Source organism: Scomber japonicus, chromosome 3 (genome assembly GCF_027409825.1).
Source record: "Scomber japonicus isolate fScoJap1 chromosome 3, fScoJap1.pri, whole genome shotgun sequence".
NCBI classification, from domain to species: Eukaryota; Metazoa; Chordata; class Actinopteri; order Scombriformes; family Scombridae; genus Scomber; species Scomber japonicus.
In genome coordinates this window covers 18,149,327-18,279,771 of record NC_070580.1, presented here as the reverse complement: position 1 = coordinate 18,279,771, position 130,445 = coordinate 18,149,327, and the positions used below count along the sequence as shown (strand labels likewise).

General features: G+C 39.3%; 3 protein-coding genes across 4 annotated transcripts; all 3 read left to right on the top strand.

The window, feature by feature from the left end:
• Positions 1-17,997: 17,997 nt before the first annotated feature.
• LOC128355747 (sodium-coupled neutral amino acid transporter 3-like) lies at positions 17,998-40,324 on the top strand. 2 transcript variants are annotated; one of them, XM_053316086.1, is made up of 16 exons: positions 17,998-18,131; positions 19,710-19,742; positions 19,927-20,011; positions 20,138-20,253; positions 24,623-24,696; positions 25,017-25,109; positions 27,806-27,887; positions 32,165-32,247; positions 33,702-33,760; positions 34,167-34,313; positions 35,157-35,236; positions 35,642-35,742; positions 36,824-36,948; positions 37,297-37,441; positions 38,156-38,259; positions 40,220-40,324. In XM_053316086.1, exons 1-16 carry the CDS (start codon positions 17,998-18,000, stop codon positions 40,322-40,324), a joined length of 1,566 nt encoding a protein of 521 aa, XP_053172061.1. The 2 variants fall into 2 exon arrangements, with proteins under 2 accessions (XP_053172061.1, XP_053172060.1); XM_053316085.1 differs by having other exon boundaries at positions 19,918-20,011.
• Positions 40,325-45,239: 4,915 nt separating this feature from the next.
• On the top strand, positions 45,240-105,018 carry LOC128355748 (guanine nucleotide-binding protein G(i) subunit alpha-2). Its single transcript, XM_053316087.1, has 9 exons — positions 45,240-46,092; positions 87,609-87,651; positions 92,640-92,781; positions 95,985-96,145; positions 100,690-100,818; positions 102,971-103,100; positions 103,282-103,435; positions 103,761-103,974; positions 104,071-105,018. The coding sequence occupies exons 1-8, from the start codon at positions 45,975-45,977 to the stop codon at positions 103,949-103,951; spliced, it is 1,068 nt and encodes a 355-aa protein (XP_053172062.1). The 5' UTR covers positions 45,240-45,974; the 3' UTR covers positions 103,952-103,974; positions 104,071-105,018.
• A 4,669-nt stretch (positions 105,019-109,687) lies between these two features.
• LOC128355820 (PAK4-inhibitor inka2-like) lies at positions 109,688-112,664 on the top strand. The gene is made up of 2 exons (XM_053316183.1): positions 109,688-109,946; positions 111,533-112,664. Exons 1-2 carry the CDS (start codon positions 109,929-109,931, stop codon positions 112,508-112,510), a joined length of 996 nt encoding a protein of 331 aa, XP_053172158.1. The 5' UTR covers positions 109,688-109,928; the 3' UTR covers positions 112,511-112,664.
• The last annotated feature ends 17,781 nt before the right edge of the window (positions 112,665-130,445 follow it).

Sequence of the window (130,445 nt, the reverse complement as noted above, 5' to 3'; positions counted from 1 at the left end):
CTGCTGTGTTGATGTACTCCATGTTCGTCACTGTGGATATTACACTTTTTAGAAAGAAGCCTTGATTACTCTGCACCACTTCATTCTTCTCGTGCCAGCAAGCAAAAACTAAAATGCTGCTTCACTGTAGTGTAGAGTGTCTGGGCTGAGCCTTAGAGATAGGGTGAGGAACTTGGAGATGTGGAGAGAGCTCTGAGTAGGGCCACTGCTCCTTCACGTCAAAATGAGCCAGCTGAGGTTTAGGCATCTAGTTAGGATGCTTCCTGGAAAAAATCCTTCTGGAGGTGTTCCAGAAAGCATTGCATTGAAGGGATTACATATATATTCTGGTCTGGATATGCCTTGGGATCCCACAGGAGGAGCTGTAGGACAGTCTCAAAAATAACAAGTAGAGCTAAACTGTGTACTTACTTGTGGATAATGCATTAAATTGAATTCACAATTTAGTCAGAATGAGCTATTAAACACAAAACAGCAGAATTTCATATTTAATTGAAATACACCTGCAACACATTCCAACTATTTCAATGACTGAGTGCTCTCATGACAGAGTGAGCATTTCAACAGAAGGCTACCTGTTTGACATGCTGATGCAAACTTTACCTTACATAAAGAAATGATCAATATATATATATATATATATATGGTATGTCCTTTCCAGCATTTATACTGAAATGAATGACTACAGAAAATAAAGCTTTTGTGTGTCTTTTGATGGAAGTTAATTAATAATGTAATTTTCATTTTCATCAGCCAAAGGAAATATATATAAATATATGTATTTAAATTACAGCTATTGTATGCTACAATGAGGGACATCTGACCACAAGATATCTGTCTACAAAGTAAAGTGGAACACGGCATCTCTGGTCAGAAACACTGACAGCCTAAGGGCAAGTATTTTCTTATGTCTAGGGTAAGCATTGAGTGTTCTTGTTGCGGACTTTTCTTTTTGTTTTGTTATGTGTTACATTTTGTGTAACTCAGTCCTCTGCTCAAAACAACTTATGTAATAAGTATTTTGTGCAATGTGTCGTAATTTCCAGAATATTGTTATTTGGATTAATTAGCTCATAATTAACCTTGTAAAGTTTTACAGTGCTCTGACATACAGTCTAGACAGTAAGTAACTGGAAAGTAACACATTTTTCTTATTCAGGTTATTCAATTTGAAATAGAATAATAAATAATACTACCCTAAACTGCCAGGTCTCAGCTTTAATTTGAGCAGGTTTACATCAATATAGGAAGAACTGGGTGAGGAGATATGGCCTTTTTGACACATTGTCCCCAAAGTTAAGCAGTTCAAATGAAACATGTGGACAGGTACACATTAAGGTACAAAATCATCATAGGAAAATCCTTTGCAGTCAATATCTACCTGAAGCAGATGCTTCTCTTACTGATCTTCAGGGCTTGACTGCCACCTCTCTGCCTGCAGTCTTTATTTTATTGCATTCCATTCTTATATTTAACATTTTAAATGCTGAAGCTACATAAAATGTGTAATTGTCCTATACATGCTGTCTGGACTGTATGTCATTAGTGTCTATTAAGTGCTGCCTGCTAAGCTTGTGATGCAGACCTTTGCTACACCTAGTTTCTATGGTTACATGCTTGCAGTACACTCAGTTAGCAGTCAGAAAGTCCTCTGGAACACTGCATATGCATCACTGTTTTAAGCTGACAGACAGGTGGGAAACTGAGACTTGTGCACACACCATTGAAAGAAGAAAGAACAAGGGAGAGTTCAGCTGAATGAAATTGCTGTGCCTCCAGATCCAGTTGCCAGATGTCATCTGCGTTTCACCCTCTCCTCTTCATTAGTTGACAGCTCTTAAATTAGTATACCAACACAGGAGAGTTTGAGAGGAGTAGCAGAAACCAGAGGACAGTGCTCTGAAATTAAACCAGAGATTAAAACACATGCACTTGTGCGCATGAGGTTCTCTCTATAGCTGAACTATAGCATACATCTGCTGTGGTCGTCTGGTGAACTCTGGGCTGCACAAGGCACTTTCTCAGCATCTCTGGCCCTTTCCTCAATGGGTAGCCATTCCCCACTGGGTCAACCTCAGAACAGATGCTGAGTGTGGTTAAATGTCCTCTGTCCTCTGTCAGGAAGCTGCGGTTGCTGGTTAAAAGGACAGCCAGGTATTTGTGTAAAAAATCAGCTCATAACATCAATTACATGGGGAAAATATGACAGGCCACAGGATTATAAATAAACCTATATAGCATATTATTAAAGCAGGGTGCGTAATTATTGCCTAATTAATGCACTATAGGTTAAGTCAGTTTTATATGGAAAATGTGTGTTTGGCTCTGACTACCCTGATCAGTGGACTAGGTGTCTAATAATACTTCAGGTGTGTGGCTTCCTCTGTGAACATGAGCAAGAGGAGAGAGAAAAGAGACGGTCCCCGGAGCGATGTGACATCAAAACGCGCTGCAGCCAATGACCTAGAAATGGTGCTTGCGTATCCTATGTGCGTAAGCATCAGTGGTCTTTGGTGGCACATGGCTCAGGCAGTTGTTTACGTTGTTGATTGCGTGTCAGAAAAAGACATTGTAATTGGATCGATTATCGTTGAAGGTACGCATGAGACATATTGTACATTTTTAGATCCGATGAAAGGGAAAGCCATTGCGTGATTAAAATACATGCATTGTATGTTCTTGCGTGTGTTCTCCTCCGAGTTTATTCCCTGTCTCATTGTCTCACTGGCGCTCAAGCACAAAGATACATCCATCATAATTACATACAGCACCATCACCACCACCACTGTGTGAAACGACAGTGACATTTCTATCACACGGACATGACCCTTTAACCGACTGATGATAGCTATCTATTGTTGGTCATCATAAAAAAAACGATTATAAAAGTGCGCGTGCCGAATAGGGGGCTCGCTCTCCTCTCTCGTCCCTCGTGCCCCCGCGCGCTCTAGCTTTGCCAACATACACAACAATAATTTGATTGGAGTCTGTGCCTGTGGTAGGCGGAACCCGGACTGGCCTCACATCCCACTTTTTGAGGAGATTACGAGGACAATTTACTGCGAAACACACGATATTAACGCGGTTTGGAGGGAGGACGGACGGACTTAGTGGGACAGAGAGGCAGGACGACACCGCCACGGGGTCGAGGCAGAGCCGAGCGGAGGCAAGATCTGTGTGGAGATATTTGGAGTTGGAAGAGGACATTGACACTTCTCTGGTAAAGCAATGAACAGCTTCATTTTGACGTTCGTGTTTATACCTTGTCACGTATTCAAACTTGTAAAGGGACACATGTTCACAGGTGATATGTGGATGCAAAAGTGTTTTTTTTTGTATTAAGGTGGGAAACAAAAGGACGCTCCCCGTGCATCATGTATGTGCAGCATCAACCTGCTCGCTGTATCAGCGCGCGACATTTACACAAAGGGAGTTAACTGCAAAGTTAAAGTCAAGTCGAGCACTGTGGTCCTCGTCGCCAGATCATCAGCTGTGAAGAGAAATAATAGCCTAGTAAAAACGTGCTGCTATTTCTTTTCAGTTCACCCAGATCAGACAGCCATTGCTGATTGGCTGAGGATATTGTCATCCGCAGGGATGTTAATGTAAAAAAAAAGGGAAGATCTTCTCAGTACCATGCTTCAGTGGAGTAGACTGGTGAGATCAACATGGAGATTGGTCATGGGGAGGGTGGGGGTACCTGCTGGCTGTCCTCCATGACCCTGTGGATTCTTACAGTTGTCTTAGGAAACCATTGCTTCTGAGTGTGACTTTCACATTTGACTTGTGTGCAGTGAATCCTTTAAATGTGTCCCTAGGATTGTCCCTGTGTCAGTAATGCATGTTGATGACTGTTCATGGCCAAACTTGCTTCCAGAGGTTGGCATTGCACAGTAGAAAGCTACATTTTTGGATTGTTGGTCATATTTGATGCCGTGTCACAGCCTGGCTGCAGGTACCAGCTGGTCCTCATGTTTGGCCATCTTGACCTGTTTGAGGGACATACCCAGGCTTTCGGTCAGATGGCAAATCTGGCAAGGTTGCATGGATGAGGGCAGATCAGGTTCCAAATCATTCAGGAATCAAAATCAGATATGTATATCCATATCTGTTTTTATTGGCAGGAGAAAATGCATTTTATCATTATGCATTTCTTTTGTTTATGTAAACACTATCTTTTTTCCTGAAATGCGCAAAATTAACCAAATTTCTCCTAAGGGCACACTCTACTGCTCTGTATGCATGCATAGAATGATATTTATCAAACTAGGCTGTGTCCAAAAAATACCATAGATTGGATAAAACTCTGACAGCAGCACAGTGCCTGCAGCAGGATAAGTCACCAGTCATTCACTCCTCCACGATGAGTCACCTCAACGGCTTGTGGGCAGCAGGTGATACTGTGACTGCTAGACTTGACAGGCTGAAGCAGGCGAGAGCTCATGTCTGGTCCGCTTGGACTCTGCTGTTATAATTGACTGACTCTACTCTCTGGCTCTGGCCCATGTGCTGCTGCCTTTCTCTGACCCCAGAATGAAATCCCAGCGTGAACAGACTGATGCAGCTGCAGATGACGTTGTGCGGGCTGAGCTTTTGATCTGGTGTGTGATTAAAGCCTGTATTTATATGCATGTATGTGAAAGAGAAAGGATGCGTGTGAAGCATGTATGCACATAACTGAATATTAGAATGGTAATTGAGAAGATGTGGGAGAGAGGGGAGTGCCAGGCAACAAAGGTCATGGCTTTGATTCACAGTAAATAAATGGTTTGCCACTAGAATAGGTAAAAATGATGAAATCATGACTCATTTCAGTCCATAGCTATCACGTGTAACCTAGAGCAAAGTAGCTATCAATATGTTTTTTCTGCTTTTAAGGTTAATGTATGAGATATGTTGATGGCTTCTTCCCCTGCTTCTTTCTTTCTTCATCATTAGATGAGACATAGACACAACAATTCACCAAGCTCCTATTTTATTTGATCAAAGCTCTGTGTCTATTTGAAATATCTTCTTATCTTGCAGTAGCTTTGGTTTACTTTTGCATGGATGAAAAGAAAACAGGAAGGTATTGTTCCATCTCAGGGTGCATTGTAGATCAGTGTAAGAAGAAAAGAACACCCTACTGTGACTTTGTCGACTGTATTAAACTTAAAAGAACATAAAAGTGCATCTGTCTGGCCTTGAGGTTACACATATTTGATTTTGGTCCTTTAAAATGTTAAACTGAAGAATTTGCTCAAACTTTTCTTTACTCTTGTCACACAAAAAGGCAATATTGTATTGGCCTAGGCCTTGTCTGATGATGGTGTGCTTTGTGTATCTGGTTGCTAAGTATTCTGTATCAAGTTAATTACTGTTGATACATGACCATAAGAGCATTAGAGACCATTTGTTTAATTCTAGTTTAAATCAGATAGTTTGCAGGTGTAAAGTGTGTCTATACCTTAGAGGGCATTTTCTGAATTTTAGACTGGTTTGAAGGTTATCACTCATGAATTGCAGCTTACATAAGGTCATAACACTTAGGATAAATGCCAGGGTATTGGTTAGATGAGCTCTGACTAGGAGAAAATTATTATACCCTCAACACTATGTTTTCTAGCAGTCAGCAGTAAATTTAGGAGAGTAACAAATCCAGGTCATGGGGGAACAGCTGATAGTGTGATTGAAACTTTTTTCCACTTTTTTCCCTTTAGTGTTCATAATATCATTGTTATTTCTCAGGTACTGTTTATATCAACTGGAATACATGACCTGTATGATTACATTATGCCTTTTATATCATACATTGATTTCCACAGGGCATTTCTTTTTCTTTGATATCTCATCACCTCATCACCCCAAAGTCATTACTCCAGAGTCTTACATTAGAGCTGTATTTTTTATCCATTGTCACTCTTGTCACTCATGCAATTCTTAGTTCTATAAGGGATTTGATACTTAAGCCTCACATTGATCTGCTTACAGTGGGCGCCTTATGTAGGATGTCTTTGTCAGTGGATTGGGATTTGGGCTTCTATAGTGCTGTGGCATGTGACAGAGTCAGCAGTGCAACCATCCACCATGGTGGTCACACACTGCGTGAGTTGTACTTCCAGCTGGATGAATGCATTTGCCCCCATGGCGCACTCTCTTCCTTTATCCCTTTTGCCATGTGATGATGAAGAAACAGGAGAAAAACGGGTGGCAGATGCCAGGAAAGGGTGGTAATTTGTTTTGGGGCCACATGATGAGAAAAAACAGAGCTGGCATTGAACAATGTGATAGTGAGGGAGGACTGCCCTGGTGGAGGACCAGTTAGTGGACCGCATTCTCTCCTGTTGTTCAAACTAACCTGCATACGGTGTCCTCGGGAGGCAGTGTCCTTGGCTGAGTCACTGCTGTTCTTTATGTTCAAGCTGCTTTTGGAGCTACAGTGCAAGCTAACATTAGCTGCCATGCTGGAGGAAACAAAAAGTTATGCTCCATCTCTTGTCTTTCTCTATCTCTCTGGTTTTTCAAACCGATACGTTGGTAATGAATACTTCTTATTTTCCACCATAATCAAACAGCCCTGCCTTAGTATTGGAGAAGAGTTGCGTGATCAGTCAATTATAATTAATGAATTAGTTTATTTGATTTCAATGGACTTTCAGTATTTGTCAGTGAGAGAAAAAGATGGCAAGCTGTCTCACCCCAACTAAGTAAACAATCTTTATGTGACTCGATCCATAGTTCAGTATGCTAACCCTCATCGAGTGATACATAGAGTGTAATAGATTGTTTGATGAGCTAACTACACTGCTAAGCTTGTGCTATTAGCTCCACATAAGTAGTTTATTTAGAGATGTATTGGCAAAATTGTCATAAGTCTAGGTTGCTATTGTAACTAATGTTGAATCGTAGCAGACTGCTACCATGCTCCATGAAGGAAACCTGTCAGCCATATAGTACACATCGTGGTGGTGTTTGGCTGGGTTGGTGGAGCAACGCATGTGTTGAGGCTGCAGTCCTCGCTGCAGGCCACCCTGTTTCGGGTCCCGCGCCGAGTGGTCCTATCCTGCGTGTCATTCCCCCCTCTCTGCCTCCAGTTTCCTGTCTCTCTCTACTAAACCTGTACATTAAAGGCAAAAAGCCCCAGAAAATATACTTAAAAAAAAAAAAATGTCTGAACACATCTTCCCATTCATGTGAAGGAGTAAGTGTGTCCAAAAATTTGACTGGAACTGTATATTTGACATTTTAAAGTTGCGGCTATCCATTTTTGTCCATTAGTTGGCAGAAAAATGCCTACAAGCACACATCCACCATATAGTGTGTGATCCATTTATCTCTTAATCTTGCTCTCTAATTCTGTGAAAAATCCTTGCAGAAGGAGCTTACATGAGTGACAGTAATTTATTAATTTAAATTTAAAATCATAATATGACATGCAGCAAGAGTGCGGCGGTCGGGATGCAAAGCGGCGTCCCATGGTTTAAAATGCAATAGATAGCAATGTACTTAACCATTCAAATGTCCTAACATTGCTATGCTTCGAACAGTATTTATAGTATATAAAATATATCCTGCTAATATAAAATTTGAAAAAATCGAAACTACGATAACTCTTTTTAGGATTTCTTAAGATAAATTCTACATAAATATGCTGGCGTCTTAAATAGGTGACGATTCAAATAGCTGGCTCATATGATAAATGAGAGAAGCAGTTTTACAAACAGACCATATACCCACCCCCACGGAGAGCTCAAAAAGGGCGAAGGGGCGCACCTAAGACGGCATCCGTCATTTGATTGGTCCACACTCTAGCTGTCTCTCTATTGGCTGGTGAAACACACTATTTTAAGCGCAGGGAGGGACATCCTTTAGTCTGAGCAGCAGATACCTCAACCTGAGAGGACGTGCTTGTTCTGAGTGCGTGCACATAAGATTTGAGCACGCAGACTTTAGATCTGAGTGCGTAGACTTTAGAAATTTTTGTGTCCAAGAAGAAGAAATGTGAGCACAAGCATGTGATTTTTGAGTTCAAGCACACATTTTGAAAGAAAGCAGCAGACATCTCAGTGCGATCACAAAATATGAGCATGAGGAGAATAAATGTGAGCACGAGAAGGAGCTGTGTCACTGAAAAGGAATAAAATCATCCTCTCAAACTGAAAATCTGTGCTCTTGAATAAAGATAGGATAATTCTTCCATAGAAAACATTGTGTTTTGAAGAGATGCAGATATGTTTTCTCTCAGCATGACTTGTAAGCATCTTCATCTGGTATTATTTGCTTCCAGTGCTGTATTTGACAGCAGTCTGAGAACAGGCCAAATTTCAATAAGTTTGGAGAATAGCATTACCATGTCAGTATTAGATTGCTCACTAACTTCTCTATAAATCCATCATGTTCACCATGTTTATGTTAATAGTGTATTGTTACATGGATGGATATCTGTCTTTAAATATGCGAGTTGAGTTTTCACTGTGCTCCCGTCACTCTTGTTAATGATGTTTACACAATATAACATTTTGGGACAATTTTCTTTAGGAATTTGCATAGAATTGTACATTTATCCACAGTCATCTATTACCCAGCTTTTTAAAAACACGAGATACTATTATATATACATATTATATAATATTGTACACGTGGTGTGTGTATTTTATGAAATATGTTGTAAACTGCTTGTAATCAGTTCAGTTTCAGCTTTGCCTATGAAGCAGGGTAGCAGAGTGAGTGTCACCATGTCCTGCATGTGATGAACACAGCTCATGAGCCAGGCAGCCAGAGGGCTGACATCACATTCAAATCATGTGAATAATTTGTTTTGCATAAACAACATGTTGCTGAAACAAATGTGTGTATAGAAAATTATTAAACAATTAAGTATCTGAAGCAGCGTATCACCCTAGGAACAAAAGGGACTTTGTTCGGACACACTTTTACAGCTTTTAGGTCTTTTTTAGCTCCTTCTACTGAGTTCACAAATGACTTAAATGTACTATGCTGTTAGTGCCTTAATATAGTTGAATTCTGCACCTGGAAAAGTGTGTGTGTTATACTGAGTATTCAACATTTGCACCAGTTATCTGAGACAAGTGGAGATGGATTTAATGGATGATTGTGCAAATAAGGCTTGTTGGTAACACATTCCTCCAGATTTAATAACCTTCACATCATTTCAATGGAAATGTCTTCAACTTTAGAGAGAATGTGCAAAAACAGATGCATCATAAAAAAGGATGATTGGACTAGGAGCTGCACAGCATTAGATACTAAATTAAAGATAAGTAAATAAATAAATAAATAAAGAGGAAAATAAGTCAGTAAAGCAACACCATTTCAAAGCATGAAACAATTTGGAAGATGAGGAGTTGTGGTTTTATGAGACTTGATCTTGGCATGCACTTATGCTCTATTGTATTTTCACTCTTTTTTATAAGACATTTTCAGAGAGCATATTGCTTGAGTTACTTTTGGATTTCACAGAGACGTCAGCCATTTCAGCGGCGGCGTCTGCATCCTCTGCCTTCCGTGACTGTGGTTGTGTTCTACCAGTTGTGGTGGATTGCAATTTCTTTGTTTCTTTGTTTTACCACATCATTCCACCTCTTTCATTTCTTTAGGATTTTTACAACCTCTGTTAGTACATGTTATGAAACCTCTTTAACTGTAATTAAAAATTAGCTCAGTCTTATTTAGTAAGTCAGATGCTAATTATATTGCAGGCAGAAATTGAAGCTCAGCTCAGCTCAGCTCCCTACTTCTATGTATGTGAATGTGACCCTAAATATTGTATTGACTACTTTATTCATACGTCTTACCATTTACCCTTTCTTTTGTCTCCAAGGACTACCTTAATCCTTAAATCCATTCCCAAAGCAGTTTGTACCTATATCACCCATCTTCCCTCAGTTTTAAAGCTCACTGAGTGCACTTTGATGCAAGGTCATGCCACTGTCCCCTCCTGTCTTTGGGGTGTCCGATGTTGGAGTTGAGCCAGAGTGACAGAAAGAGTTGTATGATTCTATAAATACATTTTCAGTGAGTCATCAGGCTGATGTTCCCATGCAGGCGTGTCACAAGACACTAAAGACAGTTCTTGCTGCCTCGTGCCTCATTCCTTACTTGGTCCAGCCCCATTTTAGAGTGCACACATCCCTGTGTCATCCCTGAGCCACAGGAGGCCAATCACAACAGGAAACAAAAACAGTAGACTTGTTCATCTCATAAAGGAAAACATACTTTGATTCAAATTTGAATAGTCAAGTGACTACCCAATTTCAGCTACAGTGTTCTTAAAGAGGTGGCATAGTTGAAAATAAAATAGTCTTAGTGTGAATTTTGCAATTAGAGTAGAGCCCTGCTCCCCAACCCCAACTCTACAGGTCACAATAAAGTTCTGTTATGTAAAGATTGATTTTCATATAAAGTTTAAGAAGAATTTTCTCCTTTTCTCTGACTCTGCCATCTGCCTGTATCCTTGTCCGTCATGTGGTGCATGTACATTTGTGATGCCTAGTGTGAAGAGGCAAAGTGACAAAGTGAAGCCAATGTGATTTATAAGCCTTGCGAGCTGATGAAATGAGGTAAAATATAGCTATGGGTCTCACGTCAGGTTCAGTACGAAACAGTAGGAGTCTGGCTCACTTAAGTCAGGTGTTAAACTGAACCAGTATCTGTGAGATTCACGCAGAAGTCTATGTAAGTCATGTTTTTCACAGTAAGTGCTATTAAAGCATGAAGCTGGTTGAATGTGTTGAATGATTATTTAATTATTTAACCACCTTTTGTTGTGAGGACATTTTATCATTTGTGCAGGTCATTCTGAATGGATCCTCAGTGTGATGTGACTTTTAATGTTCAATGTTACTAGTTCAGCTTGGAGGACTTCTTGCTTTGGTTTTGGTGAAAAAGGTTGTAGCTCGTTATCTACCATACTGCAATAGGAAAGAGACACCATTTGTTATTTATCAGTGTTTCGCTTATGAGTTATTGATCCAGGAAGTTTGAATCTTAGAATATATTTTCAGCTTTACCAAGGTAATGTTTGGTGCCCCGTCCAACATAAAGCACAGCATGTGATGCATGTGCATGTAGGTGTGTCGTTGCTTTGTAGAGAAATGTAGGTTACCAAATTATCAGAGGAGATTGAAGTGCAAATCATTGCAATCTTTTTTCTGGCCTGAATATATAGCATAATCCTGATTAAAGACTCGGAAGACGTGATTTGCTGTTACATATAATACCTTTCACCTAACGGTGGGTATTTAAATGCATACCACATCCTGCATCATCTTATATTCTCTGACGTGCATATCACTCAGCAGTTTAGGAACCCTGGAGATGAGGAGCATCTCAGAGGCTGATATACAAATCACTTAGTCAGAAGTTAATCTCCCTTTCTCCCTGCAGGGTAATCACAGTGGTACTCAGGGCCTGCAGCAGAGAGGGTGGGTGCGAGAGAGAGCGAGAGAGAGCGAGAGAGCGAGAGAGAGAGAGAGAGAGAGAGAGAGAGAGAGAGAGAGAGAGAGAGAGAGAGAGAGAGAGAGATGGCAGGACAACACTGTAAGGAAAGAGAAACAGGATGGACGACCGGGAGCCGGGAGCCAAGTGGTGCATAATGAAAGACTTCAACACAGTTAAAGCAGAATTCTCCTCATTAGGCAAATTTAAAATATTTCTTTTCCCCCAAACGAATTGCAGAAATAAAAATCTCAGAGCTAGTTAACAGCGACAGAACACAATCTTACTCTGCTTACAATACAATGCAATAGAGCCATAGTTTCTGTATCATTTCTCCAATCCCCATCTCTTTAAAGGCCCTGCCCTTTGACAACACACAGGTCATTTCAATTATCTTGTTTGATTAGACTTCTTCTTCTCTTGTCAGCTCGGTTAGACAAATGATGTGTTGTCATTGTTACGGTTTGTTTGATGACCTCACATACTTTCCTGCCCTGCTCCCCGCAGCATAGTGTAATGCTACACCAGTGTCTGTTACACATTTTTATATATTTTTTATAATACCTTTATTTTCTGCCTGCAACCATTTGTGATATTTCTCCATTCAGGAACAACATGATGTTTTTCTGTAATTATACTGAATGTGTGTGTGTGTGTGTGTGTGTGTGTGTGTGTGTGTGTGTGTCAACTCAATGTGTGCGTCACCATGTGTATGTGCATGTTCACCCTGGCATGAAGAAACACAATACAGACAGATGGTTTTTTGACACGTTTTCCAAATGTTTACTGTTTATTTCAGGCAGCTGCTATGTTCAGCAGCACATAGAGCAGCACTTAAACACAGCGTTGTGTGTGTGACATGATGTGGGGTTACAGTGGGGCTATTCACTCCTCTGCAGCTATTTTTATATAGGTGCAAGGGTTTATGGAGTGACCTGAGCATTTATGGACTGATCCTGATTTCCTGGTCAAGTGAGATGGGCTCTAATCTGATCTATTCTATCATCCAGACTGTCTGAGGTCCCAAGTCTTAACTCACTGTTTTACTATAAAATGCTCTCTGATAGATCTATTAGCTGCTCATCATCGAAATTGTGGCCATGTGTAATCTCTTAATCTGCAGGAAATCTCTTCCTGTTCGTGGACAGAATGATGCATTAGATGCTGTCTGTCATTTTTCCAGTAAAGCGACTATTAAAAACACAGACAGTTTAGCAGCCGTACTAACACTGAAAAGTCCTGGTGTGAGTTTTCATTTTCGGTTTTTGTTTTGCATAATTATCTTTGAGATAACTTTGTCATCTTTCAAATCATTATGATGTGTAGATGTTTTTATGGAAAATCCACTTTAAGATATGGTCATCCAAGCTTTTTGATGGCATTTTAAATGTTTTAGTTTTCACTGCACCCACAGACCAGGATGTGAGAAAAAAGAGGGAAAAACAGCCGACGATTATCCACATGCACTTCAGAAGATTAAGAGTCTGAAAATTACACTAGAGACTCAATTAAGCAAGCTTATACGGTCACAGGCCTATGAGAATGTCATCAAGTAGTAGCATAGGAGGCAGTGTTACAGTTTGAGATTACTCATTGCATAAATCACACACACACACACACACACACACACACACACACACACACACACACACACGCACAAACAAACAAACTGGCACACATTATTATTCACCGAATGAACTGCAAACACAAATGCACACATGCATAGCAATAAGTGAAGGCGAATCAGCATGCACAGGCTGATCTGGTTCAGGTATCAGTTTGGGAATAACAATCATTGAGACTGCCTGGCACTGTTTGCCTCCTCGTGGGATGACGTCTCTCAGCAGAGTTGCTTACGTCAGAGCAGGAGAACTGTGATGCATGCACTAGCTGTTGATTTGCAATCTGAAGTGATGTTTCGGATTACGACTTAAATAAACACAGCCTCTGCTGTTGATGTGAAAAGACTAATTTACTCCCATAGAAAACAACACCCGTGTGACATTAACCCTTGGATTTGAAAGTCTGGATATGAATTAAGAAAAACTGATTCTTTATTTATCCCGTCTGTCTCATATTCCCCCTTTCCAAACTTTTCTATTGCCTTTTTTTTAATATGATGCTTTATAAGACTGTGCTTAATCCTGGTAGTAGTAGTACTTGTCTGTTACAGGGGCCCTTACTGAGTCAACCAGACTATAGAGCAAGATCCATTCTCATCCTGTCAGTCTTCTATGTTCTGCAGTGTTGCATGCCGCATTTGGAAAATTAAACACACCGGAGAGAGGAACCCTGGCATTTTTTAACAATGTTTTGGGGAATTACTTGTCTTGGAAACAAGTCATTTTAAAATCAGGGTAAATTGTAATTGCCTGTGCAGACATTTGCGCATGTTGGGAGGATGACATAGTGTCTACAGAGCACGGAGCATGTGTCAGTTTTCCTTGTGAACTCACAACCCTTCCTCTGTTTCATGCCACAATGGTACCACGGTAACCGGGATTTAAGCCTGTGGAGCTGAAGCTCAATTGTTTTTGTGCTGATTCTCATTTTCCTTCGTTTTCTTGGTGTGGTCTTGGTTTTCTTCATTTTCATTTGCTAAAAACAAATATCATGAAATTGACTTGTTGATATATGCATATGGTCATTTTGACAGTGATTGTGAGTGAACCTTGTGAGTGCCAGAATTTGGGCCCAAAGATCCCTACAACTTGTCCATGGCATTAATGGATTCAATTCAATATTTCTTGTTTAAGTACATATATGTTTATTTAGCAAGTAATACCTGATATCAGAATCAGTATTCATGCTTGAAGAACTTTGTCCTACTTTTAATGGAGCGTTTTCTCTACAGCATTGCAGATTTCTCAGCCCTTCATTTTGATGAAATGTGGATGACAAGAGAACAAGCTTTCTAAAAATAAGAGGCTTGGATTGAGTGAGCGTGTTTGCACTCAACTATTTTCAAGGATTCTGTGTATTTCCTCTGGTATTGAACACAATAATTGTAAGAGCTACAATTCTGACCAATCAGGTTTGCTGTTTCAAGCCCCACTGCTTCAGGCCTTTGAAGGGGCACCCTTGTAGCTGGACAGTCCATTGAGTATTGTCTTTGAATGGCTCCCCCAACCTCCTCACGATTTGTAGACTATCTGAGTGGCAGTATAGTTCTGTGCAGTGATTTGTCCCATGAGTAGGGCACTGCCTCTTCCACTGCTACCGTCAGCAACTCTGCTACAACTGTGCATGGATACAGGATACTGGCATTTGCTGAATTCAAGGTGGCATCTTTTCAATTAGAGCCCAATGAAATACCTTTTCAGCCTCTCGAGTGGCCTTGCAAACTACAGCCAAGGGGGCCCCGGCAGTATAATGATGCCTGGCATAATAGTACCACTGTTCTCCAACCCGTTCCCAGGAAACCGCATAACATGTGCCATTGTGCACTGTGCTTTGCTGCCCAACCACGTTGCCTGGCTTTAGCCAGAGACACCGAGAGGCCTGGCTGTGCAGTGAAGCTCACAGCAACGTGGTTGGTAAGACAGGTCCAGAGGATTGCTAAATGAAGACTACAGTTTATTCACCTCACTCTGTGTTTGATGTGTTAAAATAATATTACAAAAAGCTACATTTAAAAGGGCAGGCTGTGAAGCGGAAGGAGCCTGAGGGAATGAGGACAGCTGAGTGGTTGCCAGGAATGGTAGTACAGAAAACCCTGAGCATTGTTGCTACACTGAACCCTCCTCAATAAAAGAGGAAACCAAGAGAAAAGTGACAAGCAGAAAAATGGAGGCACAAAGATGGTTAGAACTGGTTTGTAGCTGGTCCTAGCTGGTTCTTCTCTTTTTATCTCAATGCTGGGTGTTCAGCCATTTGTGTGTGTGGCCCCCAACGTACTCTCCTTTTTAGCCCCTGCTGCTGTTTATGCAGCAGAGCAGAAGAGATCATTCAGGGCCAGCCAGATAAGGGGCTTTGGTCAACAGAATTCAGGGGATATATGTCATAGGGGGCCCCCACAAGCCAGCTGGTCAGCTAAGACACCACAACAGGATACCCAGGAAATAGAGGCCTGACGCAAAGCCCAGTGTGTCACAGTTAACTGAAAGCTCTCTTTCCTCTGTGCGTAGATCTGTCAGTTGATGTGTCAATTATGCATGGGATTTGCCAAAACATCTATTCATTGTCAACTCTATATTTGGACTAGAATAATGGGAGTTAGTGTTTCGAGTGTTTGCAAGCTTGAAAAGATGTCTAGCCGTTAGTCTGAGCTCATCAAACATTGATGTCATTCATTCAAAATTTCAGATTCAACAAAAAAAAAGAAAGAAAAAGAAACTTGAGAAAAATGATATAGAATTTTAATCTAAAGCCCCAAAGCTTTGTAACATTATCTCAAACTGGGTCAGAATTTGCATTTGTGAAAAGTCCCATTTATGTCAGAACATAGGTGTACAAGGAATTTTGTGTTGTCACTATCTTGATCGCTTCATCATTGTTGTCATCCTCTCGTTTGGCATTCACACAAAGTGATTTGGAGTTCAGTCACATCCTTGTTGGGCCATAAGTAGGGCTGGGCAATTAATCCAAAAATAATCGAAACCAACATTTAGAAACTCTAATCCACTTAAATCTTAAACCTTAAACCTTGCTCATGTCAATTAATTGTGGTGTTCACTGTTGGCATGACAGTGATAATTTTAACCCAAACCATGATCTTTTCATAGTTCTAATCAAGTAAACTAGACATTAAAGCTGCAGTTGGTAACTTTGAGGAGAGAGAAGACATAGCATCAAATTTGATCCCTCCCCCTCCCTCTCCGCTGCGCTCCTGCCCTGCCTCCAAAGTCCCTCCCCCAGAGGAGGCTGGCGTGTGCAGTGACTTTCACGTGGCTACACCTTACCTAGAAACACGAGAGATATGAGCTTGACCGAGCTGAGGAGGAAGGGGGAGGGGGTCTGTGTGCGTGAGCAGTGATTGACAGCTGTCAGACACTCCACCAGACACAATTCCGGCTCTGATTGGTTTTTTTTTCCGGCCGCGGTGGATTCTGGCAATTTGCAGTAGGAGCAGTAGGTGGGGCTAAATGAGCCTGTTTTTTTTTTTTTTTTTTTTTTTACAGATTACTAGTTTCATGTAATGCTGTCTTTACATAGTGACAGTCTTAGCAAATATGTCAAAAAGTTACTTTTATAAGACTTACCAACTGCACCTTTAACCACAGCGTCACACCTTAAAACATCATCAACCCTATAATCATCCAGCCCTATAATCGCCCAGCCCTAGCCATAAGGAAGATACAGCTTCACTTGAAGGCCCTCAGGGGGGGCTCCTTTATATCCCCATGTGTCCTTTATAGTTGGTAGCAGGCTGTGAGCATAGTAGCACAACAACACTGCTCTGTAATTTCCAGACAGGTTGGACCTCCCGTTTAAAAAAAAGAAAAGAAAAAAGAAAGTACATTATCTTCACTTCTCAAACTACAGTTAACTTAGCTGTCTATAAGGAATAGGAGAATTTTTCTGCAGACCTAATATTAAAATGTTAAATGTTTACACAATCGGGTATAAGACAGAGAATAAAGACAATACAGGCTCTCAACACCCACAGAAGTATTTTTCAATTAATCAAAATTTCAATTTCAATTATTCTGGTTAATTAAAGTGAAGTTTGAAGTTGGGTGGAGCTATGCTTGGAATTTATGTGAGGTCACTAATCTTAATGTACCAATAACAATGATAAAGGTGTCTTTTGTCTCATCCTTGCAGGAGCAACAAAGCTACTGTAACAGTAGAGTGAGGGAGATGTCAATCAAACTGTCTCTACATGTTCACACAGTCCTGAGCCAAAGTCCAATCAGTCGCAATAAATGGAGTCTTTTAATAGTTGATATAATATAGTTGGAAGTAGAAATGGTCACTTTATATTTATTCTTATTTTTAAACATGATTTCCAATTTAAAATCAAATCTCATTGGTTTATTTAACAGTTGTATTTTATAATTGATATACTTTATAATGTCAAGAGGGCAAAACATGTAACTGTGTGTCTAAAATAATTTGTAAGGCAAAAGTTTGTACAAGAATCATTTAGATTTTGCATTCCTTTTTGAATTTCACATTTGGGTTTAAAAAAATGCTTGATGATGAGTCATCATTACATGAGTCATGAAATTTGATGGTTGACAAGAGTGTGATCGTTCTCATACTTTCCTGTCTTTTACCTGCATCCTCAGGAAATCACATATACTGTTACTTGACAATATGTGTTTTCAAGAAAGATACCAAACATTTTCTTTCAAGAAATGATAACAGGCATTTTTCACTACTTTCTGATATTTTATAAACAAGACAATTCATCGAGAAAATAATGCTAAGATGAATCAATAATGAGAATAATCATTAGTTGAAATTTCATTGCACATCTTATGCTAATTGTATATATATTTTCTCCCACAGATCCAAGGAAGAACATTAAAAGACCACTCTTAGAGTACCTTCAGAACATTTACACATTAACACATTTCAGCATCCTTACATACACACCAAGGCACCAGAGCAGATATGAGTGAGGACAAACCAGCTGAGACGGTAGAAACTGCCACCGAGGTGAACTCTGTTCCTAACGGGAAGGGCCATGAACCTGGAGAGGAGATCACAGCATCGGCCAAAACACCATCTGCAGACGCCTGTGAAAAGTGAGTATACTTCTATTTATAATCCTAGTAGTATGTTGATATGTTAGGAATGCTATTAAATACTATTACTATAATAGTATGATATCTACTATATTTATTGTATTTTGTTTCTACAGTTAGATGCTGCTCTGTCAGATGCTTCTTTTGCTCCACAAAACCCCACTAAAACTCATTTTCAAGGCATTCTGCTTTTTAGACCAATGTAACACACCATGCTGAGCATTATGGTTCTTATTCATTTCTTGCTGAATTTAGGAGGTCACAGGCACCTTCACTGCATCGTGTCTTGACTGAAATTTAAGTGATTCTCAGGTTTCAAAAACTCGCTAAATATAAATGGAAACATATTTGCCTGGCAAGATACACAGAAAATGTTTTGTGTAATGTTTGTGAAATACATAACGTGTCGTAGCTAATTCTTAATCAAACAGGTTCTCCAACACCACTGATACTAAGCAGTCAAACTGTGGAGATTGTTAACTGTTTTAAGTAGTAAGGCCAACCAAAGATTGTTTTTAATTAGGAAACTAAAGGGCTTTGCAGTCAGCTGTAATATTGTTGAAAGGACATATGTCAGCCTGTTAGAGAGCGTCCTTAGTTACAACATTTCTGTTTGGTATGGTCACCTGACTTTATTTAACAAGAACAAGCTGGCCAGAATTGTCAAAATGGCAGGGAAAATTATAGGAAGGGTTTCAAAAAACACTAGAAAACTTACACAGCACCCACCCTCTCCATTTTGAGTTCAAGCTGCTTCCCCTAGGGTGGCGCTATAAAGTACATATGGCAAGGAAAAAAAAATCTACAAAGACTCTTTTATTCCAAATGCAATTTCCATGGTCAACAAACTATGGAAAGCTAGATGATGTATTTTGCGCACCCCAGTTATTATAACATACCAGTTACTTGAGGTCTCATGTTTTCTCTCATGCATCACGTCACATTACAGTGCACACTGTGTGCTGTGTGTTAACAGAACATGGAGTGGAATAGCTTCCTTCATGTTACAGAAACAAGATATGATCTACTATATGTTTAATTCAGCAGCATCAAATTGTAAAACATCATTTTAATTAAGGGCATCAATACCCAAGATAATGTACATTAGAAAGAGAGACACCATAGGAGCTAATGTGTGTGTTGTACTGAGACTGACTACAAGACTGATTATGTCACCCAGCTGCCTAGAGTGCAAATGCTGCCTAGTAATGATAGTGACTGTCACATAACTGCAGGACCAAAGGCACAATCCTTGTAACAGCAAATCTTTTGTCCCTGTTAACTGCCAAGTGCCCTTGTGCAAGACAATCACTTCTCACCTGCTCACACATTGTATTAGAATGTAAGCTGGATAATTGAGAGAGCTCAATGCTTGATTATCATATCACTGCTTGTCTTCTTGTCATTTTGTTGCCTGTAGTAGATGGTTCAATTAACGTTTCTCTCCATTATAAACAGATGGTTATAGATGGTCCCTTCATTGCATTATTTGTCTTGTTATATTATGACTGAGGGTGTTGTTTTTCCACTTTGTGCTCTCGTTGGGTGATGGATGGCCTGTCTCTACACTGTTTATAGGGAAAATGTACCCAATAGTACCCAGAATGCAAGGTATGTACAGTATGTTGGAGAATGCTTTTGATGTTTTTGAATGTGTTTCAAATTGAGGGTGCTATATGTTTCAGTTGTGTATGTGTAATAATTAGAGTGGATGCACAGAAAAGTGAGTGGATTTGTTTTCTGTGTTGTGACCTCCTGTTCTTATGATAGTATTTCTTCCCATTAGTCCCCACAGAACTGAGAATGCAGAGGCCAACCTCCCAGAGGGCCAGGAGTTCTTATCAGGCGTGGAGGAAAAGAAGACCATGCGATTTACGGATGTAAGCTCTATCAAACCCAATAGTCTTCTCTCTGTGGCAGCTCATGCAGAATATACACAATACTTGCATGTAGTACGCTAGTATCTAACTTGTGTATTTCTCTCCTCTGTCTTACATTGGTTATAGTTTGAGGGAAAAACTTCATTCGGGATGTCAGTCTTCAACTTGGGGAATGCAATCATGGGAAGTGGAATCCTTGGACTTGCATATGCAATGGCAAATACGGGGGTCGTCCTGTTTTTGTAAGTTATTCATAAACATCTGGTATAATCAATAAATGTGTAAACATAAACTTCATGATTGCTAAATGGAAGTACCAGAGCTGAATTGCAGCTTGCAGATGTTTTCTGACTCATTTTTCTTCCCGCTTAAGTCTATCTAGTGGAGTTCTGCGTCACACATAATAGCACCTAATTATCTTGTATTAGGCAGCAGACCCTGTTTATGCCACAGAAGCCGATCACACAGCACACATTAGTTTGATAGATACGGGCTCAAATTAAGAGCATACTGGTTATCATTTACTTGTGATTTAAACAAGAGCAACTGTAATCACAGATGCAAAAAATAACAAACGTTCTTTTTGTGGAGTTGATTTTCTGCCTTCCACAGTGGGCGTACATACTGTGTATATATATATGAGGGGCTTAACATAACAACACAAAAGTCTCTGCAACAGCATCTTCTGTCAGAATAATAACTTCAGCAGCTTCCCAGGTATTTTCACGTATGTTTTTTAAATCTCATTTAAATGCACTGTAACATTTCAGCTGGAGCAAGTTCTCTCACTGTTACTTTATGACAGTAGAGAGTAACAATAATGAGTAATTAGCATTTAGGCAAACACTTGGGATTCTGTTTTTGGCACTACCCTTCTCTGATAAGATTTACCAACATATTTTCTTTTCCCTGAGCATTGGCCAGTATTAAACCACTCATATTAAAATAAAGGTTAAACAAGCACAAAGACTTGCCAGACACAAACATTTAATTAAAGAATAAGGCTGGCATTACTCAATTCTTCTTATTGTTAAAAAGTACCATGATAAGATTAAAACCATCAGTACATCAGTTGGTCTTTCCATACTCTCTGACTTCCCTGTCCCCACTCGTAGACCTAAGCTCATTGGTTTCTATGGGAGATTTTTTTTTCTTTCTTTTAAACCTTTATTAAATAATGCATGTGGCCACCCAACCTTTATTAAATGTGGGCGGCTGTGGCTCAGAAGGTGGAGTGGGTCATCCACTAATCGGAAGGTCAGCTGTTTGATTCCCAGCTCCTCCAATCTGCATGTCAAAGTGTCCCTGGGCAAGATATTGAACACCAAATTGCTCATGATGGCTGCATTTGTAATGTGTGAATGGTTAGTTCCTCCTGATGAACAGGTTGGCACCCTGCGTGGCAGCCTCTGCTGTCAGCATATGGATGCGTGTGTGAATGGTTGAATGTGACTTTTAGTGTAAAAGTGCTTTGAGTAAGACTAGAAAGGGGCTATATAAATGCAGTCAATTTACCCTTTAGTGGATTGTATAGAGACAGACGGGAAATGAGAGGGGGTTAACCATTTAGCTATCAGGAAACAGACGTCCTTTTTTTCAGTAACAAATACTGTGTATAATTTGTACTCTGTAATTTTTAGCAAACATTACTCAAACAGGAGGAAATTGGAAGGGTTTTTAAAAATTATTTTCAGTGATAAAATAAATCACAGCTTTAATACCATGTTCATGATATTAAAGGAACATGTTATCCAGTGAAAAGCTGTGGTATTAATACATTTCATTACATTCTTAGTATGTTTTCTTTAATACATGCATATATATCTATGGCTCACTGATGTTTTTTTTCAGTCTTTGGATAACAGTGATGATCTGTTGCACAGACCAGTCTTTGGCTACACAGACAATACATGTTAGAAGATTGTAAGTAGGTTAACCAGGAATATGTTCACACAGTTCCAGCAAGGGGCCAGGTTGTCATTCATAGTAAATGGATCCTGCAAAGACATAACTACTCTCAAGAGTGGAAAATAACTTTTTTTCTTTTAATCGCTGCATAACAGCTGTCAAAGCTTTATATGCCTGCAAAGCCTGTTTAGGAGGTACACTCACAGGTTCCCGCATCAAAATGATCCCTTCTTGTTTGTCAAAATGATCAGACTTGTACTTCTGGTGGGTAACCTCCCCTATATGGCTGATAACATGGTGCTAGACTGTAAATGTGGCTGGTGCTGAAGCTGGCTGAGCCCCTATCAAAGCAATTATTAAGCAAATGTTATTCGAGGACACTATTTGAGCTCTTTTTCAAGGCAGTCTTGCCTGGAGTATTTTCCCTCGTGTTATAGAAAGCTTCTTAGTTTGAGCTGAGTTGTGTGACAGTGGTTTTGTCAAGCTGTCTTCTGTCATGACTTGTTGAGCCCTGTGTCACTGATCACCAATGTTTTTGACACTTTGCCAGACAGGAGCTGAAATAAACTCTGTAGCTGATTAGTCTACACTTTGATGAATACACATAATCATGTGCAAATGAATAGTACGTGACTGAATGCAACAGATAGCGTGCACTTTTTTCATCCTGTTTTAGATGAAAGGCTAAGTCTTTGTATACATATCTGCAAGATCTTGCATCAAACAATAGACTAGCCACTGTGAAATATAGGCAGGGTCAATGACATATTTGGCAAATGAATACTGGCAATTTTTCTATGTTCTAGGTTTGACTCCAGGCTGGAGTCTAATACTCAAATTTTTTCTACTAGTGCACTGTGTCATTGGGAACCCTAGATCCTGCTCCTAAAGGGGACAGAAGACCTATATGAGGAGAACATGTTTGGTCAAAAGCAACAGAGAGGACACCAAAGGCAAAAACAAATGTGTACAGCAAAATGTAGCTTGTTGCTCAGTGTTTTCTGTTACAAAAATCATCTCATTCTCCATATAACCTGCAAACCTGTTTGAGATACTGCACTGTACTCTGCACTATACTGTTAACTCCCCGTCATTGACTTTAACCTCACATCACACTGATGTGAACCATGATGCATTACGTTACTGCACATGTGACTGATGTCATTGACATTTATGCCTAATATTATAACTAATAATAAGTATTTTATCATCAAAAGAAAAAAGGCAAGACTGTTGTAGTTGGCTGAATTACAGCTGTGTTTATGGTTTATTTGGCTCTGAATCTGAATACACTTTGTACCCAATACTATTTAAAGTTGCAATGCTTTGAACTGTTCAGACTTTAGTGAGGACATAGCTGAGGTAAGGACAGTTTTACAAGAGTCACATTGTGACTTGTGCTCTTTATTCAAAGATAATTTATTATGTCTAATATATGTTAGGGAATGTCCATTGTTTCTGTTTCCTTTGTTGCCCAATGTTTTATATCACACAGGTTTTTGTTTGTGGGTACAGAGGCTGTGACAGGTCAGCGGCCCTAGCCTGAGTAGGAATGCAGTGGGGTGGAAAGCTGTGAGCAGAGCCACAGTAACCCAAGTGTGTCAGTCCGTCTGACTGTCAGCAGATCTATCCTCCCACTGCCACTTGACTGACCAAATCCTCCACAGCAAGTCAGCACAACATTCTTCCAAACTGGTCCTCAAAAATATCCAAAACAAACAAAAAAACAGTTAACTGGCCAAGAGTTGAAGTCGAGGTGAAAGACGTGATGTCTTGCTATTCCAAAAGGAGAGAGGAATAGAGAGTGTGTGAGTATGAGAGAGACAGAGAGAGAGAAAGTTAATGTCGCCAACAGTAACAACAGGAGGAAGAAAATAGAAAATAGTTGGAATGAGGTGGATGAGCCAAGACAAAGTTAGTCCCATTCACAAAACTTCTTCCTGCTGAGGTTTTTTCCCGGGTGAAAACTATGAACATTTTTAAAATGTTTAAATAAGCGTTAACGTTAAGGTTACAAACATGAACTTTGCAAGCAAATACAACAGTAGCAATCGTAAAATATTAATTTGGAGTAGATGACAATTGTTATAGGAACCAAGAGGATTCTAATAATCAGATAGCACAGAATGGAGCAAGATGCAAGAAGAGGAATATCTTTAATCAAAAAAGGATAATATGAGTAAGTGGGTAGAGGGTGATTGTAGGTACAGTACTTATTGAGGAAAATCTGTTACTGAAGATGGAGGGGCTAACTGTTATTGTGACTGGAGTGGATTATTCTACCACTGAGGAATAAAGAAGAATAAGATTAATGTTGACAAGGGATTTTCCTCATTCTGTCAATCTCAGCATTGCAATAGAAAAGTTTATTTGAAATAGTCCATCTGGTCTGTGATTACTAACTGTGGCAGGGGGCAGAGGGTCCAACAGGGCAACCTCCTTGGCTCAGCTGGAGTAACAATCCAGGGTAAAGATGAGCCATGGGGACTCTGCTCTATGTCACAGCATCCTGGAAATGCATTTCTATACTGCAGCTGTATAAATACCCTACAGAGTGAACGTACAATGCAATGTATAAAACCACAATTGTTCTTGTCATTGAGAAAACATTTACATGATTTACCTGGATATAATATACTGAGACAAGGGGTGGTAAATATATTAAAGTAATGATTTACATGTCTTCTTTTTTTTCTTTTTCAGGGTTCTTCTAACAGTGGTGGCAGCCCTTTCATCATATTCCATCCATTTACTGCTTAAGTCATCTGGTATTGTAGGTATGTATGTTGTCTGCATCTTCTGATTAGCAAACTTTTAAATTATCCATCTATCTATCTATCTATCTATCTATCTATCTATCTATCTATCTATCTATCTATCTATCTATCTATCTATCTATCTATCTATCTATCTAGTGTCACACAGTACACACACAGTACTGTCTGAATGTGTGAATCCTCCTAGTACTTTACTCCAGCAACAGAATTTCATGTCACGTCTAAGCGTAATCAGATTTACAGTCTCTCTACAGCTGTAGATCTTGTTAGCATGTATTTCAGACGAGATAATATACTTTTATCTGATATTTGTGGATCAGGTATTCGTGCATATGAACAGCTCGGCTACAGGGCCTTTGGGACCCCAGGGAAGATGGCGGCTGGTATTGCCATCACACTGCAAAACATTGGAGGTGAGGTCACACACCACCACCTGTCCTCACGTATTTACACACACATTTTTTACATTTCCAGTGACGTTTCTGGGATAATGCTCATAGTACTCTGTGACTTGTCGCTTGAGATGATAATATGCTCTTTCTCTGTGCATTATATGTATTCTGAGTATGTTTTATGTACACTACCGGTCAAACGTTTTAGAACACCCCAATTTTTCCAGTTTTTTATTGAAAAAATGTTTTGAACCATCTTGGTCTTTTTTCCTAAGGTAGTTCTGGCATAGCTTGGACTCATGTTTTGGGTCATTATCTTGCTGTATGCATACCAGAGGGTACTGCATGGCGCTGCAGAATGCTGTGGTAGCCGACCCTGGATCCAGAAAAACAGCCCCAGACCATCATGCTTCCTCCTCCATATTTGACAGTTAATGTCACACACTGAGGAACCATCCTATCGCCTACTCGACGGCATACAAAACTCCTGCGTGATGAACTGAATATTTAAAATTTTGATTCATCAGTCCATAACATCTTCTTCCAGTCTTCAGTAGTCCATTGGTGGTGTTTCATGGCCCAGGCAAGCCTCTTCTTATTCTGACATCTTAGCAATGGCTTTCTTGCTGCAACTCGACCTGTCAAACCTGCAACTCGAAGTCTTCTCATCACAGTTGAAACTGAGACTTGCTTACTACAGTACGACCACTATCAAGCTGTGCTTGAAGCTGTTGTCCTGTGAGCCGCCTATCACACAAGCTGTTGACTCTGTTGTGGCTTTGGGTATGCCAGACCTCTTCCTTTCAGAGTTTCCCCCAGTGATTTTTGATGGTGAAGGAAACTGTACTCACTGACACCTTGACTTTCTTTGCAATTTCTCTGTAGGAAAGACCTACATTTTTAAGTGTTTTTGTATAATTTTACCTTTTTTTTTAACCTCTGGCAGTTCACCACTTACAGTGGGGAGAACAAGTATTTGATACATTGCCGATTTTGCAGGTTTTCCCACTTACAAAGCATGTAGAGGTCTGTAATTTTTATCATAGGTACACTTCAACTGTGAGAGACGGAATTTAAAGTAAAAATCCAGAAAATTACATGGTATGATTTTCAAATAAATAATTAGCATTTTATTGCATGACGTAAGTATTTGATCACCTACCAACCAGTAAGAATTCCGGCTCTCTCTGTTAGTTTTTCTTTAAGAAGCCCTCCTGTTCTCCACTCATTACCTGTATTAACTGAACCTGTTTGAACTTGTTACCTGTATAAAAGACACCTGTCCACACACTCAATCAAACAGACTCCAACCTCTCCACAATGACCAAGACCAGAGAGCTGTGTAAGGACATCAGGGATAAAATTGTAGACCTGCACAAGGCTGGGATGGGCTACAGGACAATAGGCAAGCAGCTTGGTGAGAAGGCAACAACTGTTGGTGCAATTATTAGAAAATGGAAGAAGTTTAAGATGACGGTCAATCTCCCTCGGTCTGGGGCTCCATGCAAGATCTCATCTTGTGGGGCATCAATGATCATGAGGAAGGTGAGGGATCAGCCCAGAACTACATGGCAGGACCTGGTCAATGACCTGAAGAGAGCTGGGACCACAGTCTCAAAGAAAACCATTAGTAACACACTACGCCGTCATGGATTAAAATCCTGCAGCGCACGCAAGGTCCCCCTGCTCAAGCCAGCGCATGTCCAGGCCCGTCTGAAGTTTGCCAATAACCATCTGGATGATCCAGAGGAGGAATGGGAGAAGGTCATGTGGTCTGACGAGACAAGAATAGAGCTTTTTGGTCTGAACTCCACTCGCCGTGTTTGGAGGAAGAAGAAGGATGAGTACAACCCCAAGAACACCATCCCAACCGTGAAGCATGGAGGTGGAAACATCATTCTTTGGGGATGCTTTTCTGCAAAGGGGACAGGACGAGGATGGATGGATGGGGCCATGTATTGTGAGATCTTGGCCAACAACCTCCTTCCCTCAGTAAGAGCATTGAAGATGGGTCGTGGCTGGGTCTTCCAGCATGACAACGACCCGAAACACACAGCCAGGGCAACTATAAGCAGTGGCTCTGTAAGAAGCATCTCAAGGTCCTGGAGTGGCCTAGTCAGTCTCCAGACCTGAACCCAATAGAAAATCTTTGGAGGGAGCTGAAAGTCCGTATTGCCCAGCGACAGCCCCGAAACCTGAAGGATCTGGAGAAGATCTGTATGGAGGAGTGGGCCAAAATCCCTGCTGCAGTGTGTGCAAAACTGGTCAAGAACTACAGGAAACGTCTGATCTCTGTCATTGCAAACAAAGCTTTCTGTACCAAATATTAAGTTCTGTTTTACTTATGTCATGCAATAAAATGCAAATTAATTACTTAAAAATCATACAATGTGATTTTCTGGATTTTTGTTTTATATTCCATCACTCACAGTTGAAGTGTACCTATGATAAAAATTACAGACCTCTACATGCTTTGTAAGGTGGAAAACCTGCAAAATCGGCAGTGTATCAAATACTCGTTCTCCCCACTGTACCTTTGCACCATTTCAAGCTATTCATTGGACTTGAACTGCTTGAATTTCAATCAAACACTGGAAACATTTGGGTGTTCTAAAACTTTTGACCGGTAGTGTGTGAGGGTGATATCATGGCTATACTCTACATTAACCTCTGCATATTTTTTTTAGTACTAACTTGTGTGTATCTCCAATTCACAGCCATGTCCAGTTACCTGTACATAGTCAAGTATGAATTTCCTCTGGTCATCCAGGCCTTTCTGAAGCTGGATAATCCTGCAGGGTGAGTAGACATAACATTGTGCAATAGCATGTGACATCATGTACAGGGAACACATACTATGCCTTATGAGAAGGAATATGTGTCTGATTTGTAGTTAAATATAAATGTTAAAACCCATTCATTCCTGTCCTTTCAGGAAATTACTGTTATTGGTTTAACATACTCAAAAGAGCATGTTTAAAATGAAGATTTCAGTCTTGATGGATTTAGGGAAACCTGTGGTAACTGCAAGTGCTGTTTAATTCTACAGGTCACAGAAATTGAGGGGCAGCAAACACAACTTGATCAGCTAATTTGCCAGAAATAGAACTGAAGAGCTACTGGTTTATCTGCTTACAGTGCAACCAAAACAACTCATTGTTTTTTATTAAGAGACTGTCAATAGTCTCCATTTCTCCCTCTTACCATAAGTAACTGCAATATTACCTCATGCTGCACACAGCAGGTGTAGACTGTCATTCATCAGCAGGGGATAGTAAAAGCAGTTGGTGACAGGGTTAGGGATTAGGGGTTTGTAGTCTATTACCGTTAGCTTTTCATCCAACAACTCACTGTGGCTTTTACTCTGAGCAATATTTAAAACGGATCAACTGTTAATAAATCCCAAATATATATGAAAAAAAAATCAGCAACACTAAGCTGACTTACTGGAATGGCACAAGGCATTCCTCACAGTGATTTAAATGACTGTTTTAATATTGTTTATAATTTAACACTAGGGTTTTCAAAACATCGTACCAATCTCATGTAAGTCCAGTATGCTTACATTTTCAATAATAAGCCACTCAAAGAAACAAATTCATTCTTTACAGGCATGTATGAGTGATTGACTAAAATCTGTGGCATTCCTGAACTTTTTCGTACCTACAATTTACTACCAGAAAAAGAAAATGAAGAGTGGTCCAGACCTAGAAGGGAAAAAACTAGTTTGACTTAGAATTACAATGTCTTAATCTGAATGAATCTGGAGTTTAAATGTGATACTAAAATAAAATATAAATACTGACTAAATGTACTACTCTACAAAACTAGAGAGGGAGTTTACAGAGTTATTTTATATTTATTTTGATACTAGTTATTACATTTATTTGCATTCTTTGGCACAGCAACTTAAAGATTTCAGTAGAAGTGCTAGAAAACCTCACTTTGACAGCTGTCTCAGGTTCTTTCTGCAGGTCTTTGTCCAATATTTTATATCTTCTGTTGCACCTGACAATGAAACATCATACACTGTAGGCTACAATAACCTATTCTCTTGCCTAATATCGAAGTGACTGTCGTATCCTTTGACTACCTCTCATCATGTACCGCTTTTTTTAGAGAGACATTTTTTAGCATGTAACTCCATGTCAACCCATTTCCTCTTCATTTCTGTCACACCACAGCATGGCTCTGATGAGACATCGTAGGCAGCTGGATTAATATTTTCTAGTTGTTTCAGGTCCCCTGCTACTGGCACTGCTAAATTTGTTATCTTGGTTGCTGATTTCTGAAAGCGGTACTTGAAGCTCCACAGAGTGAAAAATCTATTAGTTTGGTAACGTTTTTGTGAAGGAAGTTTGCCCACAAATCTAACAACATGTATCCTTATATGGACAGTCTAGGGGTTAATTATTTCTAATGATAAAATCTCATAAACACACATGTACTCATGATCAAGTGATGTTCATCGGGCTGAAATCAGTGATTTAAGATAAGCTTAGGCAGTTAAGAGCGATTGTTGATTCTTCCTACAAACACTCATATGATCAAACTTTACAGAAAACATTAAGAGAGTTTCAGGATAGGAATACGAAAATGTTCTTACAAGAGGCCCCCTTTTGTACACGAAATTCTGAAAGACTTAAAATAACCCTACACACAGGATCAGAATTGCAGTGAGGCCTAAATTGATACATCTGGTTAAGTGTGACATTTGTCAACACTGTCGTACCTCCTAAAGATTAAAAAATAATCTTCTCATGCCACAAAAAGCGGAGCGCTATTCCATCATTTCTCTATTGGAATTCAGAGTTCGGTCAGGCTGTGCCAGTTCGATGTGCCGAGCAGCTGGCGTGAGAACAGCTGTGATAGTGACCCCGGAGGAGGAGAACAGCACGGCCACCGAGAAACGCTCACATCAGAAACACAGCTAGGCTCCTCGGCTGAAAACGTAAACCATGGGATATCACCGGCTAGTGCAGGTGGCCTTGGAGACAAACAACACTCACTTCCTTGGATAAGATTTCAGTTGTGATGTTACCCTCTTACCCCTTAACTCTTACTCCAGTTAGAGCCTCTTCTCACCTACTACTCAATTTTGAAAGAAGTGGGTAAAGAGCAGGGGTAGAAAAAGAGGTATTTAAAGGATACAGTTATATGTCTGCTTACACAACCTGGTACAAAATGAGCAGAAGGTGTTATGTGATTTTTTTTGCACAGAGGGTTTATCAGAGAGAACTGAAGAAATGTGCATGTTCTCAGTGCTCATCTCAACCTGTATTTGCTCCTAAATGTTAATATGAATGCATCCCACTATGTCCAGTCACTATAGAGGTGATATACAGTGACAACATGTCCATGTTGTTTTCTGCTGTCTGCTCTGTTTTCTGTGTGTAGCAGTGCTTGGTGCTGTGGGCCATGGTTAACAATCACTGTTTATTTGAAATGACAGACTAGATTGTCCCAGTGGCATTTCATCCTTTCAGTGGGTGTGTGTTTATATTGCTAAACTGTACAGGGGGTGGGCTAAACAACAGGGGCACCTCACAATCAGATACTATTGAATACAATTACTTTACAACAGTGACTATAATTATACTATGGTAATACAACTTACTTATACAATAAATCATTTTTTGGGGGGTGGGTGGGGGGTTGTAAAAAAAATCTAAAGATAACCTTATTAACAGTGTCAGGTTTTAATTCAACTCCATGGTACATTTTAAGTACATTTGTAGTTTGTAGCGCTGTTGTTCTCACACATGGACACAGTGTCAATATGAACAGTAGTTGTTGTTCCATGGCTGTGTACCTATTTGTCTCTCTGCCTGTGTGTTAACTAACCTGACCTCATTCAGCTCACATACACAATCAATGAACACCAGAGGCTCTGTCTGTGTGTTTGTACCAGTTGTTCTACCTGTCAACCTATCAGTAAGCTACTGTCATGTCAGTGTGGAAAGTACTCTACTTCTACTTGATTGTCAGGTGATTTCTGTCACTGTTTGCACTTGTTTGTGATTCTGCATCTGTGTGCTTGTATGTGTTATGAAAATATATTGCATGTTTATGTGCATGTGTGTATCAGTGAAAGATTGTGTTCCAGATGGCCAGAGGACAGGGTGACAACAGGATAGATGAGCCTCTTCATTTCTGAGATGTTTGTGTGTGTGTGGCCAACAGATGTTGCATCTCTATGGTGTCTCCCACCTAATACAAGACTAGAAATTAATCACCCCAACTGTGTCAATCTAAAAATAGCTCACAGTGGTTGTTTCCTAGACATGACTGTGCATGAGACCGTAATGTGTGATGCGTTGTGTCAGTGGTGTTTCTGTCAATCATGTGTTTCCAAACTTCTCTTATTAATTTCCTCTATTCAAATTATGTTTTTTTAGTTTGGCAGTGTAAAGGAACCCCACAGCCTCTGCAGTTTTTTTCCATACTAAACATTTACACCTTGAATATCAGTTTCCATGCTATGTAATGTTTGTATTACTAGGTGACGATTACAAATGATAGATGACTGCAGTGTAAATACAGTTACTTATTGTTTGGGCAATGCATCAGTAGTTCATTTGTAAAGGTACATGAGCTTTAAATATTTTAAAGTACCCTTCAGTAGCACCATTTGGGTGGACAAACCAGCCAGTGAGTCAGTCATATCCCTGCAGAGTTTTGTGATCCTATGTTTAATTAAATTTCAGTGGCTCGAAGCTCTTTTTCCTCTAACGTATTTGATAACATATTTGATTCAAGTATTTGAATACATGGAATACGGAATATTGATGGAATATGTGTTGATTTATGTTTAGCACTGGGTGAAAGCCTCAGCACTGGTGTGTGCATATAATATAATACCTAAGGTGCTCTTCTGCTTTTTCCAACGCATAAGACCTGGCCTTACTTGTGTGCACCTCATTTTCCTGTTGTTCTCACACTCTTCTCCTGCGCCTTCTCAATCAATATCCGTCTTTGCAAATGCTTAACAGAAGTGAGATTGACAGGAGTACTTAAGCCAAGTAATTCTAAATCAATACCTTTAATTTTCTTGGTGTCTTTCTTCCTCTCTGCAGTGAATGGTACGTGAATGGAAACTACCTCGTCATCATCGTATCTTTAGCAGTAATATTACCACTGGCTCTCATGAAACAGTTAGGTGAGTATGTAATATGATCTACTTCCTACAGTGCAGTACACATCTCATGAATGTTTCAGTCTGGGCGTACTCAACTTATTTTGTTGTTCTTTGCACGGTTTGGTTGAATCAGTGTAGCGTTGGCTTCTTAGGAGTTTATAGAGACCAAAAACAGAGCTATGAAAGAGTGAATATTAGACTTACATTCACTTTGTGGATAGAAATACAACTGACTCAATGACAATGTTGTTTTGTAAGTGCTGGATTTGTAAATAAAATTGGCCTCAAAATTATTGTTATTGTTGGTTTAAGTTTGCTAGCATTAGCCACTGTAAGCTACTGGTCATACCAAACAGAGTAAGACTGTGGCAGAATAGAGCAATACTGCATTTTATAGGTAATGAATCAAACTTTTCATTTTTAAGAGGACTAATGTGTTAGGTTGGGTAAACAGAACTATATTATAAATCAGGTGTGAAAATATATGAATCCAGCAAATGTTGAATGAAGCCAGCTTTTTCACATTCTGCTTGGCAAGATGCAGAGACTGTGTGAAGCTTGCAGGGTTTTACATAGTGACTAGTTCAAGGAAACCTTTTCAAGGGGGATAGTGTGACCATCAAAGCTTGAATGTAGGTCTTTGACTTGAATAAAAAAATGCCTAACTACCTAGTAAGTCTTGGTGACCTAGATATCCTCTAAATTTGAACTGATGCACTTACCTTGTATTCAGATATCAGTAGGGGGTACTGGAATGATCTGAGACCTCTACATAGATGTTTCAGATTTTATATTAGGGGTGGTGAATTTCCTTTTCATTTCTCAGAGCAAAATGAGCATGTTGTCTTTCTCCTCCTCTCCTTTATTCTTCTTTGTTCTTCTTTGTTCTTCTTCTTAGTTCCACTGTTGTCCTCAGTTGTCTTGTGGTACATGACCTCTTTCAGTCACGCCTGGTATCAATGTGTAACCATGTCCGATAATTGTAAACATTGATAATTTGACAAGAGTTGGTCTTGTGACACCCACTCGCATGCAATGTGATTCACAAGGTCGGTTAAGTGTCATGCAGCCTGTCTGCCTCACAAAGCTTCAGATGACAAAGTGCAACAAAAACAGATGGAGAGAAGAGAAAAGCAGATCGACACAGACAATTTGGATGTGAGAGGAGGAGGCGGATTGGCTGACCTCTTGTGAGAAGTCTGACGAGACATCAAGTACAACAGAGCCAATCAGTGCGTTCAGAGTCAGTAATGAGCTCCAACTCAGCACATTAAATCGGTTAAATTAGTTAAACAAGAAATAGTTGCTTTACCTCACTAGTGATTCATTATTAGAGTTAGAGCAGGGAGGGGAGATATTACATCTACATTACATTTGCATTTCCCACCATATTAGCCTTAGTGTAATATCCTTCATATTGAGCACGGCCATGTAATCCAAGATGAGAGAAATGCTAATGAAGTGTCTGTTTTTAGGGTATCTGGGATATACCAGTGGCTTCTCCCTGAGCTGCATGGTTTTCTTCCTGGTTTCGGTAAGTCTTTTGACTCTTATATTATGTGCATGTAAATTAAGCTTCACGTGTTCCTTCTTGTGTCTTGCCTGTTGGCAGAAACATAAATGCAACATATTCAGATGCACTGGAATCAGCCTGTAACAAGATGGATTGTTTTTACCTTCCCACTACCTCTTTAGTATTCCCTCCTCTCTTTACTCATTGCCATGGACTAATGTTTGCATGCTGCAGTTCCAGGCTGTGTTGTTTCTCTGTCTTGCTCTGACCTAGTTTTGGCTGTGTGAGCTGTAATCCACGCATTGCTCTCTCCCTCTCTCTCTTTTTCTCTGGCCCTCTCAGTGCCATATTTTCCGCCTGTCGGTATGCTAACTCTGTCCCACAGACATTGTCTCTAGTTAAGGCTTTTTTCCTCTGCACTGTGCAGGTCATCTACAAGAAGTTCAATACCCCATGTCCATTCACGGACTTTTCGTTCAACGGCACTGCCAGTGTGCTGAATGTTAGTGCCAAAGACCCTGGAGGGGAGGACGACCCTACTTGTATTCCCAAAATGGCCAACCTCAACTCACAAGTAGGTTTACGCATGCCACTCAATCTGAAACTCCAAATCCATCTCCACTGCCATGGCCACTGACAGCCACCCACTTATGTCATTTTCAGCATGTTGCCAGTGACAGTTCACAATCCAAGCATGGTGATCACACTTGTTTTGAAGCACTCGGTCGCACTCAAAAAAGGGAGCAGGCCTTTTATCAAGCAGTTTATGATAGACAGTAAAATGTGATTCATGCAGGGCTCAAAGATGGACAGTGACCCCCTGAGCTGTCTACTACTCTCAGTAGAAGAAAGCAACTGCTTTGGCATTCTGTTGCTCACACTGGGTTCATCAGGTTTGCCCTTTCATGGGCCAAAGAGATTGGTAATGAGTAAAATGGGAAAGACGTGGCATTTCTCTAAGTACCCTCATTTTTACTTGCTGTACATACCTTCGCAACAGGACAGGATTCTTGAAAGACTCTTAATCACAGCTGGTTGCTTAAATTTATTTGACTGTGATATTACTTCACTTTGTTTTAGTTCAACTATTTTACTCTCCAGAGCATTAGTAAATACTGATTTGTGTTCATGCTTTTTATGAAATCCTATCAAGTTTTTATTAGCATCCTTTAATGATGTATGGGACTTCGTAACCCAGGCTAGTAAGACCAGTCCCTGCTGCTTAGCAGCTTACAAGCAAGGCATTCTTAAATAGGCTAAAGCTGGTCCACAGCCAGGCCCAAGTTAATCACAGGGAAACAATTAGCCCTCTGTGATGCGTCTGAGGGAGTAATGTGCAGTAAAGCGCGAGGTTGGTGGTAAGACGTCTGGGATGGCGCTGCTGTATCTATGGTGACTTGTTGGGGTTCATTTTCAGACGGCCTACACCATCCCCATCCTGGCGTTTGCCTTTGTGTGCCACCCTGAGGTCCTGCCCATCTACACAGAGTTGCGCAAGTATGTTCTTAAGACCGAAAACTCCTGCTTACTCTTGGACAAGAAGTCAGTTGCATAACAAAGAGGAAGGCTACTATGTCTGCTTTGTGTTTCGCCGATCATAACCTAGTCACATGCACTGCTTTCATTTTATTTTCAAATGTGTTCTGCACTGCTTGAGTGATGTAGCATGTTGTTAGTTTAAAGTTATCATTGTGCTTTGAAACCACTGTTATTTGTCTTCCTAAGATGAATGTGGATGTTACTGAATCTTTGAGGCTTCAAAAATATCCCTGCAGCTGATGAGCATATTTTATAGTAACTGGGCTACAGACTTTTTGTATAGGCATATAATAGGATGTTGTGTGTGTATGTGTGTTTGTTTCTGTTTGTGTGACATCACATTGCAATATCTTCTGATTTCAGTGCCAGCAAGAAAAAGATGCAGCATGTGGCCAACATCTCCATTGCAGTCATGTACACCATGTACTTCCTGGCTGCTCTTTTTGGATACCTAACTTTCTATGGTGAGGCCTGGTCCTCCTCCCATGGCAGAATATTCTGTCCGCAAACAGCCCCCATCTATCTATCTATCTGTCTGTCTGTCTGTCTATCTATCTATCTATCTATCTATCTATCTATCTATCTATCTATTTGTCTGTCTATGCTTTTTTCTTTATTCATGCTTCCAATTAGTTAATTGTAGCAAATGTCATGTTTTTGTTTTCATATTAGCATGTGTATTCTGAGTAATTATGCAATAACAGAACAGTGATCCTTAAGGTTGAAAAGTCACATGAAGTGTGTACCCCCTCTAGTGGCCATAATGTAAATCTCACAATGCCCAGAAGACATAATCATTTAGGTTGTTTTTAATTTTATTTTTAATTAAAACATTTTTTACATACATATTTTATGTACCATATTTCCTCAAATAGTATCCAGTGCCTTTCTTTACCTCAACTGTAGAGGGTACCAGGCCTTTATTGAATGCAGGCTTATATTAGAGAAAAGGCCTTTATTTCTAATTCCCTCTATCTGATAAGTATATTTTCTCAAACTTTGGAACAAAGTTGTCTTGTTTTCTGATTTGCCTCCATTCGCTCTCTACTGTGTAGAGTCCCATATAGTTCTTCAAATTTAGCTACTGACATCTTGTGTCACTTGTAAGTTACTACAAAGTTGACTCAGGCATGAACACATACAATACACACCAACAGTGACTGAAATAGGAAAATAAAACTTTAGATGAGTACTCCAGAACAACAAAGTGTTGAAAATAGAATAATAATATTGTTGAATTTATTCACTTAAACTTGTGAATATGTACCTTAAGCTTAACTAGCACTAGGAGTTTATCTACCCCTGTTTTTTGTCACGTCTGTTTTTGTTTGTGTTGACCACGCCACTGGCCATGATCTGAGACCTGGCTTTTAATTGACTACAGTACAACAGTAATACAGAAATAGAACAGCATATGACAAACATTTCGTTATTGTGCCTCCAATACACCTTTTGTAATAATATAATATAATATTATTTCACAAATTATACTGTGTCATTTGTTTTAGAGGTGTGTCTCTATTTTTCTGTTCTTGTCTCTTCCAGGTGAAGTGGAAGCTGAGCTGCTTCACACCTACAGCCGTATTGACCCATATGACACTTTGATTTTGTGTGTGCGTGTGGCTGTGCTTACAGCTGTCACACTCACTGTACCCATCGTGCTCTTTCCTGTAAGTACAATCTTAGCACCTACTGTTAACACACATTGGCTCTCAGATTTTTTTCCTTATGCATGGACTCTTCAGTTGTTCTAATAATGAAACACAATTACTGACAAGGGTTTATTTTTAGGCTCTTAGCATTTCATTTTTATTTAAATTTAATAGTTTTATTATTTTTGTTTCTGTTTTATATATATATGAATGTGTCTACCTATGTATACAGTATCATTGTGTGTGTAGTACCTGTCTCTCTTGTAAAGCACTTTGTGACATTTGTCTGTGAAAAGTGTAATATAAATACATTTTATCATTATTATTATTCTTATTATTACTATTATTGTTGTTTGTTATGGTCAGGTACGGAGAGCGATCCAGCAGATGATGTTCCCCAACAAGACTTTTTGCTGGGCCCGCCACATCGCAATTGCCTTCGTTCTGCTCACTTTCATCAACCTGCTGGTCATCTTTGCCCCCAACATCTTGGGCATCTTTGGGATCATAGGTATGTAACAAAAGCTGGGAAAAGGGGGTTTAACTCACTAAACACCAACATTTAGATAGACTCCATTACTAGTAAAGGTACCCTGACAAATACTGAGTAGCTTTCATGATACATGAGATATCCATTATGCATTATACATATTTCATATGTACCTACTCCATTTTCTATATAATCCACACAATGCCGTATAGCACTTTCTTGATCTTCTGGATGGAAAAGAAAAAGAAAGAGACATATCAAAGAAAAATAAGAGAAAGACAGATATCCTATTAAATACACTTAGTAAGGGCACAATTGCATTTGGGAATTCTACCTGGTTAGAAGGCAGGAGAAAAACAAATACATCTTGTCATGATTTGAACATCGTGACTGGCGAAGTGACAAAAGGAGGCTAAAATGAATCCACAGCTACATCAATGATTTGTCTATGTCTATGGATGGATGGAGGATTTAAAAAAAAAATTAAATTAGCTTTTTGAGAACAGTAATTAAAATGTTTGGAAATAGATTTTTTTTCACTGGTTCTGGTACTATAAAATCAATATTCATCTCAGCATGGGGCCAGAATTAATATAATTAAGTTTTTCCATTTTCAACTAATTTCTGTATAGTGCTGTTAGACTAGCAGCAACACTTGAAATTAAATGAAGGCAGTGAGAATTTGTGGAAAATTGGTTTCATGAATAATTATATGTTTTTTTGTGGGCTTCCCAGGTGCCACATCTGCCCCTTGTCTTATTTTCATCTTCCCTGCTGTTTTCTACATACGTATTGTACCCAAAGAAGAGGAACCACTGCGCTCAGTCCCCAAAATCCTGGTGAGTATTGCATGAGAATGACAGAAATGGTGTCATGTTTTGTTTATTTAAAGTTGGCCTGACATAGCTGGGGGGTATTCCAGGTAGGAGGTTCAACAAACTCTTGAGTCTAACCCTGAACTCTGAGTTGACTTACTCTGAGATGGGAAACTCTTGAGTATCCGGTTCCAGAACAGCTGGGGCCTGTTTCAGAAAGCAGGTTTAGGGAAACCTTGAGTCTGGCGCGTGCACGACCACTATAAAAAGCCATCATCAATGGAGCCCCAATACCTTGATTCACCATGGCAACTACTGAGAAAACAAGCTTCACCTCACTGGAACTGGAGCTCCCCCTGCAGGTCTGTGGCGAATATGATCATATATTTCACAAAAAGTAACACCGCTGCAGACGGATAATAAGGAGAGAGATGTGGCATGGAAGGAAATTGCTGCTCGAGTCAATGCTTAAGTTTTAATGCACCACTCCACTGACTTAACTAACTCACTTAAAATTGTAGCATACAGGTGAAAAACTGGTGTAACGTATTTGAAAGCAGCTAACAATGAAATAAAAAAACATAATTCAGAAAAGTAAGGCATATTTTGCTGGGCTATGATTGTACCTCGCTTTGATTTTATTCATAGCTGAGTAAGTAAATATTAATTCAGTGGCTATTTCAACATGTAGTAATTTAAACCCTCAACAGAAAGCTGTTCAACAAATGTCCTCATCTAATATCTTGCTTAGTAGATTAATATTTACACAATTTTACTTATTATAGCCTACATATTGGAGTCATTGATTTTATGTGAATATGTGTACAATAAAATACTTCCTAAAAATAAGATAAACAAGAAGGCAGATATGACCGCAGAATGTTAAGAAATGATTGAGTGTAATGAACAGTGATACCGTTCTAACAGATATTCATCTCGGAATGAAAGCACATCCAATAGAGCCCTGAATACATCTCCCGACATAAGGCATTGCAAATTAATTATGCTCCGATATCTATCATATTGCGAAGAAACGGACCATCCATGTCTGGCAAGCGAGCAGGTTATGTTCAGTTTCAGTTACCTCTCTTTCTGGAACTGATAACACAGAATTTTCCTCATCTCAGGGTTAACATACTCTGAGTTTTCCATATAACCCGCTTTTTGGAATACCCCCCTGGGCTGTATAAAATGTAGCCTTAAATAGACACACAGAAAAATGTAAATATACAAAGGGAAGAGAGAAATGTGCAAATTGTTCATATGAGCACTACTAGGGCAAATCCTTAAAATGCTGAACATAAGAAGTGGTAAATGGTATAATATAACAAATTGTCAGTATTCTTTTTTCAGTGACTGTTATATTGAATGAACTGGTGTTGAATACTTTTCCAGCATCATTTTTAGAGGTCTCTAAAAATCTTTAATCTAAAATCACTAACAGTAGGAACGATAAATAGGACAAGATTATGATGTAGGCTAATGATATTTGCTTGTGTCAGATATATCTGTAGGGGCAAGTTTGTCAGTAGATGAATAACAAGAAATTGCATTGCAGAAATGCCAAAGACATGTGTGAGACAATTTAGACACAGTAACACAACTTAACAGGGTCTTTCATTGTCTCATAGAAGAGAACATCAGGGTTATTTCATATTTTCATTTATATCAGGGTCCTTTTATCCTTTGTAAAGCGTCCTTGGGTTTGTGAAAGGCACTATATAATTTTCCCCTATTATTATTATTATTATTATTATTATTATTATTATTATTATTTCTCAGACTTTAGAAATCTCCCTCCAGAACCTCAGAAGACTGAGCCTGTACTCCTTGTAAAGAGTAAACTGAATTCAAGAGTAAAATCAGTAGTATCCTCCTTTAAGGGATAAAGGGACAGTCTGAACCAGATGTATCTATTAACGTTTCTACAATAATCTTCAATTCTCCTGTTCTCACTCACTGTCTTTAACTCTCTCTTTTTCAGGCTGCCTGCTTCGCTGGAATAGGCTTCCTGTTTATGATAATGAGTCTCAGCTTTATTATCATTGATTGGACATCGGGCACCAGCAAAGCCAGCAGTGGTCACTAGGCACCACCCTCCAACTTTCTTTTCAGGTTTTATATTGTTGATTTAAATCTGTGATGTAATGTTACTGTTTTTACTTTGGATCATGTTTGATGTTGAAGATGCCCTATCTTTTCCATTAGAGAATATTGGCCATAGAGGAGGAGCCTGGAGCTTAGGAAGGCTCTCACTCTGTCATTATGTTGTACTGTACATCCTGCCAAGCAGTAACAAATCCAGGCCAGTGGGCTTTTCATGGAAAGTTGATAGTGCATTCACAAAATAGGCCAGGTGCATAAAGATTGATGTTGACATTTGGAGGCTGTGCCTTGTGAAGTGGACATAATTTTTTATTTTTTAAAGCAACAATGTAGGAAGCTGTTGTCTTTATTCACCTGTACCTGTGCTGGTTGTGAGCATCTGGCCCGTCTTGCCATCCCTGTCCTGACCTTAGATGATCATCTGGAAAGTGCTACTCAAATTATAAAACACAATATGTGGCACCTCCCTAGAAGAAGTTTAGAAGTATAAAGTATATTATTATTATTATTATTATTATTATTATTCTAAGTTATGTGAATAACTACATCTTTGCGATCCTGTGCAGCTGCACAAAAAGAAGGATAAATCAAGGTGGGCCGCCTTGACCTCCCAATCTACTTATAACAGCTGCTGCTGCTTATTTTACAGTTTGGAGGTGTTGAAAATCTCACCTCTGACAGAGCAGGGTGCAAAACCACAGAATGTATGTGGTGCAGTGTTGTGAGCACATTTATCGTAACATTCCTACACACAATATAATCTAGATGTATATTTTTATTAATAATCTCTACTTGATGAAAACCTCAGAAGATGCAGTATGGACTGTAGAGAAAGGCCTCAGTTTGATTTTAGTAAGGAGATCAATATAAGGAGTGCTAAATGTTTTTTGGCTGTCCAGATCACTACATAAAAAGAACGCCTACATTATGCAAAGAGTTTTTCTTTTTCAGTATTACTGTGTAGACGGCAGTGATAAATGGTACTGAAGTCCACATCAGTTAAATGACACTGATCAAAGTGATAACTGGAAGGAAGTTACTGCACAGTGTTCCTCGTCATCAAGCAGGGATGATTTTTACCCGGAAGATTATGTTGTTTCTGAACATTTATCAGTAATCAGAGACAACCAAAACATGTATAAAACAACAGGGTCACTTCATGAAGTGGTTAGTAACAGCTGCGTGTCTGTAAATATTTCCGTGTCCAGCACAAGCTTGATCCCTAATGGAAATGGCAGACATGGGAATACTATTTCTTTAACAAATTTTGAAGTTGGTGGTTAGCAATAGCACTTTCCTTTGATAAGCACAACTTCTTATAGCCGATAATAAACTGAAATGCAAGCAAATGATTTGTGAGAAATTCACACATATGATAGATGTGATTTAAGGGCATGGGTCCTTTGTTTAACTAAATATTTGCTAAATTAATAAATCTAATGTAGATGACAAAAAAATAGCAATATCATTGATGGATGTCTTGAAATAACGTAAAAGTTTGCTTTGGTGTGAGCCCCTGCGATCATTAGCTTCCTCCTCCTGGTCTGTTTTGTAGATAAAACGACTAATACATTGGATGTACTGTTGGAGGTTTTTAAGTGTCCGTGTTGTTAAAAAAAGAAAACATGGCTCCTCTGTATTTGAAATATAGTAACTATATGCATTTGTGTTGTTAAACCTGGACCTATATTCAGATCAGAAGTGTTTGTCTCCTGCCATTGATAGATTAACTGTTGTTTTAAACTCCATGTTTAAATGTTTATTCAGGCGTATCAGTTGAATCTGATCCAGTGATTAAATGCAAGATGCGAAAGTCTGTTGATGACTTTTGCTGGGGTTTTTTTTCTCTTAAATGTATCTTTTATAGTCAGTGGTATATCATCAGTGGTATAGTTGGATCACTTCTGACTTCCTTGCTGCTTGTTTGCAGACATTAAACTGCCAACTCTGAGTTGCTAGTGAGCTGGTGTATCTACATTTCATTTTTTTTATATGATCACACCACATTACAGTGAGTGCTGTATGGGTAGTATTGTCCTGTTATTTGTTACACAACAAACATATTTTAATCCCTTTCTATTTAATGATATCTGGGCATTTGGTTGTCTTTATGTATTCATATGCAGAGGGAATCATCTGAATCAGCCACTGGGGCATAACTCAGTGTTAAGTGTTGTTTAACAAATGCAAGGGTTGTATTTATCCCCAGCTCCCTGATCTTATTTTGACCTTAGTCATTTTGGCTGTATGTATGAAAACAGAGGAGTTACATTTTAGAGAACAAAATGAGTGTCATAAGGTTTTTCAATGGTGCACGCACAAAGAATACTTCAAAACCTCACAACACGCAAAAAATAGAACTAAACAAGAGGGAAAGAGTGAGACACTGTGTTAGTGGCTGATACAAGATGATACCTGAGGACCTCTATCTCAGTGTTGTTAGTGTCCCTCCATGTGTGATTTATTGAAATGTGTATGATTGAATAGTAAAATATTAAATATTGACATCGGCCAGCATTTATAAATAATGTATATAAATGTATACCCTTTATATTCTATATGCATATCTAGTTTGTATAATGTAAATAGCAATTACAGTTTTAGTCCTATTAAAATATAAATGTAATCATTTTCAAAGTGCTTTTAAACCTTTTTGTCCTTCAATTCATGTCTATTTTCTTGTATCTCTATATATTTTAATATGTCGCTGGCAGTTATTGTACTGTAAACAATGTTGCAATAAAGATAATGAGGTAACATCACTAATGTATCTGATGTTCTTGGAAAAAGTAGATCATATATGGATTGACTTTAAAAACTGTTCCATGTATTTAATACAAATGTGTTTTTCCAGTAACTGGTCCATGTTATCACCCTGAAATTGAACACTTTGTTTTTAGCATTTAATTCAATTAAAATATATAGTGAATGTTGTAAGTAAAAAGGTAGAAAAGCAACAGCTGTAAATGGACGACCATGGCAATATGTAACGTTTTAAACAAACAGTTTAGTTCAATTAATATATGCTGTATAAGGCTTTAAATCATTTTAATGTAGTTATTTGCTATCCAAATATTTTAAGTTAAGTCCATTCATTCAATTATCATTATTGTACCTTGAGAATGAGACTGTCCACAAGGTGACACTATAGAGCTGTAATAGGAATTAGCTATGTTATGGACCAGCATGCAATATCACATAATGTTAAGGTTTAACAGAGCATCTGCTGTTAGTGTTATCTTGTTTATATTGGACCAATATGAGTCTCTATTTTAACATTCTGCTGGCATAGTGTTTTATTCCATGTGGCCAAAGGCTGCTGTTAGTCTTAACAAATACAATAAACTATTCTACATTCAGCTATTTCCAAAAAACAGGGTTACCAATATTTAAAATGAAGTGACTAATGAGGTAGTTTTAGCTCATTGAAAGCTCCTGAGATTTAAAGTCATATAAATAGATCCTTCAATTATTTTAGTCTAAAATCAAAACAAAATAGAGAATAAGAACAAAGTCAAGCTACCCTTCATAAGATAAATGCAACCTTGGTGTAGAAATCAATTGATACAGATTGCAGAGGATAATTGTATTTCAGTTGTGGCAAGTACTAACTACAATTCTGACGATCTTGCACTTTGTCATTTCATGCTACTTAATATTTCTACTTTGCTACATTTAGTACCCTAACCCAGATACTTTTATCTTATTGCAATAGTTAATGATGACTTTGCAGATCATATACAAATATTTTAAGATAACATTTTGAGAGGGGGCAATTTTGATACTTAATTTGTAGATAAAAGGCAGTTCTGCTTGAATACAGTGAATAAAGTGGGCTGTTTGTAATGGCATATTCTTTTTTACACTATGGTATATCTACTTTAACCTTAGTAAACAATATTATAGCCTCTTCTTCTTCCACCACTGTATTGAGGGAAATCCACATAACTATTGGCCAGATGTTAATTAGGCTATTTAAAAAATCCTCACTAATGTATCTTCTCGTAAACTCAAACCCTAACCCTTATTTTTGGGACTTGTGGGATGTCAACAGGGTTGGGAAGGTTACTTTGGACATGTAATAAGTTACAGATTAGTTACCTGATTTAAAATGTAATGAGTAATACAACTATTTCAATTATTTAATCAGTGTAATGTAACTAATATAACATTTGATTAATTTTCTAATTCATGTTGTTCATTCATCTGTTAGGGTAGGTGTACCCATTAAGCACCAAAATCTAGGTTCAGGTGTTTTTCATGGATACTGACATGATTTATAAGGGAGATCATTTCTTATAAAGCAATATTTATCTCTCTTTCAAAAATGTATTCATTAGTTCATGTAGATTTTGGAATATAAAATAAGATATTTTATGAAAAAAGTCTAAAATCTGGTAATTGGTACTGTGACATCAGTAACCCCCTAATCATCTATTTTTTCACAAGTAGCCTAATTGTCATTTAATTAGCCTACACATTTTTTCTCAGTAACTGTATCAGATTGAAGTTACATTTATTTTTTAATTAAATTAATAACGGTTTAACACGTAATTAGCTACTCCCCATCACCGAGCCTATATAGACTCTTCTTCTTCCACCGCTGTAAAGGGGGAAATCCACATAACTATTAGCCAGAAATTAATCAGGCTATTAAAAAAAAAGAAGAAATTAAAAATCCCCACTATTGTATCTTCTCGTAAACTTAGTCATCACATAAAATCACTTTTGGAACTTGTGGGATGTCTACTCGAAAGCTAAAGGCAAACACTTCCCACATCCATATGCGTATGGCTCTTCAAGTAAACGCTACTCTCCCATTTGACTCAATTTCCCATGGTGCACCAGGGGTGGGCGGGTTCACACTATTCTTTCCCCTCTCTGAAGGCTGGCCGTGCAGCTGTAGAGTTGGGAGTGACGGCGCTACTGTTTCTCGGGCTGAGGGGAACTTCACGGCGGTTTTACGGGTGTGGCTTCAAACGTGACAAATCTCAACGCTGGGCAAAGAATGCGCAAGGGCAGTACAGATTAAAAATATCAACAACAAAAAGATATCAAACTAGTAAGGATAAATATCACCTGAAAAGCGTGTAGGCGAGGGTGAGTCCAGTAGCCTGATTGGCAGCGGGAGTCCGTATGCTCTGTTTTCAACAGCTGGAGTACTTTTTTTCTCTCCCCCCTGCTGAACTTCTTGGCCCGTTTTTCGCGAGTTTAACCTGATGTTTAGCTTTAGGAGAATTTAGTAAAAAAGTCTATTTAAAAAGTTGTTCAAGCTTTCTTTTTTTTATTGGCCGCTGGACAACTTCTCCACGCTCAGAAAAGGAAACCAATGCTGGCGCAGTGACTGAACAACCATCCAGTCTTTAGGAATTTCTTAAGAGTAGAAATTCCAAGTTGAGACCAACCGCGAAAGGAAATCGTTTGTGTGTGTGTTTTTTTTCCATGATTTTCGCTCCCTCTCGCGGATGAACGGACTCCGTCACGTTTGTCACCACTCATCAAAAAAGGGAAGTCACTTCACTCAACTTCAACCCTTGTTTTTAAATAAGGGGTTTCGGACACTGCAGTAAATTTTTTTTTCCCAGGTAATATTTTCCCACTAAACAGCAGTCCTGAAGCGCGCACTGGGAAACATGGGTTGTACAGTCAGTCAGGAAGACAAAGCCGCGGCCGAGAGGTCTAAAATGATTGATAAAAACCTGAGAGAAGATGGAGAGAAGGCTGCCAGAGAAGTGAAACTGCTCCTGCTGGGTAAGTAGTCTGCTGTCACAACACAGCACAGACACTTGCTTGCAAAACACTCATGGTTATAGACAAAATTGTGCAACAGCATGAGAGAATATGTGAACACAACGTCATTGACTAAGTTGTATTTATAGCCACTGTTGTGACAAATGTGGCCCTCAAATCTGCCCTTCACACTCCTGCAGTATCTAACTAACAAACACCATAACTCTCAATTGTTTGGGTTAAGTCATACATTTTATCTAATGACACTCAAGGTCACCTTACATCATATAAGATTAGTAATAAAACTTATAAACAAAGCACTAGTAATAAAATGCAAGTTCAGTTTACAATAAAACATGCAATGAGCGACAGAGAATGGCTCACCCAGCTCCTTAAGAGACAAACGTGGCAGCACTGGTGCCAATCAGAAATCTGAGTGCAGTAGCAATCATTGTGAACTTGACCTTCCAATTCCCCAATGTTAAAACCGCACAGTGTCCCTGTACCTTCATTCTCAGAGCTGCTCTGACACAAACATACTGAGACATTTGTGGAAAGTTTGGAGTTCAAACAAGAGTTGGGAGTACATGTCCCTGAAAATAATTGATGATATGCAGAAATGTGTTAAAATGCTATGCAGTGTCATGTTGAGAGTAACATCAGAGTAGAGTATCAGAGGTTTTTGACAGGACAGGTCAAAACTTGTAAGTTTGTAGTTGTTTCCTGTATGCAGGACTGGACTGTCGGGTCAGACATGGTTGATAATGAGTGGGCCGCTGTTTGGATAGAGGGTGAACAGCACTGACTGTTCCCAGAACTGGCTACACACACACACACACACACACACACATGCACCACAAACAACAGTTTGAAAGCACTGCTTGGAAGCAAAGGGGGAATGACACTTTTCCCAGGCTTTGAAACTTCTCCTCCCTCTTTTAGCTTTATGCCTGGAGTAGGGGTTGGGTATGCTACAGGATACACTACAGTTAAGTTAGTCTGTTACTCTCAATAAAGTCCTTTTGATATAGAATCTGTACTGAATTGCATTATGGATTGTTGGCAGCTCTTGTATAGAACAAAGTGCTGATAAACTGTCCAAACATTACTTGATATACAGCTCAGACATGCAGAAAGACAAGAAATCAGAATTGTGCATCACTGGCTGCTAAACCGTTAATTTTTGTGAATGAAAAGTTGAAATCTGTACATTCCTGTATCAGTTATATGTTTCACCTCATGCTCATTGATATAATCTGACGCTAATCTGGAATCAGAATCAATGCCATTCTCTAAAGCAACATTGAGGTATTTGGTTTTACACCGTGCCAAACAAATGCTCAGGTTCAAACTGACATTGATTAGAGACCAGACAGTATCTAGATACTATTTTAAGAAATACAATCTCAAAGTACCTAAGTACAATCATCTATGTTTGTCGGTAAATGTGAGGCTCTTTCTGCTGCTTTTACCGTAAGCAGTTCATACAGAACATGGATATTTATCCACTTGGTGATCACAGAATCCCTAATTTGATTTGTCGTCCTCTTACCTGACAGAAAACAGAATATTCTGCTTAAATTGATAGGGAACATACTGTGTTTTGCTCTCCTGAGTCTTTGAAGAGACGGCTGGTTGTTAAGTTGTGCCCTTGGTTATAAGGCTAATTACATACCGTGCTCTGTACTGCAGGTTTCATATCAGTAATTACCATCCGGTGCAGCATGTGAGGGTTGGGAAGAATTATAGGAGAATCTGAACTCAGGGATTGTGATTTTTTTTTTTTTTGCGTAAAGATTCGCAACATGCAAGTAAGTGTTTTCCTTTTGCTCGTGCAGTTTGGAAAACAAGTCGCAGCATGAGGAAGCTGCACCCAGATATAAATGTGGAATGTCTAGTAGAGTATGTTTGGTCTCTAAACAGTTGAATTTACATTTTTACTAAACTTGATGGTAAATGTAGAATTCATTTGGACACTGATTTTGTGCTCCCCTTGCTTGTTTTGCTTGTCTTATTATCCTGCCAGCAAGCTCAAGTTAATGACAGTGTTTCAGTTTAATAGCATTGTTCTTTCTGGGAAGATGTAATCCACTGAATAAAAGATATGGAGTATAGGAGTTGCAGTACGTGTGATAGAGGTGTGACATCCTTCCAGAGGTGCTACATCACACGTTCAGGTATGGTTTTCAGCACCAGTGTATCTGTTAGAACAGCTGACAAAAGTCTTGCTGCTTCCTACATGGTTACATTAGAAAGTCAAGCTTGGCTGATACTGATAAATCCTTAGTGTTAAAAAATTCTAATGACAATATATAGCCCGGCAGATTAATTGATAAACAGATAAATAAATAAATCGTCTTAATTATCTTTCCTCGGATTGTTTTTTGTTTAACTTAACTTGTCAGAGCTCCCTGGTGGATACCCCTGTGCTGCAAAATTGGCTGATATATTAGCCCAGCTCTTCAAGAAAGAAATCTGCTCAGGGAATTGTAGTCTTAGGTCCCTGCAAAAGCAAACTCGAGACTCTGAGGTGAGTTTTGAGGTTTTAGATTGTTAGGTTGAAGGATGAGCCTCGTGTCTACTTGGAACCAGAGGGAGCAATGATGGATCTCTTTTTGAATGGACTCTGAATCGCCGCCTTCCTTCAACAAGCCGAGGCAGCCCGACAACAGGAGGCTTAATCAAAATGTTGGCACTTCAAATTTTACCTGGTGTAAACAAACAAATGTGATAATTTATTTCCATGGTAACTGCTTTTTTTCCTCTAATTATGCTGAAGAAGAAGGCTGTATTGGATTGTGTTGTCTTGTTAGTTGTCCCTGGAGAAAGCCATTAGTTAATGTAGCAGAGAGGACTTCATACTGTTGAGGCTTAAACCTTCATTAACAGGGAGCACTCTTTCATAGGCTCCCCTGCTGATTCTGCTCTTTGATTGACATTTAATCTCCTCCCCTTCCACAACACAAAAATGTTGCTGCTCACTTCAGTTGATTTTCTCGGTTCTTTGGCTCACTAACCTTTTTTTCAGCTCAGCATAAATGAAAAGTCCCTTTTGGCACCGTGCTCTCCTCTAACAGCAGCAGCCTGCTAGTAGAGAGTATTTCTGCATGATATGCTGTACGCACATACACACATATTTACAGGCACACACACACTTCAGTGTTAATTGTACATCAACACATTTGCTCAGAGGCTTGACGGGCAGTGCTGTTATGTAAATACGTTAGCATACTGAATGCCTGCATGCTGCCTGTGGGCAGAGTAGAAAGGGACATCTACTTCTAATGCAGATATGTAGACATTGTACTAAAAATATCTAGATATGTGCGCATTAAAGGCATGTGCAGTACATGTGTGCAGTGGAGAACCCCTGGTCCCCCCCCCCCCCCCCCCCCCCCACAGCTGTCAGCTTGACTGTATAGAGTTGATAAATGAAGGAAAATAAAGCCAGTTTTATCGGGCTGTGGCTAAAACTTGCTGATCAGGGGAGAGACATCTTGGTCTATTTTGACTCTTACAGCAGCAGTGCTGACTTCATTTCCACTGTGGATAGAAGATGTTTAGCTCTTTTATGGCATGATATATGCGGCGAGCACTGCATTACGCACTACAGACTCGATTTATGACTCGGTCATTGCTACAGTGTCGAATCGGCTTGGATTCTGTCACAGAGCTCCTCGTGGACTCTGCAGTAAGGCTGCCACATGTAACAATGTATACAGACTATACTGTGTTTAGCCTGCAGCTAGTTTTATTCATGATCAAAACATCAAATGGTTAACCTAAAATGAAGACGGCAGCAACATCACATTGCTCATGCCTGGGGATGGGAAATGTGTTGTTAATGTTTGGAAGCTAAGCATATATTGTCAACATGTCAGAATGGGATGCGAAGAAAAGCTTGTGTAACGAGCACGGTCACCTTGAGGTTTTTACACATTATTATGAACTGATATAGTTTTTTTTTTCAACCACAGACAAAAGATTTGAGCCAGTCATTCTCTCTTCCTCTTTTAAACATGGTCTCGTGTGTGTGTCTGTGTGTGTGTGTGCTGACTCATTAATGTGCTTAGTTTGTCAAAACTTTGGTCAGAAAGTGGGTAAATGGACTTCCACCTAGCACTGGTTCAGTTATTCAGTCATCGCATGATCTGTGCTCTAAATCAGTTTAACTATACAATGAGTAGTGGCTGCCATACAGATCTTAGATACTATATATACTATGGACTTGTGTTATACTGACATCACTTCCTACAGGCAGATCACCCTTTCGTCACCAATATTTCGACGTCTGTTAGCACAGATTCTCAAACCACTGGCTTGTTGTGTAATGGATATTGTCATTATTGTTATTGTTGTGCAAATGTTTACAAAGTAATCCACTGTAAATAACATAGATTTTTGTGTGTGTTTTCATTCAACCTTTGAGCAGTCGGACAGGCTATGCTACTTAGGGCTAAAATGTAGCCACATCTATCTTAGCTAGCATAAAGAAATGATTTTAACTGTGTTCGCTACCTACAGGAAGTGTGCCAGTATAACTGTGGCTTAACTACCAGTTGTACACCTGCCGTTGAGATGTGGTATCTTGTTTATCAACCGCTTTTGTGCTGCATGAGTGGTGTGCGACAGTAAGAACGGGCGTAGACCACAGAAACAACGGGGGCATATGAATAACTCCTTTTTGATCTTGAAGTTACTCTCAGAGCTCCCTTGCCTTTTTCCAATCTGCAGTATTTCACCTTAAGCATTCACAGCACTCTCATGTAACATGTTGCATAAGCCTTTATCCAAAAGGAGAAAAGATATCAGCATCAGCATCAACAGTACAATTTAAATTATTACCTTTATTACCCATCAGATAAATCTTAGCGCAGACTTGATTGTAATAAATAACACCTCCTTTTGAACCTCTTTTTGACGTAGGTACATTAAAGAAAACACCTTCGTCTTAAAGTAATTCATTTCAATGCCAAATATTTGATGGATAATAATTAAATGCCACTACTGCATTGCTTCTGTTAAAGCAATGCAATAATAATGACAGTGATACACACATCTCTCTTTTTATTCAGTTTGTCCTTTCTCTAATTCAGTTCTTGAATTTATGTGGTCATTAATATCCGTGTTGTATTTTATTTCCCCGTTGGAATGAAAGAACATGACCAAAACACTTGAGGGTGAAATTTTATCCCGTCTAATTTTATTAGATTGTAACCACTGTCACACATCTTCAAAGACGCTTTCCTGCTGGTGGGTTCCTCCAGGGAAATGAACGTTTCTTCATTTCTCTTAAATGCTTTGATTAGGTAACTTCTTCAAAGATCTGCACTGCAGACACAGTATAGATCAGAGAGAGAGAGAAAGGGCCTCTATCGAATTGCCCAGCTAGTGCTACCCTTTGTGAAAACCATCAATCTAAGCAGAGTTGAGCTGGGAAACCTGAGCTATAGCTGCTGTGATAGTACGGTAAGAGAGGCAGAGTTTGAGCCTCCCTCTTTCTCTCTGACTTTATCCCATTATTATCTTTTTGCCAGCTGGTGATTAGAGTTCTTTCAGTGCTCTGCAAAATGCTGGAAAGTGGCTCCTATAAGCCCAGTTCTTTTTCCATTACTTGGTTACAGGAACGTGATTAGAAACGTGTCGAGGAAGTAAAACCAGGAGTTAAAACAAGAAAAAAAGAAAGAAAAGAAAACCCCCAAAAAACATATTAAAGACCTGAACTAACCTGAATAATTAAATCCTTAAATACTGGAGGACATTTTTCATTTCAAATAGTGTAATCTGGTGCTGAATGACTCATATCACAATATCGATATATAGAATATAGATATAGCCCTACTATTTACTGTAGATACTTATGTTTGATGACTACATCAGGTGACATACTCCATTGCTGGTCAGTCTATGTGGTCAGCACTGCACAGACACTGAGGTCCTCCCTCTTATTAAAGTGAGTGGCTGAGTTTTAGTGTGTGTCAGGTGTAATTACACTTGGCTGATTATAGAGACCTGTGTTTCTCTAGCAAAACCAAGTACCAACTTCCACAGGTATAAACAGCTCTACGTCAGAGGGCCGACTCTGGCAGCAGCGGGCACTTTTCACAGCTCCCCTAAAGAAATCTCATATGAGCTACTTAGCAGCTGCTTTGTAACCGATACTAACAACAAGCCATGCTGGCAAAAATGTGCCAGTTCTAAAGAGATTTATCAAGCGAGCTGCTGCCCTATGTTTTTTGGTGATTTGACCTTGTTTACTCAACAGTCTGTGCCACAGCGCTGCCCAATTAGCTGTGTGACGCACTGGATGGCAGATCTGTGAGTGTTTGTGCGTGAAGGGGCTGAATATCCTGCAATTACAGGGAGAGCTCCGAAGATAAAGTCTGCTCCTGCAGACTGCGTGTCTCAGTGTGAGTCCACAGGGAAAAGGCTGCACTATCCTCTCGGCTTTGGAAATACTGATAGCACAGAAAATCCTCCACCTCTGCCTCAATCTCCACCTCTACACACAGCTCATATCTAACAGCTTTATTCTTAAATTCTCCCTTCTGTTTCATAAAAAAGCTCTAGCATAGAGTTGAATATTTTGGCAAAGGAGAAGAAGTATGTGGTCGAGTTAGTGTGTGTGTGTGTGTGTCCCGAGGTGTGTGTGAGTGGTAGCTACGAGTGCAGCCCTCAGGATCCACTTTGGTTGTCAGCACTGGGTGTAAAGATGTTTGACACAAGACCTGATCACAAGCCTTACTCTACATGCATGACCTTTACCTTCAATTGCGTGTGTGTGTGTGTGTTTGTGTGTGTTAGATACTGCAGCATATATACCTGCAGACAGCCCTGCCCACACACAAAGATAGATGGTGTCTGAGATAACACATTTACGAATTGTTGTAGTTTCCTCCATTTTACTTTTTTGTAATTTCACTCGAATAACAAAAAAACGAAAAACCCAAATATTTTGTGAGTGATACAATCGCCATCAGTTGTTTGCAATGTACCACACTAAAGCCTTACTGTCAAAATTAAATGGTTTATTAGTATATAATGTAACAATAACTTGTTTCAGTAGTCAATTGGAAACTTACTGTAACAAAAGAATCATCTAGTGAGCTTTTGTAACTGCAGTGTGCACTCTTCATATTATACGATATTCAAGTTCACGATCACGCACAGATCTCTAGATGTGCTGTGTGGGTGTCTCACGAGACCACAGGGTATTTCAGTGATCGCAATATTTCGACGATGTGTACAGTTTTAGCAGTAGCAGAAGAGTAAAAGCCATCAGGTAAGTGTTATTTTAATAAACTCCTGGTGTACTTACAAACTTTCCAATGCATCGATTTATGAGTAAAGACCCCATTTGTTCTACTGTAGAAGTTTGATAACAATCCAGGCATTATTAGTGGGGTCATTTACAAGATACACTTTTGGATCCGTTAGCGCCTGTACTACGCCATTCAGCTGATGGCTCTAACGCCATTATTTTCGGACCAAATGAAAATAAACGGCTGAGGTGAGGTACTGATTAGATAGACCTCATGGTGCATATGACGCTAGGTCGAAATTACGCCGAACCATCGCTTTAAGTGTCTTAACTGTCCTAACATTGTCCTAACTGTATCCTAACAGTAGCATATCTGGTGCTACAAATACCCCTATAGACCTAGTTATTGCTTTAGTGCAGACATCCCAACTCTTCCGGAAGTTTCGGGAGTGTCCTGCATATTGATAGCGGGCGCGTGTGTGTGTTTGTGTGACTATCAATACAGCGCGTAAGAGAGCGCAGCATCCTTATAGCTCTGTGTTGCAGCTTATTAGACGAATCGCACCCCTCCTCTATCAGAGGTTGCCATGGTGTCTTTTTACCCGCTGCAGGTTCAAGTTAGAGGAGGTAATGTTGACTAGTTGCATTTCAACATGTGTTTTTTTCCCTCTTGACTTGCCTGCGGGATGTGACATTGGGGTCGTGGCTACATCTTCGATTCCTCCGTTGATCGTGAGGTCATTTCGTTTGATATTCGATTTACAATCGAGATGGTGACACCCCTACCTGCACTGTAATTAGATGGAGGCAGATTTCTCAGTTTGTGGATATCAAAAGCAGGGTAAATAAAACCAAACTTAGCTGAGTGACAAGGTAGCACTTTGAGAAGGAAACAACTTTTTGTTTTGGTCATCATTTGGACAACTTGACCCTTGACCCTTATGCTCATCAGTAAGTAGTTTATTTTATTTTTCTGTCATATTCAGCTCCAGGGCCACAAAAACCTTTTCATGTCAGGTTTCAGCTCCAACGTGATTGACATTATTCTGTAAAGTCTTTGTACAAAGCACTCCCTGTAATGCTGCTTATTTTGCCGGGGCTCTGCAAAAACACAATCGACTCTCCAAGTTCATGACCCCCCTCCCCCTCTCCCATAGCACCACCACAAATGTCAAAGCTCCCCTCTTTATATTGCTTACATTCTCAAGGGACTTTTGGAAGTTGGGGGTTTGGCCTCCTTTGTCTGACTTTGTCATTAAACACAAATACTGTAAACCATTATCCTCTGTCTCCCCTCCCACAGTCCATTTCCTACTTCTTGCCATTATAGGAAATGAGCTCAGTTCACTTCCCCCTCCATCCTCATCGGGTTATCCTGTCATTTTTCTTCACTGGAAAGTCTGGTGCTCCTGGTCTCCCCCGGGGGCCTGGCTGCCTGCACTCTCAGCTTTGTGCCTGTGTGTATATATGTTGAAAACACACTTTAACAGTTAAATGTCAAAATGTTAACACACAGAAAGAAAGTAGCTTCAGTTTTCAATGGAGGCTGTGGATCTTTGATACATCCTCCTTGAACAATTTTGGAGAAGTAGGCAGTGCTTGGGTGGGTGGTGAGGTGGGGATAAAAAGAGAAGAAAGAGAGGGATGAATTTACTGCGGGACAAAAGCTTGCAAGATAAGTGAGAGCAGAGGGTGGGCTGCAATTCATATTTAACCAAGTGGAAGATTGAGCATGTCTGTGCGATCAGCGGGGCGACTAGCACTGCTGCCCTTGTTCACTGTGCAGCTATGGCTTGATCTCTTCATCGCTCCTTTTGTATTGAAGCTGTGTTCTTGGTGGTAGAGAAAATAAGGATAAGGATGAGCATGGGGCTTGGTATTGTTATAAAACTTTTGATACTGGTGATACTGGACACCTTGACTGATATACTGATACCAATTTTTTTTTAAATCAATTTTAACAAAAAGAAAATTACACATTTTGGTCCAAATGCTTAGGTTTATTCAAAAATAAACCTATTTACTTTAAGTCTGGGTAACATAGAAAAGGCCGGGAAGTAGTTAGCTAGCAACAATGTCACCACATCCCTCGCTTTGTCCCTTGGCGAGCCGGAGGATGGCATATGTCACATGTCAACACTGAAATGTCCAAGCTAGTGGCTAGCAGGGGTTACCAGATGGGTTAGCTGGTCAACCTTGAGCTGTTCACTCACCGGGATAATATTGGGTAGGGACTGGAGGGTGGGTGCTACTCTTCTGCAACAATGCCAGCTTTCCTCTGTGGGTCTGGACAGCTTTTATTAGTGGCAGCTTCTGTAATTTGGAATCAAATGACTAGTCATTTTTTGATACTCGATAGTATCAAAGCAATTTTGGTCAGTGCCATAAAAGCACAGAAGCTCAATACCCAGTCCTAGACAAGCAAGAAGAAAGCAGTGGGCAGTGTCTAGCTGATGAGAAGGAAAGTTACATTAGAGGTTTAACCTTGCAAAATGTTGTCAACAGGTGGTATCTCTGTTTTTGTTTAGTACTGAGTGACAGTGTGCTGCTGTGATGTGAAGTGTTGATGTAGAGAAGCTGTCAGAGGGCAGGCGGGGGTGGTAAAGGGAGGTGTCACTCTTCCCGAGGAAAAGGGTGCAATTCCTCGTAATTTCTTTCCTCAGTGTGCATCACTGTCCTTCCACACTTCTGTTAAGTTTTCCTGTATTGTATTTAGCTGAACCCGAGACCTCACCTGATCTATCACACTTTGGAACATCTGCTGGCTTGTTGGTTCACTTTGCTGTGTGCTGTAGGGAAAATGAGGTGCCTAACATAACATAAGCAGCGGGGGCCCATGTGGAGGTGATAGATGGTGGGAATAGTTTAGATGTCACAGTGGGTGAGGTATAGGGGGTGTGATAATGTTGTGGCAGCTGCACTGTCAAGACTGTAATTGAAAGGTCAATTTGTTTCAGTAGTATTGCCAGTCTTCTGCTCTCCACTATCTGACAACTGGACATAACATAATTCATTTGTACTGCACTACCATTACTCTGCAATGCACTACCAAAGTACACACTCACTATGATCACTATATCCAGACAACAATAACATGATTTTAAATTATTTAAGAGCTGCAATGACTAATTGAGAAGTGGATTGTCACAAAACTGTTTTGATAATTGTTTTAGTCATTTTTGTAAGGAAGAATACTAAACATTTGCTGGTTGTAGCTTCCTAAATGTGAAAATTGTAAGCTTTTATGTGTTACATATGATAGTTAACTGACTTTCTTGTGATTCTGAACTGTTCATTGGACAACACGAAACATTTGAAGGCAAAATTAGTAATTGAGAAAATAATAAATACATTAATTAATAATAGGGGAGGGAGGGCTCAGTGGTTACAGCTGTTGCCTCACAGCCATAAGGCCCTGGGTTTGAAGCCCGGCTGTCCCACATCCTTTCTATGTGGAGCCTACATGTTCTCCCATGTTTGGGTGGGTTTCTGCCAGTTACTCTGGTTTCCTCTCACTATCAAAGACATGCATCTTTGGTCAATGACCACTGGAACTGACAAAAAATGCTTAGTCCACTGTGGCTGACCACTGCCCCTAGTATATTGAATGTGTCAAACGTGGAGGATGCATTTTGTTTCTATGTGAGTGCTGAGAAATGAATGAAGTCTATGTATATTAAAAACTTAATCTTAAAATAATCACTAGTTGCAGCCTTAGAGATGTTACGTGAACCCAACCTAAATGAGGTCAACAGTAGAAATGTATTAGGTCAGTGAAATGAAACAATGTCATTTGGGTTTGTGAGCAAACACTCAGAGTTTATTCTTACACGGTTAAGCTGTGCTTCATAATAGTAGTCATAAGTCTGCTGAATCACTACAGTCACATTGTAGCCTTTTTATAATGAATGTATTGATCAGAAGCAGTGTATTGTTTTGCGTCTACCAGCAGCTATAACTTGTATTATGTTCATGTTTTTTTGTTCCAGCTACACATACAGCTGAATGACCACAGTATTCTTAATGCCACTGAAAGACTCGAGTTGGTGCTGTGAAATCGATTCATGGCAAGAAAATTGAGATTTGGTTTTATGTACTTAGTCCATCAAAAACACATGTTCACCGCCCAAAACCAATCAGAGCTATCTTCTGTTCTAAAAAGTATGGTCCTTCATGGGTATGAGTGATTTATGAAACAAAAACAGCTCACATTGAGACCAAATTGAGATAATTAGTGTTTCTATTAGCTCATTTTCACCATTGAGTTTTCTCATTTTCCTCTACATTTAAAAAAAATATTTTGATAAGGTTTATTGTGATTAACACACACTGAAATAGGCAAATATTTCCCTTAAATTGAACATGGCAGAGATAAGACACTAAACTGCCTTTTTCCCCTGTTGCTGGCATGTTAAGATCACCCTCTCTCTCCTTTCTCATAAACTAATTCTAAAGGTTGCTAACTGTTCTGCAGATGGAATTGATGTCATTTCCTGTTTCAGCCTCTCATCCCCCGCCCCCACCACCGGTCTGTCACTTCCTCTTTCAGCTGGCTGCATGTAAAAGAGAAGTAGATGTCTTTTGTTCGACTGGTTGAGGAAACCAGCACACCCATCCTGTGACAGTTGCCTGGTGCTGATCCCCAGACTGCAGGCTAACACGCAACAGTGAAACCTTTCAAAAAAAGTCTTTTTTTTTTCATTCAACATCCTGTACAGCACTTTCCTTTTTTCTCACTATTATTCCGCTGAAAATGACATCAGTATTAACACTTGTGTCAGTGTGTAAATTACACAATACAAGTGGCTGATGTTAAAGGGTTTCCAAAAAACACGAGAATCACATATGCTCTACACACCCCTTCATTGGCCAATAGGATGATGTGTCCGCTTACAGTGACTGGAGCTGAACTCATCTTTTGCACATAATACTCGGTCAGCATGGTTGTTTGTCTGAACACACCCCTCAAGCTAAGAATGATTTTGGAAAGAATGTGTTAGAGCCATAAAATGTTTGCCCTTCGGTGCGTTGTTTTCTTTTCCACCCCATAAAACAATAACTCTTAAAGCAGCAGGGCACAATTAAGAAACGTGTGCAAGACCCCGTACCAAGTTATCAAAAGTTTAAAAAAAGATCCCTGGCAAAGCGGGCTGGGTTATGTCTCTTGTAATTTGTGCGTGCGTGTGTGTGTCTCTCTCTGTGTTTTTGGGGGGGCTTGTGTGTGTGGTGTATAATTCGGCATGTGGAAAGTAGGCTGACATTCCCTCAAACATGGCACACGAGCTACTACCCAACTTAAAATCTGTCCAGAGAAACTTTCCCATGGGGGGGGGGGGTATGATTAGTAGGGAGTCAGTTTAAAATAACAGCAGACATTAAAACACACAGTAAGTTTGAGACGGCAATAAAGCATTTACTACTTAATAGCATAGCCTTTTTGATTATGTTCTCCGCAGCCGCAACACACTTCATGTCTCTGATGGAAAGGTGATTTATTAGTTTATTATTTATTAGTTTTGCATGCTGCTGCGCCTCCTCAAAGACTGCATGTGGAGACAATACATAAATGTAAGCGTTGCTGATGTATCTATTAAAAGCAGGTGGTCTAAATGGCTGTTTAAAAATAAATTCTTACCAAAACCAATTGTAACATTGGCCACACACATTTTGACGTGATGTACGACTCTATAATAACATAACAAATAACATACAGTGTATTAAATCAGTTGAAAGCTTCCTCTGAACACGTTTGAATTTTAGCCCAGAATCAGGGGAGTAACTTAATCCTGACAATCCCTCTTCTTCACATCTGACCCTACACTAACCGAGCATACAGGCAGCGCTGTTAATGGCTCATTTCGGCTGAGGTGAGTTAAGATATAGAGATGCTTGAAGAAGAAAAGGCAAGCAGAAGTGCTTTTATCACCTCAGTTTTTATGTTTGAGGGAATGGAAACAAAAAGCTGATTCAGCACCTGCCTTTTCAGCAGCTCTCTTGTAGACATGGATTACATCCTCAGGCGAGTTTTTAATCAAACCTCCTGGCAACTTGGAAAGCGGTTTTCACTTTGCTGTCGATGTGTGCGCATGTGTGTCAGTTCATCTTATAACTGTTTTAGGCTAACAGAAGTGTGTGTGTGTGAACAGGCACATGATCTCTACATTTACTTTACTGTGTGTCCATGTGTTTACAAGGAAAAGGAAAGCACCTTACAGCACTCATAGTGAAAACAACCATCCTAAGGCGAATCACCACCCTGGCTTGCTGTAATTTTTTTGTTCTGTTTAGTGTTCAGATAAATAATGCTCTAACATTAGCAATGACTCGGAGGTAAAAGCTCATAACTGTGGGAAATTCCCAGGGGAATTAGTTTATTGGCTCCTTTCTAACAGGCTTAGTTTCCACGAAATGATCTCTCCACTAATGTTAAACACTGCTAACATGCCAACTGCAACAAGATGTTTTTTACTCCCTCAGTTCTGATGCAACAGTAAACATACAGCAGGTCGCTTGGACTGTTATCACAAGAGTTTTAAGTATTTACATAGAAAAATTAGATTATTTGCTGTGGGCTGCAAATCCCTAAAAATAACCCAACAAACTACTTAAACCTTCACTTTTACATCACTCCTTTTACATTTTATTTGAATATAAACTCTGGATATTATACTAGCTTTGCACTTAACACTTAATAAATAACTGAAATTGCAACAACTGTGCCAATGGCTTGAGGAGTTGTGCACTTTCCATTTGTAGCGCAGTTGTCTGTTGGTGAGCCGGGGGTTAGGAAAACTAATAAGTAGAGCATATAATGGTCTCATCCACATTATTAAGAATTCCTTCCTGCAGACAGGGAAGTTCATTGTGGTTCAAATGATGCTTATAGTAATTACACTCTGACAAAAGAAAAATAACAACAACAGCCGAGGAGATACAAGTAAGAGTGTTGCCCACCATTTGATGAGTGCCTGGCTTTGCAGAAAAAGCAGCGAGAGAGAAGAAAATGAGCTGTAGTAAAATCAGCACTTGTCCTTATGCCCTACTTCTCTCGGCTGCAAACATAAACAGTCACAATGGCTGACTAACCAGGGATATTTTCAGATAACTCAGAAGCTGGGTATGGCCTAACATTCATAAAATCACAACACCCACTTTTTTATGACAGTTAACTCCCATTTTCAACCTTTGGACTCTTTGGGCAAGGGACCTGCAGGCGAAGTGCAAAATGCCTGGATAGCAATATGAAACAGTAACGAGAGACTAGAGAAAGATGGTTTCACTCAAGCAGAGGTGACAGTCAAATAAACTTGCTTTGTCTAACTGTGTGAGTTGTTGCTGTGGCATTGCCTTTTGTCCCCACTTCTGCTTCTGGGTTCTTTGATGTTGCTCTCTCTTAGCCACAGGTGGAAATTGGCTGATAATATTTACTTCAAGGAGACATATCATGTTATATTTATACTGTTTTGATGTCGGATGTCTGTGTTTAAACATGTTCCAAAATTTAAGGTGAACATATGTAAAATGCTCCATTGGATTTTGGACTTACAAATGCTTCTTACCATGTTTATTAGGGTTTCCATTTCAAGTAAAAAACAAGGAAAAAGAAGTGAAATCCTACTACTACTGTTTCATTTATGTAGCCTGTGGAAGCTGCCCCTCAACAAGCTTGAGGGGGCTGGCAAATCAGAATAGAGGTGGCTCAACAGGGGGAGGGCCTTAAAGAGACAGAAGCTGAACTGGGGGCCTGCAGAAAGTGCCAGTTTAAATCATGCAGATATTCCAATGGAGCCGAATATGAATATAGACTTAGTACATGATACATCTCCTTTAAGTATTGTACTTCAACATTTTTTGGATGCTGACACTAGACAGAACCTCTACAACATTTATGAGGGGACTATTGTAGTTTAGCTTCTTTGGTTAATTAATACAATAAATACAGTGAGCTTTTAAAAAGTGAGATTTTATTTTTTACACCTTTATGTAACTTGCATAAACTTCCTAAATGTCAGACACAAATTATCATTCAAAATAGATTTTCATGTCTTAAAAAATGTCTGGAGGGCATCTTTAAGTTGTAGATTTCAGTGTTTTTTTCCCCCAGCAGAGCTTTGGGGCTCAACTCAGATGCTGAGAGTAAAGTTAAATGTCATCACACTCACTCAAGTCAATGAAATTTGTGCAAGTTACAGTACATTCCTGCATATATTCAGCTGAGTTGACAAGTCAAAGTCAGTCCCACTGACCTCTATCATTTAGAGCAATAGTTATTCTGCCCTTGTCTCATAACCATTTCAAGTGACTCCTTTTAAGGTTATTCTAATGTCAGACCACCGCTGATGCCCTGTAGGAATAATTGAACCATAATTGCCATTTAACTTGGTGGAGAGATTTACCCCTTTCACTTCAATACAGCTTAATGATTGGCTTAGGTTGGTGTGCTCAAAGCTGGAGCTTTAGCTCTGTATTAGACTGTATTAGTCTTTATTGCTCTGGCACAAATCCTTGGCTAATAAAAGCACATTTTTGTGTTTGTGTTCAGCACTCACATTCCAAAAGTAAACTTGTGTCTTGTCAGCTCACTGGCCTGTGCAGTCTGGCTGGTACAGTGCTCGTTCAGCCTATTTACTTTATTATTTACTGGATTTTGGTATGAGCATTTTAGAAACTGATTATTGCAGATCTTTTTTCTCCAGTAAAGAGCAGAATTGTTGGTTCCACTTTACATTCAGAACCCGTCAAAAGTTTGGACACACTCTCCCATTCCCTTGCATGAGAAAGTGTGGGTTAAACTGTTTAACAGTGTATTCTCACCAAAGTATCTGAACAGTACAAGTTGGCACTGGCATTCTGAGACTTTCAGAGGTCGTTGGAATGGTTTTGTGGCTGAGAAATTAGCTTTATTGATTCCCATACTGAAGGGGTCACCTGTAGAGCTTAAATGTCTTGCCTCAAGGCCACTTCAGCAGGGTGAAAAGTGTCAGTCAATCAAGAAGCTGGGTCCTGCAGCAGAGAATCACTCTTAGCAGTGTTTTCATTCTCTTTATTTCTCTTTGGCAGTGAGAAACGAGGCCTGGAGTATAGAGTGTGGAAGGACAGTTGTGACATACTTGAACAACAAAAAAGGAGACGAAGAGAGAAAACAGGACAGGAGGGAAAGACTAAGATTTACAGCATGGACAAGAGAACGAGAGGAGCGAGGGAGGGAAGGAAGGAGGGCATGGGTTAGCAGACTGAAAGAAAGTGGTGAAGGAAGGGGGGGGGGGCGTATAGCTGTAAGCAAAGGGCTGGAGTTGGAGCAGAGCAGGGTGCAGCTGAGCCTCTGGCAGGGACGTAGCACTGAAGGCTTTATTGTGATTTGTAATTATGTGGTTTTCTGTGGGGCCTCAGTTTGGTGCGCTCCCACACTGAGGCTCTTTTTAGTCAGGGAATACTGAGTAGGAGAACAGAGGGAGGGTGGGACCAGGGTCACTGTTAACTATTTCTGTTAAACCAAGAATGAGCAGACATGGCCGGAGCTCCACTGGATCTGAGTTTTGAACTGAAGCCAAGCAAGAAGCCGTGACTCAGAAACAGTCAGATTTACTTCTGAATGCAGCCTTAACTTACTGGAAAAGGACAGCTTTCCCTTTCTCACAGTTTGTCTTGCGAGATCAACATGTGTGTGGTTAGTAAGATGTTTGAACTGGATGACTGTTCATTTGGACAATCGCAGAAAAACAAGTCAGTGGTCAAAAATAAAACCATCTATGACTAGACAGAGTGGATATAAATAATTGGCAAGTACAGTTTATGCCTCATTCAGTAACTAAAAAACACGGTTTATGTGTTTGCAAGAAAAAAGTGAACAGGTGTGGGTTAAGATTAGCAACAGTATAGAAGGTCACCACAGGAAGCTCTACATCGTCATTAACATCTGGATGACACCAATGTCTTCAATTTTAACAACCCATATATGCAGTAAAATTAGAGAAGATGGTTAACCTGATCAGTATCTGTTGGTTCACCACTTCCATCCAGACTGACATAGTTTAACAATGATGAGAGTGTTGTCACAAGATTTTGCAGCAACATTCGTGGTAATCCTGTTATCCTGAGTCTGATTGCCCCACAGTGTAATATGTGTGATCTCAAATTGCTGTGAATTGTGATTGGCTGAATTTTATGCAAATCTTTTCATTTACGTGTTTGTTACGTTTTTGCGAGAGCTGGCTGAGCTTGAAAAGCTGTCAGCCAGTTGTGTGTTTTGCATGAATGATGTTTGTCTGCAGTGGAGCGGCTCAGCTTCCTTCAGTCCTGTGTTTACTGAGACCTGACTCTTTATTCCCGGCAGCATCCGGAGAAAGACTGAGGATCCCTTTATTTAAAGGTGGAGGAAAGAATAAAACAAATATGTTTCAGGAACAACAACAAACGTAAAAAAAAAAAAAAGAAGAAGATATCCTACCCACAGAACATGAATAGATATTAAGGAAATGATGAACAGGAGGGTGAAGGAAGGCGCTTGAGGGGAGAGCAGAGGTGATAACAAAGTGTTGGAGTGTTGCTGTCAGTCAGTGGCTGAGCCGTGCCAGTTAAGTTGAAGAGAGCAGACAGCTGTTAGAAACAGGGCAGGAGGAGCACAGCTCCATCAGAAGTCTGCATGCCATTTTAATTGCAGTGCCCGCATGGCCAGACGTTCATACCTCAAGGCTGTGAATCTGAAATAGCTCATCATGTTTGTTGTGATTTGTTTCATTGATCTCAGTTTGGTTAAGCTGAATATTTCAACAGTAAATACTTTTAAGGTAGTCTTCATAGTTTGAGTTTGTCAGTTTTAAGTCTAAGGTGCTGTGTGCAGACAGTGATTCAGAGCTTTTCTGTGTATCTGCTTATCGATCTGTTTTCTTGGAGACTGCCCGTAAAAGCAGACTGAGCCAAAGGCAGAGGGCCATGCATTGACTCAGTCCTGCCCATGAAGGCTGCCAGTTGCAGCAGGTTGACTTCCTGTTTTTCTGCTTTTTTAAAAAAAGATTTCCCGCTGTGAAACACTGCATGCATTTAGCCTGGTTCAACTCTGGTGCATTCATATGCAAAGAAATAGCAGATCAGATATAGGAAGTACATGGAGGTTAAATTCAGACCTTGAAGTTGCCAGAGCACATTTTGGCTGTGTTTAACTCCATATTCTTAGATCCCCACATTGTCACATAATCTGTTAAAGTGGATTCCCATTCTTAAACAATCTCAGTGGTAGACTAAATCCTGTGGTGAAAAATGGCCTGCCCTTTCCACTCCAGTTTGATTAAAGTCTGTGGGGAAATGAGGCATAGTGATAATAGAGGATTCTGGACTGTAGCAGCGTGGGGGAGGGCCTCCATGCTTTTCTCAAGGGGTCCCTAAATACAGCTTTTCCCGTCTTTACTGGAGAACTGTTTTGTTAACATTGTCACTTCTCAGTTACAGCCCATCACAGCCTAGGCACGTGTAATCCCGATGTTTTCTGATCTCTGCATCTCAGCATTTTCATTGGCTCAGTCTCAAGTTGTGGTTCAGGAGCAAAGACAAGGTAGTTTGGGTTTACAGTCTGGGAAGTGCAAGGCAGATCAGTGCTTGTTATGAGCTGTGTAGTCTTCAGTATTGAATACTTGTTTATGTTTTAAAATTTTTTTTCATGCTTTAAAATACACATGGGGGTGATTGAAATACCATAAACTTGGCTCAGACTACAGATGTTTTAAAATCCTAACTGATTTTAAAATTGGGTTTTATCACGCACATAAGGTGAAACTTCACAGATTATGGTACCTGAGTCAGCAATGCACCACATATGTAATCACATGGAGTAGCAGATGGAAATAAGATGGAGACTGGTATGGTGCAAGAACCTGCTTTGTCTTAACAGTTATTATATGCCTTTGTAAGACATGTTATGCTGGCAATTGTGTTTTTGACACATATCGACAAGCCTTTTTTCTTCATCTCAGCTGTCTAACGCACCTGTAAAACACCTTTTTGTATTTTCGCCGTCACCATTTCAAGAGTTCTCTCATTCACTTCCATAGCCTTGTAGACTGGGCTCTCTTATTGGCTATTTTGATTCCGCTCAGAAAATAATGACACATTCATTCAGATTTTAAATCCTAAATATCAAACATATTTGAGGGGGAGGGGGGGGGGGGGGGGTTCCAATGAGTTTGCAAGCAGTTCTGAAGGTTTAAGATTGGCTCTGTAAACTCTTTACATTACCATAATCTGGGCCAACAAAGGTCTCAGACCAGATTTTTCCTCAGATTGTTGAAACGGGGACAAACCAGCCTAAAACTCCTGTAGTCTGAGCTTGACTTTAAAGTGAGGAAGTAAAGGACATCAACTAGGGCAAATTGTGTGTGTGTGTGTGTGTGTGTCATTATGAATATAGGGAACAGGAAGGGCAGGGCCTGGGCTGTGCAGCGTGTTTCCTGTGAGGCAGGAAGTGAGCAGGGTCAGACCACAGAAGCACTATAAGTTCTTGCTCTGAGCTGCTGCTGCTGCCAAAATCCAAAATAAACAATCCATGGTGCCTCACTCTGTATTCTGATTAGACTACTACATTTATTTATGTCTTACTGGCCAGTTAGCACTGCTGGTAGAGGGAGAAACTAGAGACATTATACAACAGGCTGTGACAGATGCTGCAACCAAACAGCTGTTGTCTACATGCAGTCTTGTATCATTCTGGCTTTTCCTCTTAGGCCTTTACAAATTCTTAAAGATTCTTCTTAGGTCCCTAGACATGGAACCACCAGTGTTCAGGTTATACTCTAGGCACTGAAGGTTCCTGAAGGTTACTATGCAAAAGAGCTAATAGTGTCAATGCAGCATGAGGGAGAGTAGGATCCTGACATTCGTCTGAGGATCAAACCATGACCTTTACATGAAAAGAGAGGCGAATTAAAGGTGCGGAGAGATGGATGACTCAGCTGTTTGGGCCCAGTCTGTTTACGCTGACATTAAGTAGTGGATTGGTTATGTGCTTCATTGCTCCCTTTTTGTTCTGTATTCACACCGAATGCATTACATAAAGAAACTTTCTACACATTTTTTGACTGCTATGACTATGCCTCCCTGCATGAGCCTCACTGCATCAGTGATGGATTGTAATGTTCCATTACCAGAAGTACACATCAAATATTAAGCCTTCACTTACCAGTCATAGATACACTTAAAAACACTGTATCGTGCACACTCATGTCTTGCGTGACGTTTTGTACTAAGCTGTCTCATTTCCTTTCCTGAGAATATGATGCACAGGATAGAAAATAAATGTGATGCATATTTTTTTGTTGCCTATACCTCATTTGTCAGCTAAAAACACAAGTTTTTATCACCAATCTACATAGCTAAGGCTAAAAATGTGGTGTCGTAGTTGTGAACCTGTTAGTTATTTAGCATGAAAATGAAATCAATAACTTTCTGCCTTTTTAAATTTTCTTTTAAAGGCAGCCGACCCATAGGAATTACAGCTCTGTCAAACTGACTGAGTGCTTTCATTGGTCATAAATGACTGACCTTGTGGACCACAACACCAACCTTTTTTACACCAAAGTTGGTTTTATTATATTGCACTGTTTATCATACAGAGATTTTGCCCTCATATAAGGGTTGCTCTGACAGTCCAGCTTTATTCTTTCTATTCTAAATCATTCTCTGCAGATTTGTGGTTAGTGTGAAATTACATCAGGCACAACCCAACGTATGAATCTCTAACACTGCCTCTGTGAAATCAGGACTTCTGCATAGACTTCTCAGAGGAACAGCTCTTTAGTTTACAGGGGGCTCTTTCAGTCATTCATTTCTATAAATTTTAAAGGGAAGCTTGTTGGAAATTAAACAGTTCTTTAGTGCTGGGTCAGAGCATTCATGCATTCAAAGTAAAATGTAGGTGTAATATGTTTCTCTCTGGATGCATAAAAGTCAGATTGATTAGTTCTTCTCAGTGCAGTCTGGCAAAGTGCAACATTTTCTTTTGTACATAAAACAATAGATAGAAGAGACTGAAGTAATAGAACATATGGCACTTGAGAGGAAGCAGTTTAAGAAAGTGTAATTCTTAATTTAACCACAGTGACGTCAATATGAATACTTTGACCCCATATGGTTAAAGGTGGGAGATGGTCAGCTCTGGGAAACATTACTTTCTCTCTTCTGAAATTCTTAATGGCACACATTGTTTATCAGTGAATATATATGTTCTGTCATAGCTTAATACAGTTGATGCTAAAATGATCTTCTAAGTTAGAACAATAGACAAAAGAATACCCTCCGGAAAAATAAGCAATTTGTCATCCCTCTGCGGCTGTAGGATCAGTGTTATTTGAAAACCAAAGTATTCACACTATCAAGACTACAAACTGAATGACAGCTGGGTTCAGTTTCTGCCTTTAAAGCGCTCCTCATAAACTCTGATTCCCAAGATTCCCAAACCTTATATTAAATGTCAGTTTTTTTTTGCTTTAGGAGTCAAATGGCATTTTTCATTTTTCTGCCTCAGTGTTCAATGAAGAGATAATCCATGAAAGGCATCTGAGATGATGTCTGACTTTATTAAATACATCTGTTGAACAAAAGAAACAAAACGCTTGACACAACTTCACAGGCTGCTATTGTTTAGATAATGATTTGAGTTTTTTCAAAAGTACAAACATCAAAATAATGTTTTGATATTTTTATGATACTTCTCTGAACTACCTAAGCTTACTTAATGTTGTGCAGTTGCAGCAGATGAGTTTTACATCAGTCGCCATATGTTGCATAACGTTCTCCATAGATGTAGCAAATATTCAGCACATGGCAGATGATGTCACATCTCCTCTACTGTATACATGTTTAATGAAATTGAATACAAAGAACTCTGCATGAAAAGGGGCACACAATGTTTGATCTCAAAAATGTTAGTTTAGTGAGTTTTTAATAAGTAACAAAGCTGTCTACCAAAGTAAAATGAATAAGGAAACTTTTCTGTGCACTAGTTTATGTTTAAATAAAGCTGTCCTACCATGATATATGATTGGCTGTTCAGAAAGGAGAAACATCTCCCTTCAAAAACTCACATTTCCTATAATACCATATATAGCCGTGTTGTGACGTAACACTGCACCAAGTAGTGTCTAACTTCCGTGTCTGAGTTGTCATCTTTTTCTAGGGCAACCGTCATGTGCTATTTGTTACAGGACCTGCGATTCACTCTAGACCTGCTTTGCCTACCCCCAGTCAAGTCTATACACTTCAGAACACTGTCAAAGATCACTACAGTGGTACAATTACATTGTTACTTAGTGATTTATACACTACCATCTTGTAGTTCATTTATCACATGGCAGCAAATCTGCTGTATTTGCATTAGCTGGGAGATCAGTTGCATCAAGCCCAAAGTTGCATCAACAAATGACGAGACTGAATTACACCACATGAAAAAATGTGTATAGTCAGAGGGACAGCTGTGGTGAAAAAGGAGAAAAAGAGACAGGAGGAAAGAAATGAATCCAAGCCCAGTGCTGACAAAAACATTGTGGTTGCACTGGGGGAAAGGGTTGCATTTTTGAAGGGGGGGGGGGGTTGTTCCTCTTTCTACATGGTAAAGCCTTGAGAGCCAATGGATAATGAGTTTTAATGGAACATAAGCATTCTAGCATCTGAAATGATGTGTGTGCCTCAGCTTGCCCTTCACTGAATGCAACTTTTTTCAGTTTAATGTGACTTTCTGTAGACTGTGTCAGAAAGGGGAAGCAGCTGAGCTTGTTGGGTGATTACGTAGATGTCTTTTTTTCTTTTTCATGTTTTCCTTTCATGCCAACTTCCCCTTCAACAATAAACCACCAGCCTGTAAATTCTATAGAAATAACTTGCTGGAACAGTGAAACAAATTGTCATATTTACAGTTAAAACCTTGCACTGCTTTAAATGGAAGCAGTGGTCTGAAAAGAGTTTGAGATCATAAGGTTGTAATAGATGTGGGCAAGGAAGTAAAAGAGGAGCATTTGCATTCAACTCATTATCACCCCTGAGATGCCCTTGAGTCAGACACTTAACCCCTTACTGCTCAGTGAGCTATAGATTACACTGTGGTTGAACTGGGCAGTTTCCAGTGTGAGTGAGGATCAGGACGCTCCTGCAAAAGAGCATTTACGGCCAGTGAATCGACGCTGGATAAATAAGGATCAAAAAGGGGGGGAAAACCAACAGACACATGTACTCAGCGAAGAGACCTTATCTGCACCTTTTCTTTATGCCATCTCCTAGATTAAGCTAGAGGGCTCTGTCGCCAGGCTGCGTTGTCAAGGAAATGTTTCCATCGTTGAGAAGTCAGCTCTAGGTTTAACAGTGTTAATTAATTAATCTGCTTTGTCTGTTCATCTTTGACCCAATGGTTGATGGCGGTCTTCCACACACTGGCTTCAGTGAACTGTGTTTGTTAACATTTGGAAAGGTCCAGATAGCTTAGGGTTTCAGCTCACTGGTTACTATGGCGATTATCACTGGGGCAGTGTGTGTTTTGAAAGCAAACAGGTCTGTTTTGGCACAATAACCAGCTGGGAGGATGTCACTGACAGCAATGAAGGTGACTGTGTGTTCGCCTACGTGTCCTTTTTAAAAGAAATGGTCTAACCTGGATCTTATTGTCAATGTTGTACCAAATCATGGTGTAATTTATGAGATTCAGACTTATGATTCATTTTACACATTTACAAGATTCCATAACTATTAGTATAATTCCATTTGTTCCATTAGGGTGGAACAGAGGTACAAATGGACATTTAAAAGGAAGTGGCATAAACAAAAGGAAAGTAAGCCAAACAAAGCTGCAACGAGGCTTTGGTAGACATGGTTCAAGGGCAATGTGCACACAAAGAGCTCTCTGTGTGAGTAGTAGTGCTCCGTATTCCTGTGGAGTACTCACTCAGCCACACACTCACACACCAGCAGGGTAGCCAGAAACTGTATGAATGTGGACCCACCTCAAAGACCATAAAGTACAGTATTTTTAGACAAAAACGAGCCATTATTAAAAAACTTGTTACATCACCAGGTAGTCACTAGTAAGTGCACACACAAACACTAAACTAAACCAGCACAGTGGGTTCAGAAAATGTAAATATCTGTGATGACTGCCTCAGCACTGAAATTATGTCACTCTAGTTGAATGATTTACTCTGTTTCAGGGAAAGTGTGGAGAGACTGTCATCTAAATGACACCCTGATGCAGATATTTATTTGATTGGCAGTGTAATATGACCATACAGTTTGAGAAACAAGACCAAATGTAATAAATGTTTTATTTTCAGTGGTCACAAAATATAGAGAACATTAAATTGTTACTACCCTGTAATTGGGTGGACTCAGGCCCACCATGGAGAGCCACTGTGCACACAGTGTGTATGTCACACACACTTCACAATCACACAGACTTAAATTTGACTTGAGCATACCATCTTTCCCTTGTGATTTTTATGGATTACCCCTTAACTTTTGTGGGAAAATTGTCAACAAATATCTGTAGTCAACGCAGACTAATTTCACACTCCCAAAAGAACTACTACTACAAGCACTACAAGCAGTGCTAGTCATAATTTAAATTTAAGTGTAATGCTTGTTGCTGCCTTATTGCTGCCATATGAAACCACATCAAACTGTTGTCTTTGTCTCTCTCTTTGGTTGCGGTTGTTTTAAATGCCAAACATATTACAAGAATTTCCCAGCCCTAATATCAGTAAGCCTTTAAGTCAGTATTAGAGGTTAATTTGCCATCATGTCAGGAAGTCTTAGAGCACTGTTTCCTTCAACAGTCATTCAGCCCATGTGGTATTACTATGAAATGTTTGTCATCAGGTGACTGCGGCTGTGTTAATCCTATTTCAGTTCATTTATGTATCTAATGTGGTTTTGATCTATTGGCTGTATCTGTATTTCCCTGCTGCTGTCAGTTGTTGCCCCTTAAGACTACCGTAAACATTGTTAACACAGATAACCTGTCTCAGATCTCATAGACCACTTCAGCAGCAGAAATATGTAGTGGTGAGACTACTAAAGTAGTTAGTGCTGGATAAACAGTTTGTCACACACTATACTCAAACTTGGGTCACTTTGTGCTAAACCGAAAAGGTCATCTTCTGCTTATGTTTTTATATTTCTCCCTCATAATCCCTCTCTTTCCTGGCATGTACAGCAGTTTATAGCACAAATGGTAGAAAAGGGATCAGTAGCAGAATTAAAGTGTTGATGGTTGAACCTTTTCTCTGCTGACGTGTTGGGTTTATTGCCTAAAATACAGGTCAACATGGTGTCTCATGCAAGTAATGGAATACCAGGAATACCTGCATGGATTTAAGACAAATTGTGTGGAAGCAAAGACAAAGAAAGCTTTCTTAACTGTGATCCTTTATTATATGCTGTACCTATATATATATTATACTCAATGTTGTTAAATTTTCTAAATTCACCCAAAATAGAACTTTGTGATCGTACAAGTTTGGGTCTTGGATAATTCCATGCTGAATCATTGATGGTACTCTCCCACATACTGCAAAAGGTCAGTGTAAGACAAGTAACAGATGGCAGACTATGCATATCACTCATGTAGAATATACACACACATAGATTTTACCGTATTATGGCACAATAGTGCATGACTGATTTGAACCAGGAGATAACTGAATGTTATTGAAAGGTCACTGATGGCATAGAACAGGAGTCAGGAGGCTGTAAATAAGTGTACAGTATGTTGGGTGGAGATTGTGAAGCAGTATCTAATGTACATGAGCAGTAATAAACATTATGACAGATGTGTTTACATACCAGTAAACATGTTTACAGTCACAATGCAATGACCGATAACAGTTCACAGGTTATTATGGGTCAGTCTTCAGAAATGTCAATGAAATCTGTGCTTCTATTTTAATGGAAGGTCAAAGAAGGTCAGCAGTAGTACAACGTCCCTGGAGCTTATACAAAGTCGATGTTCTGCTCAATTATTTCATTTGAGATGTTCGTGGGTTCTAGCAGGACAACTTTTAGTAAAGTGAGTCATATTTTGGGAATAAGCTATCAGCTGGCGAGTTCAGACTAGGTTCTTTTACAGCCCCCCCCCCCCCCAAGGCGCACACACACTTACATAAAAAAAAGTGATACAAAATAAGAGTGAGACCAACCTTTTTGCAGTGAAAGCATCCCAGGGCAGAGAATTGAGCACATCAGACAAATCCTTTTTACTTTTTGGTTGAGGAGGCCCAGCTGAAGTTGCAGTGCATTAACTTACAAGTGAAACATTTATTTGAAAGTTAAATCTGCAGTTGGTAACTTTGAGGAGAGAGAGGACTTAGCATTAAATTTGAAGAAGTACAACTTTCAGATCCCTTTCCCAGAGGAGGCTGACATGTGCGTGACGGCACGCGATTTAAGAGGCCAGGTAAACAACATGGCTCATGAATCAGTAATACATGAACTACACTCCACACAGCTAGATATAAAACGATTTACAGTGACTTTCACATGGCTATACCTTACCTAGAAACTCTGAGATATGAGCTTGACCGAGCTGAGGAGGAAGGGGGAGGGGCCTGTGTGCGTGAGCAGTGATCGACAGCTGTCAGACACTCCATCAGACACAATCCTGGCTCTGATTGGTTGTTTTTGTCCGGTCGCGGTGGATTCTGGCAATTTGCAGTAGGAGCAGATTACTAGTTTCATGTAATGCTGTCTTTACATAGTGACAGTCTTAGCAAATATGACAAAAAGTTACTTTTACAAAACCAGTGTCTAAACAAAGTTTTAGAAGCAAGGGCAATTGAATTCTGGCAGGATAACAAGCGTCTGTTCGACATTTCAAGCTGATATAATCACAACCCCATGTGTCAAAAATAACTGGTAGAAGAAAAGTGCAACTGTCTGTCACCTATCAGGATTGAATCATTGAAAGAGCAGAGCCTGTCTAATGAACCTGCAGAGGAGAGAAAGTGACTGTGGGCCTGGATACACAGTGTCACTAGCAAACTTTCCTGCTGTTTTGTCTTGTCTTTCATGGTTTCATAGTGAGCAGCTGACAGTTAATGGGTCCACTGACTGGTGAGGACAGCTCAAGGTTGTTGTTGGACTGCTAATAGGCCTTGTGAGAAATCAAGATTATTTTGGGTCAGGATTGCCATTAGCTTAAGGTGGGACAGCTTCCATGGCTGATGAGCTGCAAGGGTCCCTTAAGGACAGTGGCATGTCAGCAATGTCCTTGTATATATGTTCATATCCAGTTCAATGCTTTAACACGGCAACAGAAATAGGAAATCTCTCTCCTTTGCAAGCATTCGTTCCTTGACACCTTCCTCAAACCAGGAAGGTGTCATCTGCAAACTTGAGTAGTCCTGTGGTACATCTGAATTGTTTTCTTTTTTTTCCGTAAGAAATTTGCTAAAAGTAAGACTACTCACGTTTTACTTACTCCGTTTCTGTATCACTCTGGCTTTTGGTTAGCATATTGGGCATACAGGGTTTCTCTCTTGCTTGCACAGTATCCCTCATCTCTAGCAGAAACTAGTGCTCAGACATATTAATAAGGTTCTGTGATGTTGTGTTACAGCATAGTATAAGGTGCTTGCAGACATTGCCTCCACTGTTCTCAGGTCATACATCATCAGTTTTGCCACCGTTAGTTGCAGGGGCATGAGGCAGCTGTTAGGGAATAAGAGAGTTTCAGTTTTTCAAGTCTACCACCTCAGCGATCACAGAGCAGAAAAAAAACATGGCAATAATATTTTTTTTTAATTTACAGAATACTATGAAAGTTATTAATGGAAAATTCAGCTTGTTACTGTATCGTACACGTTTATATGAAACAATGGAAATATACAAACGTTATCATCACAATATGAGAACAAGAATTGAAAAGTTAAATCACCTGCTGCTCATCAAAATCCAATTTGTCTAAAAGTTGGAACCATTACCTCAGAAACTGAATTCGCCTTCATGATGTGACAAGTCAACCTCATTCATTGAAAGGTGTTAACAATGCAAGTTTCAGCCTGTGCACTCTGAGTGAAATGCATGAACTGTTGAGAAACCTCCCATTTCACCCCTCCTCTTCTCATTTCCTGTGCTTTTTTTTTCAACTTGAGGTTGCTATAGTGACACAGAAGGAATAAACTTCCTGTCTGTTTCCTGTGTTTAATTGCTGCTTCTCTGCCTTTTTTTCTTCCTTAACACTCTCTCTTGCACATTTCAGATTTGTTGATTTCACACTCCTGTCATAATATTATGTAGATAATTATAACATACGTAATACATTATCAGTTTGTTTGATCAGCAAAACACATTTTCTAAACCTTGTTTTAAATGAGGATTTTTAAGAGTATGTTTTGTTCTGCATTTCCAGTTTGATAAATGAACCATTCAGGACTTATCTGAAAGCATCATGCAGCACAGCAGCTAAGAAATACTGTCGTTTTTGTAAAACAGGTGCCATATTTTTTCTACTGCTAATCTGTAAATCCTCCTTACCGGCTCTTAAAATCATTCATCTTCATGTGTTGGTTACAATACACCTAAAAGTGGTCACATATTAAAAGAGCAAGTTAGTTCTAGCATTATTCATTTAAATCCTAAAAATCTGTCCTGACCTATTTCTGCTACTTTGGCACTAATGCAAATGTCAAGCCAGTTTTAAATGTCTAATCAGTGCAGGCAAAAAATATATAATTAATCTTGAAAGAGAACAGGTTCTATCTAAAAGTGAAAATTGGGTTCAAAGTCGCAGTGTCTCATGTAAACTTGAGTTGAAATGCTGAGTGATGATGTTTGCTCTGGCCGCGTCAGGTGCATCGGTCTGGTTGGCTCTTTCATGTCTGCAGGCTTCAAGGCCAGGACAGCCTCTGATTTTTAGGACTGTGAGAAGGCCAGTCGTCACAGGCAGCCTTGGTTACCTCGTCTGCTCTTTGATCGATGGCCTTTCAGTTTGGAGTAATTATCCCAGGCCAGACTGGGAGGCTGGTGACTTTGTGGACTGCCATGTCCACTCTGAGGTGCTTGAAGTAAGGTGCATAAACTGAAAAAAATCTGTTTATATGTGCAAATGATTTGCATCAAGTAGTTACCAAATGAATGTCTTTCTATTGGAAAATAACAAAAGAGCACACGATTACACATAATCTAGTTAACATCTGTTGTTTCACCAATATAACCAAACTGGAACTGATCTCATTTTAATTGACATATTTTTCAGTTTCTGCTGTTATGTGTTGCACAAAGCAATCGTTTCCAGCTAAAGCAAAGCAATAATAACTATATTGTATATTGTGTTTGTTCTTTGTCAAGAAAATGTATCAAGAATGGTCTTTCTGGGAAGTTTTAATAGGAATATACTGGGTTTGTGACCTGCTCTGTATTTTTAAGCTGGTCAGTATGCTCAAATAAGTGGATACATGCAGCCACATTGAAATCTAGCATTTGCCTTCACCTTCAGGAAAAAAGTGATTCCAATTGCACAAGTAGAGTCACATATTCCTCAACTTGACTTCTGATTCTTTTCAGTTACTGAGCCGATGTTAAGGATTTGTATAATAGCTGATTTGGACTGCGCTCCAACACAGGGAAGAAATCATTCAGGTAGCAACTTCTCATTTCTACCTGGCGCTGGCGATCTGTTTTGTCATCTAAAATAACAAACGTTGCTGTTGCAGTTGGAACATTTCATGAGTAATGACGGCACAGCAAAATTAAACTTGTCTGTTGTCGTGCAAGCCTTTGTCTGTACTCTGATTGCTCGTAAAAGGAAGAAACTCCAATCACAAACACAGCTGTGCAATTCAGTGTTTCGGTACTTCCAACAGTTCCCACAGAGTAATAGACTCATATGTGCAATAACTATAATTATACCCATAAACCAATCTCAGTATTATGTCTCAAGAAGCTTGGGAAAAATAAGGTGATCCAAATTTAGTAGGCTGCACCTGTTACTGTAATAAGTCAGATATTTATTTAATCAATATTGATGTAAATAAAGTATCAAATCAGTCTCAGTATCAGCAGATATCCAATATCAGGCCTGTATATAGGCCTGTATATAGGCCTATAAAACTGGACATTGGTAATTAGAACAATATCAAGGAAGTTTCCATTTTTAAAGTTGCCTCATTGTTCGGTTATTGTCACCGAGCATTGTTTTTATCCAATGTTTTTTCTATGTGTCCTCTACATTCCTCATATTTTGATGCACTAATCCTTTATTCATGGAACATTTTTCCTCCATCATTTCTGTCTGTATGCCTGTACATGAGAATGTGTATGTGCAAAGGTTAGTGCAGGAGGGGTGGGCTGGTAATGGATGTATGTATAATGCATCAGCAGTACATTTCCAGTCGTCCAAAGCCCATGATGCAGAAGATGCCCCCAGTGAGCTCATGCCCACCACCCTCTTGGGGTGCTCTCACACTAGGCAATCGTACCATGCCCAAGCACGTTTGCCCCCTAAAGTCCGGATTATTTGGCTAGTGTGAGTGCAAGTGATCGTGATTTTATTATTAAAAAATCGTGATATGATATTTTTGCCATATCGCCCACCCCTAGCTGTATCACAGGCTAGCACTCCTTCCCAGGGTTCAGCCTCATCATTGTGAGGCTGCAGCTGTTGTGACTATGGATAGCCATTGCCAGGGGGACATGCATGCTTTGTTTTGCTGCTGGAAGTGAGATTGACCCTCAAATTAGGATTGTGTGGAGTGGCTCTTGTTATGGGGCTTTCAGGCACAAAACAGTACAGCACAGGACACACATTTGTAGTTCAGTGTAGTGTTCAGATAGTAATATGTTTCACAAATGTGTGTATACCCAATGTTGATTTGAGTTTGTTTGTAAAGAGGTATTTATTTCCAAGTTTATCTGAAGTTTACTGAGATAAATAAAGTGGGGATCTTCCAGAATTACACAACATTTAGTTTGAAATTACCTCTTTGGGTTACTGCCCTTTTAGCTTTACTTGGAAAGGAAACACTGTCTCGGAAAACCAAAACAAGGAACTTGATTTTAAACACAATAACTTTGGAGTATACCCATTATTTATCTCACTCAGTCAGCTGAGGCCTCTTAAAAGATAAGATAAACTTTGGAATGTATTTTTACACAGAATGAGGACTGTGGATTTTCTCCCACATCACTTAAATATATATCACTTTAGGAAGGGAACTTGGAATAGCTAGTATGAATAGGAGGAATGACTACAGACAGCAAAACCTGTGTTACGGAAATCATGTCACATTATTTAGTTGATTTCACAATATATTTTTATGCTGTGATTAAAGCTGTGTGAGCAACATAGCTTGTTTTATCCATCTAAAGAAGTGGCCTAGTGTTGTGTCTTTTCTTAGCAGATTTGAACATCTGTATGAGGTATTAATCAGTATGTGACCCCAGTCCTGCTGTAGGATGGAGGGGTGTGTGTGTGTGTGTGTGTGTGTGTGTGTGTGTGTGTGTGTGTGTGTGTGTGTGTGTGTGTGTGTGTGTGTGTGTGTGTGTGTGTGTGTGTGTGTGTGTGTGTGTGTGTGTGTGTGTGTGTGTGGAAGAATTGTCTTTTTATACCCTTCATGCTAGCCTGGCTCTTTGTCTCTAGCTAGGGCTGCAGTGTAGTGTCAGAGGTCATGTAACACAATCCTAACCCTGACCTCACCAGATGCCTGAAAGATGCAAGCTCTGATTAGACTAAGTTGGAATGGGCGTGAAACTGGAACACAGATACTGGGACAAAGATGGACATGCATCATTGCTTCACATAGATAAATAAATGCAGTAATTTTTGATTTTAAACAGATATGTCTTTGCACAGACCTGTATTCTCTGAGTCATTCCATTGTATGATGTTTATTTAAATAAGTGATTTTGCAGATTGATTTACTGATTTACTAATACACAGTTGTCACAGTGTTAGGAAAGTGTATAAAAGGAGCAAATTAATACAAAATAACATAAATGTGTGTATCTTTGCTATTAAGATGTAGTTACCATAATGACATTCTGTTTTTAAAAATCACTGAATACCAGCTCTACTAGTATCAATATGTTTAGATCAAGTCATCTTGTATTGGGAAATGGATTGGCTAATTATTTGCTTTGTAGGAGCACCATAGCCAGGGAAGCCTGCTCCAGATGTTGCAGCACATTACAAAAAACTTGGGAGGCTGCAGACTTTCATCACCCTCCTGCTTGACGCTCCCTCACTCCTGCAAACAGTTTGAAAATGAACATCAATAATGAATTAATTCCATCTGGTGGGCCTGATAGCCACTCCTGCTCACAGCTCTGTCAAATTTTCACCACCAGAATTCAGAGCTGATGAAATAAGGCAGGAGAAATACTTGGATGAAAGCCAAGGGGAAAAAAATGAGTACGGGAAAGACCTTACCTATTTAAATATTTTCCCATCAGCAAATTCAAGGACTATAATTGAGCCATTTGTAATACAAATTGGCTGACTCATATCAGTGCCTGAATGAGAGGAGCATTCCTGTTGTGGAGTGTTTCTGAATTCAATTTTTATACACTTGTCTTCACCGCAGTGTTGTGGATTTCAAGGTTGTTTCAGTCACTGGCAGTTAGGGCGAGGGACTGGCCAGTTAATTTGGCACCTTCACAGTGGGACCTCACTCAAATGTCCTCTGTATAGACCATCTCTCTCCTCCTCTCACTCTCTTCAGTTGATCCTCGTTGCTGTCCTCCACGATTAATGGTTTGCTGTCCCACTGCTCTCAGTCTCCTGTCAACATGTTCTCCCCGTGTTCAATCCATCCCACTTCTAACTCCCACCTTTTCTTCACCCTTGCTGACTTTGTCCTACCTCTTGTTTTCCCACCTCCAAAGAGCACTTCACCTTCACACAGCACTTCTGACTTCTGCCACAGTCTCAACCTCCCCCCCCTGTGGACCAGAAAGCAGGTGATTTAGAGATAGAGTTAGTCTGTAGAAAAGACTTTTGAGGGAAGAAACAGTTGCCAGGGGAGCGTAGAACGTTTATTTTAACCAGAAAGGAATAGGACGGGATGTGGAGGAACCTCAGAGGGTAAAACCTAACCCTGGGATATTTATAAAATAATGAATAAATGTCAGATTTCTACTTGACTTCATTGTTGTTTCATCTAAGTCCCATCAAAACTGCTGACACCTGAGGCTACATTCTCACATCACAATCTTATCTTGTTAAGGAACGCAGGATTTTACCATTACATCTGAGCAACTGTAGTGAGAAAATTCTTTCTTCTTTTTTCTTATCTTTGACTTTTGAGGTAAAATAAGATGGACAGTTAGAAGCAATGTGGCTCCAGGTCAAAGTCTAGAAAAGCAAGACAGCACATCATACAGACAGCTACGGAGCCATTTCCAGACATCAGTACATTAGACCTCTGGTACTCTTTCAGGGTCGACAGAATCTTGAGTTTCGGTGAGCTCCATTGTCAACTGAGCATTTCTCACACACATTTCAGCATGATACCTCAGTGTTATTGCCCTTACTTTTATTTGCGTTTCCTCCCTCAGCAGCCCTTTATGTCTCAGTCTTCTGTTGACGGAAAGAGGATGTCTGCGCAGCATCCTTGCCTTCAAGGAAGACGCACTGTGTGACTTGTAGGCATTTGTATCTAGCCTTGTGACTGCTCATTGCATTCATGGCCTGGGATTCGATACAAAAACAGTACGGAAAGATTTACACTGTGATTCAGCTGAGATTGTGTTTCTGTTTGAGGCACAGCAGCACGGAAACAAGCTTAACTTTGCCCAAACTTTGTCTATGTCTCCATGGTTCCTAATAATCTCTGCAGGAGTCACACAACCATCACATAGTTCTTCAGCAGTTCTTCAGCTTCCACTGATTAATTTTCTGCAAATGTATGGTTCCCTAATCAAATGCATTAGTTTTCCTCTCTTTTTCATGCCTCCAGAACTGGTGATGTTAATGATTAATTGATTTTCACCGTAATCAGAGCCTTGCTGCAGGCACGGCGAGAGGGGGTTTTCCATACCACAGGAATGGCACAGTAAAACGTGTTGTAACTTAACATGATGGAGCTCTCAGTTTTCCCAAAATGGTCCTTTTGTAGCTATTCATTCAATACATATTTTCTGCTTTTCCATTGAGGAAACACATGCATTCTGTGTTTTTAGAAACTTTGAATGATTCATGGATTATCTGTTACAGTGGCTGGCCATTGGTTAAGGAAATTTGCATCCAGACACAGAATTGTCATCAAACACCTTGTGTGACATTTCTCAGTCATGCTTCACATTCACTCAGAATACATAGAGAGAGTAGATTTGGTCTTCTCGCCTCTCATCCCTTGCTGCTTTGGCAGCAGTTGTCAGTGTGCTGTCCAGACTTGCTCTTTGCCCAAGGCATGGTAGCCATCTGTTGGAGGAGACTGAATCTCTCCGTCCCTGCCTTTCAAACCGCCAGATATGTGTTTGTCTATGTGTGTGCGTGCATGTTTTTGCGTTCACTAATGTGCACGTGTTCATGCAAGCTGCTTCCATTTCCTCCTTGATTGGATCTGAGAATAGGAAGTGGCACGTGTCTCTGAGGGCCTCTGGTCTTAAGTCTGGATTGGCACATTTTGCAACACGTAGATTGGAGAACAGGCGGCATCGGGACGCTCATGGTTGGTGTGTAGGCGACCAAGGACAGTGTGAGGAAGAGTTTGAGAAATTATGAAAATTAAAATCAATTAGATTATAGAATCTCTGTGTGTTTAGAAAGCTCAGTATAGTGATAATATCTTGTCTCACTGGATCTTACTGCAGGCTAGAGTTGCCAACTCAGCCAACTTTTATTGTCTTTCTTCTCTACTATACCTCTGTTTCCTTATATTCCCATCGTTGTCGATATCATTTCAGTAACTCATCTTCGCTTTAACACCAGTTTTCCCCAGCATATGTAGTATATTATATAGTAGTGGGGAGATTATAAGAATTCAAGCGTCTCAATGTGTTATTTGTTTTAATGTCAGTGTGTCTCATGCTGCCGACACTGAGAAAAGTATCAAGTCTGTGAGAAGTGAGCTCTACCTGCACTGTAACAAGTATTTGTCAGCACTTTATGAAAGCAGGAAAAATCACTTTAAAATGAGTTAAATCTCCTTTACTCTGCATGAGTATTGATTCATGACATCTACTGTTTACCTCTATTGTCTTCATAGTTGAACTTTCAAATTAGTGCATAGTTTATATTTATGGGCCAGTTTGATTTATTCAACAGAAGTGGGGGGACAGGAAGCACCAGCAGACCAGCCCTTTATAGATTTAGGGGTGTGAAAATCTTCTTGTGCTCTTTTTCAATAATGTATTCAACTTTGTCTTTGTTACTTAATTCTTTTCACAGTGGTAATATAAGAATTTAATCATTCTCATTCAAGAGTGTGACATCCATTTTTCACACAACAGAGCTGATGCTTTATTCATTTTTCAGTGAATCGTCTGCTTGCAATAAAAACAGCTACCATAATTACACAACAGCACATCACCCCTGCCCAGAGTCCTGCATTAAAACACCAATTGTTACTAAAAATTCCAAACAGGGATGGAGCACTCCCTAGTGTTGTTGCACTTTCCAAAAGCAAGTTTCCTCCGAGATCACTGTTGATAAATTTCCTCCCATAGCTCCTGTCATAACATTTTCAATGAACTTTGAGTAAATTTGGGTACTATAACAACAAGAGTGTGTAATAAAAACCTTGTACCGATTTCACTTCTTTATTAATAAGTAGTCCTAAAACAGAGTCTGACAATTTAATAATCAGGAAACGGAGACCAGATGGCTTGAGGCATTATTTGCTTTTAAGTGTTTATCTTAAATCATTTTATGATTCAACATATGTTCCTCTCATCAGCAGTAAGATTTAACTTCTTCAGTTATGTCCCCTCAGGCATTTTCTCATGCCAGTGGCCATAAAGGGATTTGCCACGGTTTGCCAAGGCAGTTGTCATGCTGACTAAAAAGGGGCAAGTGACTAGTGTGAGCTATAGCACTGATCCCAATGGTCCAAGCCTTAAACATCAACAGCGACCCTGTGTTCTCAGCTAGCAAGGGCCCACACTGTAGCCTTTGTGTCCAGCTCCCAGTCCCACAAGGATGGGTCACACTTGCTCAAAACACATGCACATTGATTCACACACACACAGAGCCTTGATGTCGTGTAACTTTATGAGGCTGCTCGCAGGATGCTGATGCAATAAATGGGCACAGCAAGAAGATAAAGAAATAGGATGAATTATTTTAAATTGTTGATCTTCCTTCTTGACAGAGGAGATGCTTTTATGTCTGGACTTGTCAATTGCATCATGCTTCACTGAAAAACGAAACTCTAGAGACGATGTGAGCATGCCAGGAATTCTCCCAGAAGAGAAGGGCTGGCTGGCACACTTCTTCGCATGTCAGATTTCATCACAGGTCAAATGTGGGCGCCGATAAAGCTTTGTCAGTAGTTCTTTCAGATCCTGTTTCTGCAAGAAAGAAAACTTAGCAGGGCTTAGGTTTTACTTTTCAAACAAAAAAAATGTTTTTATTGGAATTGATTTAGCTGATTTTAGGCTTTTTGAGGTGCCGCCAAGGTTATTATGTCAAGTAAAGTACTAGCTGATAACAGGACCACCTCAGAGAAGTTTTGCATTATGGACAAAGACAGGTTGTAGCTCTGTGTGCCATCTTAGACTTATCACATTTCTCTGATTGAGTCAAATGAGGCATAAGGTGGCACAAAGGCTCCTGAAGGCTCAGATCTGGCACTGAAACACTAGCTGCTAAGTTTGACTTTGATATTTACACACCTGTGGTCTGTCTGGTCTTTTAGGTTTCTGAACTTGTTGCACAGTAGGAACAGACAGATTTCCCCTGGTATAGTAATGATAATTGTTTTTCACTCCCTAAGCATCTGCCTGCTTATCTCCAAACAAAGGTAAATACCCAATTACAAGTGTGGTTATTTGAGTCTTAATGAAGTACAGATCGCAAGATCAGTGTTTTCTATAAATACATATGGGACTATTTCCTTGATCAGCCCTCCAACAATTAAATGAATGAAACCACCTGATACTCCAGGGGAACTAAACACTTTGGTTTTGACATTTTAAATCAATGGGATCAATGTATTCCTTCCTTTTTTGCAATTAGAATAGGCTCACTTTAGCTTTTGTGACCACCTAGGATTCATGTTTCTGTTTGTATGTGTTGAAAAACTCCCTTTTTTTCAATACTTTTCTGTATATATATTTGGGTCTCTGATGGGCCTACTAACACACAAACAGTGGAATAAGACCACCCAATGGTGTGTGCAGCAACCCTCTGGTCACAAGCTCACTTTTCTAACCTTTAGGCCACCACTGCCCCCTTCCCACAACAGACACTCAGATCCTCACATTTTGTACATTTCTTTCTTTCTTTTCTTTTTTTGTAAGTGAAGCTTATGGAAAATAGATATGGTGTTGCCCGTTACTGCATTGCAAGCATTTCGCCCCCCCAGCCTGTACACCTCACCTCAGTGGGGCAGTGAGGACTTAAGTAGCCTTCACCTGTAGAAGGGGCTGTCGTCAACCACAACCATCTTGAGCTGGTTAAGCTGCCATGGATATCTAACTTCAGTTGTTTTGGTTCCAAACCCGTCTTCTTTAAAAAATACAATACAATAAAATAAAATAGCATACTGATGTTGCTGGGAAGCTGCTGCAGCCAACTCTAATGGGGAATAATGCTGTGTGCCATCCTTCTACAAGAGCCTCATCAAGTTTTCCATAAGCACCGGCTGCTGGCCAAACAGCTGACTACTCATTTAGGTCCAGCTTGCTACTTTATTATATTAATTTTTGATTCTAATAAAATTGTTTTGATGTTGTCCAGGATGATACTCTGATCTTCATCCAATTGTGCCCATCTGCGATCTGCTGCTGTTGTGAAATACAGAAGCTAACTGGTCTCATTGAGTTGAACTTGGAGACTTCAGTGGACACTTTAATTTTTTTTTTCTCATTTTCTACCATGATTCATAGTCAGCCACAACTGTCATACACACAGCCCAGTTGCTAGGCAGTGGACAGTATTTTTAATTTCCTGCACACTCAACTTTTCTTATTCTCATGCTGCACAAACAGCCCAATCCCTCTGTGGCTTAGTCCAATAGTTTAGTTAAATACAGTACATTACTTTGCCTTTCATTGTAACTTTTCACCCATGTTTATGTCAGTTCAACAGCAAAGGGCTAAGGTCAGTTTAGTTATATTTCAGTTTTAAAGGGTTGATTATATTGTGCACAGTTTGTGATGAACAAACAGAAAAAAGAGGCCATGGCTACCACTTGGTTTGTTTTACTTTGGCTCAGTGTGAAATCTGATGATGACTATGGTGTATTCTGTCACCAAGGCCACCAGTTATACTGTAGAAGGAAGCTCTGCCTCTTCAGCGCTGAATCATACGCATTTTTTCCAAACAGTCTTTTGGAAAGTACTTGTTTCAAAAGGCCAAGTGGAAAGGGTCTATGTGTGTATGTGTGTGTTCATGCAGCTGCAGCTCTGAGCCTCTATGGTCCAAAGGGAGATATGGTGATAATGCAGCATTAGCCACAGATCAGACAAAGCATGTTGTGTGATAGTGACAGGATCAGTGGAGTATCAATCCCACTGTCATCAGGCCCCAAGGTCCGGCCACAGCTTTTCCTCACAGAACCACCAGCAACATATGCTTATTGCCCCAATCACAAGAGTGATTGTCACTCTTATCACATCAGCGACAAAGACTAAAGCATCCTCTGTGATCCTGCAGCATATCCCCACTCCCAGCTGTCTTACTAAATGAGTGTTTCATTCAGCTAAGGTTTTATTAATAAAAACTAAGTGGGCCCAGTCCTTGAGGAATTCTGCAAATAGTCTTATTGAAGTACATGTGCTTATACAGTTGTTGCAGGCTTTCACTGCCAGCTGACAAGTATGAAATATTAAAGCCAAAGAGTGCAGCACAGGACTGTACTATGCCTCTGCATACGGGTATGTACATTGTGGTTGCTGTAGTGCTAATAATAAAGATTACTGCAGCAGCAGGACATTTTTAATCTTTTTTGGGGTGAGTCTGGTCCTCTCACATTAATTTTACTGTCATGTGTAAAGAGGAATATAACTGTTTTGCAGGAGAATGATTTGAACTGATAGATTCCTTATCCACATGCTTGAAAACTGAGCAGGGTGTTTGTATTGTACAGTAAAGAGAGCTGCTGCAACCTATTTGTTAATCAAAGCAGTAGTGGTATCAAGGTATGTGCCAAACTTCACCGCTCATTTCTAACTGTTAGCAGCTTCAAGTTCCCTGGAAAAACTCCAAAGGGCATGTTTACTACTTTCAGGAGTGTGTGTGTGTGTGTGGTGAGAGACAGGCCTGCTAGCTTGGCCCTGGTCAGTCACAGTCATGAACTCACAGGTCTAGAAAGTATTTTTCTGGCAGTTTGTGTGACTAGCATATCTGTGGCTGAGCCACAGAGGCACCAGGGACAAACAGTTACGTCTGTCTCACTGTGTTGCTATTTATGCAAATATATAAATATATAAGTTATTGGTTTCCTTGATGATTTCTAAAACCTGACAGGTAGTTTGATAGATATGGCTATACAGAGTTAGTGCATGGAGGTACTATTTTATAGGTAACAGCCTTTTGGCTTTCAACCAATAGTGTAAGTAGAAGTAGAACCAGTGCTTGTCTGTAGTGGCACATGATTTATTCATGACTTAAGCATTCCATCTGCATTCTGACAAAATAATAATGTTTATATGAGGTGCACACTCTCTATTTCCATTAAATCGCTCAGTTATTTCCCATTTTCTTATGCATGGAATCTGTTTACAGATTCAGTTCACGATGTAAGGTATGCAATGAGCCAGTGACAGCATTTCTTCCTTCCTTTTTCCTCCTGCTTAACAATATGGCTCACAGACTGTATAGCAGATGGATGAGTGTTTCATCACAGTGTGATTTGCAATTTTTTTAATGGGGAGAGTGGGGACTTAAAAACTATAAAGTGGATGTAAAATGGAGAATGCCATAATGTGCCTGTGCCTATCAGACATGCACACCTTTACACTGATCTGATGGGAAATTACTTTTCCATAAAAGTCACAGCAGCAATCTTACCAGGGCACACCTAGTTACATTTTCGTCTGTCAACACTGCACAAGTTAGAATTGAATACTGACAGAAATACAGTCAGGTCAATGTAAAGGCTGCGGCAGCATGATGTACAACAAATTCAGAGATAGATATGTGTTTTGTTCTGCCTTCTAACATTACTATAATACATTAATGCTCTCAGTCTTTATGATGGACAAAGAAAATACATCAGTTTAAAAAAACACTGATAGATAATAGATAATCAGACCATAATCAGAATATGAAGCAGAATTCGCTTTCTAATAATATTGATTTGAAAATGTATCAGGAATGGGGGCAAGAAACCCTCCCACTCACGATGGTCATTTATTAAGTTTTAAAATAATGCAGACTCTGATGCCTAAATATATTGATATTTTCAAACTACTGCTTCTCTATTCTCCTTTGGCTTTGTTGTGTGACAGTCTTTATGACTTCTGCAACAAGATAAATGATGACATGTTTGATACTGCCAAAATCAGTTTGTTAAAATCAGATTCATTTCGAGGCAAACTGCATGTTCTGCTCCCTTTAGCTCAGTCTGATTTCATCTACCACAGAGAAGGCAGGGCTGACAGCTGTCTGTGAAAACTGTCTTGGCCCATTCCTACCCAAGGGCTTCACTGTGCATGTGCATGCTGTGTAGTAGTGTATTTTGAGGGTCATCCCACAAAGACTTCACCCCAGGCGAGTACGAGTAGAGAGTGCACTGACAGGCACCCCTGGGTGTGTGTGTCTTATGTGTGTGTAGTGTTAGATTCCTTGTGGCAGCTGAGCTCTCTCTGGTCGCCTTGGGCTGTTCGAATAAACATAGCAGTGGATAAGAAAAGCCCATATCCTGTCAGTGCAAGACGTTGCCATTAAAATGTTAACCGTGATAAAGTAACTTATCTTGAATAAGAAAGGTGGGAATATACACTGCCACCAAAAAAAAGGTCACACACATGTCGTCTCATGCTCCCTGAACCACTCTTTCACAATTTGAGCCCGATGAATCCTGGCATTGTCATCTTGGAAGAGACAACGGCCCAGATGTGAGGTGGCCTCACTGGCTGCCTGTTTATATTTCTCAGCTAATGGGAGCGTATTTTTAACCTCTGCCTGTTTTTGTTCTCTCTGCAGGTGCTGGAGAGTCAGGGAAGAGCACCATTGTGAAGCAGATGAAGTGAGTGGCTGCTCATTGTTTTTGCTTTTCCTCCCATCGTGACAAATTAGTAAATGATTTAACACCCCAAGTTAATGTATGAAGTTTCCAGATATTTATTTGAGGATCACTGTTTCCAAGAGAGAGAGAGATAGAGAGAAAAATAGTGACTCTAATTAGATTTGATAAGATAAATGAAAAAAAAAACAAAAAACTACCCATTTAAAAAAAAAAAAAAAAAAAATCTAGAAAATGGATATGTGGTGGTTAATGTTGATAATGACTGCCACATATTAATACAAATCAATGTATGGGAAAAATGTATCACTTTATTGCATAAACATACATTATAGAATGATAGCTGCTCATTAATTGATGAACATTTGAGCAAGTGTGCAGCGCAGATGTCACCTAATGACAAAATATCCTGGGCTTGAATCTCACCCTGGTCTATTCTGCAGTATGTAGTGTTTGCACAACATATTACCATGTTCCTCTGCCTTCTTTGTTTCCATGAAATTATCATGCTGCATTCTAGGTTTCCAGTACTTGATGTAATGCACTGGCTTATAATGAAGTCAACATACACTCTACTGAAGAAAATGCACAAAAGGTTGCTCCTGAGCTCTGGTATGGCGCTTTTCCACTACACAGTTCCAGCACGGCTCGGCTCGGCTCGGCTCGGCTCGGCTCAGCTCGACTCGTTTTTTTTTGCGGTCCCACTAGGGATTGTACCTGGTACCACGTTGAGTAGGTACTTTTTTTTAATGGAAAAGGTTGTTCCTGGAACCGTGTCGAGTCGAGCCGAGTACTGCTAGAACTGTATAATGGAAAAGTGCCATTAGCTTTATATTACCAGACTTATCTTCAGTGTGTGTTTTTGCTCTGACATGGACAGGATGTTATCAGAGATAGTTTGATCGAACAAATCAGGGCTGTTAAAGTCTATTAAACTGTCAAGGATGTGCCCTCAAATATTTATTGCTATTCTCTCACTTAAAATGCCAAGACAGGAAGACAGGAAATGAACCAGACTGTTCCATAAGCAGGGAGGGTTTGCTTGGTATTCCACAACAGTTTTCTCACCTCACCTATCAAGATGTAGCTTTTTAAAATTTCAAAATATGATTTTTTTTTAACCCTAATGTACAAAGGAAGAAATGTGGATTTAAAAATCATATTACACCTGTACTCTCCATACAAAATCAAGTGAAGCAGTTGCCAAATGTAGTCATCCAGTGTATATCTATTAGGAAATATCCTTTTCTGCTCTATCTGACACACACACACACACACACACACACACATACACACACACAGGTAAGCCGTGTCTTCCTCTGTACTGCATCTCATATTGTATATGAGGATGTCCCTCCTCAAATAAAATGCAATCTTCTTGCCTGCTGATACAGTGAGTAACATATTGAATTTGGCCCAGTTAGCTTGGCACTCCTTGGCTCAGAGCCAGCAAGCTGGATGTAGGCAGACAATGCAGAACTCACATTTATCATCAGCTTTACAGAAGGGAGAAACAATCATTAAGTAATTGATGAAATCATCAATTGATGGTCTATCTGGTTACCTGCTGGTGACATCTAATCTGTAAAAATCCTTTTTTTTTCTTTTTCTTTTTTTTTTTGCATATGTGCCATCTGAAATTAGCTTACAACGTCAAAATTAGTGTATAACTCCTGTTGTGTTGATTGTAATCTGATGAATCCTCCCCTCACTGGACTATGTTTTTTTTTCTTCTTTATTAGAGTAAAAAACATGTTAACTGTTCATGAATAACTGTCAAATTGTGTACTTAACTATACATCAAGATTAAATTAATTTGAGAAAGAAATGTTGTCATGCAGTTGCTGAGTTATGGTTGGAAGTGGAAATGGTTAAAAATAAACAAAAGTTTGGAGAAGCAGTGAGTCATGACATAATCAACTGCTTCTCTTGATTTGTTGATTGTTCCAGCCACCAGCTGCAGGGTTGTACTGATCCTCAGAGGGCTTTTGTTTTTGTTTTTTTAAACAAAAATCATGGAGGGAAACTTAAATATCCTCAAAATGTGAAGATAAAATTAGTCATCTATAATATTTATTATTTTCAAGGTAATCAATTGAAGAAATAGCTTGATATGTTACAATCTGACTTGTCCAGTGACATTTGCAAGGTAGTCATTTTTGAAAGACTTTCTGTCTCAAAATACAATGAAAAAGATATGGCTGAGAAGGTTATAAAGATTAGTTTCTGTTAAGTTCTGCATAGCGTACACAATGTGTATTGAAACATAAATGAAACCATGTTTCCTTGCTGTGTAGTTTCATTCCTGCCGGTCTGAAACCCTCCCTACTTGTACTGTAAAACTAGTGTTATGATGATCTGTGTAAATGTGTATCTCCACAGCTGATGCTTATGAATGCCATTAAGTTCCCAGTAGCCTTTTCAAGTGGCCGTGCATTCACTGAAGCTATTTTACAAATCACTCTGAAGATACATTGTTTTCTAAAATCCTCATGCATGTCAAACACCTGTACACATTATGTTTGCTTTTAAAGGTACAGTGTGTAGAATTGAATGGCATCTTGTGGAACAGACAGGGAATATAATATTCATAAGTATGTTTTCATTAGTGTATAATCACCTGAAAATAAGAATCATTGTGTTTTCATTACTTTAAAATTAGCCCTTTAAATGTACAGTGGGAGCGTGTCATCCTCTTCCTATACATCATTAGCAAAAGCATGCATATCCACACCACCACATACATCTGCACATACAATGTACAGGTGTACATAGAACTCAAAGATATCTTGACTCAGCAGAGCAGGATTAATGTTGTTAATGACTTTAATGATGCAGGGCCCTAGAACTGATAAACCTTATTAGAATGCAGTTGTTATTGATGTTGTTGATTATACCTGTGATTTTCCTGCTAAGATGGGTCAAAATGTCACTGAAGTGAAAAATAACAACACTGTTGCCTTGTCGTTGCTCATAAAGGAGTGGGAGTGAATTCTTTTGGCTGCCTAAAAATAGAGAACAAACATAACTTTAGTATGTGTGACCATATTTGAGTTTGTCCTTAACCCCAAAATTAGACTCAAAGGCAAAGTTTAATATGTTTTGTTTGGGTGTCGTTTTTGTAAGATGGGCAAATGGTAGATTTCAGAAATTCAGTGAGAAAGTGCAGAATTTTCTTTTCACAATGGTATCAAAAAGATAATGCTTTCAAAAGTGTTTAAGAGTCATAGGAAACTAGAGCATTAATGACGGGGTTTCATAAGAACATTTCCTCTGGTTGATACTAGACTTACAAGTTATGACAAAAAAAAGATAATTATGCTTGTAGGAAAAGATTTGACAGCCACAGGAAATGGCAGAATTAATGACAGGATATCAGTTTTAATCCAGTTTTAGAAATCTGTTGAAACACACTCGACTTGCAAGTTATTTTTAACACAGCAGTAATGAAATATTTAAATGACAGGAGCACACAAAGTCCATACAATATTATAACCACCCCTGAGTTCTCAGTTTGGTTTGTCTAATAGCTTAAAACATATCTCAAATGACTTAACACATTTCAGTCAAGTATCTTGAGGATGGTGCCTTCATCTGGTCCTTCATTAAGGTCTTTTCATTTCGGTTCAGAACTCAGACCTGTGAGGTGTAGGAGCTAAATTTGTCTTTCCTGAATTCTTTGGTCAAGCATGTGTCATGTAGTCATGGTAACATCTTTAGTTTTTCTGCAAAACATTACCACGTTACAGTACAACACTTAAACACAAATTTAACCTAATTTTATGTTGTGTAAAATATCTGATTGTATTGTTTTGCTATAAAAGATTGCCAAATTCTGTTTCATTTATTTTTAATGTTACATAAATCATCGTGTTACAAATCTCTAAAATTCCCTCTCCAAAAATGTGTCTGTCATGTTTGTGCTGATGATTGTTTGATCATTAAAGCTAAGATTAGACTGTTAATCAAAGGAATAAATTACCTGTAATAAATTGTAATTAAGATTTTTCACAACTTTTAGACATTTTCTAGAACAAACAATGAATAGATTGAAAAAGGAACATGATATAAACAGTAGAAGTAATAGTTGCAGTCTTACATGCAAATCAGAAAAATCTGTATTTAGACAAGGTGTTAAAGTGCAGGAAGTACAACTTCCTGATATTATGTAAAGAGCTCGGAACATTTTTTCTTCAACACTTGGTCTACATGTGCCAGTCTAATGTTGAATTTTGATAAATAACTATTTGAACAGCAAAACAAAGTTTGCCAAGTGCCTCACAGTCAAGTAAATCAAATTACTCCACTCACATTTTATTGAATTATTTAAGGTATTGTTGAGTGAGGGGGAAACAGTGGGGGCTTTCAGTCCTTTTGGCTATGTCTGTGTTTCACAGTGAGCTCACTTGCATTTTAATGAGGTCCTATTTAGCACATCACACGACCAATGAGCATCCTGGCTATGTGGCTCTGGTCTGTGGTCTGTGATGGCCAGGGAGATGATTCTGCTTGGTTCTCAGCCCAGCACTTTCTTTCTCAGCCTTGTGCTTTCTCCATCACATGCTTCTTTCTTTTGGTCTTGCTCCCCAGTTCCAAAAGCAAGTAAATATTAGTTTTATTGTCCTCTAACTGAGAGTTACAAAAAACACCTGAGTTCTCCCACTACCCCAGTCCAGCAGTGTTGTAATTTGTGATCACACATTTACAAGACTAGATAACTCTTTATCAATCTGATAATATATCAATGAAATACATCAGACTTATTGTGGAAAAAAGGGCAACACAGTTTCCACAATGTGCATATGTTGCATGATCAACCAAGCAAAACACAGTAGTTGTAGTTTCTCAGTTCAAGGTGACACAATTTTCACCAGCATTTCATGCAGCAATAATGTCAGCATTATGTTTTATTGTCATGTTGTGATTTTAGCATAAATTACACTTTTTTCCCACTCCCTCCCTCCCTCCTTCCCTCTTGTCTCTGTTTTCAGGATTATCCATGAGGATGGATACTCAGAGGATGAGTGCAAACAGTACAGAGCAGTTGTCTACAGCAACACAATCCAGTCCATCATGGCCATCATCAAAGCCATGGGCAATCTCAAGATTGAATATGAGGAACCTGCTAGAGCGGTAGGTCTCCAATACTGCAGAATAAAGAAATGAATGAAATGACATTGGGAATACAAAACAGTTGCAGTGACTCAAAAAATCAAAAGACATGCCAGCTAGAGTACATTTTCAACTATGCAAAATAATTCCTCCTTTGATGTCTAATGTATAAATAAACATATTACACCTTTAAATACAGATGTGGCCATAATGTTTAAAACTAACCTATTGTTTAATAAAAGAACGCTTTTAAAGGCAGTGACAAACCCTCAAGGAACCGGTTTAAATATAGTGTAATATAGCTGCTGCACTCTGTTCACTAATATAATTTCTATTAATCACCACCTCAGCCTCCACTCCACCTCTATCTTAAACACCCATATCTAGCCCCAGGGATTTGAGGCAGCAGAAATTATGCAGCTCAAGAATTTCTGTCAAGTGAAGTGTGACAGTTTGTATGAGGAAATCAGCTCTGGGTAGCAGATGCTTAAGATGGACTCCTGCAGAGCCATGTATGTTCTGTCCCTGTGTGTGTTGTTAAAAGAAACACTAAAGACCTGTCTTTCAACAGGGCAGCGCTTCAGGAGATGATCAAATCACAGAAATAAAATTACTCATGAGAAATAACATTCCTTTTTTTTTTATTGAGCCGTCCTCTCACAAATGTGATTCACATATTCAATTCTCAAATATCATTTGATATTTCTAAGTACTTATCTTAAATTATAGAGGATGAAGCAGTCGGCTAACTCCCTCAATGTACATTTAAATTGATTATGTTTGACTTGATGAAAAAGCAGAGAAAAGAATACTGTACTGTGGTTCACTAGACTCAAATTCAGAATAAGTACTAAAGCAGCAGTGTGTCAGGTACAATTATTTGAATTGATATGGTAGGTAACATGCTACTGAAATATGTATTCTGATGCCAGTCTCTACACATTGAGGACAATGACATTTATTTTTGGTAACTAGGGCTGTGTGATATGACAATATATATCATGTGACGATAAAAAAAGTCTATCTTTTCATATTATTCACTATTGTATTGTAATATTATGTATTACACTTAATATTTAATATTATTCATCATTTGAAATCTACCCATCATGTGCACAGATTACATTCATAAATAACTCTTCTTGGCTTTTTACTCACAAAGCTTTTAAGGCACTTACAGTAATATAAAGTGTAGTTGTCGGTTTGGTTATCATCAATTCAAGTACTTCACCTTGTTCACTGTGCCTCCTCTACTGCGTTGTCTGTGCAGCACACACACAGAGGGCTCAGCACCACCCACAGTGAACCACAGCGCCACTCACACAAGCTGAAATGAAACAAATGCGAACAAGTTAGATAAATAATATAAATAAACATAGTCTGGTCTGGTTAATGTCAGGACTGGCTTTGGTTAAGGTAGCTTGCTCTGCATTATGGCTTCTGCAGGACAGATTGCACTGTTTCATGAATGTTGTTTATTTGGGTTACACCTTCCCCCACTGTAATGGCCTCAAGAGAGCTTTGATTATCCTGCTACATTTCACAGATTTCTATTAAATTGAAAATATTCTTCCCACAGTGAGAAGTGATACAGTCAACATTCAGCAATGTTCCAATGTCAGTGTGCAGCTGAACTTGTTCGTCTTATCTCTTGATTTATACATGAGGAACAAGCTGCCATCAATGTGGGCCAAGCATGACATGGGTTGCAAACTCTTGGTACAGTTCGTACCTCTGCTAGTGCAGTGCACTTAGCAAAATATGTCATGTTGGATTTCTACCAAAAATGTATCATTTCTCCTGTGATCCTTTTTAAACACATCAGAAAATTTTATGACTATATCATTAATGGTTTTAGATGTTGATGTGCTATAATTCTCAATATATTCAGCTGGACTGAAGGCCTGTTCCGTGAGTTGTTCATGTAGAGTAAAGGCATTAGACAGTATTTTACATTTTCTTACAGGATTGAATTACTAGCATGTGGTAAACAGTAAAAAGTAAAAAGCTGCTAACTTACTGTGACCTACAGATGAGATGGAGTGGGGGACTGGACAATGGTTAACCAAAACATAGAAGTCTTCAGTCAATAGCTAACATTAAATGGTTATGTAACCTCTTGTTCAATGTCAAACATGAAGGGTGCAACCATATAGGGCTAAGCCATGGCTAAAATAGTTAAAACAGAGAATGGAGGGGACACAAGAAGTAAATGCTTCAGATATCAACATAAGTCCATTTCTCTCCACAGTGTTTTTGTTTTTTCATGTTTTCTGTTTAATTCACTTGTCTGCCATTTGATGCATTAGTTTTTCCAGGTTTCTGCACCTTAATAGATGTCATAAATAAATAAAGTCATTACATGCCAGTTTGATGGTAGATAACTGTGTGATGGGCCACTGAGCTTCAGCTTTGGCCATGTGATTGAGGAATAGTATAACTGGCCTAATTGGACAAATGATGGATCACTCTTTGTGCCTTTGCCTTTCTCTCATGCTTTTTCAACCAATCGGATTTTACAACTGCTGACAGTAAAATATGTCAATTAGACCAGTGTGGAGTCAATAGGACTGCAGGAACTTCAAATTACATGACATGGAAAGAAAAATGCTGATTTTCTTTTCCTTGTAGAACCAGCCATTTCACAGTAGGTGTACCTCTTATCTGCAATTTCAAAGTAAAGCTGATTGAGACAGCTGCTTTTTTAAAAGCACCAATTATCACAAGCACACACTGGATATGTGCACTGACAGCAATCTACAGTTTGTATATTGGAAAGCTAGCTCACAAATTCATGTTAACTAGACAAGTTAACTTAGAATATTACCAGCCTAATGAATCTCTTCTCTGTTTGTCTGTTTTCCTTGTTACTGTTGGTGATCAAAAAGCCTCAGTCATAGTTTGCTAGGGGGGTTCATTTATGCAATAGTACAATGGACAAGAACATGCAATAAACAAAACAATGTTACAATCTGGAATATTGTACTTGCATAAATCTGTGATCATACAGATGAAATTGACTGAGGTTATTCTGAACTGTCAATATAGACTTTGTAGTAAAGAATTGCACACAGGTTGATCAGTGCTGGACCCAGCAAGAGACAAATAGATTGCTGACCATGTGGAAAGAAAACCATTAACTTGATCCTGCAGTGTCATTTTTGTTATCAGCTTTGCCTAGTAAAGAACAATAATGTGGATTAATAAATGTTTTATCTTGTCAGGACGATGCCCGTCAACTGTTTGCCCTGTCAGCAGCAGCAGAGGAGCAGGGCATCCTGCCAGAGGACCTGTCCAACGTCATCCAACGACTGTGGGCCGATGGCGGCGTCCAGAGCTGCTTCACACGGGCCCGAGAGTACCAGCTCAATGACTCTGCAGCTTAGTGAGTGGCTTAATAACATAAGCTAAGATCAAGGTTATTTTGTGGATCATTGTGTTTCAAAATGAAATGCGATTACCAGACGCACAGAAACCACAACACTCATTCATTCCACAAAGTTTCAATTTACAAAGACTCATTATATTTAACAGCATGTCTTTGGTGTTGCATGTGGTGCAGGGAGGAAAATATATGGTGTAATGTGTTTAGAGATTTGAACATTTTTGCTACTCAACATCTGTGGCAGCTCTGTGTGGATAGGAAGTGTCACTTAAAGCACAATACATACATAGACACTGGCATCAGTCCATCATAAACAGTAGTACGCCACAATATTATGAACAGCAGGTTTTCCTGCTTGTTACACGTCTCCCCTATTGTGGATAGAAAAACATTCCAACCAGTGTGAGTGTAAAAGGTGAATTTATTGCACTCTTACCTCAAGAGTTTAACACAAAAATCCTACAAAGCTTAAAGTTTTAGAATATGTATCAAGCAACATATGTGGGATTGTATTGATTTACCACACTATATCACCATCTGAATAGTAATTTGCAGTAAATCTCAATGTATTATAGTTGTAGAGGGCTCTTGTCCCTTATCACGTATTTAGACAAGAGGTTAATCTTAAATTCCTAGATTGCTCCAAAATGATAAGTTGCCCATGCGGCCCAAATATGCAGTTTTATCAGTTACTTTACTTTTTTTTCTCTATTTCTATTTCTAGTTCTAAACCATGCTCTTCACTTTGCTTTAATGGGTTAAAAGTTTTTCAGTGCTGTTTTTTGGTCTCTGGTTTTGTTTTTCTCATATTATATCAATATGTCATCATTCTACATGTCATAGCAGTAGCCTTAGAGAAGACCTCCACAGAGAGTAGCTACAGTTGTTAATAGAGAAAATATTATTGTTTTCTTTAACCAGCAGTTTTCACTTTTACGACCGGTCGCGTCACTAATCTGTAGCAACACAGCCAACTTCAGCCTCTCTCCCCAGGTCTTAATTACCTCAGTGACCCTCATCTCTGAGTGCTCCATTTTTTTGGCCACATTGTTATAATGTAGCAGTGTAATGACAGGGAGAGCATAAGGTAATTGTTAGAGGCTGCTGGTAAGTGGTGAGAGGTGGTTATCACTCTGATCCTCAGGGACGCACTGCTGCTATGAAATGGAAATCCAGAGAAAGCAGCAAGCCTCGACCTCATTGGCCTCCAGCAGGGATTACTTCACCCATTTCTGTTTAAAACTCATAAGGCCTTTGATAATACTACCTTCAGACAGACACCTCCAGAATGTGCTATAAACTGTCAGGGGAGTGTTAAGTGTTTCACAAATGATTGCTGTGCAGTCAAGAGAGTTTTCAGTTTCCAGTTGGAGAGATATTGTTCTCTGTTTGTGTTGGCCAATATTATCATAACTTCTAAATCTTTGCTCCACGTTTCTTGTTTAAGCCTGTGTCCCTGTTTTATTTGTTCATCTATCTCATAAAATCAGTGTAAGGGCTGCCCAATTTTTAGCAGTCCAAACAAATGTAATGCATTTCATGTAAATCTCTTTTGTAAATATACACTGCTCAAATGTTACATCACAGTACAGAAGCTAAAGATGCTCTTACTTCGGTTTCATGGGACAGTGTTGCCACAGGTTTAATTTTTTGTCCACTTGTTGGGTAGACTTATTTTGCATGCATAATACATGCATATCTATAAATAAAAAATAATGTTTTAAATTAAATAATTAAATAACTAATTTATACCCAAATCCTACCAACCTGGCTCCAGATCAGCACATACACACGCCAACATGCAACACACACACACACACACACACACACACACACACACACACACACACACACACACACACACAGACCCAATGTGTTGTAAATCTGTGCCCAGCTCCTGCCTCTTGATCCCAACCCAGTATAACTAAATCTCATCAGGCGGGATCCCTGAAGCTTCAAAAAGGTTGAGAACCACTGAACTACACCACAGAGCTATATATTTTATTTATAATGTACTGTATGTAATTACACAAGGCCATTGTAGGACTCAGGTGAAACACCTGTTTGGGAAAAACTGCTTTTAATGCTGGCACAATAACAGTTCTGGTATTGCTTTGTAGATTTTGCAATACATTTGGTAATGATAATAATGAGGTTGGATTGGAGGCATATTTAGACGTCTGGTATTGGGCTGGTTTTGATTGACCATTGTGCTGGTTTTGTCACACAGACCTGACAAACATGACCTGCAAACACGCTGGGAGAGTGGACAATGTACAATGTTTCATGGAGACTTTGTAGAGTGCTGAGAGAGTTGGTTACTATAATAGAGGACTAAATAAGTCTGCCACTGTAGTCCACGTTTGAGTACCTGCTGAGAGCAAGAGAAAGGAAGGAGAAGATAAAGAGAGATGGCACACATTAGCAGAGACCGCTCTTCTCTGACACATTGGTTTGATAGACGTGGGGATATGTGTTGCACACTCAAAAATAATGGATCCATTTGTCATTATTTGAGCAAACAAGGCTAACCTTTTCACATGTCTGTGTTTATAAAAATGAAATGGTCTCTTCATTTTTTGCTATATTTGCCAGTATAAGTAGTTGTTTTCACCAGTGGACTAAAATAAATGGAATTATGCTGTGATAGGGTGGTTTAAACATAGCTTGTAAAAATCTTGAAAAGGCTATTATTTGGCCATTGATAAGTCTCTGTCACAATATGTAATATACCTTGTACCCATAATGACATTTGAGAATTTCACAAATTTGATCATTATATTGCCCATTAGTAATCACCTTCTTTACACAAATAATGTTTTTTTTATTGTTTCCTTTAACTTTGTCTTTTTAAGAATTATGAGCAGGAAATATATTGAGCAATTTACAGTTGTCATTACTCTGTTGTAGACAAACTAATATGGTGACAGTTGCAAAACATGCAATATTTTTTGCATATATGTATTTTGACATATATACCAATGTACCCGCAATGAGCTGAAATATCGGCCTGACCTATTTATCGGTCAGGCTTTGGTATGTAGTAACTTTTCTGATTACAGCGTAGGCCGACCAAAATTCAGTTAATCTTCCAGGCTTATGAACCCAGTGGCCAAATTAAGCAGCGTTATCTGATGTATGGACTAAAAAATCAGCCGAAAGCTCTCTGTTGGGGGGGCGGGCGGTGGGGGGGGGGGGTGGTTATCATTAAACTGTCAGACACGTGGGATGAAGTAGTGGTGCAAAGGCTCTAATATCTACACCTGGGCTGCGGCTCGTATGGGATTACACCAGCACCAACACTGTGTTATACAACAGTCTTTTTATGCAGTTGAATACTGCAGAAAAAGTGGACAGAAAATACCTTTGGCCTCTAGCCTTTTGTGTCTCCCATGGTAACGTTATACTTGTAAAAGTTGATTGTGGTCTATTTAATGCTTTTATCAGGCTTTAGGCATGCTGGATTGAAAAGACAGATTGCTTTATTTGGCCATGTTTGCACGCATGCTTGCAAACACACACACACAAAAACATTTCTGAATAGATTGAAAACAATCCAAAAATGTGGAGACAATATTGACAAAGGAAGCAAAATCTCATAAATTAAAATAAATGAATTAGATCAAAACTATCCAGATACCTCTTGTCTCACTAAGACAAAATTATGAGGAATCTGGCATTCATATTTCCAACTGAGTTGGGGGCAGGGCCTTGGCTAAATGTCTCTGTGGGTCTTTTTTTTTCTCTTCGGTGGTTAAATGAAGGTTATTGTCTGGAAAAAACCTAAAAGCTCAGTGTCCTGTTGCAGGGTAGAGTTGATTTATTCAGAAAATACTACAGCAACTAGACCTGTCCTTTACCATGCCTTATCTATTTCTGCTGATCTTATGTCTCAAAATGTGTTTTAGGGGAATGTTTGGCTTTAATTTGTTGGATTTCCTGAAGATTTTATTCAGTTTTTATCAATTTTAGTGGCTCTATTTATAGCTGAGATGTGGATGCAGCATCTAATGCACATTTTTGATATCTCTGTATTCAATAGCATGATTAGTTGTGTCTCAGTGAAGCTAGTGATTGAGCTTTTTACTTATCTCTTAAAGCATTCAAAATGTCAGAAGATATAAAGTTTGAGAAAATGCTTGTGTAAAAGTGGGACGGTTTACATTTTAGCTAAGAGGAATATGGGTGGCTGCACATATTTCACACTCTGACGTGAACTCTTATGGAATCAGCAAAGGTAAAGAAGCAGCCTTGTTTTGTTCTGTGCCTGCGCATCAGCTCCTCATGTTAATGTGAACGTAAATTTGAACCCGCCTGTGTTGAGACGACACCGTGCTGCCAGCGCTGTTAGAGTTCCAGCATGAGGCACTTCTGTTTTTCTCGTGTGTGTGTGAGGGAACAGATGAGAGGTTTAACCTGAAAGAACCTCTCCTCAGGCCCACACCTTTAACATAACACCTTAAGATTCTCTCTCGTGCTGCAAGGTTAGAGAACAACACCCTTTAATTTGATCTATATTTAATCTGTTGTTTTACTCCCCTCAGCTACCTAAATGACTTGGAGAGGATAGCCAAGCCAGACTACATCCCCACACAGCAAGACGTGCTGCGAACTCGAGTCAAGACCACGGGCATTGTGGAAACACATTTCACCTTCAAAGACCTGCATTTCAAGTAAGACTCTCCTTTTTATCATTCTTAAAACTGCTGGCTATATCTTTTAACAATTGAGACTATTGTTCAGACTATCATCTAGTAGTTCAGTTGATCAGAGAGGATGAGATGACATCAGGATCTGTCAGACTCAGCTCAGCAGGTGACAGCAGTTATTTGATTAGGCTTCCTCATTTCACCTGAGATTCATCAACTCAATGGTTGCCTGGAATATTTTGCACTCTAAGATTTACACAAAAAATTGCATCTGAGAGTAATACCAATCATTTAAAAAGCAGTTAAGAATATTTTGATCTCCCAAGGCTACTCAAACAGCGAGCTCCACTTTATTTGAGGATAATAACACATTAAATTCTAAGTGAAAGAAATCAAAAATACATATCTTGTCAGAAAATAAGCTGTTGCAGGGTATTTCACTGTGTTTTAACCATAATTATTGTCTTTTGAGTATTGAACCTAAGCAACCAAGGAAAATTCATCTATGAGTCAGATTTTACTTACTAAAACAGTTTGGCAGCGCTGTATTTCGGTGCTTCCCCTTCTCGGAAAGCCAAAAGTCAAAGTTCACAGAAAGGAAAACATTTGTTTCCAGATTTGTGGAGCTGTTGTGAAATTGCGGAGTCGTTTCAGCAATGGAGCTTAGGATGTACCCCAAACACTCTCCCCACACAATCTGTTTGTTTTTTTTATTTAGTTTAGTTTTTAAAGGGAACCCCATACTTACTACTACTCACACATAGTAAAAGAAGGAGGGGAAATACCTTGAGTAAACTGCAAACCATAAATATGTGTACGCCCTCACAAACAAAAATACATATGTGTGGGATTTTAAATACCTGGATTGTTATCTGAACAGAATTTCACATATGAGTAATGAGAATTATTGGGAAAGTGATCATTTAAAAAATGTTGGTCACTGTTTCATGTGTACTGGTGATGGCATGGCAATTCCTCAGATAATGAAGATTGTGATCACCACAATCACACACACACACACAGCCCTTACATATCTGATGGAGACATTAGTCACCACTACAGCTTTGGAAACAACAGAGAAAATTGTAAAATACCAAAGAACAAAGAATGCTTTTAGTCAGGCTTCACTTTAACTACTTACTTCATGGAGGTAGTGGAAATGTAACTGTGTGTAATATTAAATCTCATATTTATGTCTTAATGTGTTTTATTTCTTTGTAGAAGACATAAACCAAATCCAACTGGCGCATGTTTACCTAGAGCAGTCTACTCAGTGCTGTACTGCTGTGATATATTTAGCTTATGTAAGCAGAGCTGGAGATGAGCGCACTAGTGAGTTAAACAGTCTAAAGTATGTCACTGTTCTAATGAGCTGTGCTTACTCAGCCTAAAGCTGAGTGACCGTGAGAGTCAAAGTTCTGCTGTAATGAAAAAAAGTGTGTCACTCTGAGATGCTACAAATCGTTACACTTGGTGTTTTCCACATCTACCTTTAAGCTGCCAGCTGAAAAACTGATGGCACCTTCCAGACGAGCATCCTCTCTCGTGTCTAGGGCTCCTCCACCTTCATGAATAAGTCATAGGATCTTGGTAAAAAACCTGCAACTGCCACTTTACAGCCCGTCTTAAGGCTGCCTGTTACCACAGCAACTGCACTGTATGAAAATGCCAACAAATGACAAGACAATGACAAGACCAGTACAGTGAACACCCTGATCTGAAGAGAGGAGAAGAGAACAGAGGAGAACAGAGGAGAAGAGAGAAGAAGAGAGGAGAGGAGATGCAGAGACGTTTTCACAGGCTAGAGAGCGAGAGAGAGAGCGAGAGAGAGAGCGAGAGAGAGAGCGAGAGAGAGAGCGAGAGAGAGAGCGAGAGAGAGAGCGAGCGAGCGAGAGAGAGAGAGAGAGAGAGAGAGAGAGAGAGAGAGAGAGAGAGAGAGAGAGAGAGAGAGAGAGAGAGAGAGAGAGAGAGAGAGAGAGAGAGAGAGAGAGAGAGAGAGAGAGAGAGAGAGAGAGAGAGAGAGAGAGAGAGAGAGAGAGAGAGAGAGAACACATCTCCAGAGGGAGACCATGAAGCTACTTCATTGTTCTGTCAGTTTGAAAAACTCCTGTGTTCAAGTCTATCCACTCCCTGTCTCTCTCTCACAAAAACAGCATGTTTACACTGTGTGTTGCAGGATGTTTGATGTTGGCGGCCAGCGGTCAGAAAGGAAGAAGTGGATCCACTGTTTTGAGGGAGTCACAGCCATCATCTTCTGTGTAGCCATGAGCGCTTATGACCTGGTCCTGGCTGAGGATGAGGAGATGGTGAGTTGACCACATTTGGGTACATTTATACTCCTTAGATTTAAATCAGAGTAAAGCCCATTCCCAGGATGGTTTAGATGGGGAGGGAGGTCGGGGCTTCTGTGAATTCAATTCCTTCAGGTGCCCTAGTTGTGCTCTCTAATAATCCCTTTGTCTCAACATTTGTGTCTGTCCCACCCAGAACCGGATGCATGAGAGTATGAAGTTGTTTGACTCCATCTGCAACAATAAGTGGTTCACAGAGACATCCATCATCCTGTTCCTCAACAAGAAGGATCTCTTTGAGGAGAAGATCGCCCACAGCCCTCTGACCATCTGCTTCCCTGAGTACACTGGTATAGATTGATAAAAAATTTCAATTTATAGAAAAAAAATGTATTCAGATTATATATTTATACATATATATATATATATATATATATATATTTATTTATTTATTTTTCAAGTTTGTATTACTCTTATTAACATGGTAGTGGACACTTGTTTCCAGTTAAGTTGTACTGCTGTGTTCCTGTGACAGAATCATAAAACAAGGCAAAATCATGCAGATAAATCAGACATCATGAATAAAATTACACTTGTTTCAAGTAACTGCTGGCATTAGATTTGGAGAAGAAACTAGTGAAGCTGAGTCACTCTCAACTCTCCCTTGTTGTTCAGGCCCTAACAAGTACGAGGAAGCCCAGGCTTACATCCAGACCAAATTTGAGGACCTGAACAAGAAGAAGGACACCAAGGAAATCTACACTCACTTCACCTGCGCCACCGACACCAAGAACGTGCAGTTTGTGTTTGATGCCGTCACTGACGTCATCATCAAGAACAACCTGAAGGACTGTGGCCTCTTCTAAAATACAAATGAGAAGGAGTCAAGGTGAGAAGCATGACTCAGCTCTCTTAACAAATCACAAAATGAAGTCTGACTTGAGATGCCTGATTTTTGGATGTTTTGTCTCTTGTATTTTACTAGATTACTTGAACAGCTCCGATGACCATATAGATGGGGGAATATACACACATCATGAATGACTGCACTGGCCAACCACAATTTCTGCTTTGATCTGCTTTTTATAAAGACACCTAAGAGACTGAAAACCTGACGAGCCTCGCAGAATTGCAATGATTGCTGATCCAGTTGCTCGTATTGTTAACTCTCTTTGGGCTATGACCACAAAAATCAACATTTATTATTGTATTTTTGTTCTTTTTTTTTTTTCCTTCTTCTTTTTTTTCAATTACTATAGGAGGCAAAGGAAAACTTTTTTATATAAATGCATTCATTTTACTTTTAGAAACTGATGTGCAAATTATGAAACTTTTAATCATATGAAGCTTATTTTTTAAGAGATGAAGCACAGGCATGGACATAAAATACAATTGATAAAGGAAAGTGCTTTTTTTTAAAATAATGTTTACATAAGTTCATCATTCATAGCCAAACCGTATATTGTTCTGCATAACTCATCATGGCAAATATTAGCTCTGTAATCTGCACAAAGTACCTAACATTCCTACAAAATGAAAACAAAAATATTTAAAAAGTTTAAAAAAAAAAGAAAAAAAAATGGCTTCACATGCAGGCAGAAATTATGGCAAAATTCTAACTGATATTTAAAGTTTGTGTGTACCTAACATTCTTTCACTTTTTTATAGTACCATTTCCATGTCTGTTGCTGTATGTTTTGTGCCTTGACTTCTGTTTACAATCAATTCCTAGATATGCTTTTCAGTACTGTTGACCTACTGTGCGCCTATATTTTTTTTCTTCCATTTTTCTGCCTAGCACCTATGAATATATAGTGATTATTAATGAGAGACGAAAATCTAATTCAGAAAAAAAAGTTAGTGTTTTTGGTAAATATTAAAATGCTTTAAAGTCCTATATGATTTAATTTAAATAAAAGTAGAGATCACCTGACTCTTGCACATCGTTTTTCCTCTCCATTTTGTTGTGTGTATATGTTATTGTATTGCAACACTGTTTCTACTGACTGCTTCACACACTGTTTATCTGCTCTGGAGGATTTGATTGCAAACATAAATATACTGAAAGCACTTGAGGTTTGGAATAATCTACCAATTTTCACTGCTGTTCTTAAAATGAGTGAGTTTTACACCATTAAAGTAAGCGAGAACGAGATTACTGCAATGCATCTTTTCGCCATGACGACCAGAGTGTGTTCAGGGTTTTACTGGAGCAGACGATTTCAGTCAACACATCTTCAATCAGAGAGGAAGGACATTAACTGCTGTGGTGTAAGGCTGCGATAATAAAAAAAAAAGACAATATTCTTGGATGTCAATTGCTCATGTGTTAGAATGACTATTTTAGTAAGTAAGCATTATTGCGTTATTCTACCTCTCATATTCTCCTGAGGTGATTCAACCTAGTCAACACTCACAAGTACTGTAATTCAGGTCAAAAGGTCACATCCTCCTGACACTGCTCAGAAACTGGATTTTTCTACATTTGTGGTCTTTTGTGAGAATTTGTTAGCTATGTTTGTTATCTTGTCTGTTAGTTATTAAACACATTTCTAATGTAAAGAAATAGTTTAGAATTGTAAAAAAAATGCCTTATAATAATTCAGCTTCATGCTTGCAGGACACATCAGTCAACATCACCATTACGCCCTCTTCAGGGACTGACTTTTAAATGAACTGATGGTGCCATCTAGTGGGCATTGAAGTGCATAACATCTACAGTAAATGTCACAACATTCTACGCACCATGCAACAACACATTCAGACTTTCTTGGTCATTTTCATTTATCTCAGTGTTGTAATAGTAATAGTTTATTTTTGGTATTAGACAACTCTGTAAATATGCCGGATTATAGCAAAACACATTCCTCCCATACGTGATGTGTCTTTGGGGAATTATATCCAGGTATGTTTAATACTTGAAATGGCACCTATGATTACCTGTAAATAATTTAAAACACTGTGACAAAGACATCACTCTACACTGGAAAGAAGTAAAGACACTAACTCATTTAGCTTTTTCAAAACCGTTTATTATGCTGCTGCCATGTCTGCAGTTGTCCATCTCTGAGCTGAAGTTTGTTAAACGAAGAATTGTTGTCAGTATATTTGAAGGACACAGCTCAGTGGTGTTAACACCTCTCCACACTAACACAAATACACACTGAAACCATCTGAAAAGAAGACATGACAAGGAAAAGTATTACAGACCGCAATTTTCAAATGACCTGATCAATTGTCAATAACAATCCATCTGAGAGCAGAAGTAGACATTAAGATTCACTCCCAAATTTAACATAATTAGAAAATATGCACATTTCCTCATTCAGCAGAGTTATGCTTCATCCTGTCTCAGTTCTGGAACCAGGAGTGTATAAAGTAGGTGAGAAGCAGCTGTCAGTGGTGTAATCCATATCACTCCGATAAGAAGGCTAATTAATGATGCTTGTATTACCTTAATGTCTCCTCATGCACCGTCCCTCCTCTACACTCAGCCTGCCAATCATCTCCAGATGCTCTGCAGAAACAGATTAAGAAGTGAAAGAGAACTACATGGAGCTAAAACCACATGATGACAAGCATTTTAGATGTACTGTAAGTAACATTCATGAATATCATGTGAAATATTACAAAAAGGGTGTCATTGAGGATTGGGTCTGAGATTAGTTTGAGGTGAATTATTACAGGAGATTGAAGGTGCAGGATCAGGGTAGTGGTTCATTCACATCCTCATTCACATGTATGATTGTAGCATGATGCTGTTACTACGCCTATATCTACATTGAATAAGCTGACACTATAAAAGTTTATAATTACCAATTATTATCTAGGACCACCCTAACCCTAACCCTTATATTTGACAGGAGCTCTAAATGTGATATTGTTAAAATGTTATACCAATATAAATATGATACTACTATTATATGCCAATTGATATATAAAAAAGCAATCAATCAATACTTTGCATGTTTACTGATTTGGCCAAAAAACGTAAGAAAAGATGTCAGTGACAGAGGTGTTACTATGACAACAAAGCAAGAAGTTCTGTGTGTAAAAAATAAAATTATAAGGATTTTTGGGTGTGCCATTTTTGATGCTACAGTTCAATCTTACCTCCTGATAGGTAGCAGTGATGTCAGAGCAATAACAGCTCTGACATAACACAAATGTTAGGTTTATGTTTGGTTGCTCAGAAAGTATGCACATTCTCGAGGTCGATCATTGAGGATATCATCAATATCTTTTCAGCCAATTCAATATAACTTGCCAATTATATACTCCGACTGAATTCTGTGATTTAGTGTGAACTGTGTTACTGATATGCCCATTGTCATCAAATACAAAACCATGCATGTCTATTGCTCATTGATTTGATTTAATCCAGTTTTTCAACCCTTCTGCAGTACTTTCTCTAGGGGGCACTGTAGTTCTACGCCTGGAAGACTCCACCAGTCCCACTTTGATCCAGCCTCTCACACAGAGGCTGTAACTAAAACATAACAGTTTTTGTGTACCCAACAGTGAAAGAAGATTATCTTGCTGGCAAAGTGTTCAAATAGTTTCCTCCATATTCACAGGTTTGAAATATGTACTGAAGCCATAGAGTGTGACTACAAAAAACACCACCATTATTCTCCCTCAAAGCCAGACATTACAAATTAGAGACTTGGTAAATGACAATGACATACACATTTAAAATGTGGTGCTTCAAAACTGACCTATAACCTATATGAACCTATCTGGACCAGTAAGGCTGTATACAGCTGAAGAGGAGAGCAGAGTGCAATGATGTAGAAGTGGGTTTTGTGCCTCAGCCTTGGTTACCTGAGTGCTCATCCTTATAATGAGCATCAGCCTTGCAATATTTATCACTGTAATGCTAAGATAAAACTGATAACTAAACATCAGCATGGCTATAAAATCATCTTTTATAAAGATGGGGAATAAACAGTTTATCAGTGACCTTAAGGCACATGGGTTGTATTCAAGTTGCAAGCTTGTACAATAATTAAATCCATTAGGCAATGGGAGAGGCAGAGATGCTCAGAACAAAAGGTTAGCCTGCACTGAAAACTGATATAATCATATTTCCATTAGCAGTCCTGTGTAATTACTTAATGCATAGTCAAGTGTGTATGGGCTGGTGGATTTTTAGAAGTGGAGGGCTTTAGGTGGAACCAGCCTTAATGGTGTCTTTTGTATTTTTTCTAGAAACATTATGTTGGCATGTAGAATCTGCAGATTACACTCTATCATTTCTGTTTTCATCTACGCTTTATATATTGAGGCTTGGTGTAGTAAAATACCTGCAAGTATGTGAGCATTAGACAGAAATCAATCAATTTAATCAACAGATCAACATAATCTTACTAATGTCAAAGGTTCTATCAGCCATTTTCTTCACCTTATAGAAATGATGGGGTCTGGGTCACCTTGGTTAACAGGTTAGGGCATGCCTACCTTTATGCTAAAACCATGTTGTGGAGACAAATCTGTACGTAAACAGCAGCCCATCACATCTGGATTATTCCACAACAAACAATGCATTCCTCTCAAGCCATCAGATTAGCATAAACATTTATTCACTGAATAATATGAATGGAGGGTCGAGTGCTAAACAACCGTCAAGGCTACAGGCTCAATGCCCAATTAGGGTGCAGATCATTACATTTACATTTAGGCATGCTGCTTACATTCTTATTCAGTGATTTACAATGAGCCACCAGTAGAAGACAACATGACTTTTAGAGACAATAGAGTTTTAAACATTCATGTAAAAGAGTGAAAAGAGAGTGAATTAGAAACAAACTTTGCCTGCTTTTTCTAGATTTAATTACAAAAATATGTCATAATACATTTGAAACAAAGAGTTGATTGACTGAAAATGTATTAAAATTACACAAAAAACACTGATTCCAGTTTCTCAATTGTCTTCTAAAAAATGAATATACTTTTTAAATGTTTTTTGGACAAAATAAGCTATTTGAAGATGCTGGACTTTGGGATAATTGTAGACTACATTTGTTTGGACATATATGAGACACACTGTAAACCAAACTCAATGAGTAATGATGATGATCCTTACAGCTGTAGCCAGAACAATACAATAAATTAAATAATGAGCAAAGACACATAATTACACATATTTAAACTGCATAATGCAAAACAAACTCAAATCCTTGCACCCAGTTCAACAAAATACAAAAAGTGAAATGGATCTGAGGCTGACTCCAAGTAACTACATGAAGTGTGTTTACAGTAATGGTCCTAATGGTCTCCTGCACTCTAAAGTTAAAAGTGAGGAAAAGACACATTCTGATTAACGTTTTCAATCTCATGGTCAATATGTGTTTCCAGCTTTTATAGAGATAAAATTACAAAAAAAGAGCCACTTAGTTATGCTTGTGGGATCTAAAGGTCTAAATGATAAGGGAGTCCTCTTTGCATTTCTTACACTTCTGTGGAGCCGCATGCAGACTGTGAGCTTCCTGCGCTGTGATTGGCTGATTCAGATGCGCGCGGCTGTGTCTGGCTGGAGCCGTGAAAAAGAGGCGAACAGGGTTGAGATCTCACTCAGCACATCTGCCTCTGGACAGGCAGCTGGAGCCAGGATCTGGTGACACTGTGGCCCGCAACACCTCTGGTGGAATCGGGACATTGACCTTATTTATGGGACCGAGTATCTCCTTTAGACAGAGCCTGTGGCATTAGAAGTGAGTGGTGTCTACTGGCGCTGCATACTTTTTAAAAGCTGCTGTGATTTCTCACAGGGGGTGTCTCTGTCTGTGTGGTCTAGTTTAAAAAGTGGTTCATGTTTATTCTTGCAGAAGTTGAGCTTAACAGATGAGAAGAAAAGAAATGGTAAGTGTGTTTTCTCTCCATAAACTTTATATTGATCAAAACTGCGCTCATTCTATTTTGCGCACATGGAACGCTATTTGAAAATGAAGAGTAAACGCTGAATTGTCTTTAGTCAGAATAGAAGACCAGGTTTGGTAGTCTTCCAACATATGGAGACAGCATCTGCCAATGTAGCAGACGGCTGAATAGTCAGTGATGCTCAGATGCATCCATAGTGTTTGATGGAGTACATAATGACAGTTAAATGAAGCATGTGAAGACTTTTTAACCACATGCACTGATAGCCTACTGATTCAGAACACATCAGTATAATTGCAGTTTCTGTTCATTCTGTGATGGACAATTTTTTTTTCATTTCTGTCTCTGTTGGCACATGACTATATGACTTGTATACTTTCTCAAGTTCTTGCAACATCTAGCAGAGTTATGATAAGAACAAAATGGGGGCAGAAGGTCTTGAACAGGGTCAAATGCTTGAAAACTCAAAGAGGAAGGGTCACACTGGTTCAGAGGTTATTGTACTGACACTGGTGGAGGAAAGAAGTGTGCTGTTATGTTGGCTTGTGTTGTAAGTGACCTCCGTAGCCAGAAATGAACCTGCATCCTGTGCTTTCTTTTTCGTCTGCTGGTTGTGCTTACATATCTCACCTCTCCGTTAGCTGAGTTTCTCATTTTTTATGGCAGTGTCACACTAAGCTGGAGGTCTTTTGCACAGTCTGGGAGTTAATGTTGTTCCCAACTGAAAAGATTTCAATAAGATTGAGCAAACTAATCTTTGTGGGCAAGTTGAGGTCAGAATAGACAATACTTGTTTATATAATTTGGGACTTTTTCTTTTTTGTTTGCTTCACTTCCATTTCAAAACCTTTCACACATACTGTCACATGATCTCTCATACTGTGTTTGAGTTTGAGAGGGGGCCGCTGTCGCTCACTGGCTGATTCTGACCAATCACAACTGTGAGTCAGAGAGGAAACAGGAATATTATATGCCTTCGTGTGCCACTGGTGAATTTCATAGGAAGGCATGCTGCACCCTTAAAGCGGCAGGAACCCTGTAGCTAAATCAAGATCCATGAGACCCCAGTTTCTCCTTGATATAGTGCAGCTGTTTTTACTTTGCCCCTGCCCTTCTTTAGATAAATTGTTGAAGTTAGAAATGAGCACGGAGCTTTCTATAATAACATCTGTCTAGCTTTTCAGTTGAATCACTTCTGAGTCAGTGAAAATAGGGCGTTCACTTATTGTGTTGGTGTGGTTGAGTTAATCAACTGACAGATACATCTGCTTTGTGTTAAAATGTGTCTATTGAACAGTTGAATTTGAACATGGTCCGCCCAGCCTTCATGAATACAATATGAAAAAGGCGCTCTTTCAAATGTCGAAATTTGACAATATGACATTGAAGTGAGCGAGCCTGAACATGCCCATGAAGCTGTTCTTGTTATTATTAGAGCACTGTGCAACAGTTGGTTATAAAGGCATTCAGTCCTTCCAGTCATCTGCCTTTGATGAATGTATGTACTTATGTTACTGTTTTCATTTACTGCCAACATTTGTTTGACTCTTTTTCTTTTGTTTCCTCAGCTTTGTCTACGTGACTCAGGTGACTGCCTACGGGAGCAGATGCAGTATATGATGAGGTCACTGCAAGACCTGAAAAATCTGCGGAAAACCTGCTCTGCAGCTAGATGCCCCCTTGCTCCCATCAGCACCCAACTCCCAGCCTTAGTGCGCCACTCTGCAGTGGCACGTGCTTGTCAGCAGCGAGCATTGCGGCGAGAACAGCGAACGCGTCTGCGGATGTCTGATGCCAGCACGGCCAGTACCTATGACTCTGCCTGCTGCCTGGCAAGTCCTCTGGAAGAGGAGGAAGATGATGATCGTTTGGGCCTGAGCCTCAGGCTGGGATCTCCCAGCAGTCAGAAGAGTTTGGAGTTTGATTCAGGCTACTCAGAGTCATCATGGCAGGATGATGGAGTGGTGCTCAGGAGGACGAGGAATGTGCGTGTGTCATCTTCAGCCTGCCTCCGCACAAACAGGGCACCAAGCGGACGTATTCGACCCAAATCCACCTCTGACGCTTGTCTAGAGAGATGGACATCTTTTGAGGTCAGCGACCCAGAGGACTGGACAAACTCTTTATTGACCAGAGGACGCAACCGCCAACCTCTGGTTCTGGGTGACAATAGCTTTGCTGATCTCATACAGAACTGGATGGACTTGCCAGATTGCCCTGAGCCCATTGAGCTGAAGCCTAATTCAAGACACAGGTCGGGAAGAGGCTTCTTTGTCAACATGAGAAAAAGACTAACTGGATTTTCTAAGAGTGTAGGGGACAGAGTGAGGATGAGATCCACAGAGTCTGCTCATGTTAATAGAGCTGCCAATGCTTCAAAACGTCTGTCCTGTCCCGTTGTGGCATCACAGACTAAAGTCCCCTTTTTCCACCAGTCCCACTCAGGCATTAATGAACTGGACACAGACTTCTACCACTTTGCAGCCCTCATGAAATCAGGCAGCCGGCAGCCGATTATCTGCAAAGATATGATTAGTTACATCTGACATACCAGTTCTCAGTTAAAGCCATGTACAGACCGGACAATCCTCAGACTCACTTTATTTTTATATGACTGTTCACTTTTTATATGCTGTGATGTAGACATTGGAAATAAAGTCATTGTCATAATTTAAAATGGATATATTCTTATTTATATTATTCATGTGCTGCATGTGACACAGGATATATGGTCATCATTTTGAATTTCAAGAAAACATCTGAAGCCATTTTTTTAACGAAGCTTCCGCCAAAGTAATCTGAGTTTCATTACTGCTTATTACAGCCAGACAGTAACTTCTTATTACAGAGTTAGCTAAAAGAGGCATTTACTTGTGTCTTCAGTATAGCAAATGAGAGTGTGTTCATTTGTTTTTATTAGAAATGTGATATTCTGGGCATGCATGATTGAGTTCATGGATGCATAGTTCATGTGTAAGTGGTATATAATAAAAAATATACATTGAATGATAATAATAATTTTGTTTATAGAGCACATTTTGGGGAATAAGCATAAAGTGTTACAGAACAAAGTGCTTTCCAAGGTGAGGGAATTCAAAACATAATCAACATTAGGCACAATTACAAGAGGTAAATGATGAGACAGATATACATACATTTGTAGGCACTGCAAAGGCTCAATAACCTATTTTGTTCTGGACTGTGCAATAACTAGAGGACCCAGACTGGCAGACCTGAGGAGCCTGTTCGGACAGTATGGTGTGAGGAGCTCCGTTATATACTTTGGCACTAGATAATTCCGAGCCTTGTATGTGATCAAAAGCACTTCAAATTTGATCCTAAAAGAGCAAATGCAGTTATTCCAGGACTAATAAGGGCATTTGAGTCCATTTTGGAACACATTTGTTACATACCAAGGGACTCAGTGTTATAAAAAAAATTCTGTTGTTACTTAACAAATAGTTGAGTCCTTTGGAGAGGCATTAAACAGGATGACCAAGCTATTTACAAGCCAGAAACAGAGGCTGTATCAACACACAGAGCTCTGTGCGCCTGATGAGGTAATTCCCCATGAGTCTGTGCAGTGAAAGGTGAAGAGAGGCAAAGCAGCTGGTTGCAGATGGAGCAGAAGTTTACTCTCCCATTTGCTATATGAAGCATAACGTATCACTAACAGACCCCTGCATCATTTAACTCAGTCTGTACTCCTATTTTTGGTCTAGCCTCACAGGTGGTGCCAAACCATGCACACACATTGGTTAATGGTACCATTAGTTCTAAGGGGAAGTTTAAAAAAACAATGATACGAAGGAGTGACATATGCACCAAGATAAGCTAATGATCACTTCACCTCTGCCTTACCGTAATCTCTTTGTTAATCAATTCATAGGAAAAATAGCACCAGGCATTATAAAGATAAAGTGTTTTCTCTAAAGGGATTTCCCATGCTCCCTACTGCAGCCAGCCTCACCAATCATGCCTCATATTGAGGGCATGTGGGGTTACAGAAGAGAGATGGTACTTTCTGGGTGCCGTTTGTCTTAGCCTGTTTATCTAGGTCTCCTGATGGAATGTCACTGCGGCACACTGCTGAGCAGCATAATGAACTCTTATCAGGGCAAAGCTACAACATTCACATTACACTGAACATTTTTTAAAGTGTGTGACAACCATGGAAAAATAAGAAATCTTTGTAAAGAAAACTTAGCAGTGTTTTTCTGAGCATTCTCTGGCTGCACTACTGATTTTCCTTTTTAGCGTACACTGATTCCCAGTGGTCTACAGCTGGATAAGGGCATCAATATATCAACTTCCCCACCTGACTGAGAATCATTCAGGGGATGAGAGGAGAAGAAAAGGGAAGCAACGGATTAAACCCACAGCTCATCTCAACAGCACATACTCTCCCCCACTTGGGACACAATTTATCTGTGTTAGAAGAGATTATTTTATATATTCAGCATCAGCCGTAAATCTAAATAAAAATGAACAATAAATAAATAACAACCCAAGACCAAACAATATACAGAAGTAAAAGAAAAAAGTTGTATTTACAAGATGCAGTGTCTGTGATTGCAAATATCTACTTGTTGGTGCCAAATCATTCTAACTTTACAGTGTTGTCCTTCAATCCCTAATTTAACTGGATGACTTTCATACAGTAAGAGCTTGACAGGCCTCTCTGCTCCACCTGCTGAAAATGATTTTATCCCACCTGCAGAGAATATAAGTTAGATTTCTCCTTTATTTTCCACCTTTTGATCTCACTCTCTGCATCCCTGCTCTACACACAGACATGACAACAGGCTGAGCATGATCTTGAACCTCTGCTCCTTGTCTTCATTTCTGTGACCACCATTTGGATTGTCTCTGCTCTCATGAGCTTCATGTGGACACAAACTGTGGGTGATGGTGTACCTATGGTCTTCCTTCATCTAATATTCAAAATGCAAATGTACCTCTTAAAAACTGTTCTATTATTTTATAAATAATGAATCTCAAACTGCTTTTTAGAGGAACACTGTGTACTGGGCACCGAGGTAAAGCTGATGCACCGAATAGAGGAGTCTGTTAAAATGACTTACCTTTCAAGCTATTAGACAGATGATGTCTGCCACCTTGATTATGGTGAGACTCTCTGTAGCTGTTGCCAGTATGTGCAGGTTTTCATTTTGGCATACAAAATGATCTAGACCTGTAAGTCAGAAGCATCACAGACTTACAGGGTGGTCCAGAGTAATGTAGTGTACACAACAAATCTCTTGTTAATTAAAAGGTGTTGAGAATTTTTCTTCTGGCCCTGGCTGATAGTCCTGGTAGCATTGAACTCATGCTCACTAATCCCTCACTCCCATCACCCATGTTATAATTATCCCTTCAGTACACAGAAGGAGAAGGGCATGTATTGACATTTGGCAAACTCTTCATCTCTGCAATACTTGTGCATTAAAACAAACTAATTAGAACATTTAACTGTGTCATATTTTACTCAAAAGGAACTTATAATCCATCCTACTTGACAGTTTGGATTCAGACCAGACCAGTACTCACACAGCTTGGAGTGTCAGACAGTTATCACAATCAATTTTCTAATAGACGGCTCTAGGGATGTAACAGAATTATTTCTCTGCTTCAGTAAGGTTGATGCTTTTCTTCTTGGTTGCATTAAACAATCATCATACTCATTCACTGCACTCATGTGAATAGATATGGGCAAGGGACAAGTGCTTATGTGAAACACTTGAACAGATTTAATGAGCTCCATCTCTCTCCAGTCAGAAGTTGCAAAAAGTAGTCAGAAGTGGATGAACGACAATGAGTAAAAGTGCTCCGATTAGCTGCTGCACAGTAGGAAACAGTGGCATAATTAGAAGCTTGCTATAGTTCTGTCATTAAATAATAATTACAAGATCTTGTGATTTTCTTTTGGTTCTTTTAAGAAGAAAGGAACCAATGTTTCTATGACTTTTACTTGCTCATGGGGAGCTGCTGACTCTGATTATGTAATCTATGATTGATCCCACACATTACAAAACACTGTCACTGAGATGTTTAGTGGTAAATGCCGTCATGAGGCCATTTTGCTGGAAGCATTTTTACATCATGTGATACGATCAAAGAAAGCAGGTTTCCTTTCAAGAGTAAGGAAACTGCAGGAATGGAAGGAGAAAACCACGGTTTGTACATTCAGTACAGTATATCCTGGAATTAAATCATAACACCTAGTTATTGAAGAGTCAGCCAGCATACAACAAAATGTTTAAGAAAGCTTTGATTCAAATAAATTGCCTATGAAGCTGTGTGCCGTTAACAGTTAAATTATGTGTTGGACAGCTGCCCTGCAATATTTGGCTTCCACAGATTAGATTCTTGTGTGCTGCACAAACAGAAAAATGCTCCGTCACAGATATAGAGAGTATCAACTTAGCACTTATGTTGCCTTTACTGAAAAGGGACTCTTCCCATGACTGCTAAGACATACTGTACACATCCCACCCACCCACCCACCCACACACACACACACCCCCACACACACCCACACACACACACCCACACACACACACACACACCCACACACACACACACACACACACACACACACACACACACACACACACACACACACACACACACACACACACAAACAAGCATGCTATACCTATTAACCTATCAACTAGCTGAGAGCAGGAAAGGAAGGGAATTGTGGGGGGTGTTTAGCCTGCAGTCTGACAGAGAATGAATGTGATTAATGCCCTGTTCTATTTTCTTTTTTTCTTTTTTGGCAATGAAATGTCTGTGTAAACAAAACCAGAGAGAACGTTTAATATTGGACCTTCACTTGTCAGAGAATCTGCTCTCAGTCACCAGGCAAAACTCCCCCATTAAAACCTGGCCAAGATTAAGAGTTAATTTCCGGAGTCATTCATTCACTGCTGTTCCTATTCTGATTCTTATATCTAACTGAACCACACTTCGCCAACCTCCACAGTAGGTTTTTTTGCATTACAGTGTTTAATTACTACAGAAATGATCATTTGTCATTGCTCATAATGAGTAGAAATCTTTAAAAAATGATACAATTTGATCAATATTTGACACTGTAGACTATTTTTTATAATCTGTACAGGACCTATATATATAAGATTTGAACAGGGAATCAGGAAACCATCACACAAGCTTTATTTAGAAATTACACAGCTGCTTGCTTCTTCTGCTTACTATAAACCAGACCATAAGGTTCATGGGAATCATAACAGTCGAGATGACACAGGAGAAATATCCCAGGAGACCTTGGTTTGGCTCTCATGGTCAAACAGGGCCTCTTAGGTCACATCTCACTTCCTTGGTTCAGTACAACACGCAGCTTTACAAGCAAATCCACCATCCCATCATAAACATGAAACTGCCTCATTAAAGGCTAATATACAGAATGTTTTATGTTTATGTAATCAATTGGAAGTTTCAGCTTTTATTGTTTCTGAAATGTTCCTACATAAGAAAGAAAAATCTTTTATCTGTATTAAAGCTTTTCTTATATTATTGCTTATAACTGCAACAAAAAGGCAGAAAACCAATACAGGGAAACACAAAACAACTAGTTTTCTGCAAAATCAGCAGTTTCTGCAGAAAATCAAGGATAATAATATGCATAATAATATCTTTACTGCTTGTGTCATACATGATACAGTGTGTAAAATCTATACACACCATGTGCATTAATCTATTAGTTTACCCATAGGCTTTTTGCTAATTAGGTATTACTAGAGAGAGTCCTTCTTTGCTGCATTGCAGATTTTAAAGCTTGAATAAAGAACTCACATCTCAGGAATGTAGAGCTATTATCTGCTCTCTATTTTTACTGTGAATGTAGTGTACCTGCATATGAGCCTGGACCTGCCTAAGCTTGTGTTGTTTCACGTGCCAGTTCACCAACATTTGGCTCAATGATACGAGCTACGGGCCTCTGCAGAACACACAGCCTGCTTCCAACTCCATCCTCTGTCTTGGAAAAATATAGAAAAGGCACCACAGTAAAGAGAACGGAAAAAACATTAGCTTCTCTGGAGACAATTAATGGTTTTTCTATTTTTTTTTGCAGTGCATCAAGTTTCAGCACTCCCATAAAACAGCCATTTCCCCTCCTTTGACTAAAAAAAGATTGAGCCCAGAAGGTTGGCTTGGAAAAAGCAACTGCTTGAGACAATGGGACAGAGACCCACATGTTTTTGTTTATACAGATACATTAAGATGAAATTCATCATCATGTCATTCCCTATCACTTTGCAAAGCTATAACTGGAAATGGTGAAACATTGAAAATAGTCACTGCAAAAAAGGCCTCTCAAAACAGAGCTTGTGTAAGACACCAAAGCCACATGGTGACAAATTGTACATTCCTTCATGCCATTGAATGTTGGAGGATGCAAGTGTGAGAGTGTCTCTGAGTCCTTTCACAACCACATGGCCTAATGTGTGTTTATGGTCACACAGGCAAGGCATCAACTCAAACAGCCAGGTTAAGTCAAACACAAATATTCACACTCTCATACACATAAACATTGTCACATAGTGTACCTTGATACAATAGACAAAGAAGGTTACAATCAATAAACTAAAATATCCTCTGAGGAATTCACCTGAACCCAAAAAGAAGGAAAAGAAGTTAAACATTTTCATAAACATACACTGCCAATGTCATCTGATTTTAGGGCAAAATAGAGCTTTTTTTACTCAGAGTAGCTAGAATGTGATATTCTGTAAAACTGACTTTGGGCTTTAAACTGTGGATAAAAAGTTGCCTAGTTTTGCCATCATCTATCCACCATCATTCTTGGCTGAAAGCAGCACATGTGACTGACATTCAAAGCATGGGGGAGAAATATAACTTCTTTCTTGCCCAAATATCACAGACACAGGAAGCAGACAAGCAGCGTGGGAGAGTGGGAGAGTGGGAGAGTGGGTTTGTCTGGCTTGTGTTCGGATGAAGTCAAGGTGTGCTGAGATAAGATGTAGACTGAAGAGAAATAAATCCTGTGCTACGAGGAAGAGAGAGAAGGGAAGGAGCAAACTGAGTCATACAATACCATAATATCTGACATTTGTAGAGCATAATTTAAAATGTGAACAAAAGCAGCACATTTGGGTGGGAAATCAATAATCAGAATGCAAGCTTGTGAACTGCTCAGTAACACAATCGGTCATTTTGATGGGCAGGAAACTGAGGTCAGAGGAATGACCTTGATAAGTTGTCTTCCTGTGGAGCTCCACAGCGTGGTCATACCACAAACTGTCCCTTCACAACTCCAGACAGAAAACCCTTGCTAGACGTTCACACAATAGAGTCCTTCTCCACTCTAAGATGGGCTACACTGAGGACACAGACAGAAAGCGGACATTGTGTGGTCTCAAAGATCTCTCAGTCTCTTGCTTCCTCTCACCCTTTTTTTCTCTGGCATTTTTACTTCCTGCTGACATCCCCCAATCTCATCTTTTCTATCTAGCTCTGTCTTCTCAATTCACTGCAACAGAACAGATTTGCATTTCAACTTTGTCCACTGAGAATAGACCCCTGCAGATATTTGTCACTGAAGATGTATACTATTTGTTTGTGTTAGCTTTGCTTTATTGCACTGTCGAACCAGTTGGTCATGCCTGACCCGCTTCATTTGTTATGACGTCTGAACTTGTTTAGTGACCTCTTGTCTTGATGTATGCCAGAGCAGCCTGAGTACAAGTAAATAGAAATGTTGAGAAAAATGAGGGAAAATGTCCACAGAGGCCACAAAGTCACACACAAATTATAATCATAATGATACCCCACGGCTTGTTTGTTTACCTTTTCAGAGATGTATTTCTAATGTGCTGCAGTAAATAGAAACCCCACTGTTATGTAATGATTAAGCCTTACTGATTTTTTAAATGACTCCACCATTGTGTGACAAACAATTAATACATTATTTAAAGGGATTGCATCTGACATAGAGCAAAAGTGGACTAAGTCCTATCAAAAAAGCAATGTCTTGTGATCCAAGATCAAGTCATGTGTTGTAGATGATCAGCTGGGCTCAACATATGTTTGAGGGCATGTCGTCATGTGGTCCACACAGAGGATAAAGTCATACAATCATGTAAGACGCCAAATACCTCTCCCCTCCACCAAATTCACTCATAACATAATTATTTAGATGTTGGAAACACAGAAAAAGATTGAAAAGTTTGAGATTTCTCACATCAAAGAAGAAAATCCCCTGTTATGACATCAGCCTTTTCTTGCTCTAATCTGCCCCAAATAAAGTGATCTCAACCTCACTCCTCTCATGTTTCTTGCTCTCGTACTGGGATGCTTGTATTGTTAAATTATTCTATATTTGCAGCCTTTGTGGGTTTTTTCCTACGCACCTGATCATTTATAACAGATTTTTTTTGTATAATAGGTAAAGTTCCAACATCAAGCACCTAATCCAACAGTACAGCAGTATTTTGGCAAAGCTCTTGGCTGGCAGTGAGGCACGTCCTCGTCATGGCCCCTGTGTCAACAGGACCCAGTGGAGGTGGGCTACTGCAGGCACCAGATGGCTGTCTGCCGCACCTGGACATCTGCTGATTTTAAACAAAGCTGTCAGTCCTAATGCAGACCGCATGACTGAGTGACCGCCTCAGTACCACTGATGGAGTCAAATATTAAACTTAAGAGTTGTCAAACCCCCCTCTATCATTTCACCCACTCAGCTGTCTCACACCGTACACACTGCATGCTTTGTCCTGCCTCAATAGTTTGAGGTCCATTTAAATTGATTCAATACTGCTTACTGTGAAGATAACTGCAAGCTACTATAGTTTAGTTGAATATATAGTTTATTGAATTTACAGTGCACCACAGGATTTGTGATAAGCTTTCCAGCAAAAAACAAAGCAAAACAAACAAAAAACGTATCTACAGTGAAACGCTGAATATAGTTTGACTATCCCAACTAAAGGATTACTCACTAGTTTGTACTGTAGATTTCAACTGTATTCCACTGTAGATGGATCTGTCAAAACAGAGGCTATGTGTTATAATTTCATCCACAGTATTTTTAGGACTATTCGCTTCAGCATGAAAGTTCATTTTGACCTTGGAAATAGAGGCTGACATGGAAACAAAGCACACTGTAATGCGTTCTAAAATGGTTTAATCTGGAAATCTGTTCCCATAAAAATGTGAGTTAAGTTGAAGAATTAAGGAAAAGTCAACTCATGAGTTATGAAAATGTAAAACTAACTGAGACTGAGTTAACCCAATGAGTGACTGAAAAGAAAAATAAGTTATTAAGTTGAATCTACAACCGTTCATTCACACTGACAAAAGGTCACTGTAATATTTGCTTTCCATTTCAATTTTTTATGTCTGAAGACTTGACAGAGCACTTACAGCTGTGGGTGCTGTTGTAGCCACTTTGTACCAGAGCTTTGATCAACTTTGATAAATTATAAGTGTTCTTTGGTAGGGACTGATTTCAGTACTAACCCGCATCATGGTTTGATCAGATTTTTTAACTATGAAAAGAATGTATTAAAGTATGTACTAAAGACAAACAGCAAATTTCCCCTACTTAGGTTATCTTCAAACTAAATACAAGTGAACTCTCAGCAGTACATTCATTTCAATTACATTTTTTAATTTCAATCAGTCAGAAGAACTCGTGTTCATAAGTTAAGAAATGGTTTGTAAATTAAAACTAGAAATCGGATTTTACCTGAAATTTGAAATTAATAAAAAAATTACACATTTAAGTTAAAAACAACAGATTAGTTGATTCTTCTAAATTCCTGTTGAGAACTAAGGAAAGAGCTAGTAAGTGGATCTTGAATTGGGTTTATCATGTCAAACTAAAGTTATATTCTTAATAAATTCTTAATATATAGTCTCATCTTTATCTTATTCTATCTATTACAGTACAGTAACTGAGCATTCCCTTTATTTCACTGCATGTTTTACTTTGTATCTCTGTGCCAAATAAAGCACATTGAATCCATGAATTTGCAGCATAATTGAATTCTGCACAGATCTGCTATTGTTAGAGGCAACTTAAATATAATTACATGTGAGTAGAGCCAAAATGAAACTAAACAAGCAACCTTAAAAACATTTGTTGACTACAGTACTGTATGACTTGTGTGACTATGTTTCACTATTTCATAACCAGAATTTCAAGCCTTAAGGCCCTTTGAAGGCCTTCTCCAGCCTTTTGTGGTAGAAGTCAGTTAGCTGAGTCAACAGTCCACAAAAAAAGTGAGACAGGTTGGGTGAGATCACATAAATACATTTGAATTACACAGTCATTGTGTGCCAATCTAACTGAACACAATTTCCATTGTTTCCTCAACGTACTTGTCAGTTTAATTAGAGTCTTGATTGGTCTCATCTGACAGCAGTAGCCTGAGAACTGATCAGCAGCAGTACCCGATGAAAGCTAATTTAATGGAAGGGTAAACCCTGCCCGCCAAAGCTGTGCCTATCACAGGACCACACATGTTCGGACACTTTCACAAATAGACACTGCTTACAAAGAAACTGAGTTTTTGTCTGTTTTATTAAATGAGGTGAGAAGGACACAGAAGGTTGGAAACTGAAATGAAATGTCCCGCTGTCATAATGTGCATGCAACATGTGATTGAAATACCAGGGAACAAAGTTACGCTCAGTACAGTGTTACTGGGGCATTTTAATGTTCAGCAGTAGACAGTTTAGTTCTCACATCCAATCACCAGCACAAATTACTTCAGGTGCTGGCTATAAAATGAGTAATATTTTGGTTTGTTGGCCTCCAAGCCTCTACACCAAACTGTCACTGCAGATCAGCCTTGAAATGAACTGCTGTCCCTCCTCTACTTGTCCCTTAACACGAATGTGAATGGCAGGAAAACAAGATTCAATTTGGCTAATGAGTCAGGCAACAGCATGGATCACTATTGCACCCAAGGCAGAGCAACGTGGGAACTCCAATCACACTTTAGACCGGCTGAACCAGCTCAGTAACGGAAACTGGGGGAAACTGTGCACAGGATGCATTCTCATTTATCCCTCAAGCAAGCACACAGAAATCCTGTTCAGTAAAAAATGCATCTGAAAGCACACTGATATTTTCAATGCTGAGACACATTTATATATTTCGAAATGTTTATGCAGTGGTTTTTTGCATTTTCATTACAGCCCCAAAGGTGGAACTTTAAATATTAAAATTGTCATCATCACTATTAATAGCTGCTTTATCTCAGCAGAATATTACAATAAAATGGAGTAACCACAGTAAATATTCCTTAAAATAATTGTTTTACTTAACTTACACAACATGTTTTTTTAGATGTAAATTTTAAAGAACACAAATGCTCCCCACTATTAGGTTAGTATAGAGCTAGAAAGTCATTTTATTGGAGTTGAGCATAGCTCAGTGGGTAGAGCACCCACCCCATGTGTTGAGGCTACAGTCCTCGCTGCAAGGGACCCCGGTTCGAATCCTGCACAGAGTGGTCTTATCCTGCATGTCATTCCCCTCTCTCTGCCTCCTGTTTCCTGTCTATCTCTACTAACCTGTCCATTAAAGACAAAAAGCCCAAAAAAATTTACTTAAAAAAAGAAAGTCATTTTATTATATCATAATTAGGGCTGTCAGTGTTAATGTGGTAAAATGCGATTAGATTAATGCAATCCATAACGCGTTAATTTTTTTTAATCGCATTTTAATTTTGCAAGCCTTTTTGTCCCTTCTACTCACCCGTAGATGGCTCCTCTAGCTGTAGCGCTATGCTTTGAAGTGGCCTCCTGCAGTAAACCTACCGCAGTGATGGAAAGTAAGAGAGCTACTGGACTTTTGAACGGCTTGTTTAACTTTAAAAAACTTCCAGGCGGTAAAATGCAACCTGTGTCAAACGGAGTGCATCGAGTTTGAGTTAGCACCTCCACGCTTAACACCCAGGTGCAGCCAAGCGAGCCTCAGCTCCACCAAAGGACCATTTTGGAGTGTGGGAGTCGCAGCAGAGCCGTGATTGATTCCCAGTTAAGACACTCTGGTAAGAAATGCTTTACATTATGGGCTTAAAACTGCCTTGAAATGTAAAATAACAGGATTTTAAACATGCAATTCAATACGCGATTAATCGCGATTAACTATGGAAATTCTGCGATTAATCTCGATTTAAAAAATTAATCGTTTGACAGCCCTAATCATAATATAAATCAATACCCTCAAGAGCTGAAACCATCAGTCAATTAATTGAATGAACAATTATGAGATAATTATTAGTTAATCATTTCTGATCAAAAGTTTCTGCATGACTTTTTGGGTCAGTCCCCATAACAAAAACATCATTACCTAAGACTCGGCATGCCTCCTCACATGAATTAGGTATAAACTCCAACCAACTACTATACTGAAGATGAATAAAAATCAAACCACCCTAGACACATGAAAACCAAAAGATAGAAAATTATGGCACTTTGCCAAACATTTATTGTTCCTTCTCCTAACCTCTGCCCTTTGCAAATATTTATTTGTAAAATTCTAAAGCAACTACAAGTAACTGTGAGATGGCGAGACTTTTAGAGACAAAAAGAAAACATGTGGAATATGTGATCCCGTATGGATCTGCTCTCACCCACTAGACCCTGAGCACCCCTGTCCTGTCTGGCAATGTGCCCTTTCTCCCTCTTCCCCCATTCAACTACTCCACTGTACTGCCCAAGGAGCTGTCTGATGTCAATGAAGGCACAAGCTTCCCCATGATGAAGCTCTACTACTTGAGGACGAAATAAGACACCAGAGGACCCGAAAAATGTGGGACAATGTACTATCAGAACACATAACTGCATCAAATTTTAAATGGGTCTGTTCCAGGCACTTGACTTTGAGTGTTTTGCCTCTGCGCTACACGAACAGAAGCCCATCCAGACAAGAAATAAATAAAAAAGTCGAGCTAGAGCCAGTGGCAGCCACGTTGTATTCAGAAGTCACAGGTCATCAGGTTTTTCCTTTTGGGTTTTTACTGAATCCAAATGCCCACCATCTAGGATACTAACCTGAGAGGAGTCCCACAGTCCTTGAATTCAGACCATGTCCTCTTGGAATCATGTTTTCATGGTGTATAATTGTGACAATGACCTCACCATTTGCCCCATTTGCACTTTGACATATTTCTATCCATGCATGAAATGTGTTTGTTTAGCCAGTATGAAGTCTTTCTCTGTTGCATTGCTAGTGCATTCTATGAAGAGTGTGTTTGTGTGTAGGATTATGTTTTGGTTCAAAGGGGGTGGCAACCAAACACTTCTTGTAAATGATGTTGGTGTTCTTCATTCATCCCTAGTAGTGCTATTGAGAATAGCAACCATTTAGGCTACGTAATGTTTTTATAAATATGATTTCAGGCATGTGGGAAAGCATGAAAACCGTTATTGATACGTTTTGGGTTTTTTTTGTATTTTCTCTCTACTCTTGGTCAGTAGGTGATTCAAAAAAGTGAGGGCCATAGTAATTGTGGTCATGGCAAGACATCAAATAACTGTAACTGCCAAGTTATCAGTTCATCCCAATCAAATCTTGAAGGTTAAGAGTCAAACTAGCAAACCTCAAAGTTCAGTTGTCAGTAGTTTTGTTTTGTTTTTGTGTTCTGATTTTAAGTAGAATAATTAGAGTCTCATGATTGACAAAGACCAATGGTAAATCTAATGGTTCATGGTGTATATGATGTATAATTATAACAAAGACCACACCATTTACCTTATTTACAGTTTAACATGTTTCTAACCATGCATGTGAGGCAGTATTAAATCTTTATCTGTAGCATTGCTTGTGCATACTATCAAGAGTATGTTTGCCTTTTGCTTTATGTTTTGTTAAAGTTACATCACGTCACATTATGTTTCCTGCTTAAATCAAATCAGTCAAGTATTGTTACCAAACCTACCATGCTTCCTCAAGATTCAAAAGGGGGTGCCAGCCAAACACTTCCTGGTTTTATGGTCTCGATGATCGGTGATGCAATGGGTTACTAAATATAAATGGGAGGATTATTGTGGGTTAAAGGTTTTGTTGATTATAATTTGCATATTTGTGATATCTCAAGTTGGAGAGGAATATTTAATGTAATGTTTGTACAGATAGTAGTGTAGTGTGATAATAGTGTCAACTGATAGAAATAACTTGGTCATTTACCTGCTATACATCTGGGACACCCACAAGAAAGAAATGGTTCTGACTAAATTGATGATGCAATAGATTGTAGACAACAACAAGCCACTGTCCTGCATCCCATGACGAACACGTGTTCGCCATGCCCCGCAATGTTTCAACAAAGAACAGAACATGTATTTTCTCACTGAGCTGTCAGTCTGCTCAGATCAATCAGGGTCAACTGAAATAATTCAAAGAGTCTAAAATGTTTGATTTCTCATTATTTTAGTATTTGATTTAGTCAGCTGCTGAAAACAATAAAAGGGTCATTGATATATAGACTGCTTAAATACAATCACCTGATCGCAGGGATGAACATTTAAAAAAAAAAAGACAAAGCATGGGGTCGCAAAACCATAACTTTGCTACCCTTAATTGAATATTGGGGATGCATTTGCTCCTTTGCCTGTATGTATTTATATATACATATAGTAGTTACGCAAAGTACATTATGAATAAGAGACACAAGAAGCAAACAAAGCAAAGCGGCATCTTTTGACCAAATGACCATTTGACACTGGCTTGAGCATGTGATCTATGACACAGAGACAGAAAGGTGTACATTCACACTCAGGCAATAAGCTTGTGATGTCAAACACTTATGACCTTGTCTGCCATGGTGACTTGTGGCACCACATTGTCTGTGTAGCTGCAGGGCAGCTACACAATGACTGACCACTGTGTTGCTAATTACCTTGCTGTTGAGCTTTGTCACCTCTGTGGCCCCTTGTGACTTGTCACCACCCACCACAGAGCCATCAACCCTCCCCTAAAACACAGTCTGAGCCATGACCAAAAGTGAAAGTCTTCGACTTGACCAGAGAGCTAAACCCCTGACTCAGACCTGAAGTATGATAGAATATGCTGGAAAAAGCTCTTCCCTTTCATCTTCCAAGACACTGCATTATACTATCCCTGGTTGGCACTGTATGAGGGACAAATCAGTCCACTCAAGTTTCCCATTTGGGTCTATTCATTTACCTTCTGTATTTTTTGCTTTTGAATGATGTGTCATTTGGCAAGGCTGAGTAATGCATGTTTTTAGCACAAATCAAATACTGTACGCTGGCTCTGTGGCAATTAATATCCACATTCCTAAACCAACAAGTATGCTGATGTTTTAAATGCAAATTCAGCTGAATTAAGCCAAATAACAAAATATTGTGGTCATGCCACTTTTTTATTGATAAAAATTGATGCATCAGAACTTGAGATATTGTCTTTTTTATTCTCAAGCAGAAATGATGAGTGGGGTAAAGCGGTCTGTTAATCTAATTACTTTCTAACTCCACAAACTCAGATTTTTCTCATTTCGGTCTTGAGTCCCAGCCAAATTTCACACAACTTCATCTGGAGCAAAAAAATGCATTTTACATATGTTTTTCAAATAGTACTACCCAAGACCTGCAAACAGAGTTTAATTTGTAAAATCAATGGTGTTCCCCTCTAAGGGCAATGTTGCAGACTAAGAAGTGAATTCAAATTTGATGGGCCTGCTGTGGAAATTTGAACTGTGATGTGTTTTTCCCGTACTTGCTAATTTGTCAGCATTTGTTGTTTGTCTCAAGCACATGCTTAGTCAGTCACACTCACATCACAGCTGTGGAACCCAGGGGTTTTAATTGAAATCATTCCTTATGAGGGTCACAACTTGGGAATTGTTAAGTTGTCTTCTCATCTGACATATCAATTTCAAAAAAGAGTCAAAGAAGATGCTGCATCTACTTGTTTACTGCTCTGCCACACTCCCTGCATTAGGCAAATGAGAAACCACACTATCATCATCACAAAATGCACATCATCTGCAATGGGAGCAGTCTGAACTGCTGCCTTTGATTATACACTAATGTCATTATCACATGGCATGTGGAGCACTCTTCTATCAGACCAACAGAGGTGAATACTGTGCTCTTTTGTGTTCAGCAACATTCCCCCTCATGCACCCTCTTAATAAGGTTGATGTGATCACATTATCCCCCTGACTCTGCAGCCACGTCCTGCCTCTGTAGCCCAGCAGGCAGCAGTGAGATGGTGATCCTGCGGTCCTGACTATAGCATTAATGACAGAGCTCTCCTGCCACATCGTCAGACCACACCAGACTCTGTTCTCTCTTTCTCACAGTCTTTCTCCCTCTGTTTCCACTGACCTCAGGGGACTTTCTCACCCACAACAAACACCAAGCTGCCTTGAAGAAAAGCACTTAACCACCAAAATAACTCTAAAATGAGCTGTGCATACTGGACTCTGACAACCAAATTATATGTGAAGTGTATGTTTTGTGCTATCATTATTTTAGACTGTTGGCAGTGTGGTGGAGACGTCACTGTTATCTATTTAAGGCTCAAAATATTGTCCAGTTATATCTTGTTGACAGACAAGCTGGCACTGTTGAAGGCTTATATGTTTGTTTGCCTTTTTTTGGCATAAGTTCAGTGTTGCCAAGTGTGCCATGTCAGGGTGCGATGTGTTGACTTTCTTTTAACCTCCAGGTTAAAGTAATTTGGAAGAAAAGCCAGGTCAATATTATTTATGTTGTGTCAAATCACAACAGAAGTTATCTCAGAGCACTTTTTACATAGAACAAGCACTTGGCAACAGTGGCAAGGAAAAGCTCCTGTTTAATGGGAATAAACCTTGAGCAAAACTAGGCTCTAAGTGTGCCCTGACTGGTTGCTTTACTAAAAGCCAAAGGCGTTCTAGTATAGACTTTTATACAAATTTTCAAAATCTTTTTTACAAAGTGTTAAAACAACATCATGACTGATATGATATGATATATGATATGATATGTCATGACCTAATGGTCATGACATATCAGTTGTTGTATCAAAAGGCGTAATGAAAAATGCCCAAACAGTGTTTTTTAGGCATCCTCCCTATTTATTATCCAGTGTAACACATACTAGAAGATGATTATTTTTAAGAAGGATGATTTGTTTTAACAGATCAACCACAGCTTTTCAGACGGTTTCATAAAGTCAAACAGCAATAACTGTTTTTATTTATGTTCCTCTTAAGGCAAACATCATGACCCAAATTGTTTTTTTTTACCAATAAAATATACTTTTATATAAGTATACTGATTGATACTATTGTTGTGATTAAAGGACATTTCTACCCAAACAAGAGATAATGAGGAGTTTAAAGTTGTTTTCAGTTTTGTATTAAGTTTTACTCAATCTTCTGTTCAGTTGTTTACAATAGTATGGTGCAATTGCTGTCCTATTGGTTGTTTGTAATGTTGTGATTGATTAACTTATTTTATTTTCAGTCATCCAAATGTCTAAACCATAATGTTAAATTTAATTACTTAAAAGGTTTTTTTCAGAGATGAAGTGTGCTTTAAACCTCACATTGTTGGGTTTAAAACACACATCACCCATCAGTTTATAATATACAGTATAAAGAATTCTTCTGAAGGCGGTGGTGATGTGGTTGTCCAAATTAAAACCATTGCAGGAATGCCTTACCTGCACAGATCCTTTCATTTGCAGGGGTGCTTTATGATAGCCAGGGACTTCTAAACCTTCTTCATGAGCCCATCAGTCTTTCATGCACTTTGTATGTTTCAGTGACAGACTGCACTGATGACTTGATGGTGAAACATCTGGTTCGGGGTGATGCTCTTTGGTCTTTAATGGCCTCTGTGAGAGGCCACATCAATGGCAGGAGATGATAAATCTGAACAATGAGAGAGCCAGTTAAGCAGTCAGCAGGGGTTACATGGTATGGGCAACAGGAAGTGTGGCTCCTCTCGACCCCTGGACCCTGAGGTGATGTGTGCCCTTCAGCCTACTCTTTGTGGTGGGATCTCTGGGGCCCACATGCTGTACAGTACAGATAACTGGCTGCATTTGCGCTATCATAGTGAATAATAAAGGATAATTCCAGTGTATTACAACTGGGATCATATTTGTGTGTTTGGTGTTTTTGGTGTTTGTTTCTGTAAACTATATCTATAATCTATAATTGTACTTACCACCTTAATTATTGAGATGTGAAAAACCTGGCAACATCGTAAAAAGATGTCAGAACAGTCTTTAAACATGGGCAGTCAGTCAGATTTAAATCAGACCCCAAAGTCAGTTAGTCAAGCTTATCTGGAAGAAAAGCAAAAGGCACACCTATAGCAAGAAAAAATCTTAGTAAACTGAACATCTGACCAGAGTTCACAGACTAACCTCTTGGTTCAAGTTTGACCTATTGTATTTGCCGTTGTTATGTGCTGTACAGTTTTACTGTTTTATGAGGAAATATTGCCATCAATTGTGTT

Excerpts from the sequence above, each read along its gene's own strand:
- LOC128355748 (XM_053316087.1), top strand. The coding sequence starts at position 45,975 with ATGGGTTGTACAGTCAGTCAGGAAGACAAAGCCGCGGCCGAGAGGTCT. Across the intron at positions 87,652-92,639 it reads ACCATTGTGAAGCAGATGAA|GATTATCCATGAGGATGGAT; the intron begins GTGAGTGGCTGC and ends CTCTGTTTTCAG. Across the intron at positions 103,436-103,760 it reads CTGCTTCCCTGAGTACACTG|GCCCTAACAAGTACGAGGAA; the intron begins GTATAGATTGAT and ends CTTGTTGTTCAG.
- LOC128355747 (XM_053316085.1), top strand. The coding sequence starts at position 17,998 with ATGAGTGAGGACAAACCAGCTGAGACGGTAGAAACTGCCACCGAGGTG. Across the intron at positions 19,743-19,917 it reads AATAGTACCCAGAATGCAAG|TCCCCACAGAACTGAGAATG; the intron begins GTATGTACAGTA and ends TCTTCCCATTAG. Across the intron at positions 27,888-32,164 it reads AAGCTGGATAATCCTGCAGG|TGAATGGTACGTGAATGGAA; the intron begins GTGAGTAGACAT and ends TCCTCTCTGCAG.